Source organism: Staurois parvus, unplaced genomic scaffold (genome assembly GCF_062004578.1).
Source record: "Staurois parvus isolate SC_StPar_1 unplaced genomic scaffold, SC_StPar_1.0 ptg000047l, whole genome shotgun sequence".
Lineage (NCBI taxonomy): Eukaryota > Metazoa > Chordata > Amphibia > Anura > Ranidae > Staurois > Staurois parvus.
In genome coordinates this window covers 2,747,436-2,891,614 of record NW_028317843.1, presented here as the reverse complement: position 1 = coordinate 2,891,614, position 144,179 = coordinate 2,747,436, and positions in this window count along the sequence as shown.

Below are 144,179 nucleotides of genomic sequence, written 5' to 3'. Positions count from 1 at the left end.
CCAAAAAACTCATTAAAGTTTTTCCAAGAAAAACCACTGCGCAAATACCATGTGATATAAAAAAAAAATACATATTCTATAGGGCCTCTTCTAAAAAACATATATAATCTTTGGGGGTTCTAAGTAATTTTCTAGCAAAAAAATGTGGATTTTTACATGTAGGAGAGAAGTGCCCAAATTGGCTTGGGCAGCAAGTGGTTAATCAAGAGACATTTACCAGTCCAGGGATCCAGCCCTGTTCTCACCCAGGCCAATCCTTTGATGGCCTTCAGGTTCCTGGTGCAGCCATGTTGACTGTGGGAAGCCAGTTGTGATTACATGGGGTTTCACAGCTGGCTCCCCACTTTGCATGTGAAAGCTGCATTGTGTTCTGTGAATGGTCCTGCATCCTCCTGGGACTTGATGGTTACAGGCAGGATTGGAGGGGACAAACTTCTGCTGGGATCGCCTAGGCAAAACGAAGAATCCCCCCCAAAAAACAAAAAAAGATAGAGGAGGAGGAAGAGTAAAACTTCTGTTATTCATTGAAGTTCTGCTTTAAAGTTTCTCATTAGTAGAATTGTGTAAGTGATGGAAACTCTCCTCCAACAACGATTAAAAGGAACAAACACAAATTTTTGCTACTTTATTTGCCTGACCTACTAGTCAGGTAATATAAAGTGGTCTAAAACACCACTTACTAATTTATCATTTAGACTGCAGAGTGTACCAACAGATTTCTCAACTAAGGGTGTCTCTAGTTGGAGCACATGGACTGTAATGACTATGAACAAATAGGATCATTCATCCTTACACTCAAGTTCAATGATTTTGATGGCAATCCCTTTGACATTCAGCTTCACATATACTGTATAGCTATATCTAAAAATAAGATGGTGGTCCAAACCATATTTCAGTTAAAAGACGCTTCCATTTAGATGAAATATTGCTTCAACCAAGTATGCATGTTTATGGACTTAGTAGATATCACTAGTGTTGGTCTTATTGCTGGATATCTGTTTTGAAAGATTGTTACGTCCAGGATAGAAGATGTATAAAAACGTTTTGTGTCTGTAGACATATTATTACGTGATCATCATCACCTGGATCCAGCAGTCATTCTATGTCTATTGGGCTTCCTAATTGCTCCTAAATGTGCATCATCCCTTGCCCTGACTTGTTCACAACCATCCTGCATGACATGTGGGATATAGATTAGTTCAGGCATGCCATTGTACTAAACAAATCTCCCAGGATCCATCCTATCATTCTCTACTTCTGAGTATGCCCCTTAGAGACTTCTTCCCTGCCGTAACTTTTTTCTTTATTCTACATGAATCAATGGATACTTTTTTTAAATCTCAAGCTATACATTTTCTCTTCCAAGTGCATGAATTGTGGATTTTACCCTAAGTGTCTGCTTGTTGGGAGGATATAGGAAAAGTCATGTAGGGCAACGTAGGAAGACAACAACAGATGCCAACCAAAAACAAATCAGGGGTCTCAAAGAAAGAAGGGACACGTGCCAGAAAAGTTGCATATTATTATTATTGTCTGCCTCACTGTGTTACAGGATTTCGAGGGTGTCACAAAATCCAGATAGGAGCTGTGCCTGTATACTCAGCAAAGCCAACAATGTAGGAAGACAACAACATATGCCAACCAAACTGTCAAAAACTGTAGCTGCTGACTTTTCAAAAACAGCCACTTACCTCTCCCACTATCCCGCGTTGCCCCCGCCGCAGCCCGTTTCACCGGCCATCCTGTATTCCAGGTGCCAGCATCTTCAGTGTGGGCACCCGGCTGTGACAGCTTGCGGCTTCACAGCTGGGTGCCCACTGCGCATGCGTGAGTAGCACTGCACCTCCTGAATGACCCCGTTGTCTTCTGGGACCTGTCACGTGTCCCACAAGACTTCAGAGAGGGAGGGTAGGAGGACAACTTCCACTTCCGATCGCCTAGTGGGGGAGTGGGGTACCTGTCAAATTCAGGTACCCATTACCCCCCCACTCCCCAAAGGTGCCAATCCTAAATGGGGAGTGGGGGACCAATCTTTAAAGCAGAACTTCCTCTTTTGGTGGAACTCTACTTTAATTATAGAAACCTTCCCTGTGTAGACATCCAAAAGCCTTTAGACTGCTGCTGGGTACCACAATCTTGGATGTGCTCCAACAAATTCAGACCTGTCACTCAAGTGACACTCTGTAGTATTCCCTGTTTCCCCTATTTTCTGTACTTTTACCTGCAATTGTTTAAAGAGTAGCTTCACTTTTGTTGAGAAAAAAACATTCCCTTCTGGGTGATCTATGTACAATGCAAGGATTTTAACAAACTTTGTAGAAGATACTTACTTTTTGTTATTTTGGAAAAAAAAATAGCTGTGTGTTTGTTTGTCTATATCCATGTGCAGAGTGAATCTAGTGGGAATGATTTTATAATGATCAATCAGCTGCTGCACCTGCAAGGCTCTAAAGAGGAAATTTGAAAAGACTGCATCCCTTTACATGTGATTTCCCTTTGGTAGTATACTAACAAGAATAAAATTTTCTTGCAGGAGATGCCAAAAAATCTGACTTGTATCCTAGTGCAGTCTTCTGGGAGAATCAATAAGCCAGTCATACAAGCAGGGAACAACATTTTCAGGGGAGTTCTGTACACCATCTGTGTACAGAATACCTCAAGGTAGCCATATTGCATTGCATTTAACAGAAAATTACATCTCTACAGTCTGAAAAGGAAAGATCATCATAACATTCAATTATAGCATGACCGAAGTTGTAATTTTATTTGCTATATTATGTTTTTTATTTGCCATTTTTTCCCCACAAAAGTGGAGTTCCTTCCCGCCTGTCTCTCCTCCTCTCTTCCCTTCATCCCCTTCTCCCTTTTTTTCTATTTTTTCACGAATGCTAAACATTTTTTCTTATCGACACAATGGGCCTAACCCTACAGTCTGGCTAGCCCCCATCTTCTCTCTTTTTGCAACTGTTGACTGAAAGGTCTTTTGAGATCTATATTGATCTTGACTCCCTGGCAGCCTCATGGAAAATCAGATGCCATTGTTTGGTAAAATGTAAACATTATGATGATGTGTGTTTGTTGTACTTCTACATAGGTTTCAGTTTGTTTATCATGGTCTTTTTTATAGTTTTAGAACTGTGTGTAAAATCTGTGTGTGAACTGTGTGTGAGGAAGCAGGCTTTTGTCCTGCGAAACGCGTAGGAGAAAAAAAAAAAAAAAGACACTACACACAAGCTGTATATACACTCACTGTATGATATATGGGAATCCTCTGGAATATTTTGTATATCAAGGCTGATGATTTGTATAGTCACGGTATGTAATGGCTACATGTTTTTATACATAGAGCACTATTTATGCTCAATTTTTGATCTCAAGTGTGCTTTTAATGTTGTGGAATAAAGATTTATACTTTTATAATCTGTGTATAGAGTTTTGTCGGTATGGTGCCTATTAAAGCCCCATTAGTTTTGTTAGGGTCTTTTTGTTGGTGACATGGTCTCTTTAGGTTTGCTGAATTTGACAATGTTTAATTTAATGGCAGCCTTGATTATACACTTTGCCCACTGGCTGCATAAACATCAGCAGATCTGCTTGTATTACACAATAATAATAAGATTTTCCTTTTCCGTGAAATGTTACTCCGGTAAACAACCAAAGGCCAAGTTAATTTACATACCGCTAAGGTCATTCTTGGAATTATACAGTCTAATGTCACACTGCATCCTCTAGTGTATGCAATATAAATTAATAGATTTCCAGTTCTTCAAGTTATTTAAACTCTATATGTTAACAAAATGAGAAAAGTTGAAGAGCCATAGATTTTCAGCCTGTCTGCACGTTGGATCTGTGCTCAGTTCCCACCAGTAACACCACCTGAGTTGAGTTTATATGTATTCCTTGTCTGTAAGGATTCTCTTTAAAGTGATTGTAAAGGTAAAAATAAAAAAAAAAACATGTCATACTTACCTGCTCTGTGGAGTGGCATTGCAGAGCAGCTCTGATCCTCCTCTTGTCAGGTCCCCCGCCATCGCTCCTGGCTACTCCCCATTGCCCCTATAACAAGTCACTTTCTATGGGGGCACTCCTACATGCTCGCACCTGAGCCACCTCTGTGTGTTCAGCTCTGTCCCTTCTTCCTCCTCATTGGCTATGATTGACAGCAGTGAGAGCCAATGGTTCACATTGCTGTGTCTGAGCCAATGGCTCCCACTGCTGTGTCTGAGCCATTGAGGAGGGAGAGATCCAGGAGAGTCACTGCTCTTGTGTACACCTCTGCATGGAGACTGGGCTCAGGTAAGTATTACAGGGGGCTGAAAGGGAGCTTCACACTGAAGGTTTTTTTACCTTCATCCACAGAATGCATGAAGGTAAAAAAAACCTTCAGCCTTTAGAATCACTTTAAGCTGACCATAGATTAATCTTTTTTTTTTTAATCTTTGATCAGCCAGCCAGCTGATTAAAAAAAAATGAACTGATTCTCCCATCACCACAATCAATTTGGATGAAGGGACCTTCCCTGCTGCCAGGACTCCTCTGCTGTCAGAATACACTGATCAGCGCTGCAGCTGATTGGTTGCAGCTGATTGGCTGCATGAAATGATCCAGTGGAAATTTTCCAACATTCCCATACGAGAGAAGCCTATTTTTAAATTGACTTCTCTCTAGCAGGAAGGGTCATACATAGATGGATCTAATTTTGACTAGTCCATAACTAGTTTTAGGTGTCCTGGTTTCCTCCTATATAAAGCATGTAAATGGGCTAATCAGCTTTCACTCAGACTGCCCATACTGTATGTGTGAGTACTCATATCACTGTCATCTCTTCAGATGTAAACTGTTTTCTGTCTAAAGTAGTATGGATTTGTCAGTGGACATGTGTGTAATCACAATGTTCAAGGTTACAAGGATTTTAGCATACCTCCCAACTTTTTGAAATGATAAAGAGGAATACCTTGTAATACAGCATGTAGGCAAAAGACACTTCCCTGGCACAGCCACAGTTACAAGGACCACAATGATTTACCATGTAGAAAATGGTTGGCTAAACCTGTCAGGTGCTCTTTTGACCTCTATTTTTCTTTGATATTGTCTGCTTTCCACTTATAGGACCTGGGAGTTTAGGAAGTTTATAAGGTAGCAACTTTGAGTGACCTGTAACCCCTGGCTCTGCAAAAAATCCTGTACAATTATAATTCAGAACTGAGTATTCTTAACTGGTTCTCTTTATGCCATGCCCTGTCTAGGTAGGCCATCTGTCAGAGAGCTAGATGTTAAAGCAAGCCTATTTTGAGCAAATACATGGAGGCTGTCATTGTCTTATTACTATACAGTATTTATATAGCACCAAAGGGTATGCTCAGTGCTGTACAGTAGCAAGGGGGACATAACATGAGACAAGACAGTAACAATACACCACACGAGGGGTTCGAGGGCCCTGCTCTTTCGAGCTTACAATCTAGGAGGGAGGGGATAGTGGTACAGGAGGAGATGGCTGTGGGGGATGGAGTGGTGGGTGGAGTGGAGGAGGTTAGTTGTTAGGTGAGGTCGGGGGTTAGGTGAGGTTGGGGTAGGCTTCCCTGAAGAGGAGGGTTTTCAGGGTGCCCCTGAAGGTGAGGAGGGTAGGTGACAGTCTGATGGATTGGGGTAGGGAGTTCTAGAGGATGGGGGAAGTCCTGGAGAAGTCCTGAAATCGGGCATGGGACTCAATTATTATTCAATTATTTTATTTTCCTATTCAATTTAATAGGCTTCATCCCTTACTTATGTATGTCAAGTAGTGAACTAGCTTGGGGGGCCAAAGTCTCACTGCCAAATTACAGAGATGGGTAGCAGGATCTAACTGGGATAAAGTAGGTTTATACTGCAGTCCACTAGACCTTCAAATTACTGGACAGTCCTGCTAAATTCAGGACTGTTATGAGGTATGTAACAATGCTTAGCGTTTTTATCCCAGTAATGCCAATTAACTCTGGGTTCATTTTGCTTTCACAAACTTCAACAATATTGGGATGATTTTGCTTTAATTGACATCAGTGATTGGGGTTATTTGATCCAACCAATACCAATAATATGGGGCTTATTTTATACCACTTTCAACAATGACAGCAATAATGAGTTTATTTTACCCCACTGATAGCAAAGATAGGACTTATTTTACTCCCACTTTCACTTCAGTCCAATCCATGCCTTGTGTTGTCTAAAATAAAGCTAAACATGAGGGGGGAGGTGCAACACTATAAGCCATACACTAAGCATTATGCCACACCCACCTTATTGATCATAGACACTTTTGGTGGAGCAATATTGTTACACTAGGACAGAACTACAGAACACAGCCTCCTCATCTCCATAACATAACTTGGAAGTGTTCTGTAGTCCAGCATGGGAGAGCTTAAAATGTTACTAAACCCACAATAGTAAAATCAGTCTGTATATGTAGTGAAACATGCTTGTTATACTCACTGTGGAACCTAAGGGGGTAATCCTCTGCATTGTGTAAAAAGTATGTTTGATCCTGCCTTCCCTGATCCTCCCCTTCTTCTACTGTCCCCATACCATCTCCTGATAGAACAGAGGTTTGGGGACAATCTGCACATGCTCAGTTTGGTGTGAATTGCTAGAGAGTTTTCTTTTCTCTTGAGAGAGTGCATGTGATCAGTACAGGGCCAATCAGCATTATCCAGACAGAGGGTCAAGTTTCCTTCATCAGGGGAGAATGTAAACTCCTCCTACAAGTTGTAACCAGTGCTCTGCTGAACACTGATAGAAGAACCAAGACTGCTCTAACTGCTGACGAGAAAAGGTATTTAGCTGTTTATTTTTACTAAAATAATTGCACTTCCATGTTCTGTGTACTGTGGGAGACCAGATATAGTGAATTCAGGGTCCTGGATTGAGTAAAATTTTAAGTAGGGCTAACAACAACAGGGTGTGTGATTCGGGCAGAGACTGAGGGGGTGAGGTGGGGGTTTGAGAGGGGTTGGGCTCCGTTTCCTCCACCCCCCTCTGCCAATCCCTCCACTGGCTTCCGATTGCGCAACGGATCAAATTCAAAATCCTAACACTGACGTACAAAGCCGTCCACCATACTGCCCCGAACTACATCACTGACTTAATATCCAAGTACCGCCCAGCACGCACACTCCGCTCCTCACAAGACCTCCTTCTCCATAGTTCCCTGGTCTCCTCCTCCCATGCCTGCCTCCAGGACATCTCCAGGGTGTCACCCATCCTCTGGAACTCCCTGCCCCAACCCATCAGATTATCACCTACTCTCCTCTCCTTTAGGCGCACCCTGAAAACCCATCTCTTCAGGGAAGCCTACCCCACCCCCTTCTAACTTGCCGACCTCCTCCACTCTTCCTACCACTCCATCCCCAATCGCTATCTCCTCCTGTACCACTATCCCCTCCCGCCTATATTGTAAGCTCGAAAGAGCAGGGCCCTCAATCCCCTCATGTTTTGCATTGTATTGGTATTGTTCTATCACATGTTCTGTCCCCCTTTGTAATGTACAGCGCTGAGCGAACTATTGGCGCTTTATAAATACTGTATTATAATAATAATAACAACAATGGTTGGCATTTCAGTGTAACAGAGGCACTGTGTTGTCAGCTTAAGCTGGAAGTTAAGAGTTTTTGGACTTCTGGCACTTCCACAAGCATGTTTCTATATCTTCTGCATATTTGTAATGGAAAATAATGGAGAAATGTGCATGTACTGCAGAAATGTGTGAAAAATATTTGTATTTTTGTATTTGCCCAGACCTACACTTTATGCCCTGTGTGTCTCTCTGTCTACATACACAGTAAAGAAGCAAAGATAATTATTAAGATGTACAAAGTGGATAGCAACCTGATGAGTAACAATCTGTTAGCCAACTCGATTACCATGAAATCTGAATGACTGTGGGTTACTACAGTCTCTGTTACATCTCCAAAGAAGAAAAGAGGAACTGCTCACCATGTTGAAAGCCTCAAAACTCTTTATTATTCCATCGAACAGACTAGTCCATCCAAGGTGCAAACACCTAATGCTTTTCACTTGACAAGGAGATTACTCATAGGGATAGACTCTAAAAGTAAACTCCTTGCTGAGTAAAATGCTTTAGATGTTTGCACCTTGGGTGGACTAGTCTGGTTTTTCTTTGTATGGATTAATAAACTGTTCTGAGGCTTTCAACATGGTGAATAGCTCCTCGACAGTTTTTTTTGGAGCTGTTATAGACTGTTTTAGCAGCCAATGACTATAGGGAGCTGGATCCTGTCATTGGTGGTAGTCTGGGGATTAGAGTCTGCAGCAGAGTATCTGCTCTTTATCTACCATGGGTTACAACAGTTTGTACACTACCTGTGCTTTTTGAGGCTTGCTTTTGATTGGTCCAAGATTGATATGTCACCATTCCCTTAGTCTTCAATATGATTTACTGGATGCAATACCTGTTGATATATACTTATTTATAAGCCAATATATAAAAGAAAGAGAAAAGAAAAACAAAAAGAAAGTGATGTCTTTATAAACGAACAGGATATACTTTGTCATTCATTGATAGCATATAATTTTATGGCAAGGGACCATTACGCAATATGCTTTTAACCACTTGACCTCCAGAAGGTTTTACCCCCTTCGTGACCAGGCCATGTTTTTGCTATTCAGTACTGCGCTACTTTAACCGGAAATTGTGCTTTCATGCAACACTGTACCCAAATGAAATGTATATAACTTTTAACACAAATAGAGATTTCTTTTAATGGTATTTGATCAACACTGGGTTTTTCATTTTGTATTATATAAACAAAAAAGGATTGTAAATATATATTTTCTACTTTCTGTTATAAAACCTATCCAGTAAAACAAATCTCATTTATTCATAAACTTAGGCAAAAATGTATTCTGCTACATGGCTTTGGGGAAAAAAAAGGAAATCCAAATAAGTGTATATTAATTGGTTTGTGTGAAAGATATAGCATCTACAAACTATGGTATACCGTATATACTGGAATTTATGCAGCTATAGACGCAGGGGTGGACTGACAACTCATGGGGCCCCCGGGCAATAGGGGATCATGGGGCCCCTGTGTCCTTGGCCAAACTCAAAAAAGCCTATGAAAAAGGTACCAGGGGCATCTCATGGGGGCCCCTACTGACCCCGGGCCCTCGGGCAGTGCCCGAGTTTCCAAATGGTCAGTCCACCCCCGTATAGACGCTATACTGGTAATGGCAGTGATCAGTGACTTATAGTGGGACATAGTGATAGTGTCGCAGGCAATCTGGTGATAACAGACACTTGCTGGGAGGTACACTAACTGACTAACACTGACATCACTAGTGACACTAATACAGTGATCAGATGTAATACTGTCTGTACACTGTAATAATGACACTGACTAGGAAGGGGTTAACATCAAGGGGCAATCAAAGGGTTACCTGTGGCTAAGTGTAATGTGTGTAATATGTACTGCTTTTACAAACAGATCTGGCAGTCTTTTCCCCCTGCTTTGCAGGGAGAAGAAACACCCAGATCGCTGTGCTGTGAACACAGAGCCCTGTGTGTTTGTGCATACAGGGCTCCTTTCTGTGATTGGCTACAGCCCATCAGCAGGTCAAAATCATTTGCTGGAACCTGCTGATAGAATCACGCTGTAGCCAGTGACAGAACGGGTCAGCAGGTGGTGCGTGCATAGAACCTGGAAGAAGCTGGAAGATATACATGTACGTGATCCAGCATGGCTGTGCTGTCCGCCCACAGTAAATGTATTGTGGGCAGGTGGGAAGCAGTTAATTTCAATAGAATGCTAGATGTGGAATTTAAAAATGATCAAATATTGGATGTCATGCCATTGATGTTCCTGAGTGTGAAGAATTCCAATTTACACTGTATCTATTACTTCAGAATTGATAAGCATCATGTATATTTGTGTTGCAGGGTAAATGTGTCAACATTAATTCATTGTAACATACAAAAAATCTGTTTTGTTATTTTTTTCCAGAAGCAAGGTTCTGTTATCTAGGTTAGAAAATGATGTAAAGGTGGTATAAGCAGAGGAAAAGGTGGCTCTACACTTTCTGTTTTAATGCATATTCATACTAACCAGTTCAAATATCACATATCAAAGATACAGTATGTGTTTAGCATCCTCCCTCAGGTATACACATTTCTTCCTCAGTGCACAATGCCACTTCACAGCTGCTGTAAAACAGTATGCCTAGAGGTATCCATAAACAGACAAAGGCTTCTTAAAGTGCAGGAAATTGGAGAAGTGTCTTTTTTTCAGATAAAAGGCACTCAGTCAACGGCCTTCCATAATATTCGCTCTGGCAGGTGAAGTACCCCATGAAAAGACAAAAGGAAGGAAGGTTTGGTCGCATATAACAGTTATGACTAAGCAAGTGACCGTGTAACTGTATTAACAGCCAGCATAGTCCTGGTACTCCATGTTTTTTTTATGGAATAATTAACATTTTTCAACTTTTCATCAGCCCCCCCCGGTGTGTGACCGAACCTTCCTTCTTCCTTTTCATGTTGACATGGTGGCGAGCCAGGGTCTGCACCTGTATGGGGTTTGAAGCTGATTGTTTTACCTGACTGGTACTCCCTTTCTTTATTGGAGGTGAAGTACCTCTACAGTGTAAGATGCTGGGTTGGTATATTACTGTGCTTCAGCTTTCATCAAATAGTTTGGATGTCAAGGGATTTGTTGGAGAGCCATCCTATATAATCATAGGGATATGATTATACCGTATGGGCAGCACAGTGGCTTAGTGGTTAGCACTTCCGTCTGGCAGCACTAGGGTCATTGGTTTGAATCCCAACCATGGCACCACCTGCCTGGCGTTTGCATGTTCTCCCTGTGCCTGCGTGGGTTTCCTCCAGGTACTCTGGCTTCCTCCAACACTCCAAAGACATGGTGGTAGGTGAATTGGATCCTGTCTAAATTGGCCCTAGTATGTGTATGTATGAATGTGACAAGAACAGTGAGCAGCATATCACCAAATATTACCACCCTTTTGTTTATTTACCATCTATGGGAAGCAGAGCTGTCAGTTGCTGGGCAGCAAGCGTCACACGTGGGACTTTTTTTTCGTATCAGAGGCCACAGTTCATTTTGGTTGATGTTATCTTTATGTGAATTTTGGAGGTTGGTTTTTTGGTACCTTTTGTGTCCAGCAGCTGTCTTACTTTTAGCGCTCACTTATACCCACCTTACAACTAGATTTACTTTGGTAACATTGTTTTTGTTTTTTTCTTTATATATATATATATATATATATATATATATATATATATATATACTCACCTGCCACTTTATTAGGTACAACTTGCTAGTACCGGGTTGGACCCCCTTTTGCCTTCAGAAATGTCTTAATTCTTTGTGGCATAGATTCAACAAGGTGTTGGAAACATTCCTCAGATATTTTGGTCCATATTGACATAAGTTAATGTTATCTTTCTATCATCTCAAACCAGTCTGCCCATCAACAAGGCATTTTCATCCACACAACTGCCACTCACTGGATATTTTCTCTTTTTGGAGATATATAGAGATAGTTATGTGTGAAAATCCCAGTAGATCCACAGTTTTCGAAATACTCAGACCAGTCCGTCTGGCACAAACAACCATGCCACGTTCAAAGTCACTTAAATCCCCATTATTCCCCATTCTAATGCTCAATTTGAATTTCAGCAAGTCGTCTTCACCATGTCTAGATGCCTAAATGCATAGAGTTGGTGCCATGTGATTGGCTGATTAGCAATTTGTGTTACCAAGCCATTGAACAGGTGTACCTAATAAAGTGGCCAGTGAGTGTGTACATGTATATATATATATATATATATTTTTTTTTTTTATACCATAAAGGAGTTTTCAAAAACTGTCTACTATTTTTATTAACATTTCACACTGTTTTGGGGGTGATTAAGTAGGGGTACTATGTACCCTATACTTATTTACATAGGGGGGGGTGGGATCTGGGGGCCCCCTTTTTAAAGGGGGCTTCCAGATTTTGAAAAGCCCCCCAAAATCACTGCTCTGGGTTATGGGGAAGAGGCCCTTGTCCCCATTACCATGGAGACAAGGTGCTTTGGGGGGAACCCCCTTCCCCAAAGCATTACCTCGTGTTGAGGGCATGTGGCCAGGTATGGTTCAGGAGGGGGGGCTCACTCACCTCCCCTTCTTGGCCTGCCAGGCTGCATGCTCAGATAAGGTCCTGGTATGGGTTTGGGGAGGGGGGTATGCCATTTTTAAATGATTTTGGTGTGGGGTCCCCTTAAATGCCATACCAGACCTAAGGATCGGGTATGGATCGGGAGGGGACCCTCACACTGTTTTTTTTTTCTAATGCCAACTCTTCTTTTGTTTACATTATGCTGTCAGCAGGGAACCTCACTGACAGCAGATAAGTCATATTTGTTAAGGATGTGGTGGCCATCCACTCCTTAACAAAAAGCTATTCACAACTCAATTCAGATCATTTGTTACTTCGGATGCTTCAAACATCCGAATGAAACTAAATTTTGTTGTTTTGTTATAATTTATTTCAGATTGGTTGAAATTTGCTACTATTCTGATATTTGGATACATGTGCAGTTGTGACCCAAGAATAGAATAGATAGGCTCCCACAGTGTTTTCTTGCTCAGTGCATGAATAAACTGTGTCAGCCAGCATCATAATTTTGAAGTTGTCATAGATTCACATATTGTGCAGTTGTCAGTCCTACGTCTCGTGTCCATATTAGCTGTGCTTGCATTTTATGTAATGTAGGTAAAAATGTTAATTAGCTTTATTTATTATTATGTCAGCAACATGGCAGTTAACTTAGTAATTTAACCTTGCTTGGTTCTTAGGTTTGCATATTTATATGGTTTCCTTTGGGAAACCCCTAGTAATGTTGAGTTAGCTTAAGACTACATTGGTTCCTGCAAATGAATTAGACTATGGAAAGAACACTGGACCTAACAGGACTAACATAAACAGGCTCTGTGCTTTGCAAAGACTCTACAATGTTGGGGCTATATCTGTGCCGGCACAAGGTCATATAGCGACCAGGGCGAAGATGCTAAACAGAGCCCCTCTCAAATGTATGAGCTTTGCGTGTCAGCAAAAATCCCAATCAAAAAATGTACCCTTTTCCAGAACAAATCCCCCCTACCTGCTCAAATCCGCTCCCTCCCCAATGCTACCCTCCTAGCACAAATCCTATACCCCTCACATTTCCCCTCTGAGCATAAATTCTCCCCTCTCCAAATCTAACTCTCCAAGCCCAAATCCTCTAAAATCCCCTTTCCTAGCACTAATCCTCCCCCCAATTTCCCCTCCTAGCACAAATCCTCCTAATCATCCCTACCAGCACACATCCCCCCCCCCCAAATCACTCTTCCTAACACTCTCCTAGTACAAATCCCCTTCCAAATCTCCCCTACTAGCCCAACCCTCCAAATCCCCAACCGCACTCAGGGCAACCGTCCCTCCTGCCCACCCCTTGTCTCAGCCCTGGGCTAGATAAGTGAACAGTACATTTTGTGATTTCAGCATTCTACATACATATATACAGCTAAGTTGGAAATCTTGCACTCTAATATGTTTTCAAGGTAAGATTTATACTGGGCAAATGAAAAGTGTTTCTCTAAAAATAGCAGTCATTTAATTCTCTGATCACATTATGCCTAGAGAAAGATAAATTGATCACCTTTATTCAAGAGACCTCTGATTATAATAATGACTCATTTGTGCAACAAGGTTCAATCAAGCATTAGTATGGACTCAGAAAAAAGGTGTGATGATAATCGCCATTTATTTTCTAAAAATAAAGAATGTGTTAAAGCATAGCGTTTCTCAGTAACATATCTCTGACAGGGATATTTCTCCCTGTTGAAAGCAGTCCTAAAGTGTAACAGTAAAAATAGCCAAAATGCAATTGTATCCACAACACTGTCACACAGCCCACACTCTCTACAGTTGCAACCTGGGAGATGGATGTCATCTGGCTTCCAACCAATAATCTGACAATATAAAAGCATTGTAGCAGCACAAACTACTTGGAGAGCTCTAGACTCTCAGGGGTTTATTTACTAAAGCTGGAGAGTCCAAAATCAGACTCCCTTCTGCATAGAAACCAATCAGCTTCTAACCTCAGCTTGTTCAATGAAGCTTTGGCAATGAAACCTGGAAGCTGATTGGTTTCTATGCAGAAGTGAGTCTGATTTTGCACTCTCCAGCTTTAGTAAATAAACCCCTCAGTGTCGCCCATGGGGCTTCCAAAAGGTCTGGTAAATGCAGAGTTGGGGAGGCTTTTACCTCCCATACTGTGGTTGGGGGGGGGCTCACCTAAGACAAGAACCTTTCCTCCTGTTAGAGCCCTGCAGATTATATAGGGAAAGCAGCTTTCCAGTGTAGTCCAAGCACCTTTGCTGACAGTTGCAGTTGGTCTGCTCTATATTTTAGGAGTGCTAACAACAGTCAGTCCAGTAGGGTCCTAAGAATTAGAGCTAGGCTAGCTTTCAAATTAACACCAGAGTCCTACAGGTTACACTAGTAGAACTGCCGATTTTGCTGCCTCAGGAAACTACTATCACAATACCACATGAACTTTGGCTCTTAAGGAGTGGAAGATCAATGAGCTGTTATAGGAGCATAGTCTGTGGGGACAAAAAATATATCCTGAAGAGCATCATAATTAATTCAAATGTTTGAAACACAGTATATTTAGGGTATTGTGATTGTTCCTAACTCTCCTTCCCATCTTTCCCATCTACATGCTGTGCTACAACAATGTGTTATTCAAGTGTTTCTTCCAAAATCACTGCTTGGCAAGGTATTTCTACTAACATATTAGGGAAAGAACTAGCCCTAAGGTAGATTTGCCTAGAAACTTTGACAAAGTAAGTGGACTAGGAAATCTTAATGCAGCCTATTCTGACACCTTGAACTCAGATTAAATAGACATATTTCCATATCCTTTAGAAGCTTGCTGGTTAGTAAATGATGAATTGAATTGAAGACCAGAGCTCCTACAATATCGCTCCACCAGCATTCATTGTAGTACAACTGTAAAGTCTAAAGTATAAACACATTTTGTGAATACATATTCACAAAATCATCCATATCATGCCTTGAAAAAATATTTTGACATAAAAATAATCTAAAATCAACCAATACCAATTACATTTCCCAAACCCATAAAAGGTGCTTTTGGCAAAGGAAATATTATATTCTACAGTAAATGTGTACCATCATCCCCTATATATTGCATCTGAAAAACATGACATTATATGTGGCTTTCTCAGGTACCAGTGTAGCGCAAAGAGCATCTAAAATTTCATAGCGTTATTTACATTGTATAAGACAATTATACATACTGTAAAAAACATATATGTTGGCTGGCAGTTCTATTCATATTTATGCTTGTTCAGTGCACTTTAATATTTATGACCACTTTTCTTTTTCTAAGTCTAGTTTAACAGTACATAAAATATATTCTTCATATATAAATGTTTTACAATAATTCACTGTCCATTAATGATATGGACACAGACTAGGAGGGGAAAGCATAAATGGCTGATAAACATTAAATGACACATAGCAGATTATGCATGGAATCTCAGTTTTCTGTACTTTGTGACTCCCCTGTTTTGGAAACAATGGGTTAGTGGGTTTATGTAATATTATAAGTTACCTGGGAAGTCTGGTCTTTTCCAGTCCCGTCAAGATAGGTATTAGGTGGGTCCTGAGGACCCTGACAAGTCTTTTCTGGGCAATCTCTAGATATAAGTCCAACCTTGAAGGGATATCCTTTCTGGGTTCTCCTCCCCCTCCTTCTCTTCATCTGCCAAAGCTGGTCAGATTTTCCGAATGAGAATATGATATTTTGATTTTATTGGCTGGATACAACCTGAGATCTACATCTACTGTCAGTATTCTCCTAATAAAGTGAATGTTGTTCATGAAAGTTATTGAGATAAAATCTGGGTCTATGGAACATTTGAATTACTATAGAACAGTTATAAGTGAAATGTCAATTTTATGTAATTTTAAACTAGACCTGGAAAACGAAAAGTGGGCATTAAAGTGTTGTGAACAAGCATAATTATGAATGGAACAACCAGCCAGGATATGTTTTTAATATGTAGAATTGTCTTATACAATGTAAACAAAGCTGAGACATTTTTAAGCATTATCGCTCAGTGGTACCCGATAAGGTCCCATCTCTCGTCATGTTTTAAAATTTGATAGAATTTCACTAAACAGAAAACATTTAGGCATCACTTCATAATATACACTCACTGGCCACTTTATTAGGTACGCCTTGCTAGTACCGGGTTGGACCTCATTTTGCTTTCAGAACTGCCTTAATTCTTTGTGGCATAGATTCAACAAGGTGTTGGAAACATTGCTCAGAGATGTTGGTCCATATTGACACGAGTTATGGTTGCCTTTCCATCATCTTGATCCAGTCTGCCCATTCTCCTTTGACTTCAACAAGGCATTTTTGTCCACACAACTGCTGCTCACTGGATATTTTCTCTTTTTTGGACCATTCTTTGTAAACCCTAGAGGTGGTTGTGTGTGCAAATTCCAGCAGATCATCAGTTTTTGAAATACTCAGACCAGCCTGTCTGGCACCAACAACCATGCCACATTCAAAGTCACTTAAATTCCCTTTCTTCCCCTTTCTGATGCTCAGTTTGAACTTCAGCAAGTTGTCTTCACCACATCTAGATACCTAAATGCATTGAGTTGCTGCTATGTCATTGGCTGATTAGTAATTTGTGTTACCAAGCAATTGAACAGGTGTATCTAATAAAGTGGCCAAACAAACAAAATATCAAAGTTCTTAAAACATAAATGTTTGCAATGTATAGGAAAAATACTTAGCCCTAAGGTAAGTTGAGTTTCATGACAAGTGTTTGAGCCATTGCATGGGCTGGTGTCCACTTCCTTGGGAGCCCAGAGGTAGCAGACTCCTGATGTTGTAACACTGCATGCAGAGGTAGGCAGAGTTAGTTTAAGAATCTATTAGCGTGTGAAAGTCAAAAGTAGGAACCAAAACTGTAAATTATATACAGCGTTGTCTATTATTAAGAGTGTAATAACGTTATGCAATGTAGAATCTAAAATACAGACATTTTGCTGAAAACTCATCAACCCCAACACACATTTTTCACTGGCAGTCAACTGACAATTATTGGACAAGTGTTGTGTTTTTTCTGCAAAAGTGGTCAGTTCCATCCACATGCATACCCAGTGCCACTTCTATCTACAGCAAAATGGGTGAAACAACATTAGTGAGCTCAGTGCCGGCATTAGAAGCAAAAAAATGCTGCTGATCCCAGATCGCTGCCAAGTGACTGACACTTTTCAACTGGATAGCTTGTACATATCTGTAGTTGCAAGCCATGATCTATCTACCACTTTGATACTGAGTCCAGTCATCCTCAATCCAATAAAGCAATTCCCTCAGCACTTTAACAGTGCTTTAGTTGTAGGCAGCATAGAAACATAAACAGTAGTAAAAAGTAAACAACCCAGTGTTCCATCAAATCTGGCTTTTTATATTTATTTTTTTATTTTATTTAAGGACAGACCCATGTATTTTGTAAGCATGTTTAAATCTACTTACTGCCAATTGACTCACTACATGTGCTAGAAATCTCTTCTAAGTGTCCACTACTCTTAATACTTTTTAAGATCATACTTGAAATTCCCTTCTGTTATATTGAGGTCATTTGACTGTGTTCACAACATTACATTAAAAAGAAGACATTTCTGAGCCTAATTTAAACCCCCAAATTCAATGTGAAGGTGTCAGTCATTAATGTTTCAGTCACCTTTCTATTTTTTCTTTGAGACAGCAAACATTATATACCCCAAGTCTCTCCTGATATGCTTTGTTCCTCAGTCTGGCACCATTTGTGTTGCCCATTTCTGGACCAGGTCTGTCTTATCAACAGAGTGATCCTAGTTCTGGTGACCTGGTGGCTTTAAACTAAACTCCCAAAGTTTGGAGTGTCATGAGGGATTAGAAGATGGATATGTTGGGGTGCATTGAATGCCAGGCAGTTTCCATTCACAGTTGTCTTGACATGGAGTCAATACCAAGTGAATGGGTGAGAAGGGTGGGAGTGGAAAGGAGCATTTGATGCCAAATCTTCTGTCAGAAGTGCTTCACTAGCTGACCAATGCTGGCACCTGCATTGCAATTAAGTTAGGGTTTCAGCCAAGTAAGAGTTTGTGAACATGTCAACTGGTACATACACTGGTGTTGGTCTTGGCACCAATCTTGATAGGAAATAACATTGACTGGTCCTCACATTGGCCCTTATAACCTGACCCAACCTTTTTTGTTCCAGCCTTGCTTTAACTATATTTGAAAATCCACTGATGATTTGGCTCACTGGTCCTCAGCTACATAAAACCTAGCCTGCATGCATTCCACATTGACTTGGTGAGCTCAAAGTAGACCCACATCGACTACTCCTCAGGCACTTTTCCAGTCCACTGCCCTACCTCACCTGTTAACTTATCAGGGAAGTTTGAGCTGGAGAAACAAGAGAGGCCATCCTCACCATCTCAGATCCCCACCAAGTAAGAGACAGCTTCTAGTATTTTCTGTACTGTTTAAGGTTTGTCTCACTCTGAGACAGGTGGGGATAATGAACGGTGAACTGGCACACAAAGAAGATGGTAGTGGGTGAAGTATGAATAAAAGACTGAACTTTACATAGAGAAGGTATGTTTCTAATGAGGGCAGTTCTGGAACTAGTTGCTTTGAGAACTGTGGGAGATCATAAAGCAGAGGTCATGCTGCCTAGGCATCCTCAGTATAAAGTGTTTTAACTGCAACATAAGATATTCGTATCATCATGTTAATGTGCACAAACAAATCTGACAGCAAGACCATGTCTGTTAAGGCACACAATTGGAAACCTTTGCTTTTAAACAGTATGTGATATCGCCCTCAGTGGCAAAATAGGTAAAGTAAGTTACAATAGTTAAATAGGTAAGTAAATTATCAATTGTTCACTTAGTGTAACCTTTTCACTATTCAAACTTTTGTAATGTAATATGAAAATAAGCCAAAATGAACACTTAGCGGTTGGTTTACTAAAGGCAAATAGACTATGCACTTGGCAAAGTACAGTTGCACTCTGCAAGAGCAGTTGCTCTAGAGCTTAGTAAATGAGCAGGAGCTCTGTGGCTTCTATCACCCAATCACATGCAAGCAAAAATGCTGTTTTATATATTTTCCCTGCACCTGACTGGGTATTCTTTGCAAAATGAAAATTACCTAATTTACTAAACTCTGGAGCAACTGCACTTGCAGAAGCAAGGTCTATTTGCCTGTATTAAATCAACCCCTTCGTGTGTAACTGTTTAATCTGCAGAATAAAGGGGTTACTAAACACTAGGGATGAACAAAGTTTTAAGGTAAATTGACTTAGCTGAGAAATGTTGGATTGTACCATCAGTGACAGAGCTCATTGGACTGCTTAGGCAAAAGTTGCATGAAAAAAAAATATTTATTTTGAGGATGTTATTAGGTTTTATATGTGCGGTGGGGGGAATGGAGGGTTGTATTTAAGGTAAATTAGCTTATTTGATGGTCTTTGTAGTTGTTTTTTAACAAAATCCGATTTCTTTATTTCATGTTATAAAATGAAAAGAAAATGTACAGAAGTACGTAGGTACAAAAAGAACAAAAGATATCCAATATAAACATGGTTAAACAGCATTGCTTAAGTCAGAACGTTCAAGGGTATGAGCTTATATAAACAATAAGTAATGCAAGTTACTAGTGCAGATTAGTAGCACTATAAACAATGTGTAATCTCAAGTCAAGGTGTAATGACAAGTGTGAGGCATTGCAATAAGCAGCCATACAACTGGGATGCCCTACTGGGTGTGAATTGATATTGGGGTGTATTAAAGATTGCATATAATAAACAACCATTACTCATGTTAGCGATGGGCTTCTATGCTCCATAATCCAAGGTTCCCGTTTGGTGGAGTTTTGAACTAGATACGTTAGCTTTTGAGAACAAATATTCAAACAGAAAATGATCATTGAGTATATTTATAACCTCTGAGATGGCCAGAGAGTGTAGAGATTTTCACTTTCTAACTAAGGCTAAACGGGCTGCTATAAGGGTGCAAGCAATGAACATTTGGAACATTTTAAGGAAGTGAGGAACATCCAAAATGCAGTAAGAGATCCTGTGGAATATGAATTAAAGGAATAGAGACAACTGTGATAATACATCTAGCAACTTCAACCCAAAATGTTTGAATAGTACGGCAGTCCCAACAATATGGTAACAAGGTTCCTCTTTGTCTGCAGTTCCTCCAGTAGGTTTCAGAAGCATTAGGATAGATAGTGGCAGGTTTAGTAGGTGTGAAATACCATTTATGAAAAAGCTTCCACAGAGTTTCCTAATGCTTGATGCAAAGAAATGTTCATACTATATGTAGCTGTTTGTTTTAAGTATCTTTGGTCATTATAAGTGTATTGTTGCTTTTAATTTTTCATTTTAAACTATTTTTTTTAACTTTTTTTTTCTTTCTGTGCAAAAAGTATAAAACAATGGGGCCATTTAAAGCCCATTGCACCCTTATAAGCCATCATAAACCACCTAAGATACTTCACTATGGGCTGATTTTGGCAATTTTGGCTGAAATTTCTGGAAAATGAAAACTGAGTGTAGCCCCCCCTTACTAAACACTGATATTAGCTGGTACATGTATGTATATGTTAACAATTTCAATGGGAACAGAAGATTTTTCAAAATGAAAGACCAAAAGTGGGGAGTTATATTTTCCTACAAACTTCATGTCCAATGTCCTCCACAGAAAAATGCTACCCTCTGTGTGTGTTTTCTTATCTTCTTTTCCACCAACAGCTATTTATAAGCTGCACAGAAAATGATAATATAATAAAAATGTTCATATCTCTACAGGCATAGAATGCATTGATAAGCATATGCATGAATGTTATAGAACTCTCTCACATTTTTAACTTTTTGTTGTATGCTTAATAGTACACTACATTAACTGCTTTATAAATTTGCACCATAGTGTCCTTAAAATCAAATAAAAAATAGAGTATAGCGGTATAATTAGAGTCTTGTGTTTCCATGGACACCAATCTAACGCAGTAATGAAACCTGTAACATACTTCCATAGCAAGGACAGAGAATAATTCTCACAATGAATGGCTGTCATTGTTATGCTGTACCCAACACATTGGTACAAAGTGTCATGATCTCTCTTGAAGAGATTCTAAATACAAAGTACGCATCCCTATTGAGTGGATAAAGCCTAGTCATAACTCTAGCACAATAAAGTTAGGGCCACACATCTTTGAAGTCTCATGGAATTGTTGCCTCCACAGCCATTTAGTTCTATTTAGTTAAACTTTCAGTCAGTAAAGCTAATGTGCTTTGAAATACAACTTGTGTGGGTCTGCTTGCTGCTTCTCATTTCTCAAGTTGCTAGACGTTCTAGAAGTTATTGTAAGTAAGAAAATGACTGAACAGTTAACAAGAACATTGGAGCTTGGTGTGAAAAAGAACACACTCATTTCACCAACCAGGATAAATATACTTATTTTACAATTATTTTGAGTCCAACAAGGTTCGAAAAGTTACATGGCCAAAATAAAAATACTTACCCTTGTGTTAAAGCTCTGGCAACTCTGCCTATTTGGGCTCTTTCACACAAGCTTTGCTCTCTAAAGAACATTCTGATTTTGGATTGGATTTGACAGATGGTGAGGAACTGTTGTATCATTTCTCCACTCCCTGCTGTAACCCTTTGAACCCCACACTAACACTACACATGGTTGTGGGACTCTTGCAGACACACAGTGGGTATCATTTCCACCATAGCCAAGATGCATGTGTACACCTCTGGCCACTACCTCTGCAGCTAAAGGGGTTAGTGGCTGGGGGGAGGGGGCAGGGGTGCAGTGAAACCGTGGCTCAACCTTGGGGTTTTACCACCCCTCAACCACTAGTGTTAATGAGCACTTTGACAGCTCTGACTTGCCTTTATATATCTGTCACCCATGCTCTATCACCAGTTGTAGTCTTAAATGCAGCTGCGACATTCCTTTACACTCTCTTTTTGGATGTATTGTCACCCACCTTTGTGAATGAACAAAGTGTTGAGTGTTTTATTTAGTAATTTTGAGGACTAAACCATATACAGGGAGTCCCTCTATTATCAAAGGCAGTGCATAAGATATTAGGTTCTTGGGTTTAAGGTTTTTGTTTATCACTTTAAAGCATTAGTCTGGTCCAAACTGGCTTAGATAAACTATTTTCATTAAATAATGGTATAGCCTCTAGGTGTGCTAGAATACATTGTAGTAACATTAGCTGCATACAGTAAGTGGTTCTATATCAGTATGGACCTCTAATGTTGGATGTCCTATATGTATGGAAATTGCTGCGTTATATAAAACTATTAGAATTGTTTTTCAGATTTTAGAATGCAGTGCTTCAAGACTCAAGACTGCACGTCATCTAAGTCACAACAATAGAAGAACACAGTCTGCTGAACATAATACTACACAAACATTAGATGTTGCCATGGTTTAATTGCACATAACATGTAAACATTCACAGTGCATAGAGGAAAAAGTATGTGAACCTTTGGACTTAATAACTGGTTGACCCTCCTTTAGCAGCAATAACCTCAACCAAACGTTTCCTGTAGTTGCAGATCAGACCTGCACAACGATCTGGAGTAATTTTGGACCACTTCTCTTCACAAAACTGTTTCAGTGTAGCAATATTCTTGGGATGTCTGGTGTGAATCGCTCTTTTAAGGTCATGCCACAGCATTTCAATCGGGTTGAGGTCAGGACTCTGACTGGGCCACACCAGAAGGCGTATTCTGTGCTGTTGCAGCCATTGTTTTGTTGAATTACTTGTATGCTTTGGGTCATTGTCCTGTTGCATCACCCATCCTCTGCGGAGCTTCAGTTGGTGGACAGATTGTCGTACGTTTTCCTGCAAAATGTCTTGATAAACTCTGGAATTCATTTTCCCATCAATGACAACAATCCATCAAGGCACCTGAGGCAGCAAAGCAGCCCCTAACCATGATGCTCCCTCCGCCATGTTTTACAGTGGGGATGAGGTTTTGATGCTGGTGCGCTGTGCCTTTTTTTCTCCACACATAGTGTTGTGTGTTCTTCCCAAACAACTCAATCTTGGTTTCATCTGTCCACAGTATATTTTGCCAGTGGTGCTGGGGAACATCCAGATGCTCTTTTGCAAACTTCAAACGTGCTGCAATATTCTTTTTGGACAGCAATGGCTTCCTCCGTGGTGTCCTCCCATGTACTCTATTCTCGTTTAATGTTTTCCTTATTGTAGATGTGTCAACAAAAATGTTAGCATGTGCCAGAGATTTCTGTAGGTCTTTAGCTGACACTCTGGGATTCTTCTTTACCTCATGCAGCATTCTGCACTGTGCTCTTGCAGTCATTTTTACAGGACAACCGCGGCTAGGGAGAGTAGCAACAGTGCTAAACTTTCTCCATTTGTAGACAGTCTGTCTTACCATGGACACATGAACATCAAGGCTTTTGGAGATACTTTTGTAACCCTTTCCAGCTTCATGCAAGTCAACAATTCTTGATCGTAGGTCTTCTGAGAGCTCTTTTCTGCGAGGCATGGTTCACATCAGACAGTACTTCTTGAAACCAGTAAACCCAAAACAGGTGTGTTTTTTAAGGGCAGGACAGCTGTCAGCAACACATCCAATATCATCACACTGATTGGAGTCAAGGTTGGCTCACTCCTGGCTCCAATTAGCTCTGGGAGAAGTCATTAAGCTAGGGCCTCACATACTTTTTCCTCCCTGCACTGTGAATGTTTACATGTTATGTGCAATTAAACCATGGCAACATCTAATGTTTGTGTATTATTATGTTCAGCAGACTGTGTTCTTCTATTGTTGTGACTTAGATGACGTTCAGAGCACATTTTATGCCCAATTCATGCAAAACTCCACGTAATCCCAAGGGATTCACATACTTTTTCTTGTAACTGTATCTATCTCCATGTGAATGCACATGTATGGGACAATGTGACATCTGCTGTAAAAGACATTATTATTAGATTTCACCAAGAAGTTTAGTGGCTATATAAATGTTCGTACCCAGAGGATAAATGCATTCATACTACTCACAGAACTCCGATGCGAAATCTAATATATTTTGTGTATTAAATGGTATTTTTTTCATCAAAATAGAGATAACAGAAAACAGTATACATTGCCAAGTGCCTCAATACAAAACAGCTTCTCAGAGCAAGGCCTGATATGCTACTGTTTCTATGAGCAGTGTTTAAAGTCCAACTCCAGCTAAAACCTGTTAAATGATTTTAGAAGTGAAAAGGGTTCGAGCATCTGTAAAGTTTGCTGTGTTCCAATGCAATAGACTCCACTCCAATGGTAATGTCAGGCCAAGAAGTGATAATAGATATCTGCAACAGAGACAAAAATGAAGCCCCCCCCCAAAAAAAAAATAATACATACATATATATATATATATATATATATCTATATATATAATATATTCAATGGATCGAGGAAGGGTCAGACCATTTGACAATATTTATATTTATATAAAATGGCAGAGAGGGAATTAGCACAAGGGACATACTGTACCCTACTGACTATGTTGTGTCCCCTGTGATGATTTTTGTTTGTGATTTTGGTTGCACTTAGACTTTAATTTTACCCTGTCATTTGTTTTTACTTCTTGATGTGTCACAAATGATCCCCATATATTTCTAAAAGTATTACCTGTATGTACAGGTGACATTTTGGAGTTGATGTCTGCACAGCATAAAGCCCAATGCAGCTAATAAGGCCTCAGAACACATCAAGTTATACCTTTCTGTGTGTCTCAAGCTCTTATCACTTCTCCATATTTCTAATAATTAACATCATATGTATTAGAAATATAGCAGAAATTGCCAGCAGAGTTCTTCATTTTCTCTTGCTTTGACATGTGTGGCAGCTCACAGACAGATTTTGGAGAATCCCATATTGAAGTATAGATGATGAAATGTCTTATTCTCTGGACAAACTAAGATTCCGAAAAATTCTTCAACTGTCTGTTAAAAATAGAGGCTGACTATAAGTTCACCTTTGGATTTAAAAAAATAACCATTGGGGCAACGTGTACGTACACATTTCATTATGATATATTCTTCATTTCCAGTATATCTTTAGCCTTTTGTGTGTATAATGATCTTCGGTAAACGCTAGCTGCATCTTAGAATGATCTAATAACATAACCCAAATGTAATTTCAGAAAAACATCAATCCTTTCAGTAGAATTAAAATGTATCTGAAGTAGTATACCTGAAAGCAATAAAAAAAACTACAAAAAACAGGGATTCTGTGTGTCCACTCCTTTGTAGTCACCATCTCATGTTACTTTAAAAAGTGCAGACATGTAAATGTATCTAATGCTAACAATATTTTTTTAAAAGTTTGAATAAAGTGGTAAGGGATGGGGTTAGAATCTCTGTCAGGTTTGTATTGCTTTAATAGAAAAAAAAAAAGGGATTTTTAAAGACACCACAAAATGTATTATTAGACAAAAATAAAAGTACAAAATGTGTTATTATTCATTTAAAAACACTGTACATATACAAACATGATAACAGAAAGTTCCTTGGTCAAATATCAAAGCCATTGTGTAACACAAACACGAACAATGCATGTTGGAGCCCTGATGCGTTTCAAGTTTTGACGCAAATATTCATCAGAGGGAGTGTGTCACAGTGGTTAAATCTACAATATTCTGTCAGCATACAGATCACATATACAATATACACATATGAAAAATGAATATGTAGACATAATGACCACCAACTTGCAGGGCCAAGAAATGCAAAACCATCAAATTTCCCAGGAGGGGAGAACCCACTAAAAAGGCTCAGACTCTTGGAACACGCTGGGACAGAGACAAATACAGATTATAAATAAAAACACTGCCCCCCCAAAAAAATATACACTAAGAACCAGGAAATAGATAGGAGGGGCAACATATACCTAATATAACAGGAATCCAGAGAAGGTCACTCAGGGTAGAAACACATATGTTTTGTGTCAAGAACTGAAACACATGGGGGTTTCTACATGCATTGTTCATATTTATGAGTTATACTGTGGCTTTGATAATTGATCAAGGACCTTTCTGTTGTCTTGTTTTATATGAATGGTGTTTTTAAAATGAATAATAATAAATGTTGTACTTTTATTTTTGTCTGTTAATATATTTTTGGTGTCTTAAAAATCATGCTTTTTGCTATCCTATTCATTAGTTTATGGCATGTGACACTTGGCATAACCAGATTGAGATACCTATAGTCACTTGCTATAATAGAAATAAATGAGCTCTGAGGAATCTTATCTCAAAGAAGAAACGCATGCCCCCAACATTTTTGACAGCCATGGTTTTGCCAGAATATAACCTTAGAGTTTTCCAGCACTATTTTATCACCCACAGAAACAGGCTGAAATTTATCTGAGTAGACTGTATGCTCCATGCAGGCCAGTTTTGTGAAAATTTGAGTACCATGGAGATGATCAAATGAATCAGAGGGTTACAATTTATTATCCTTCAGGCCTCAATAGTTCATGCAGAAGCCTAGCTGGCAGTCTTTCCTCTTGACAAAAAAAGAATCCCTGTTCCAGTGGGGGAAGTGGATTTCTGAATAAATCCATGCTCGGACACATATTCAGACATGGCTTTGGCCTCACTGAGGGGCATGTACTCTACCTTTAGGGACATTGCCACCAGAAGCTAAATCAATGGCATTGGGGTGAGGCTTATGGAGTGAAAGTTGATCCACCTTTTGCTTGAAAAAGGTCTCCAAAAAAGTCTGCATAATGGAAAGGAAAAAAACTGTAGTGCTTGGAGGACATCAAAATAACATTTTTAAGTGGAGTAACCTTGGTTAGCATTCTGGTTTGACAGGATGGGCTCCAATCCAATAGGTGTGCGGTAGCCCAATCATACACTGGTGAATGCTGTTGGAGCCATTGGAGACCCAAGACAAGTTTAGAGGAGGTTTTAGGTAAGACCAGAAAAGAGAGAGCCTTTTCACTTGACTGGAGTGAAAAGAGATATGATGGATACAGAGGAGAAAATGATTCCATCAATTGCAGAAACTCGTAGGATCTGAGGAAGCAGTTCTAGCATTCAGGCCAGTTTCACTACCATCGTGGATGAGACAAAGTTACCAGCTGCACTGAGTGGATGAATGCTTCCACTGCGACTATGGAAGTGGAATAGTGCAGCTGCATGGAGATAGAAGGATATGGAGAAGAGGGGTGAGAATATTCCCCTTAAGACACATTCAGGGGTGGACTAACCATTTGGAAACTCGGGCACTGCCCGAGGGCCTGGGGTCAGTAGGGGGCTCCATGAGATGCCCCTGGTACCTTTTTCATAGGCTTTTTTGAGTTTGGGCAAGGACACAGGGGCCCCATGAACGCTATTTCCTGGGGGCCCCATGAGTTGTCAGTCCGCCCCTGGACACATTAGACTTAGAGATTTCCAGACCATATGGAAATCACTTCAAGAAATGTCCTCTTTGGCCTGAGAGGCCCAGAGATAGGTGCATGGGCTCCTGCTGGGGTGGAGGAACGGAAGTCGAGGGAGGATCAAGGAGGTTTTGCAAGTTAGGATTCAAGTATGGAGCGCCTTGCGCTGGTGAGCCCTCTCTTGGGTTTGCTTTTGGAGGTAGATATCAGTTTGGATAGCTAGAAAGAATAAATCATCCAGAGTGGTGTCAATTTCTCAGTCAATTTGCATTTAATGCATTCCACCAGGCTTTGCCAGAGGGTGACCATAAGAGCTTTGTAGTTCCAATACAGTTCTACTGAAAGTGTGGGAAAATTAGTGGTTTACTGCCCTACTGTTAGGTTGCCCAAGCATAGTCAGAGAAGAGCACTTGCTGCACAGAAGATTTGAGCAGATTTTTTAAACACTTTCCAGAATAGCGCGAGGAATGCTGTAATACTGCTGGTCAAAGGACCAAGTTTCTCCCAGAGTAGAGCGGCACAAACCAAAGGGTCCCCAGAAAGAAGGGGCACAACATAAACTACCTTAGCTTGGTCAGTGGGGAAATGCTGCTGCTGAAGTTCAAAGTGAATGTTACACTGATTAACAAAGCCATGGGAGGCCTTGGGGTCTCCTCAGAAGTGAGGAGGTGGCCTGCAGTGGTTCAAAGAAGGCCGCTTATTAATTTTGTATATTTAAAATCCTTATGCAGTCAGTGCATAGAAATATGCACAGAGGTAAAAATTACAATAGACAAAATAAAATACAGAAATGTGGCTATTTCAAACTTTACTGTCTGGTCAGTATTGTTTAATCCTGTCGGCAGGAGAACACCAGAAATTCTGAAATCACTGTGTTATTGAATAGGCTCTGAGGATGAATTATCCATTTCATTTTCATGTTAGTTAATTTATAGTGATGAGCAAATTTGCTTTGGTCTGATTAGAGGGAGGGTTCTGCAACTTTATTGTGAACCCTACTGAAGTAATTAATAGGAGAATTTTAAAACACAATTATCTCTTTTTTTGCAAATTGAACAAGCAAGAAAAAAAACGTTTGGCTTGGAGCAACTCTTTTAACCACTTCCTGACCAGGGGCGGACTGACCATTTGGATACTTGGGCACTGCCCGAGGGCCCGGGGTCAGTAGGGGGTCCCATGAGATGCCCCTGGTACCTTTTTCATACTCTTATTTGAGTTTGGGCAAGGACACAGGGGCCTCATGATCCTCTATTGCCCGGGGGCCCCATGAGTTGTCAGTCCGCCCCTGTTCCTGACTGACATTCGTATTAAAAAGTCCTGTCTGCACAGGGTTTTCTGCTGAAGCCATGATACTAGTATTGTTTTCTCAGCTAGTAATAGTGATCTGGGTGGCTTTGAAGTTCTCTCACCACAGCCGCCACCTGGTTACCAGGCTCACTTATTCCTCAAGGGAGTCCAGACCATGGTAAGTGGTTGAGCCAGCTCCCCACAGAGGAGATGGTGGAACATCCATTCCTCAATCCCATCTGGGATGAATTAACTCAGAAGTGACAATGATTTAATCACTTCCAGTTTCAGAACTGTCATTCCCTGGCTGTTACAGGTTTAATAGACCCCTGATGTCTCTATAAAGAATACCTGTCACTTATCCAGACCTATCATAAGAGGATCTGTTTGTCCCCTTGTGATAGCAATAGAGTTAAATGAACAAAACATTTAAAAGTGTAAAAAAAAAATACAAATAACAAATAAAAAAAATGTAAAGCACCTCTGTCCCCCCGTGTTTACATACAATTGCAAACACATGTAACGCCTGCAGTGATTGCACCAGACCTGTGAGGTATCGCCACGATGGGCAGTGTGAGAGCAATATTTCTAGGGCCATATTTCATGAATAACTCCAAACTAATAACCTGTAAAGGCTTTTAATGTGTCATCTATGGACAAATTTAGGTACCAGAGTTTGTCATTTCATTGGTCTGTGCAATTTTAAATCTTGACACGTGTAGTATCTATCTACTTGACGCAACATCATCGTTTATATTTTACCAAAAATGTACTAACCTTACTTTAAGTATATTTTTTCTTTAAAATTTGTGACATAAAAAATCACAACTACAATTTTATGTTCCAGGGCCTCTGCTTTCAGGAAATATATAATGTGTGAGAGTTCTAAGTAATTTTGTAGCACAACAAATGCAGATTGAACATGTATGCAAAAAATTGTAAAAAACGCCTCAGTAGAAAAGCTGTTAATAATGCCTAAAGTAACAATTTCTTTAAATAACATGCTTGGGGGATGCCTTATACATGCTTGTTAATGGCACATCTCTAGGATGTACTACAGCTAAAATGGCATTCAGAAAGAAAAAAAAACATTTCCTGCTACATGACATTTCCTTGGCAACGTGCTTTTTTTTCTGTAAAAAATGTCATGGGAATCCCCAGTACCTTTCAGCAAGAAAAAGCTTTTAATAAGGCTTAAAAGGGTAACATTAACAATGCAAAAGTCTTTAAATACAATGCTTGGGGGATGCCTGAAAACTTACCTGTGAAGTGGAACAACTATATGATATACTAAAGTGAACATATACAAAGAAATAAAATATTTAAATCGCTGGCCATTAAAAGCATTCTCCACCCAAACACAGTATTGGGTTCCACTCAAAATCAATACCACTCCCTTATCCAAACATGAATTCTGGAGGTATAGGAAAGTTGAGGGGGCCTCAAGTGTGTAACCCCCCTCCCACCCCAAAACATTACTGGGCTATGTGCCCTCAGCATGAGGACGGTACCTTGCTGCAATGCCTCACATCCACTAGGACAAGGATATGGGAAAGGAGTCTTTTTTATCATCAACATAGGGAAAAGGTGCACTTCCCCATATCCCTGGTCTGTCACAAGGTACACTTCCCATGCTGGGGGGGAACGTGGCCTGGTATGGTTCAGGAAGGGGGGGATACATGCCCCATGCCCCCAATTCCTGGCCAGCTTGGCTACATGTTTGGTTAAAGGTCTTGTATGGATTTTGGGGATTCACACTTTACTTTTTACTTTTTTTGTGGGGGCTAGCCCTTAAAATCCACACCAGAATCTGAAGGTCTGGTATGGATTGGGGGGGGGGGGGGTCCCCATGCTGTTTTTTGGGGGGGTGCATAGGGTCTCATAGAGTCCACACCAGACCCCTATCTAGGATAAAATGAGCACTGCACATTTATGCAATAATAATTGTGGATCTACTGCTACTTTTAGAGTATAAAGTTTCAGTATCCATACCCCTTTGGGGGATTAATCTGGTGGCTGCTCAGGAATCTTAATATGAAAATGTTATCTACATTGGATTTCCGTAGTCTCCTTTTTTCAGAGGATTTATTTATTTGACCTAATGCATAAAGACACAGATATTGGGAAGACTCTAAACCTTGGACAGTCACTTATGGGAGTGGTACCTCATCTGCTGTGAGGAGAGTTCTTGAACCCTAAAGTGGTTATGAGTTGCATAGCCCAGCTAGTTCTAAAGGCTAATTCAGAGTTAGAAGGGTCCATAAAACCATTTAGTCAGTCTATAATTTGTTCTGTAGGACCAAGACATACTGTACTATTTTGTATATGCATGTAGCTTAAAGAAATCATATTTTATCAGAAATGATAACCCTTATCTCTATATGACTAATATTTTGGATCTTGTGATCTTTGAAAAATGACAAATGGTTGCACACATTTTTAAGCATAGCAGCTGTAGAGTCTGGACGGACCCTTTGATGGCTTGACCACCCACTGAGGTGACAGCTGTTATGTTTATCTATACCCAAACCTCAGGATCATGTAAGGGACTCATGGTGTCCAGGCCCAAAGCTGTCTATTCCAGTTCTACTGTAAATTGTGATCATTTGGCCATACTACTAAACGTTAACCACTTACCCTCCTGAGGATTTACCCCCCTTCCTGACCAGGTCTCTTTTTGCTATACAGCACTGCATTATTCAACTGGTAATTGCACAATCATGCAAAACTGTACCCAAACAAAATTTATGTCCTTTTTTTTCAAACAAATAGAGCTTTCTTTTGGTGGCATATGATCACCTGTGCACTTTTTATTTTTTGCGCTATAAACAAAAAAAGACTGAAGATTTTGAAAAAAAAAGATTTTTTTTACTTTTGACTATAAAAAATATATAGTAAACTCAAAGTTAGTCATAAATTTAGGCCAACATTTATTCTGCTACATATTGTTGGTAAAAAAAATCCTAATAAGTGTATATTAATTGCTTTGTGTGAAAGTTATAGCATTTACAAACTATGGCATACTGTAGATACTGCAATTTATGCCATTTTTTGCTATACAGCTCTGCACAAGTTTAACTGACAATTGCGTGGTCATGAAATACTGAACATAAATGAAATTGATCTAATTTTTTTCACACAAATAGAGTTTTCTTTTGGTGGTATTTGATCACCTGTGCACTTTTTATTTTTCATGCTATAAACAAATAAAAACTAAAATTTTGAAAAAAAAAAACATTTTCTCATTTCGGTCATAAAAATATCCAAAAAACTCACATTTCGTCATAAATGTAGGCCAAAATGTATTCTGCTACATGTTTTTGGTAAAGCATCTACAAACGATGGTGTAGATAATGTAATTTACACAGCTTTTACTTTCTGACTGCCTATCACATTTCTTAAGGTGCTAAAATACCAGGACAGGACAAAAACCAAATGACCCCTTTTCAGAAAGTAGACACACTAAGCTATATGCTGAGCGGCATATTGAGTCCATGGAAGATTTATTTTTTCCACAGGTCTTTGGAAAATGATAAAAACATTTTTTTTTTTACACAAAGTTGACACTTAAATGATATATTGCTCATACAAGCAATGGGTATATGTGGAATTACACCCCAAAAAGTCTCTCACATGTGGTATCCCCATACTCGGGAAAAGTAGCAGAATGTATTTTGGGGAGTATTTCCATAAATACCCATGGCATGTGTGAGCAATAAATCATTTAAGTGACAGTTTTGTGTAAAAAAAATATATATCTTTTTTTGTCATTTTCCAAAAATTTGTTTAAAAAAATAAATTCTTCTTTTGACTGAACATGCCTCTCAGCAAATAGTTTGGGGTGCCTACTTTCCACAAAGGGGTTGTTTTTGGGGATGGGGGCATTTTATGCTCAGGATTAGAAGTCTATGCCACGCATCACTCACTCTTCTAACCACCTGAAGACCAAGCCTTTTCTGACATTTTTTGTTCAAATGACAAAAATCTGTATTTTTTGCTACGAAATTACTTTGAACCCCCAAACATTAAATATTTTTTTTAAATCAGACACCCTAGTGAATAAAATGGTGGGTGATGCAATTTTTTATGTCACATAGTACTTGCGCAGCAATTTTGCAAACTGCATACATTTTTAATATACATAGGCAACGTTTAAAAAGCCCTTACAAGATACCATTTTAGATTTACAGAGCAGGTCTAATGCTAGAATTACTTCCCTTGATCTGAGGTGATACCTCACATGCATGGTGCAACCGCTGTTTACATACTGGCACAGGGTCAACACTCGCATATGCGGGTGCAAGCATGCACGGGGGGGAGATGGGAGAGGGTGCTTTTTATTTATTTTTTTAAGTTAATTTGATTTTTTTTATTATTTTTACACTGTTCCTTTAATTTTTTTTTCACTTTTAATGCTATCACAGGGAATGCAAATATCCCCTATAACTTCAATGGGCATTGTCATATATTCTTTTTGGAGAAATCTGTGGTCTCTCAGACTCTAGATATCTCCTCTGCCCTTACATTATCTAATCTCACCAAGATCAGTGTGATCAGATGCTTTTCCAATTTACAAATGGCGCTGTTTATATCCTGCGAAACTGAAGTGATGAAATGCTTGTAGCTTCCGATTTCTTAGACTATAGAGATGATTATTATTATTATTATTACATCGAGTTTATATAGCGCCAAAGGGTTTGCTCAGCGCTGTACAATAGGGGGGACAATACATGGCACAGTACAACAAAAAACAGACAGCGTACGAGGGGTAAGAGGGCCCTACTCTTTCAAGCTTACAATCTAGGAGGGAGGGGGTAGTGGAACAATAGGAAGTGGCTGAGGGGAATGAAGTGGCTGAGGGGGATGAAGTGGTGGGAGGAATGAGGGAGGATGGCCGTTAGGTGAGGGTGGGGTAGGCTTCCCTGAAGAGATGGGTTTTGAGGGAGCGCCTGAATGTGGGGAGGGAAGTCGGATGGATTGGGGCAGTGAGTTCCAGAGGATAGGGGAGGACCTGGAGAAGTCCTGCAGTCGTGCATGGGAGGAGGAGACCAGGGAGCAGGATAGAAGGAGGTCCTGTGAGGAGCGAAGGGTACGGGTAGGGTGGTACTTGGGGATCAGGTTGGTGAGGTAGTCAAGGGCAGTGTTATGAACGGCTTTGTAGGTCAGGATTAGAAGTTTAAATTTGATGCGTTGGGCAATCGGGAGCCAGTGGAGGGAGAGGCAGAGGGGGGTGGCAGAGGTGGAGCGGGTGGTGAGGTGGATGAGTCTGGCCGCTGAGTTCAGGATGGTCTGGAGTGGGGAGAGCCTGCACTTGGGTAGGCCAATGAGAAGAGAGTTGCAGTAGTCAAGGCGTGAGATGAGGGACTGTACAAGAAGTTTGGTGGTGTCTGGGGTGAGGAAGGCACGTATCTTGGCAATATTGCAGAGATGGAGCCTGCAGGTGTTTGCAAGTGATTTGACATGAGGGAGGAAGGAGAGGTTCGAGTCAAGAATGACGCCAAGGACTTTGGCTTGCGGGAATGATAGTGGTGTTGGTGGTGGTGATGGATAGGCTGGGGGGGGGTGTGGGCAGCGGGAAAGACCATTCTGGTCTCTAATCAGCTGTATGGTCATCTGGCAGAAATACCGGCTTGAGCAGGTTCCCCCGATGACACGGGACTGCTCAAGAAGGCCGTGGAAGGCAGTGGGGGGGCATCTTTTCCCGCTGCTTGTAAAAGCAATCCTGCAGATAATTAGCTACTAGGATTGGTTTTACATGACAGCCGATTGCCGGCTGAAAAAATAAATGATACCAGGATGATGCCTGCAGCTGAAGACATCATCCTGGTATAACCACTCAATGTCCAGTGATATTGCAGTACATCGCTGGTCCTTGTTGGATGCATATGCTATATTCTTTTTTTTATGTAGCCTGTGAGCTGAATGAAAAAAAGAGAAGAAATCTCTGCCAGAAATTGTGTGGTATGCCCACCATTAGAATATACCTCCCTGCATCCACCCACTTCTAATGGTGGACACACATGAAATGTGCCAAAAAATATTATAAAATATATATGTTGAACCATAGGGGCCATCCACACACTGGCCACCCCAGGCCCCCATGCTTCAGCGTATATGCTCTTTTTTTTAACTGTGGATGAAAAATATCATCCAACAGCACTGCACACACCTACTTATGTATATTCTGAGAGCAAGAGACTGTTGCTGTAAGAATAAACAAGTTGGTGCTGCAGCTGAATGACATTCCTGCAAAAACAGCAATGGTTTACAATAAAACAGTAACTCAATAAAACAACTTTTTTTATTGAAATATGTGGCAAAAATATTATAAAATATATATGCCGAATTATAGGGGCCATATGGTTGTTCTGTTGTTTTATGCAGCCTGTGGGCTTAATGAAAAAGAGAGAAGAAATCTCTGCTAGAAATTGTGTGGTATGCCCACCATTAGAATATAGCTCCCTGCACCCACCCACTTCTAATGGTGGGCATACGTGAAATGTGCCATAAAATATTATAAAATATATATGCCGAGGCATAGGGGCCATCCACCCACTGGCCACCACAGGCCTCCATGCTTCGGCATATATGCTCTTTTTTAATTGCAGATGAAAAATCTCATTCAATAACACTGCACACACCTACCTATGTATATTCTGAGAGCAAAACCCTGTTGCTGTCAGAATAAACATGTCAGTGCTGCAGCTAAATGACATTCCTGCAAAGAAAACAGCAATGGTTAGCAATAAAACAGTAACAATAAAACAGTAAAATCGTAACAGTATAACAGTAAATATGTGCCCTCAACTGTGCCGTGCTGTACCCTATACTAATACTCCACTAGTGTATGGTAGCATTGGAAGCAGTCCTTGAGGCAGAGACCAGGTTGGCCAGGACAGGAGGGCCAAAAATTGGGTGTCACGTCTTATTCCGTGTCTCCTACAGACATGACATCTTCTTTGGGGTGACCTTTGGGTTGGGGTCCCATCTGGAAACTGCCTCTCATTCAGCCAGCTAACTGCATCTGGATTTGAGGATTGGGCCAAGCACCTTCTGGATACAAAAGGGCAGTGATGATCTCTTCCTGGAATTTTAGGAAGGATCCACTTCATCCAGTCGCTTTGTAAATTACAAAAGCGTTATATATAGCCAATTGAAATAAATAAATAGACACCTTTTTGTACCAGTGTCAAGCTTTCTGGGAAACTATGTACAGATTCATCATTTGGTGGTTGAAGTCCACCCCTCCCATGTTAAGGTTATAGTCGTGAATTTATCATTCCTCAAGCAGGCTGTCTCCCCCTTTCTAAGTAGGGTATTTACAAGCCGTTAGGGGAAGTCCTGGCGATTCGGTTGCACGGTGCCACATGAGACAATTCCAAGATTATACAACTGTCTAAATAGTGGCTTGTATACAAATTGTCCACATATAAGTGGTACCTCTTGTGGAACAAACACGACACCAAGTCCCAAATTATCGTATCACTGCTCCCCATGTAGTCTGGGCAGTCGGGGGGCTCTACTTCTCTCTCTTCCCTCATAAACCCTATATTTGTACGTATAGCCTGTGGCCCTCTCAAAGAGCTTATTTAATTTGACTCTATATCTGGCACGCTTGCTGGGGATGTACTGTTTGAATGCAAGGCGGCCAATAAAGTGAATGAGGGACTCATACATGCAGATGTTTTGCTGGGGCGTATACACATCTACAAATTTCTCAGTGAGGTGGTTTATGAGGGGCCGAATTTTGCAGAGCCTGTCATGTTCAGGGTAACCACGAGGATGACAGAGTGTGTTCAGTGTTCAGTATCACTGAAATGCATGAAGAGCATTATCGTCTCATATCTATGCCTGATCGTGGCAGCAGAGAACACAGACATATGATGAAATGAGTCTGTGGACCAATGCGACCGCAACTCACTCTTTTTTGTAATGCCCATGTTGAGGGTTAGGCCCAAAAAAGTTTTAAATTTGGAAATCGTAATGGGTTTCCATGCGAATGGTCTGGCAAGTTTTGAATTTGGGCTTGCGGCGATATATTGTTGAGCATATAACTTGCTTTGGCCCACAATCAAATTGTACAAATCTTATGTGAAAAACAGCTTCATAAAATCAAGGGGAGTAGTTAAATTTGCTGTTTTCACCTGAATTTCGGGTTGGGCAGTGAATGGGGGACGTATGGGTGCTGCAGAATCTGTGTGCTGCCAATCAGGATTGGCAAGCACGTCCGGAAGGACACTAGGGGCTCTACGGGCCTGTGTGCGAATTCTTGGTGGCTGCAGGATACTACCTGTGCTCACCAGTTCACCACTAGTACTGGCACTCTGTTGCATATGAGACAAGTCATGCGATCCTAGCACTTCAACTTCATGGGGTCGAGTATGCCTGTTCTTAACAGGGACCTCTTCTCCATCATCTGAGCTACCTGTCAGGGTGCTGCTTCTGTCTACAGGTTCATATTCTGAGGCTGATTGTGTCAGGGAGTCTTCCCGTTCGCTCTCACCTGACATGTTCAGAAACCTGCCGGCTTCTTCACTAGTGTACCTTTGGTTGGACATTTTGGACTCTAAATTTACAGATACCTAGTGCGACTCATGGGAAAAAGAGCACCTGGCTGTCAGGAACTGCTTGAACCGCTACAGAAAAAGTTACCAGCAAGTGCCAACAGAGATCAGGCCTGATTCTGTGAACACTGCGGTTTTGTATGCAATGTATTACAGGTGAGAGTGATCAGAAATTATACTGACACTGCACTTCTTGTTAGGGGTGGGGGGGCGTTGGGGCTAAATGCTAGTGCTGGCAGCAAACGGGGATGATCCTGCTAGCACTGCATTTTTGGGGACACTAATACTAAGGAGGCACTGGTATAGTTTTGTTCCTGATCAATATATTGATCCATACAAACACTATACTAGTAATGACGCCTGTGCCTGTATTTACAAATACAGGCACAGCTCTGCATCTCCATTCACTGTTGAAGATCGTCAGAGTCCCGGCCAAAATCACTGGCCGAGACCTGTTGACATACACCTCCTACAATGAATGACAGTGGGGGTCAGTGGGGGGGTGCGCAAATGCTTGGTCTAAACCCAGAAGAGCAAAGCGGCATATGGGTAGGTCGCTTTGCCTGCAGCTACTGCCCATCTGCAGTACATTGCAGGCGGGCAGCCGGGAAGTGGTTAATGAACATGCTGTATTTGTAATGTTACTATCTCTCTTAATGTTACATGCCTAGTGTCTATTTATCTTGTAGTTGTATAATCCTCTGTTGCTTAACCAGTTCCCACCTGGCCACTATTTGGCAACAGAACAGGAACTGGATACGCGTCGTTCATATGACATTCTCCCCCGAATACACTTCATGTGTGCCCCATGGGCCATGCTGTGGTGTGGTCTGTTAACTGATGTGTCCACCAGACACAGCAGATGACCAATTAGCTTGCTGGCTGCTGCCAGTACCATATAATCAATGTGACCACTCACAGCAGATCACATAACAATTTTACACAATGAATGGCATTCATTCATGTCATCATTTGTGTACTATTGTGTTGATCTCTGTGATTGGTCATAGTGATCACATGGTAGAGACAGGGCCAGCCACAGCCCATCAATGTCATGCGATTAGCCGAGGCCAAAGCTAACAACAATAGAAAAAATACTGAATGAATCCATTTCATTCAGTAAAAATGGTTGCTTATACCAGTGAAAATAAAAAAAAAAATCCCGGCCACTTCCCCAGAGTAGTACAGTGCTACTTTGGTAACACTGTATTGCTCTGATCACATTATGTTAAAGAAATCTTATAAAACAAAAAAAAAAACAAAGTAATGAAAAAGAAACCAGTTATATTGACAATACTGTACTGTACTGGTGACAGTATGTAAAAAAAAAAAAAAAATATTGGGAAAAAAACTATTTTTAAAAATGTTTTCTTTTTCCAAAAAATTGTAAAAAATTAAAAAAAAAACAATTACAATGTCAAAAAGCACACGATGCCTCTTACTAGATAGCTTGGATTGTCTACTTTCCAAAAAGGAGTAATTTGAGGGATATTTATACTGTCCTGGCATTTTTGGGCCTCAAGAAATGAGATAGGCCATCAGTACATCAGGATTGATCAATTTACAGATATATATCCCATAGTTTGTAGACTCTGTAACTTTCCTACAGACTAATTAATAGGGATGCACTGATACCAGTAATGATATTGGTGCCGATAATTGGGTATTTTCGCAAGTACTTGTACTTGTGAAAATACTCCTGATACCTCAACCATTATTTTGTGATTTGCATTAATGGACGCAAATTGCACTGCAAAGATTAACATGCAATTTGAACAGGAATGCAATTCCTGTCCAAATCGCAAGTGGTTCCCCCACTGCTCCTTTGTGAACCCAGGCTTGTCATAACCCAAGTTCTCACAGGAGCAGTGCGGGAAACCTCGCTACAGGCATCCCATGCTGAGTCTCAGTGGTATGAGAGGAGAGAAATCCCTGCCGCTCTCTTTCCTCTCTTTGCAGTGATGATAGTTCAGGCTAGAGCTAGAGGACTTTAGAATGATCAGCACCGTCACATGGGATGCCTACAGGGAGGTTTCCTGCACCGCTCCTGTGTGAACTCAGGCTATGACAAGCCTGGGTTCACACAGGCACAGTGGGGAATCCGCATGCGATTTGGACAGGAATTGCATTCCTGTTCAAATAGCATGCTATTTCTTGTGGTGCAGTTTGCGCCCATTAATGCAAATCGCACAGCAAAGTATCAGTAATCAGTATCCGCGAGTCCTTGACCGAAAGTATCGGTGCATCCTTAATAAATAATGTACACTGATGTCGGTTATTTTCAAAGAAATGTAGTAAAATACAATTTGGTCTAAATTTGTGAAGAAAGATAGAATTATATTATGAAATTGAATATTTGCAAAATTCTATAACACAAATGAAGAAAAATGCATTTCTTTCAAAAAGTTTTTCCAAAAAAAAATGTTTTTTCAGTTATTTAGTAGAACATAAAAAAACCCAGTGGTGATTAAATACCATCAAAATAAATCTCTGTGTGAAAAAATCATTTGAAATTTTTTTTTAATATGGTTACAGTGTTGCATGACCGTGCAATTGTCATTCAAAGTGCGACAGTGCCGAAAGCTGAAAATTGGTCTGGGCAGGAAAGGGGTGAAAGTGTTCAGTATTGAAGTGGTTAATACTGTAGCCCTATCCCCTTAGTAGTCGCTGAGTTTGATTTGGGTCCCCCTATGCTCTGCATGGCCACGTAACATGCATTTTCCACAGGTTGCACACTGGACTCAAAGAACAGTCCATGAGCTTGGTTTTGTGATTATATTAAGGGGTTAAGGACTTGAGTGGGATCTAGGGGCATATAATGCTTATGAAATGTGTTGGCCTTGGAGCCTTTGTTTCTTGGGGAATTTTTACAATAAAGCATCGATGCCTATATGCCAGAAGAACGAGAAATGACATTGATGTAATTTCTCTAGGCTAAAGGAACAGAATCACAAGACATTAGACTGCTTAAAGCAGATGAAAAGTGTTTGTGCATTTAAAAATTTTTACTTGTTTTAGAAGTTAGAAATCTTTAAGTTGAGCGTAGATAAGAAGCTGATTTGTGGCAAAAGTGTGATATGAGATAAGACGTTGTTGTCCAGTAATGTGGCTGGGCGTGACTCTGTTATCTTCAAGAGATTTTTCTGCTGGCTCCTCCTTTAGTGGGCGTGGCACCTGCCCATTTTGTGAAAATTGCCAGAAGTGGTTCACAGGATATTTAAAGGGAAGCTCGCACACGGTGAGCCTTAGAAGCCTTCCCATGCGAAGGGGGATGCTCTGACGCTGGGACTCTTGCCAAGGCTATATGGGTTCATCGATTGGTCATATTTAAGGCTTCTCCACGAACCCCTGTGCACTGTTCCAATGGGGTCTCCTTCCCGTCTTTCCATAGCTTTGGTAATGTATTAATTCTATTCTGTGACGATGTCAAAAGATGTGTGTATCTCATGCTGTAATGCTCACATTATTATTGGTGTGTGTTATTATGCAGATTGTGATGACTATAAGATATATCCTCCTGTGTGTTGTGTGATAATAAAAGTGGAGGTTTTGACGAGAATACTGCAGTTGGATTCTGTTATTTCTTGGAGTGCCGAGTGAATGCTGTGATGTGCCAGGGCAGGTGTTCATTTGGTAGTGGGTCTCTCACATGCTTAGAATAATTAATGGTGTAAATGCTGGTTAAATCATACCCGTGTGGTGTATGTGACTTGTTCTTGGTGGTTCAGTCCAGCATTGCAGTGTATATGCCAGAGGATCTGCAGAACTTGAGGGAAAACTCCCTAGCAACAAAAATGTGGATAGCAACAGTCTATTTACCTGAAGAGCACCAAAGACTCCCTGGGCAAGTGGTCCTAAGAGCTATTAATTTAGAACAGTCCCAGATGACAAGCTAGTTGGGTCTTGCACCTGACTGCTCTCTGCCCTTATCTGGCCCAGTGGGAGTAAGAATACTCACACTATCCTTTCCTGTTAGCTTGGTGGCTTCCTTCAGGCCTTACACTGGGCTGGCTCCTTCCCTGATATGTAGGCTGTCCTCCCTGGGAGACATTGAGGCAGTGGAGATCCTGTTTCCCAGCAACCTGCCTGTGGGTGGGCTCCCCTCCCTGGGGCCTCCTCCCAGGCTCCAGACTCCAGCCTTACATAGTTACATAGTTAGCCTGGCTGAAGCATCCATCCAGTTCAACCAAAAAAAAGTTATAATACTATACCCACCATTGATCCAGAGAAAGGCAAAACAACCCCAGGAAAGCATGATCCAATTTGCTCCTGCAGGGGAAAAAATTCCTTCCTGATCCCCCGAGAGGCAATCAGATATTCCCTGGATCAAATTTACCTATAAATGTTAGTATCCAGTTATATTGTGTGTATCTATCAGTTTGGTTGCCCTTTCTCCAGTTCCCCAATGTTCTTTTTGTGAATTGGTGCCCAAAAATGAACTGCATATTCCAAATGAGGTCTTACTAATGATTTGTACAGGGGTAAAATTATATCTCTCTGTCTCTGGAGTCTATACCTCCTTTAATACAAGAGAGGATTTTGCTCGCTTTAGAAACCACAGTTTGGCATTGCATTCCATTATTATGGTTATGATCTACCACAACTGATACTGCACACCTCCCCCCAGGCTCTGCCTCATTTAAGGTTTGCTCTGGTCCCCATACCCAGCCTCCTCCTCCTAGTGATTGGCCAGAATTCCCCAAACATGCAGATGTGGGCCTCCTTCCCTCCTACACCCCTCCTCCAGAACATTATCAGGTTTCTGGAGAGGTGGGAGGGCTCCAGAAGCCCTGACTTATTAGAGCCTCCCAACCTGTCCTAAGGTAACCTCACTACCTTACTCCCCAGTCTGACTAATCTCCAGGCTGCTACTCAGCCTCTGTCTAAAAAAAAAACTATCTAACCTGGAGGGCGTTACAATATCACAAAGCCTACCCTAATAAAATGCTGCTGATTTTGTTTGGCGATAATATTTGAAATTTAGCTGTGCTGTATTTGTGTGTGCCTGCAGACTTCGAGTTTTACTACCTTAACAAATGTGACTTTGGATATATTTTGAAGATAATACTGAAAGTTTGGCAGGATCTCATTTGGTAGACAAGATTGAGGACCTCGAAAAAAATACCTAGGGTCTGGTTTGGAGGAAATATTTGAAGTTTAACAGTACTGCATTTAAGTGTTCGTGTGAGTTTGACTATCTTAAATTACTTTAAAGTTCAGCAGTAGTGCAGAAATGGCTGCATGGACACTGTCGGAGATCATCAGCACTGAGATGGTGTGAAGGATGGAAACGTTATAAAAAAAATTAAAAAACGCATGGCTATAATTTAAGATACAAAATGCTTTGCAATCTAAATGCCATCCAGTTAGGTTTTACATCAACTTTATTTCCTTTTATATACTGTATTTAGAATTGTGTGGGCAATGATGCCACCTACTGATTGTTCTGAAAAACTTTTTTTTTAGGAATTTGTTTCTCAATTTTAAGGGAGCCTTCAACCAAGAAAAAACAGCCGTCACTAATTAGACAGCTTAATTGGTTCAGTAAATGTCTAGCACCCTGGATGGTGTAAAATATCTTATTTATTATAATATGAGAAATATATTACTACAATAACTGTGCATCAAACAATTGTATCTAAGTCAAAGATTTAAAGTACATAGAGTTGACGTTGTGCACTGGGAGACTTTGTTGAGATAAGCACATTACAGCAGCAAGGAGGCCTTGATGTGATTCATAGTATGGTGCTAAGTAATAAGGCCAATATGGTCACATCTGCACTGCGGTTATATTAGACTAGATTCAAATAAATTAAATAAATCAGTGGATAGTCATCATAAATTACAAAGATGAACACCTGATAGATATCTGTTCAATCCACAGTATATACTATTAACAATATATACAGAAAACCAAAAAAAAGTGTTTTAAATAAAATTTAAAAGGTCAAAATCTAGGGGAAGTCATGTAAACATGTCTGTTTTTGTAATATAGAAAGCAGTGCAGTTGAAACAAGGAAGTATTGTTCTGGTAAGTAATTGTACACGTGTTTGTGTGTATGTACATGTGTGTATCTGTACATGTGTCTGTGTGTATGTACATGTATGTGTACATGTGTCTGTGTGTATGTACATGTGTCTGTGTATGTATGTACATGTGTCTGTGCGTGTGTATGTCCATGTATCTGTGTGTATGTGTGTCTGTACGTGCCTGTGTGTGTATACATGTGTCTGTATGTGTGTGTGTGTACATGTGTCTCTGTGCGTGTGTGTACATGTTTCTGTGTGTGTGTGTACAGGTGTCTCTGTTTGTGTGTGTTTGTTGGTGGTGAGTAACTCTAAGGCCTGGCTAATAGCTCAGGACAATAAATTTTAAGCCCTGGCTCAGGGACAGGAAAAGAAATTAGAATGGCCAAGCCAGGGGCGGACTGATAACTCATGGGGCCCTCGGGCAATAGGGGATCAGGGGCCCCTGTGTCCTTGCCCAAACTCAAAAAAGCCTATGAAAAAGGAACCAGGGGCATCTCTTGGGGCCCCCTACTGACCCAGGGCCCTCGGGCAGTGCTCGAGTTTCCAAATGGTCAGTCCGCCCCTGGGCCAAGCATACACACATGAAATTTACTCTCATAGTGACACTGACAGCAGCGTACAGCAGCACAGATGATGAACACACTTCGCCGACATAACACGCCAGGTGGTCCCTTCAGTCCACTCCGGTCCAAACAGCACTGATAGTTCCGCTTCTGGCTTGCCTTACTCCCATCCTACATACCTGTACATAAGGCTCTGGCTGCTCCGCATGGCTGCTTTACACCATGACATCACACAACACACTCAGGCACCGCCTCCACTAGACCCGCCCCCCACTGGTGCTGCCCAAACACATTGTAGTAAGAACTTTGATGGTCTCGGCTGGCTCTGGACCAGAACTGCACATGCTCAGTTCCAAGCCAAGTGTCACAGTCATATTTTTAACTGGCAACCTTTTCCTGTGACTGGCATCTACTGGCAGGAGAAATATGTCAGTGTTTTGCTGACTGCCAGTAAAAATGCTGATGATTGTCAACACTGGTGTAAAGTACACAGTTCTGCTAGGGAGGGATGGGGGGGTTGATGTCATTATGCCTACTTGTTGGCCCCTTTTCCCTTACCATAGAAACATTGTTACCAGTGGGAATACAGCACTTCTGGAAGTGACGCTAGTACTGCACAGGTAGTCACATACACTGGTCACTCCATGATGTGCTGTAGAGGAATAGCAAACCCGTGTCTTGAATATTAAACATCATAAAAGGTATCTAAAGCAAAATAATATTTTTGAATGGTGGATCTACCATAACATGACTGTATACCGCACTACCAAATAAACTATTGAGCAAGAAATGTGCCTGTTTCCAGCACCCAATACACAGGACATGCAGTCCACCTTTTTTGACAGACATTAAAAAAATGGGCAGAATCGATGAACCGGTCTTTTTTTCTGCTGTCACTTTTCTATGTCTCTATATAAATATTTCAGACAGATGCTTTACAGCTACCATTCACACCAGAAACATGTGCATTTACATGTGTTTGCAGTGTGTTTTCCCTAAGTGTTAGGGTCCCTTCCTTCTTCTTTTACCTTTTATGTGCATTGTGGTTTATTTGTATGCATTTACATGCATTTGTACATATTTGTTGAGCATTTTAGGTGAGGAAAAATGCAGCTCTTAGTACTTTTTTCACTGCACCATACTGTAATGGTGTGAACAATGCCTATAGATTAACCTGGATTTTGGACTGTATATGCATTCTATGGGAATGCAGTCAAAAATGTATCCAACTGTGTCTGTTGTGAATGGGCCCTAAATAGTTCATTGGGCCAAGATGATACCAAACAGACTATTGCCATTACATAACTGTACGGTTGCTGTTTGTGCTGTAGTAGAGTGTAGTAGCATTTCCTACATACAGTATGCAGTTTTACGTTCCATCAGGAATTTGGGTGACGTCCCCTGTGCTGCCTTAATTAAATAGAGTCAGGCTGAGTGCTTCTCTGCCATTGAGGAGAAGCCTTGCATTTTTATCAGTGTGTATTCATCAAAGTTTTGTCTGATTGGTCGGGGTGGAAGTTGTGGCATCATCTACCCACCACTCCACCTCTGCCAGTCTGAGGAAGTCATGAATTCACTGATAAAAATACAAGGCTTCTTGTGAATTTCAGAGGAGCACTCAGCTCTCGTATATCTTCGGCAGCAGAATGGAAGTTGCCCGTATACTGCTTACTGCATTGTTGCTTATTCTACTACAGCCCAGTAGAGCACAGTTTGTTTTGTCCAGCTTGGCCTAGACCAGTGTTTCTCAACTCCAGTCCTCATGGACCCCCAACAGGTCATGTTTTCAGGATTTCCATTATTTTGCACAGGTGATTTGATCAGTTTCACTGCCTTAGTAATTACCACAGCTGTTTCATCTGAGGGAAATCCTGAAAACACGACCTGTTGGGGGTCCATGAGGACTGAAGTTGAGAAACACTGGCCTAGACAAACTGTTTAAAGTCAAATCAAACCTGGAACTCTACTTTAAACTCCAGGCCTTCTGCAAAATTTGGAATTTAATGTTCTAACCAGGGGCGGACTGACAACTCATGGGGCCCCCAGGCAATAGGGGATCGTGGGGCCCCTGTGTCCTTGCCCAAACTCAAAAAAGCCTATGAAAAAGGTACCAGGGGCATTTCATGGGGCCCCCTACTGACCCCCGGGCCCTCGGGCAGTGCCCGAGTTTCCAAATGGTCAGTCTGCCCCTGGTTCTAACATATAAAAAAAAGAAAGAAAAAAAGCCAAACATCTACAATGCTACAAGCACTGTAAAAGTATGAAATGAGTATACACCAAACAAAAGAGCAGATCCTAAAAACCTGTATGTCCTGCCGTCACTTCATATGAGGCAGTGTAAGTACAGATATTCAATATTGAAACAAAATGTTTACAAGTCGCAGCATGGGAATTGTGTATGCATGCTTGACATAACAATAACATAGACTATATTGTATTGGGACACCCCTCCAAATCATTGGATTCAGGTGTTCCAATCACTTCCATGGCCACAGGTGTATAAAATCAAGCACCTAGGCATGCAGACTGCTTCAACAAACATTTGTGAAAGAATGGGTCGCTCTCAGGAGCTCAGTGAATTCAAGTATGGTACCGTGATAGGTTGCCACCTGTGCAATAGGTCCATCTGTGACATTTCCTTGTTACTAAATATTCCACGGTCAACTGTTAGTGGTATTATAACAAAGTGGAAGCAACTGGGAACAACAGCAACCCAAAGTGGTAGGCCACGTAAAATGACAGAGCGGGGTCAGCGCAATCTGAAGCGCACAATGCGCAGAAGTCGCCAACTATCTGCAGAGTCAATAGCTGAAGACCTCCAAACATTTTGTGACCTTCAGATTAGCACAACAGTGCATAGAGAGCTGCATCCAAGCCTTACATCACCAAGTGCAATGCAAAGAGTTGGATGCAGTGGTGTAAAGCACGCCTCCACTGGACTCTAGAGCAGTGGAGACGTGTTCTCTGGAGTGACAAATCACACTTCTCTGTCTGGCAATCCAATAGATGTGTCTGGGTTTGGCGGTTGCCAGGAGAATGGTACTTACCTGACTGCATTGTGCCAAGTGTAATGTTTGGTGGAGGGGGGATTATGGTGTGAGGTTGTTTTTCGGGGGTTGGGCTTGGCCCCTTAGTTCCAGTGAAGGAACTCTTAAGGCCTCAGCATACCAAGACATTTTGGACAATTTCATGGACAACCTTCCCAGAAGAGTTGAAGCTGTTATAGCTGCAAAGGGTGGGCCAACTCAATATTGAACTCTACGGACTAAGACTGGGATGCCATTAAAGTTCATGTGCGTGTAAAGGCAGGCGTCCTAATACTTTTGGCAATATAGTATATACTGCTGCAAAATATGCACAATAGCTTCTTTATTGTCAGTGGTTTTTTGCAATCACATTTTGTGACACCACACCAACACCAAAAACATGAAAAATATTAGCATACATCGCATTTTGATTCCAGATACACCATGGTTGAACTGGTGTATGTTTAAATGATGGAATGCATGCTGCTTGGGACCACCTTTGTTAGTGAATTAGCCACATGTGTGCTGTCATAACTATGTACAAGAAGCTGCTCAACTTCATTTGTGGGTCTCATCAGTGTGACAGTATATGAGCATGGGAAATTCTGAAGGACCCTCTGCACACTGGTATATACCCTTTCAAGCAAACTATGCAATAAATAGGGATATTTAGTTGACACATATTGCAATACATGCTTAAGCTGGCCAACTGTGTCAAAGTAATCCCTCTATGGCCAGTCCTACTCTGCCCTGCCTACGCAAGTGCTACTGTGGACACAATGCTAGCATAGGGGAAAAGACCCAATGGGGAGAGCTACAAGGTTCAGGTCTGGCTACTGACCCAACAATACAACAAACAAGAGATCCCTGTGCTCAAATGCATACAGCTAGTACATGCATTTATCCATCAGGTGCTAAAGGGGTGTAACCACATTAACTCTAGAAATTCTGAAGGACCCTCTGCACACTGGTATATACCCTTTCAAGCAAACTATGCAATAAATAGGGATATTTAGTTGACACATATTGCAATACATGCTTAAGCTGGCCAACTGCGTCAAAGTAATCCCTCTATGGCCAGTCCTACTCTGCCCTGCCTACGCAAGTGCTACTGTGGACACAATGCTAGCATAGGGGAAAAGACACAATGGGGAGAGCTACAAGGTTCAGGTCTGGCTACTGACCCAACAATACAACAAACAAGAGATCCCTGTGCTCAAATCCATACAGCTAGTACATGCATTTATCCATCAGGTGCTAAAGGGGTGTAACCACATTAACTCTAGAAATTCTGAAGGACCCTCTGCACACTGGTATATACCCTTTCAAGCAAACTATGCAATAAATAGGGATATTTAGTTCACACATATTGCACCTGATGGATAAATGCATGTACTAGCTGTATGGATTTGAGCACAGGGATCTCTTGTTTGTTGTATTGTTGGGTCAGTAGCCAGACCTGAACCTTGTAGCTCTCCCCATTGTGTCTTTTCCCCTATGCTAGCATTGTGTCCACAGTAGCACTTGCGTAGGCAGGGCAGAGTAGGACTGGCCATAGAGGGATGACTGACGCAGTTGGCCAGCTTAAGCATGTATTAAAATATGTGTGAACCAAATATCCCTATTTATTGCATAGTTTGCTTGAAAGGGTATATACCAGTGTGCAGAGGGTCCTTCAGAATTTCTAGAGTTAATGTGGTTACACCCCTTTAGCACCTGATGGATAAATGCATGCACTAGCTGTATGGATTTGAGCACAGGGATCTCTTGTTTGTAGTATATGAGCATGCTCTGTAGTAAATAGGGACAACATTTTTTCTCTTTTTTTATAGCATTTTACATATACTGTGTAGTAGATGAGCCAGCTAGTTTGCGATGATCTCATATGGCTTGGCTATTCTTTAGTGCCATCTTGTGGATCACATAGAAAGAACAGGTAAGCCTCCTCAGAGGGGCATGTGAATCTATATTTCTCGGTGAATCTCCTCCTGTACAATTATTTGCTCCATAGAGACAGATATTTATAAGCCAAAGGTTGACAGTGACAGGTTTCAGAAGTCATTTCCAATCATTTTAAATCTGCAGCTTTGGACTAGACCCTACACAGAGTCATTACTCTCACAGTCCTCTAGGCCGGAGCATCAGATCTCTTTAGTATACCACATTTTGTTTCTTCCCTTTGATTTTGAGTCTTCCCCACATCCTCCAGCTTTTATAGCTAAGTGGGAAAGGGAGCTGGACAAATTTTCTGAACATTTGGATTGGGACAAGACACTGGCATATAAAATGTCAATTCCCTCAGTAGCCCAAGAGTATAATTACAAGCAAATATCAAGATGGTACAGCTGCCCTATGATTCTACATAAGATGAATTCTTCTATAGCTGCTGAGCGCTGGAGATGCCTACAGGCCCCGGGCACTATGTCCTGTATTTGGACTCATAGGCTCACTTGGAGGAATAAGCGGTTACCATTAGCAACACTGTCTTACTGGGATAGTACCAAAAGCGCGAATGACCATCCTAGAGATAGGTGGTCATTAGATGATGGTGAGTGTCAGTCCATGTGGGGCACTATTCTGAGCACAGTGGAGCTCCTGTTATATTGATAAAAAGTTCACAATCAAGAATATCAGCACTTTACACAATTTTTTTACTTATTGGGACTGAATTATTTTACTCTGTGTATTACTTTATATTATATATGCAGATTTTTGCACTTAAATGGTTATTTATTTATTTCCCATATTTGGGGCACCTGCTCCAAAATCACTCCTTTCTGGGATAAGATTTTAAAGTTCTGGAGGGGCGTGTCCAGCCATGCGGGAAGATGGCTGCCTGAGACAGGAGCTCTGCTCTCACCCTGTTCAACGGCAACCCGCAGCGACCACAGGCAGTTGTGACAGCCAGGTCATACACCGCTCCAGCACAAGCAACCCACCAGAGATGCCTAAGGGGAAAAAAACCCTAAAGGGCTGTGCAAATTCGCAGAGTTTTTCCCGCTGCCACACGCTGCCTCCAGCCAAGATGGTGCCGACTCAGGGACACAGGATGATCAGTCAGAGCCGCAGCAGGAAGACATATCCTGTCCCCTTCAGCATTTGACACAGATATCGCCAACCCTACCTCTCCAATGAAAGATATCGGTAAGAGACTGGCTTCATCTCCCCTGCACTCACCCTGTAAAAAGGCTCCAGTAAACAAAAAAAAAAATCAATATACTTTTCTGATGAAACACCAGAACTAATGGAACCTATACGTTTAATGGCAGAACTACCAGCCTCAGATACCCCCATTACAGCCTTTACTATGAAACAAATGCTACCATCATTATATAAATATATACAATCTGATCTGCAAAAATCAGTATACCACGTCCAAACACAAGTCACACACCTTGAAGAGCGCACAGACACCTCAGAAAGGAAAATTCAAGAATGTGTAGTAGCGCTTAATACCTTGATAGATGTGTATGAAGCGCAATCAGAAGAGATCTTAAAAATTAAAGAAAAAATGGATGACATGGAAGATTGCTCAATGAGAAACAATGTAAAATTCAGGGGGCTCCCTGAATCAATAACCCCATCTGAACTACCCCTATACTTGGGGGACTCTGTCAAGCACCAGATGGCACACGAAGATTCATAAACCTGGCTCAGTGGGCACATCATACACGAACGCCTTCTCTGCTTATCTCATTAGATGCAGAGAAGGCATTTAACAGAATCTATTGGACATATCTACACTTGGTCCTTAAAAAAATTTGGATTATCAGGAACCTTTGGGAAAGCGATTATGGCCCTATATACTCACCCCAGTACCAGAGTATGGATGTCTGGCTTATTCTCAGAACCATTTCAGATCTCTAATGGCACAAGACAATGGTGTCCTTTATCACCCATGATCTTCACTTTATGTATAGAGCCACTAGCAGAGGCAATACGTGTTCAAAACGACATCAAAGGTATCCAAATAGGCAACGTAACACACAAAATAGGATTATATGCAGACAACATCATAATCGCTATAACTGACCCCATCACCTCAATAGTGGCATTACAAAAAATCCTATCGCAATTTAGCGCAATATCCTTATACAAAATAAATTAAACAAAATCTTCTATGCTACCTATCGAGATTTCATCTAAATTGCAGATGCAAATATCACTGATTTCTCTTTCCTCCTGGGCAACATCCTCACAAATGACATACCTAGGAAAACAATTAACATCTCCATATTCAAACATCTTTAAAGTTAATTTTTCAAATCTACTTATTAAAATAACAGAATTATGCAATGAACTATCCTATAACACTGTCTCCTGGACAGGCCAAATTGCTGTTGTAAAAATGTTTATATTACCACATATATTAAAATTTTTTCGAGCCATTCCATCACCAATGCTAACTTCATCTATACAAAAATTGCAATCATTAATGAACAATCACATTTGGGAACACAAAAAAGCACGTATCAACAAAACAGCTCTATATTCCTCTCGACTTAATCTAGGCATGAGAGCTCCAAACCTGAAATTATACTATAAAGCAATAATCTTAGATCAAGCACAGCACTGGTGGTCACCCCAAACAAAGAAAAGATGGGTGCAAATAGAACAATTCCTACTTCCTAGTGGTGCACGAGCATCAATGGAAGCCATAACTCTAACTCATAAAGCTCTACGATATTGTCTAGACACAATAAACATAACCCTCCGCACTTGGGTGTCTCTTGCAATCTCCTTCTCACAGCCGTCCCACAGTTAATGACTTTATACTACTACTCTCCATCTCAACGCTTACACCTGATCTTGAGCTAAAATCCTGGAATAGAGCAGGTAACCACAACCTTGCTCAACTATACGCAAAATGAACTCTACGATTGTTTTACCAACTTTCAGAAACATACAATATTATATCTAAAGACTTCTTCAAATATGTAAGGATCTGTCATACACTTCAAAACTTGGAATACCAAGAAAATCCCCTTCTTCAATCCCTAACTAACTTTTATGAAAAGACAGACCCTCATAAACGTGGCATCTCATTTAGATAGAACACTCTCCTTTTAACACTTCCAACCAGACAAATTACCAGCAATGCACAAATCGGAAAGAGATCTGGGAAAACATTACCCAACACAAAAATGGCAAAGTGCAGCACATTGGACCAAGAAAGCCTCCAGATGTATTAACCATTAGGAATCAGCCCAAAAGCTAACTCACAGATGGTACCTAACTCCACAACAATTAGCAGCACGATCTCCCTCTCATAACTCTTCACTTTGCTGGAGGAACTGTAACCAAATGGGATCTTTATACCACATATGGTGGGAATATCCTCAAATCAGCTCATTTTGAATAGAAGTATTTTCGCTTATAGCACAGATTACGGGATCATCTCCAACTCCCGATCCAGCCTTAGCACTTCTGGGTATAGGAATAGGCTCCTGGCCGCATCAATCCAGAACCATACTAATTCATATTCTGATAGCTGCAAGACTAAGTATTGCCAAGCTCTGGAAAAAAATGAACTATACCATCCACTCAAACAGTAATTGAAATACTGAAGACAAACACAGCCTTTGAAAAAAACCTTTGCCCACATACAAAACTCGCTCAATGGATTTCGTAAAAATTGGGACCTATGGCTCAAAGATCATTGCTGCATTAATATATAAAATGCTTTAAGATGCACCACATAAGCACATCTCCAACTGCAGCTTTCTAAATCTTTTTACAATAACCTAAATTTTCAACGAATCATACATACAATGATATTTGTATCTAAAGAATTATATTATCCTGAAGGAAATATGTAATGTTAATGACCTAATTCTCATTCTACTCCTTTGTTCTAACTTCTATACCTCTCTCCTTCTCATAATTTCTACCATTCTCTTCTACATCACTACACTACTGAAAATTTCGAACAACGCTATAGGAATACTAAACAAATGTATTGACGATAGTAACAACCATTGAAGAAACATAACCTATATCGTCTGTATGTAATTGTTAAATATATTTCCAATCTAATGTCTTCAAATGTTACAAAACAGTAATATGCTATTACGAAACCACTGCTTATTATTGTAACCTTGTAAACATTCAATAAAAATTGACAGTTAAAAAAAAAAAAGATTTTAAAGTTCTATGAAAAATTAGTAGGAGACAAATATCCGAATAAGCCTCAAATTTCAGTACTATCTATGCTCCCAGGGTCTTATAAACAGCTTAAGAGAAACTCAGACAGCGGTGAGGTCTGTGATTGCTAGGCACTGGTGCAAAACTGAACCTCCATCCCTGGCTGAATGAGCGTGTGAAGTAGAAAACATTGACCACATGGAACACGATTGCTAGGGAAAATGATAAATTGGAGTCAGATGAGCTTATGTGGATGGTGTGGTCCTATTTCCGGTACTCATCTGACTTAGCTTCCTTTATGCCCTAGGTCCTGGTTACTGTGGCATATAGCGACACTTTTCAATCTCATAGGGACGGATAGCTGTACACCCCCCCCCTCCCATTCCTCATTTTTCTTCTCCCCTTTCTGCTCCTCCCTTTTTTTTTCTTTTCTCCCCCCCCCTCTTGCCTCACTTTTTCTTATTTAATTTCTTATTTATATTTATATTTTATTTATATTTATGGCCGTGAATGTGTTTCACAGCTTAATTTCACTGCTTATACTAGCCATATAGACAATCCTCTGATCTCTACGGCATGCTCTATAATGCTTTATTCTCTTCCATCAATTACAGTTATGGTGAATCTTTTGGCATTCTAAGTTCGCTAGAACCTGCCCTACATCTGTATGTGTATTTTCCGTTTTATTTCATGCTTGTACTTAGCATTTGTATTTGCAACTGTACTGGCTATTAGTATTTGTTACAGGTTAAGTTCACTTTCCGTAGCATGTTACATGTTACACTCACCCCCTGATCCCTGTTGTGACTGCTAGCTGTCACAATTTAGAAAAAACCACGGCTCCGTCCACTTCATTCATTCTCTGAATGAATGAACTACATGTCCCAATAGTCTTTGCAGCTGTTGGCTTGTAGTTCTCAATGAACTACCACAGTGCTGTGGAGCGCCGTGGTAGTTCATTGAGTTTTCCTGTCAGTGTGTCTGCTTGCCCACACATCCCGTATAAGCAAGCAGATATACCGGCAGGTCTGCAGGAGACCTGCATGGCACCAGCGATCTGCTGATCGCTGGTGCAATGCTTTAGAGCAGTGGTCTCCAAACTGTGGCATGTGGGCCGAATGCGGCCCTTTTGTTAGGGACCAACCGGTGGTAGCCTCTAGCGTTCCACAGACCAGGATTCCCCAGGGTGCGGAATCTAAGTTCCGACCTGCTTGTTCACCAGAGCCCCTTATGGTGGGGATGGACATGGAGCAAGCCAAGACCAGGTCGCAACCCCTGGGTGCAGCCAGCCGTGGTTGAGGCACCTGTCGGTAGTACGCAGCGGGTGAGAGTCTAATGTGAGGAGGTAGAGTAAGCGAGGTCAGACAGGCCGGGTCGGTAACAGCGGAGCAGGTCGGTACAAACGGCAGGCAGCAGAATAACGGGTCACGGTCCGGGTTCGGCAACAGGGGATCAAAGGTGCAGGAGTAGGCAGGAGAATGGTCAGGCAAGCCAGGGGTCAGAGCAGGAGAAGTCAGCAGATCAGGATCAGGCAGGGTCAGCAGCAAAGTAACTCACAAAACACAGGAAAGACCATACGGCAACTAAGCACTGTCAGATTCCATTTAAATAGGGCACCCTGCGCTCCTATTGGTGCCAGGCACGCGTCTGCGATCGTGAGTGTGCATGCTCGAGCGCCGCTGCCGTCGCGGATGTCCAGGTCCTAGGACCCGCACGCCAGTGCGCCTCGGCACATCGCGCATGCGCAGACCCGCGCGCCGCCATCCGGCTTGGGATCCCTGACACCTTTGCTTCCCTGGATGTGGCCCTTGGGGCACTGTTCCTCTCACTCATACAAGGCACTATTCCTCCCACAGACAACAATGATGGGGTGCTTTTCCTTCCACTGTCAGCAGTGATGGGGCACTGATCCTCATCAGTACTGGGGCACTAGTATTCCCTCTGATACTAGCGACGGGGGACTGAATTTCCCACTGACACCAATGATGGGGCAGCATTCCTCCCACTGACACCAATTATGGGACACCATTCCTCCTCCTACTGGCCACAGGCGCTATATAATTTTTTTACTCCCACTAAGCACCAAGACTGAGACATTGTCTACTCCCACTGACACTGGGGCATTTTCTACTCCAGCTGGCCACAGTCCGGCTCTCCTAAAGTCTGACGGACAGTAAACCGGCCCATTGTTTAGAAAGTTTGGAGACTCCTGCTTTAGAGGCTTCTGCAGCAAAAAAAATTAAATGCAATTTTTTTTACCTGCGAAAAAAGTGCATTTATTACTTTTTATAGAAAGGTGAACTTATCATTTAATTTCTGTGAGCCCTATACTGTGCCTCACACCAATCTGCTTTTGTTCTTACATTATGCTCACAGTATATTTGTATTTTTTTCAATATATATCTTTAAATACCTTAAATAAACTCATGATTAAACCTAAATATTCAGATTTTACTAAACAAACACCTGGTTATCCTAACCAGGGGCGGACTGACCATTTGGAAACTCAGGCACTGCCCGAGGGCCCAGGGTCAGTAGGGGGCCCCATGAGATGCCCCTGGTAGCTTTTTCATAGGCTTTTTTGAGTTTGGGCAAGAACACAGGGGCCCCATGATCCCCTATTGCCCGGGGGCCCCATGAGTTGTCAGTCTGCCCCAGATCCTAACACAACTGTTCTTGATCAGGCACTTCCTGTTATAGGGTGACAATGTTCTGGACACATGGTCCACTGCTGAAACCATCAGAAAACCTTCCATGATAAATACCAGGCAGTCTGCTGGGGTCTATGAATGTTGATAGGAAATGACTGCAACGTGGCTGCAGGAGACAGCAGCACTGAGATATAACAGGGAATAAAAATAATATTCTATTAAAAAAAATGGCAGTTGTTTAGGGTAGACAGTACTTTGAAGAGCCAAATGCCATCCAGTTCAAATTTAAATCTACTTTAAGATGATTTTTAAAAAGAAAAAAAAAAAAACACCTTTTCTTTCCTTTTTCTTCCTAGTAGCATCTGAATTTCCTTTTTCTGTTCAACCTCTTGGTAAAACAGGTGATTTGTCTCCATTTTTACTATCGACTGCCTACCTACAAGCGGACATAGTGCAGCTCAGATCAGTGTACATTGCCACTCCCATCATAAGGAACTCATCACTTCTTACAACCCACAACCTCGTACCTAGTTCTAACTTCAAACCTTAAAGTGTTAAACCCTGGACCTTACTTTAACTATATCTTGTCTCCCACAATACACAGAACATGGAAATACAATTATTTTAGTAAATATAAACTTCTAAATACCTTTTCTCATCAGCAGTTAGAGCAGTCTTGTGACTTCTATTAGTGTCCAGCCAAGCACTGGTTAAAGCTTGTAGGAGGAGTTTTCATTCTGCTGTAGGAAGATGCAGGACCCCTGACCTCTGTCTGGACAGTTCTGATTAGCCCTGTGCTGATCACATGCACTCTCTCAAGAAAAAAAAAATCCTCTCTAGCAATACACACCAAACTGAGCATGTGCAGAGTGTCTCCACACAATATGTCTTATCAGGAGATAAGAGGGGGACACTGGAAGAAGGGGAGGATCAGAGAAGTCAGGATCAACTATAATTTTTACACAATGCAGAGGATTAACCCCTTAGGTTCTACAGTGAGTATAACAAGCATGCTTGACTACATATACAGACTGATTTTACTGTTTGGGTTTAGTAACACTTTACGTTCAGCATACAATATACTTTGAATTTAGAGTTCCATATTATCTTTGATCATTGTACTAATAAGTAAAGTTACTACAAAAAGCTTAGGATCACTCAACCACTTTCTGACTTTTGGTTTTCTTATTGACTACAAAGATAATATTCATCCAATATAATTTATATGTAGAGCAGTGGCATCTTGAGCATATCTGACACCCAGGGCCATTAATTTTTTTACAACCTTCCTATCAGACAAAATGAATCAGGTTCAATAATGAAGCAGTGCACTGAATGTTGGTTGTGGCCACATTGCACTATTAGTGGGAGGGGGTGTGCCTAAATAAAACCTGAGTCACAACACACATATACCATACTCCATAGGAGTATGTATCACAATCAGGAATGTGTATCACAGAGAATGCAGGAATGTGTAGGGCAGAGAGTGTAGGAGTCAGGACTGTGCAGCACATAGAATGTAGGGATCAGGACTGTGCAGCACACAGAGGGGTCAGGACTGTGATGCACACAGAGTGTAGGGGTCAAGACTGTGCAGCACACACAATGTAGGGGTCAGGACTGTGAAGCCCACAGAATGTAGGGGTTAGAACTGTGCAACACAAAGAGTGCAAAGGTCTGGAATGCAGAGAGTGCAGGGGCCAGGAGTGCATAACAGAAAGCGTAGGGGTAGGGAATGTGTAACACAGACAGCACAGGGGTGAGGAGTGTGTATCGCAGAGAGTGCAGGGGTCAGGAGTGTGCAATGCAGAAAGTCCAGGGGTCAGGAATGTGTAACACAGAGAGTGCAGGGGTCAAGAGTGTGTAACATAGAGACAGCAAAGGTCAGGAGTGCATAACACAGAGAGTACAGGGGGCAGAAGTGTGTAACACAGAGAGTAAAGGGGTAAGGAGTGTGAAACACAGAGAATGCAGGGGTCAGCTGTCCTAGGATGGCTCAGGCGTACTGACAAATCTTTCTATGTCAAAGCTTTCCAGGCATTAGTTAAACACTGGGATACATGTATAAATGCGGCAGGGGAGTGTGTAAAAAAAGTGTGTGTAAAAAAGTAAATGCAATTTCCATTCCTTGAAATGTGTTCTTTAAAAGTCCCGGTTTGACTTGAACGCCCCTTGTACATTCAACTGACCTGAGATCTCATTCTCAACTCTTCCATCCTTTACTGACCCACCCTGCTACAATACTTGACAGGAGGAGCCCAAGCATATAAGCAGTGATGACTTCAGTGGTGGGGTCCACTTTCTGCAACAGTGGTACACTTTGGAGTGCGGGGGTGTGGTCTTCACCTGGCACTAGCACTCTAGAGGTGCTGGCCGACCAACATTTTTTTAATCAGACAGACAGAAGTGGCTCTGTAGTGCTAATATCATAGATGTCAGCTACAGGCGCAGGTTTGGGGGTGCTCACATAAAGAGGAGGGAGGAAGCGCAGTTTGGCATCTTCTACACACTGGATGGCCTTGTCCGGGCACCTTCTTTATTAAGAGATAAAGAATATGGCAGTATCTCCTCTCACTCTCAGCCCGCTAATTTGGCAACGAAAGAACAGCAACACATTGGTCATCAGCTCTGCTCACTCTGCTCTCTTCTTCTGTAAGCACATGCACCTGCATGGCTCCTAGTGCCCCCTTCCATGCCCCAGTCTGTGCAAGGGTTGACATGAGGCTGAAATTGGAACAGATACAGATACTTATGCTAGTAAAAATACATTTAACTCATTTTTAATGGCATACACAAATACATTTAATAGCAAACTTATAAACATAGAAAAGTGATGGCAGAAAAAGACCGAGTGGTCCATCAAGTTTGCCTGTTTTTCTTTTTGTTTTTTTCAGTTTTTTTGTTTTGTTTTATTTTAGGTTTTTTTTTTTTTTTTTTTTTTTTTTGAGTATAGATCTCTGCTGATCCCAAGCCTGTTTGAAGCCATTTACTGTTGACTGGCTCAGTACCTCTGCTGGAATTTTATTTCAAGCATCAAGTACTCTTTCAGTAAAATAATAATTTCTGAGATCAGTTTTGAATTTTCCTCCAGTTAGTTTAAGGTCCCCATGTTCTTGATTTTGTTTTCATGTTGGAAATACTGTCCTCCTGAACCTTATTCACCCCCTTGATGTATGTAAAGGTTTCAGTTATGTCTCCCCTTTCCCTTCTTTCCTCCAAGCTGTACATGTTAAGTTCCTGAAGTCACTCTTGATATGTTAGACCTTTTCACCATTTTTGTTACCCATCTCTAGACTCGTTCTATCTTATCAATATCTTTTTTGTAAGTGAGGTCTCCAGAACTGGACACAGTATTCTAAATGGGATCTAACTAAATATCTATATAGGGGAATCAGGACCTCCTTCCTCCTGCTGGTGACCCCTCTAGTGATGCATCCTACAATTCTATTTGCTTTCCCCACTGCCTGGCCACACTGTTTGCTCATTTTGCACTCTTCTGAAATAAGTACCCCAAAGTCCTTTCCTCTGTAGTGCTGACCAACAATGTACCCCCAATGTTGTACTCTGTCAAGGGATTATTTTTCCCTAGGTGCATTATTTTAGATTTAGAAAAATTGAACTGCAATTTCCACTTTTTTGATCAATCTTTTAGCAATGCCAAATCATGTTCCATGTTACAGACATCTCCCGGGATATCAACCCTATTACACACCTTTGTGTCATCCTATGAACACAGCTGATCAGGTGATGTGGTAGAAGGCCAATCACAGTGGCCTTTTACCACATGATCAGCTGTGTTCAATGACACAGCAGATCACCAGTAAATGCAGTTGCCGGTTATCGGCTGCACTTTCCTCATGCTGTCACACCTGTGCCACCCACCTGTACCACCCACCTGTGCCCAGCAGTGCAGCCCACAAGTGCCCAGCAGTGCCACCCACCTGTGCTCAGCAGTGTCCCCCACCTGTGCCCATCAGTGCCCCCCACCTGTACCCAGCAGTGCCCCCCACCTGTACCCAGCAGTGCCACCCATCAGTACCCAGCAGTGCCACCCATCAGTGCCCAGCAGTTCAGCCCACAAGTGCCCAGCAGTGCCACCCACTTGTCCAGCAGTGCCCCCCACCTGTGCCCATCAGTGCCCCTCACTTGTGCCCAGCAGTGCCTCCACCTGTGCCCAGCAGTGCCACCAATCAGTTCCCAGCAGTGCTGGGAGTCAGTGCCATCAGTCAGTGCCAGCCATCAGTGCTGCCCATCAGTGTCGCCTATCAGTGCCTGTCATTGTTGCATATCAGTGCCAGCTCATCAATGCCACCTATCAGTGCCGCCTATCAGTGCCCATAAGTGCCACCTATCCGTGCCACCTCATCAGTGCCAGCTTATCAGTGTCCATCAGTGCTGCCTACCAGTTCTCATCAGTGCAGCCTATCAGTGCCCATCAGGGCTGCCTATCAGTGCCCATCAGGGCAGCCTCATTAATGCACATCAGTGAAGGAGAAAAATTACCTATTTGCAAAATTTTATAATAGAAACAAAGACAACCTTTTTTTTTCAAACATTTTAGCTATTTTTTTTTGTTTATAGTGCAATAAATAAAATACCCAGTGGTGAGTAAATACCACCAAAAGAAAGCTCTATTTGTGTGAAAAAAATTATAAAAATGTCACATGGGTACAGTGTTGCATGACCGTGCAATTGCCATTCAAAGTGCGACAGCGCTGAAAGCTGAAAATTGGCCTGGGCAGTATAAGTGCCCTATAGGCAAGTGGTTAAAAAGAAAAGAACCTAGAACAGAGCCTTGTGGTACAACACTAATGACTGATCTCTTTTCTGAGTGAACCCCACACATCAGGCGGGGCTTGGATGACATCACTACATCCATACGGAACCCGGCAAAGTGGTCTGGATAGTACACAGAGGTAATTGCAAACATTGCAACACCTATTTTATTGTCTGTATACCTCAGTGTGGGCTTGCACCTTGTACATGTGAGGGCAATACATACGTTGTTTAAGGTAAATAAAGTATTTTAACCGCCTCCCACCCCCCATATAAGGTAATTATGGGAGGGCGGCGGTTTTCTTGTTCTGGGAGGACGTCCTCCCACTCCAACAGCGTGTGCACACCCCCAGGGGCGCGCAGCAAGGAGATCGGTGGTGTGCTGTGTCCCTGGGACACAGCAGATCACCGATCAGCAGAAAGAGCCGATGACGTTGGCTCTTTTATGTGATCAGCTGTCTCCAATCACAGCTGATCGCATGTAAATATGTAAATACTGGTTATCGACATTCCTCTCCTCATGAGCTGTCATGCTGACAGCTCGTGAGGAGAGGAGAGACATTCCTCAGAAGGGACATGATCAGTTTAGCCCCATCAGTGCCACCTGTCAGTGTCCATCAATGCCACCTGCCAGTGCCCATCAGTGCCACATCAATGCCACATATCAGTGGCTAGCAGTGCACATCAATGCCACATATCAGTGCCTATCTGAGCTGCCTTTCATTGCCAACAATCAGTGCCAATAAGTGCCACCTATCAGTGCCAATAAGTGCCACCTATCAGTGCCAGTCAGTGCCACCTATTAGTGCCAGTCAGTGCTGCCTATCAATGCTGCCTATCAATGCCACCTATCAGTGCCACCTATCAGCGCCATATATGAGTGCTGCCTTTCAGCGCCCATCAGTGATGCCTGTTAATGCCCATCAGTGCCACCTACCAGTGCCTCCTCATCAGTGTAGCCTATCAGTGCCCATCACTGCAGCCTCATTAGCGCACATCAATGAAGGAAAAAAAATCACTTATTTACAAAAATTAATAGCAAAAACTAAGAAAAAACATTTTTTCCCAAAAATTTTCAGTGGTTTTTTGTTTGTTTAGCAAAAAATAAAAAACTCAGGGGTGATTAAATACCACCAAAAGAAAGCTCTATCTCAAAAAAATTATAAAAATGTCATATCCGTGTTGCATGACTGCACAATTGTCATTCAAAATGCGACAGTGCTGAAAGTTGAAAATTGGCCTGGGCAACAAGGGGGTGAAAGTGCCCGGTAGACAAGTGGTTAAAGATAAGGCACTATTTACAATATTCTTTGCATGTTATGGAGCGGAGCTTGGTGGAGGAGGAGATGCGCATGTAATATTGGAGCCCTAACTGGAGAGGAGGAACTGATCCCGGTCCTGTTGGCAGACCAAAAGCACTGTTGACTGAATACTTGGTGGGAGGTCACATTTTTAAGGTGAGAGTTCACCTGGTGATGGTTGGGCACTGAAATTGCTGAATTTCATTACAAGGAGGTGAAGTCTGTTTCTGAAGCAGGGCTGGCTTTCAGCTTGCAATTGGACTTTCAATTTGAATATTGTGGTTTGAGATTGGGACATTCACTTGCATTGGTATTTATATACATGTATTGATTTCTATGCATAATAGTGCATCATGTTATTATTATAGAAGTAATATTGCGTGTAGCCTAATTTTTGTGGGGTTTAGTATCACATGTACACGTATTATTATTGTGTGACTAGCGCAGCACTATTTTTGATATACTGGAGTTCTTTATGACTAGTATGAGAGGTCACTGAGTGCACTGCGGCTAGATAGTAAAATTTTGTATTATACAGGCATACCTCTGTTTACAAATTTAATTAATTTTGCGTGACTTTTCCTATTGCGAAAAATTTGTAAACCGAAACGCGATACCCATAGGAACGCATTGAAAACCAATTAATCTGTTCCGGAGGTCAGAAAAAAGTTTAAAAAAAAGTGTTTTATCTGTTCAAAACTCTTTAGAAAGTGCACTATAAAGGCATAAATACTGTACAAGGACATGATTAAAAATGTATTTGTAAATGTATTGAAAACCAAATAATACGTTCTAGAGGTCAGCAAAAAGTCAAAAAAAGCTTTATCTGTTCAAAACTCTTTAGAAAGTGCACTTTAAAGGCATAAAGGGACATGATTAAAAAAAATATTTGTAAATGCATTGAAAACCAATTAATCCATTCCGGAGGTCAGAAAAAAGTCAAAAAAGGTCTTATCTGTTCAAAACGCTTTAAAAAGTGCACTTTAAAGGCATAGTACTGTACAGGGACATGATTAAAAAGAAATGTGTAAATGCATTGAAAACCAATTATTCCGTTCGTATTGCAAAAAACATTTGTAAACCGAGGCATTATTTTCAATGGATTTTCATTCGTAAACCCAAAATTATGTTAACTGAGGTGTTCGTAAACCGAGGTATGCCTGTATTTTATATCACATTTATTTTGGTTATTTTTTTCACCAGATCTATTTATTTTGTGTATAGCACAAATGGTTTGGGGCACATTTATAGCAGCACATAAGGATTGGATTTTTTTAATTTCTCTGTGTGTTTCTTTTCTGCCTGGAGTTTAAAGTGGTATTAAACCCAAAACCAAAATTGTAACATTTTGCGGCTTACCTATTAGATGTGGTGGCTGCATTAGTTATAATTTTTTTTAGTCTTTTTCTATCTGATTTCACCGGGTGATCTGGCTAGTAACACACCTTCTGTAATAGAGTGCCCCTACTCTGGATGAAGGAGCACAGGGGACATCTTTGGACAGCAGCATTATCAGTCTGGAGGGAGGGAAATGTTAGATGTACTAGAAGCAGGAGCAGACTGACAACTCATGGGGCCCCTGGGCAATAGGGGATCATGGGGCCCCTGTGTCCTTGCCCAAACTCAAAAAAGCCTATGAAAAAGGTACCAGGGACATCTCATGGGGCTCCCTACTGACCCCGGGCCCTCGGGCAGTGGCCGAGTTTCCAAATGGTCAGTCCGCCCCTGACTAGAAGATTTAAATACACTAACAAATTAAAGCCAAACTCCAGCTGACATGTTATAAGCAGCTACAACAAACAGGTTTTTTATTTCCTTTTGGGATAAAGGTTTTACAGAAATAAATAAAAGGCGATCATTATAAGCAACCATGTTAGTTGTAAATGGTTTGTCCCATCTCCCTAACTGTTACATCTGCAAGAGAGCTTGTGTTTTTCGAAAAATAACAGACATACTGTCTGGATTATCTGGTGAAAATAAATAAAAAGCCTAAAAAAGAAAACAAATGCAGAGAAAACTAAATGGTAAGCTGCAATATAATAAATGCTTGCTTTTGGGTTTAATACTGCTTTAAATGTCATTTTATTGTCATTTAATACCTTATTGTTACCACTGGGTGTCAGTAGTTTATTACTGCAAAGATATTGGATAAAAAAAGAATGTTCTATTTTGAAAATGCAAGTTATGTGCTACTGTATTCCATTGTGTAGAAAAGCAATACAAATGTAAATGATTTAATGGCTTGATAGAAGAAAATGGCACTGGTTTGCAAAGAGTAACACCAGGCCTCTGCTCTTTGCATGTGTTCCTTCTAATTATATGTGCTTACATTTAACGTTCTTCCATCTGTAACAGTTTTATTTGCATTAAATCACTTCCTGTCGCAAAGCCCTCAGGACACGCTGCATTAAACCTGACTTTCATTTAATATTATGTACATTTACATTTTACAAGAAGTTTGTGAACCCTCAGGACCCATTGACCCTAGGTGCAGACTGATGCAGATTTCAGTGCATTTTCCAGCTTGCAGAAACACACTACAGTCCATTTAACCACTTCAATACCGGGCACTATTACCCCCTTCCTGCTCAGGCCAATTTTCAGTTTTCAGTATTGTCGCACTTTGAATGACTATTGTGCAGTCATGCAACACTGTACCCACAAAAAAAGTTAGCTTTTTTTTTCACACAAATAGGGCTTTCTATTGGTGGTATTTAATCAACACTGAGTTTTTATTTTTTGGTAAACAAAAAAAACCCCAAAATATTTGAAAAATATTATATTATAAAATTTTGCAAATAAATAAAATTTCTTCATAAATTTAGGTCAAGTGCATTCTGCTACATTTCTTTGGTGAAAATACCCCAAATTAGTGTATATTATTTAGTCTGTAGGAAAGTTATAGAGTTCACAAGCCATGGTATATATATATATCTGACAATCAATCAATTCTGATATACTGATGGCCAATCTAATTTCCTGAGGTCCAAAAACGACAGGATAGTACAAATACCCCCAAAATTACCCATTTTTGGAAAATAGACAGTTCAAGGCATTTAATAAGAAGCATGGTGAGTTTTTTGGAGGTTGTAATTTTTTGTTACACATTTTTAGAAAATTTAGAAATTTCAAATCACAATTTATTAATTTTTAACATATTGTCACCAGTCCAGTACAGCATTATTATATAAACGGTGTGGCGGTGATCAGAGACACTGACTGGTAACAGTATGTAAAAAAAATAAAAATAATAATATATTTTCTATTATTTTTCTATTTTTTATTACATTATTTTTAATTTTTTTCACTATTTTTTTGTTTCAACACACTGTGACCAAAGCATAGAAACATTGGACTACTCTAGGCAAGTGATCAGAATTTTTTTTTTTTTTTTTTTTTACACACATTATGACGCTCCTCTCAAGACCTCCTTCTCTCTAGTTCCCTAGTTTCCTCCTCCCATGCCCGCCTCCAGGACATCACCTATCCTCTGAAACTCCCTACCCCAATCCATCAGACTATCACCTACTCTCCTCTCATTTAGGCGCACCCTGAAACCCCACCTCTTCAGGGAAGCCTACCCCACCCCTTGCTAATTGCCGGCCTCCTCCACTCTTCCTACCACTCCATTCCCCACAGCTATTTCCTCCTGTACCACTATCCCCTCCCTCCTAGATTGTAAGCTCGAAAGAGCAGGGCCCTCGAACCCCTCGTGTATCACATTGTATTGGTATTGTTCTGTCACATGTTCTGTCTCCCTTTGTAATGTACAGCGCTGAGCGAACTGTTGGCGCTTTATAAATACTGTATATTAATAATAATAATACCAATGCATTTAATTGATATTTGCAATAGTTTCTGAATAAAACTGATTCATTCAGTCCTTTGTTGTGATTAGCTGTGATTGGGCAAGGCTCATCACATGATACAGATGGGCTGTGATTGGCCCTGTCTGTACCATGTGACTGCTTTGACCAATCACAGCTAACAACACAATTGTATACAATGGATGGCATGACAGTTAGCCATCCTTTGTATACAATTTACATGTGATCTGCTGTCATTGGTCACAGCAGTCACATGATACTGGCATCGGCCAGTGTAGTGATATGTCATTCGCTGTGGCCCGTGGACACAGGCAGTGATATATCACACCGCTGCACAGCCCAGTGGCCGTGTGAGTGCCTCCTTCTGACAGGACATCATGTCCCGCCCAGCCGTCAATCTGCTATAGGCCGGGTGGGAAGGTGGTAACATGATTTCCTATGGATCTAGTTCACATCTGTGCATTTTGAGCTGGTGAGTTTTTTTGGAAAGGGTCAGGGACTTTTTTTCCCGCAGCAGATTGTGTTTTGCGTGTAATGGACTTCAATGGACCTGCACCAAAATCACAAGTGTTTTACTAATACGAAAGTATGACTCTTCTGTTCATGTAGTGTGACTTTGATGCAAATTTATACTCTCTGGTACTCAAGTAGCATCAAAGTCACATCAAAGTAGTGCAGAAACCTTTGTGTCCAAAGTCACATGTCAGGGTTAGGGTTACGGACTAGGGTTAGGGTTAAATGTTAGGGTTAGTGTAAAGGGTAGCCCTTAACCCTAACATTTAACCCTAATTTTATCCTGTCTTTGTTAGTATTTCACATGCAAAGTTCCAGATAGGTCTGTGCTCCTGTAGTAGTCACCTTTCAGTATATTGGTAGGCAAACCTGTTTATTGGAATATAGTTTCTATGCAGCTCCTGTTATTCTAGTTAAATGTGTCCCTTCTGGTCTGCGATTCTGTAGGTAGTTTTAGCTTTTGGCTTCGTAATCGGCATAGGCTTCTGTCAGGAACTATGGGGCCCCGTACAGCAAACGTGACAGGGCCCCCAAATCAACAAAGTTTACTATGCTTCAGTTATGAATGAACACAGATTTATTGGTACCAATCAATCATTGTGTTCATTCAGAAAAGGAAGGGCTGGTAAATGTGACATATTTACGGACTCTTCCCCCGCTCTTCATCCTAAGGAGCCTATAGTGAGTTTGCAGCTGGGAAGGAGAGAAGGGAAAGGGGTGGGGGGCATGAGCAGCATGGGGTAATGTATGGTGCATTGGGAGGTGCTGCAGAGAGAGCCATATAGGGGATCAGTTCCAGTAATTGCCCCCCTCCCCCCGCTGTGCTGATCTCCCTCCCTGCCCACATCTGATTCATCTGGCTGCCTGGGCCCCCCTGCTGGTCTGGGCCCCGTACAGGAGGACCAGTGGTACCCCCTTTTACACGGCCCTGGCTAGAGCTAGGCTAGGCTTCCAGTGGCCATGTTGGAATCATAAGCTTACAGGTCAGGTTCCATATCATATTAGAAACTATTAGGGAGGAACTAAAGCACAGAGTAGATAGACTGACTCTGAGCTCCAGTGCCAAAAAATACACACCATTAGTTTCATATAGCATAATATAATACATAATTTTTTTATGTATTATATTATGCTACAGTATATGAAAATAATGGTGTGTATTTTTTTGTTTGACAATAATAGTATTGTTCCCCTCTACAAATAATGTATGATCCTGAAGAAGCCATACACACAGGCAAAACACATTGACCGTTTACAACTGAACAGGAACATTTTGATGAAATGGACACTACCCTTGTATAATGTGATGATTTGTGTTGGAAACTGTGTAGAGGGTCACACCAGGGGTAGAATTCCCTTTTGGAAAGATCCCTGTATATAATTCTATTTTATGGGCAGCACAGTGGCTAAATGGTTAGCACTTCCGCCTGGCAGTATTAGGGTCGTTGGTTTGTATCCCAGCCACAGCACCACCTGCCTGGAGTTTGCATGTTCTCCCTGTGCCTGTGTGGGTTTCCTCCGGGTACTCCGGTTTCCTTCCACACTCCAAAGACATGCTGGTAGGTTAATTGGATCCTGTCTAAATTGCCCTAATATGTGTATGTATGAATGTAAGTTAGGGACCTTAGATTGTACACCCCTTGAGGGTTAGGGACTGATGTGAATGTACAATATATATGTAAAGTGCTGCGTAAATTGACAGCGCTATATAAGTACCTGAAATAAATAAATGTATGGTTTTTTGCTTTTGTATGAATAAAATATACATTTTTTTATATAGATTGTCTTGTCTCTTAGTGTGTCGAAAAAAATCTGTGATCTTTGCCATACAGATACTGCTCGGTGTTACTTTCTCTAACCTGCATGTGTGTTCCACCTCAGTGGCCAAAGAAATACTGAAGTCCTGGATTCGAATAATAACCAGGCAACTAGCATTTTCAGACAGCAATAAATATCTGACTAAAGTTCTAACTCTTTCTGACTCTGAGAAAACTGTGATCCTAAAAGAACATTAATACTTTTCTAACAATCAATATGCTTATATACAACTGGTGTAGCCATATCCAGGGGCGGACTGACCATTTGGAAACTCGGGCCCTGCCTGAGGGCCTGGGGTCAGTAGGGGGCCCCATGAGATGCCCCTGGTACCTTTGTCATAGGCTTTTTTGAGTTTGGGCAAGGACAGACTGACAATTCATGATCCCCTATTGCATGGGGGCCCCATGAGTTGTCAGTCCGCCCCTGGCCATATCCTCCAACTTTAGAACCTGAGTAAGAGGGACACCCCAGGAAGATGGGGACCTGCAGAGTGCACAAAATTCTGCAGTGAAAAGTAGGTGTAATTAAATTATGCTGAATATTGGAAGTGGCTTAATAGAGTCTGATTTGTTAATGCTTAGACCCCACGCCTCTGGTGAGCCCACATCATCCACAAGGGTGATCTGCCCATGTACTCTTCCTGTTGGCCTCTCTGTAGCTATAGCTACTGGTCTGTGAGCCTGACCCCTGATTTTGACCCACTGTGGGGAGCTGCTCCAGTTGCCAGAAGAGATCTGTGCTTCGCATTGGGTAGCCTTACATGAAGCGGCCTTACAGCATTCTGCCTGTAGTACCAGCCCTGGGACTTCTCACTCACCTGTAGTGCCAACCCAGAGATCCCTTCAGTTGTTCGCCTATTTTCCCAGTCCTACCTTGGACTTCACTGTGAGAAACATTGTTGTAGAGGCTACTACTACACTGTTTACTGCGGAAACAGTCATTCTCTATTATCTGTAGCTACAGAGCTTTATAGAGATTGTGCTGTTCTGCCATTGTGTGTTCTTAATGAGTCGCAGAGACATTGCTCTTATGTACAATCAGTTTAATGTTGTTCTATTCTATATGAACACCCCTTTGTCATTTTGACCCTGTTTGCATTGGTAATCCTACTCTGCACCTGTCCGATCATTCCTCTTACCTGTTACAATTTTACATTACAAACATGCAACAGAAAAACTAAGATGTAATGACAAAGTGGTGGATATCTAGTTTCTGGAATTCCCCTAAAGATACAAATAAATAGTGAGTAATTCAGCCCTGCAGTGTTCATTGAAAACTGAACTGCAACATAACGGTGGACTGATCCTTTAAAAATCTTGAATGAATTCACTGGGAACCTAAGCTGAACGAAAGGATTTTTTCTTCGCCGTAATTGTAATTCTAACTCTGATTTCTAAAATAATCTATTCAGTTCATCAGTAGAGTGAAACTCTTCTTAAAAGCTTGATTACCAGGATTCAAGTACGGGCAGCAGAATTTAATTCAAGGGCAGCACATTATCATTACAAGAGAGTTGACTGTAATGAAGATGAAAAGAGATGATAACAGATAGTATTTTTTTATTTATTTTTTCCTGTACCTTGTTTGCTCAAAGTTCAAGAAATTTTGCTGACACCCAAAGGCAACAGCCTTTTAAAACAACAGGAGATTTATGCCACTTATTTACGGGTGTTAAAACGATCCTTACAACGCTGCTGACAGGCACTGTCAAAACTTGCTAGAATAATTCACAATGAGATTTTCATTTTATTATTTATTAACAGACAAGTAGTTATTGCAGACATTCTGCTGGACTTGAGCTAACAGCTTAATAAAACTTAAGGGTATTTATTTCCCACTGTGATCTGTGTTTTAGGCTGAAAGAAGTTACACTCCAGTCTATCATGAATGTTTTGCATTTAAATGGACTCAAGGAACACAGCCACCCTGCTAGATGGCTTTCATTTACATTCAGATGTTCATATTTCAAAGTTAGATGTGCTCATTTTTCGAAAGGCCTGAAGTACACTATATTGCCAAAATTATTGGGACACCCCTTCAAATCATTGGACTCAGGTGTTCCAATCACCTCCATGGCCACAGGTGTATAAAATCAAGCACCTAGGCATGCAGACTGCTTCTACAAACATTTGTGAAAGAATGGGTCACTCTCAAAAGCTTGGTGAATTCAAGTGTGGTACCGTGATAGGTAGCCACCTCTGCAAGTCCATCCATGAAATTTCCTTGCTACTAAATATTCCACGGTCAACTGTTAGTAGCATTGTAACAAAGTGCAAGCAAATGGGAACAACAGACCTCCAAACTTTGTGTGGCCTTCAGATTAACACAACAACAGTGCGTAGAGAGCTTCATGGAATGGGTTTCCATGGCTGAGCAACTGCATCCAAGCCTTACCTCACCATGTGCAATGCAAAGCATTGGATGCAATAGAGTAAAGCACGTCACCACTGGACTCTAGAGCAGTAGAGACATGTTGTCACGATATAAGGTCAGGTTCAGAGACCAGTTGCTACAGCAGTTGCAAGGCTTACCTGAAACCAGCAGGATTGGTACACCAGCGGCCCACCCTGGGAATGACGCAGGCTCACCTGAGGTGCGGGGTCTAAGCATCCACCGGTCTTCCCCAGAGCTCCTAATGGTAGAGATGGATTTGGCTGCGTGTGAATGCCAGGTCGCAGATCTCAGGATCACCCCACCAGGGAATGAGTAGGCTGGAAAAGAAAAGCGGATCAAACAGTTCAGGGATCAAACAGAAGCGGAGTCAGTCACAAGCCAAGGGTCGGTCACCAATGGTAGTAGATAGAATGAGGCAGAATCGTAGTCAGTAGCAAGCCAAAGGTCGGTAACGTAGATGAAGACAGCAGCAGGCACAGTAAGCAGGATATTGGCTGGTAAGGCACAATAATCTGGCAAGGAGGAAGTGCATGGACATGGCTTTTATAAGGAAGTTCATGGGAGGAGCAAGGAGTTCAAGGTTCAAGAGAAATCAAGGCACAAGGCAGGACTATTCAAGAATTGTCAAGGGAGCTGTCCAGCATTCCAGATAGCTCAGTGAGAAGAGACATTGCCTACCACTGCAGAAGGACCAGCTTCGATCCCAGGCTCTGACGCATGTTCCCTGGAGTGATGAATCACACTTCCCTGGAAATCTGATGGATGTGTCTGGGTTTGAAAGTTGCCAGAAGAATGGTATTTGCCTGACTGCATTGTGAAAAGTTTGATGGAGGGGGGATTATGGTGTGGGGTTGTTTTTCAGGGGTTGGGCTTGGCCCCTTAGTTCCAGTGAAGGGAACTCTTAAGATGTAACTTTGTGGGAACAGTTTGGGGATGGCTCCTTTCTGTTCCAACATGACTGCACACCAGTGCACAAAGCAAGGTCCATAAAGACATGGATGAGTTTGGGGTTGAGGAACTGTCCTGACCTCAACCGGATAGAACACCCTTGGGATGAATTATAGCAAACACTGTGAGCCAGGCCTTTTCATCCGACATCAGTGCTTCAGGAAGAATAGTCAAATATTCCCATAGACACACTCCTAAACCTTGTGGGCAGCCTTCCCAGAAGAGTTGAAGCTGTTATAGCTGCAAAGGGTGGGCCAACTCAATATTGAACCCTATGGAATAAGACTGGGATGCCATTAAAGTTCATGTGCGTGTAAAGGCAGGAATCCCTATGCTTTTAGCAATATAGTATAAGTGTGTTCCCTGGTTCTTAGAACTGCACACTCTTTGAGTGTACTGAGGCTTCACCCACTCACATTTAATGAAGAAATCTAGGAAGCAGTATCTATGTCTAATGTAAACTGACACCTTAAAACCCAATTTCACCCACAATCCTTTTTTTTCTGTATAGGGTGGAAAGTGGTTGGAATGGTTGGTAAGGTATAGCACTTACCCCCTAAGTACCCACTGGAATGTTGGATCCTTCCCAGCCTCACTGTTGGTACACTAACTTACTGTTGCCTCGAGACACTCTCCAACCCACTAGTGGCTACCATATGACTGACTTCCACTCTATCAGTCTTTTCTTGTTGCAGATTTAATTTCCTCAATGTTCAGGGAAGAGATGGGTTGGGTTTACAGGATACGATAACAGCAACAAAAAAACCTTCGCACAAATAAAGAAATAACTTCATCCCCTCTCATGGGCCAAGAGTATGCCATTGCGCTTAGACCATCAATTCTTTTATGTGGGCTATTAAGCTTGGACCAGCAAATCTTCAATGTGTGCCTTTAAGCTGAGAACAGTAAATATTTGAACAAGCCTTCTTAAGCTGCTCCCCTTTTCTAACCACCTTACTATCTTTCAGGCTGTAGCACAGGCCCATTTTCTGTTCCCTGGGACACTCTCAAGCTGACAAGGACTTCCCTGGTAGCAGGCCTGAGAGGCAAGAAAAAAGGTTCTTCACAGTGTACCTCTTCTGTAGACAAAGACTAGGTCCTTGGACTCACATTCTCTTCAGGAAAAGCCTGCAAGGCAAAAATCCTTCTAGAAGAGCACCCTAGTTATTAGCTGGATTTAAAGCATTTTCATTACACATATTGTTGTTAACAATAGATATTAGCTGGGTTGCCACACCATCCTGAATGTGCCTATAGCCACACCATCCTGAATGTGCCTGGTCTCATGTGGCTTTTGGAAGCTAAGCAGGGCTAGGCCTGGTTACTACTTGGATTGGAGACCTTGGTGGAAAGACCATGTTGATTCATAGAATTCTTTTTCATTACTATTTATTTTTCTCATTTTGGTTTTGAGTTTGTAAGCGCTGCACTTGCTATATGCCTATGTCTTTGTAAAGAAGAAAATGAATACTTATCTCCCCTGTGTTCTCCTCTGCACTCCTCCCACTTACACTTAGGTCCCTACAAGATATAATAGTGATGTAGAAGTCAGGGGGAGATACAACTGAGAACAATGGGAGAAGTAGGAGTTGGACACTCCTTGAAGTGTTGGTGACATGTAGTGGCATTTGGTCGCACAGGCAGCAGTAGAGGTAAGCATTCACTTTCTTCATAGACAGTCTTTCTTGGCAATTTTAAAGGACTTCTTTAAACCTCTTTTATGCTTCAGGTCTGCATAGCTAAAGCCTATCGTTTTGGGATATTATTACCAGATAATTTATCTTACTGGCAGTTTTAGCTTGAGCCCCACAGAGTTGGCTTTAAGACATGTGTAAGTTTCTTCATATGGGTGGCTTTGCTTCTGGGCAGAATACTTAGAGTTTATACTCATGTTCTCTTGTTATTGTCACAAATGTATATATCTTGACTATGTAGACAATGCACTTTGATGCATAATTTGTACTGTTCTATTGCCATTTGGAAACTCGGTAAAAAAATTGAAACAGAGTTTTTCTCGCAAAAGAATTAAAAAAAAATATATTTTTTCGTTATTTTGATCTGTGTAATGTACTGGTATTTGTGGTGTTCATACATCAGCTTTGTAAATGTCACTTTTTACGGTTGTTAAATGTATAACGTATAATACTTTCTATACACTGCACAAGTTAGTTCCAGTTTCCGATCCTGCTATGATATACTCAGAAGGCTGCACATGTTTTATGGTTGCCTGAACTTGTTAATAAAGCACTCTATAACTACTCTTCCTCCCAGAATACAGGACACAGCAAGACTGGCAATGAGGATGTCTTTTCTATATTTTCTACCACCCCCTGGTGCACCACCTGCAATGTCTTTCTGCCTTTCACTGCTTGAATTTATACCTTTGAGAATGATATATTTACTTCAAATTAGTAATGAGCTCAGGCATGTTCTAACTAGGATACAAACCCATGCGTGCGAGGCGGCCAGAAAGTTGACACTTGTATGGGCCAATCATTTGTGGCTGCAAAATCTCCTGGCCTGCACACGTAAAAAAAAGCTCCTTGTATATGTGCATGTGCACAAAATGGGTCAAGGCACAGACGCAGAGATCCCAATAGCAGCTACCCTACAAGGGCTCTCATGGCTTATACCATATATCCACTCAAAGTAGAACATTAAATCATATAAAGTATCCTTTATTGTATAAAGCAACATTTGCAAAGAATAAGAAACAAAAATTAGATCATAATACCCTTCACCACTACCCAATAAAAAGACAACATTGTCTTGATCACTAACATGTCCAGACTTCACGGTGGTCACTGTGTATGAAAATCACAACCCAACACTAAAAACCACCCTAGCATACTACCTTTAAAAAAACTAAAGTGGGTTGTTTTAAATTAGACCAGGTGCCAAGGAGGTAAAGTAAACCACTGTCAAGGATCCAGGTATGACCAGAGATGTATGGACTGACACAGGGAAACGCAGGCTTCAAATATGGTGTAAAAGTAATATAATTTATTTAAGGTTACACAATACACAGAACACACAGTGCAAAAAAAACCCAAACCTTAAACTAGTCTCAATATGTGCGGGAACACAAGCTTAGTCAGGCAGGCCGGGTCAGTAACTATCGGGTAGACAAGGTACAAAGGAGCAGGCAGGAGAAAGGTCAGGAATAGCCAGGGTCGGTGCAGGCAGAGTTCTAGCAGAGTCAGGATCAGTCATGAATATCAGGCAGGAAGCAGACAGGATGCAGGTACATGGGCTCATGGGGAACAACACCAAGACACTGATTGCAGGCCTCGTCCTGCTTAAATACACCTCCTTCAGTCAGCCTCAGGTGATGGCTTGATTGCAGGAGTGAGACCCTGGCTGCTGAAAACACCCTCTGGTAGGAGCTGGTACTGCAGCCCACAGAGCAAGTGAGCCACAGCACCACCAGTGGTGAGTCCATTCCTGACAACCACACTGCAGTCACCACTCGTGGCTTCAAAAAAACAGAAGCAAAAGAACCCCATAAATAAAAATTAAAGTGAGTCTCTCAAGGTTATCCACTGCAGACTTGTAATTTAAATTATATAAGTACAAAAAGAGTCCACAGATGATTTGCTCTTACAGGTGACAACTTTCTAGTGGACTGTGCATGTAGATTTGGGTCCTAATTCAGACTTTCCCAAGCTCATCACTGCTGCTAATCAGTAGGACGTACCTATTCTTAGAAAGCCTGCTTTGCTTATTCACTGAGAGCAGAAGGACAATGTATTTTTCTTAAAATACGTTCTTTCTTCAACAACACTCATGATACAGCTCTTAATACATTAAATATCATATTTGTGCCTAAAAGTAATGTGGTTGCAGGTAAAATAAATTCTGGCAACAACAACATAATGGTGAATCCACAGTATACTGTAACTCATGGCAGCTTTGAGAGAATGGCATGCAACCTGTGACTTTAGTAATCTAACACATGAAATGATAAGAGACCAACTAGAAGAAAAAAGAATTTCAACCCACATTAGAGACAGATTGCCCTTGGAATATTATTTAACTCTAGTAAAAGTGAAACAGCTGTAGATGAAGCTTAAATCTACAGTCAAGAGACTACTGGCCAGTGAATACTGAACAAGAACACCAAAAAAGTATTGCATCAGGTATGCTTCAACACAGCACGTTTCAGGCTACAAAACAAAATAAAATTCCTGAGCTACCTAGTGAATAAATAGAAATGTGACTAATAGTGAAATGGAAAGGCTGTTGTTAGCATTAAATTGTGTTCCCACAACTAAATCATAAACATGAATAAAATCAATGCTGCGCTGCAAATACATTAAACAAATAAACAAAATGAATAAACAAAATGTGTATAGAGTATGGTAATTCAAATCTATGTGATAAATAAATGTCCATGAACCAAGTTCACAGTAGGTGAAATAATCAGAGATATTACAGGCACTTCAACTCTTCACAGCTCATTTGTTTCTTCATGTGCTCAAACTCGCAGATCAGTGCAATAAACATGCAGACGGTGTCACCTCAGTGCTCACAGAACTTTCACCTCAGAGCAACCAAATTGCGCTTTGTAATGTCAAATCGGTGAGGATTCCTTGACTCTCCCGATCATCAAATATATAGAAGTGGTACAACAACATCTTTTAACTTTAAAACAACATCAATCCGGATATGGGATCCAGTCGCTTTAAGGGGGGGGGGGGTTGGAGGTCTGATATAATCGCCCTTAGTGGAGGAGACAAAAGGACACTCCAATAGTGCAGTATATTATAAATATTATTATACAGTATTTATAAAGCGACAATAGTTCACTCAGCGCTGTACATTACAAAGGGGGACAGAACATGGGACAGAATAATACCAATACAATGCAAAACATGAGGGGATTGAGGGCCCTGCTCTTTCGAGCTTACAATCTATACTAACAATTGTATCTTTATTATGTTAACAAGGTATTGCACTCGCATGTACAAATTAATAAAAACGCCATATAGCAGGTTAAAACACTACAAGATCCAGGCTGCACTTCCAAGTCATGTTAAACTCATTTCATGTGTTCCCACAGCCACGCCCTTACGCGTTACGTCATGCCCACGTGACTTCATCAGAGGGATGGTAGAGGGCAGATGGGGAATACTTATATAGTGTTCTAAAAGTCAATTAAACAGCGGCCATTTTGCCAAAGTTCTTCTCATACAACCCAATAGCAGCCATTTTTCGTTGGTCTCGGGGAATAGTAAACCAGCGGTGGCCATTTTAAAGTAGTACAAGGTACTACTTCGGTCATTTTCCCTTAGTCTCAAGGTGTACTGTTAGAATAGCAGTCATTCTTCAATGATGCTCAGTGGTGATAAATCTGAGCCGATTATTTTCCCTTAGACTCTGGATAATGTAATAATTGCTGCTTTTACATTATCCAGAGCCTAAGGGAAAATAGTCAGCTCAGATTTATGTACCACTGAGCATGATTGCAGAATGCCTGCTATTCTAACAGTACACCTTGAGAGTACCAATTTTGCATTACAAAGTGTAATTTGATTGCTCTGAGGTGAGAGTTCTGTGAGCACTGAGGTGACACCGCCTGCATGTTTATAGCACTGGTGCCCTTCCTGACCAGGCCATTTTTTGCATTACTGCGTTGTGTTACTTTAACTGACATTTGCGCGGTCATGCAACGCTGTACTCAAATGAAATTTATGGCCTATTTTTCCCACAAATTGAGCTTTCATTCTGTGGTATTTGATTGCCTGTGCGTTTTCTATTTTTTGAGCTATGAGCAAAAAAGTCCTACAATTTTGAGAAAAAAAAACAACGTTTTGGACTTTTTGCTATTAAACGTCCAGTAAAAAAAATTAAAAAAATAAAATTCCATCATAAATTTAGGCCAAAATGTATTCTGTGACATGTCTTTGCTAAAAAAAAAATCCCAATACATAGAAATGAATTGGTTTACATGAAAGTTATAGCATTTACAAATGTCGGTATAGAGACTGGGATTTTTTTTTCTACTAGTAATGGCAGCGATCAGAGACTTTTAGTGGGACTGCGGCAGATATTTTGACACTGGGGGGGGGAAATAACTTGGTGTCACTGACATACCCAGTGACAACAATACAGTGATCAGTGCTAAAAAAAGCACTGACACTGTACTAATGGCACTGGGCAGGAAGGGGTTAATGTGAGGGGAGATCAAAGGGTTAACTATGTGCTGGGAGTGTTTTACTAGGGGGCGGGGTGTGCTTAACTGTAAAGACACTGATTGGGATGGCTGTGCTGTGCATAGCCATCCTGATCAGTGTGCTTCAGCTGACAGGGAGGAAGACTGTTTGCAAACAGGAAGGGAGGAAGACTGTTTGCCGTGAATGGCAGCGCGGGTAGGGCATGTGTACGGCTTGTGCATGCTCCATACCTATAAATGTGAAATCACGTATATATACGTGATTTTGCACACAGATGCCGCCCTGTAGCAGTATATCTGCTATAGGGCTTTCCTTAAGCGTTAATGTATTTGCAGCGCAGCATTGATTTTATTTATGTTTACATTTCAGGCTACACTGTGTTCTCTGCAAAAGATGCCATGGGTTTTATTTACTAACGCTGGGCAGCGCAAAATCAGGCTCACTTCTGCAAAGAAACCAATCAGCTTCTAATCTCAACTTGTTCAATTAAGCTTTGGCAATAAAACCTGGAAGCTGATTGGTTTCTATGCAGAAGTGAGCCTGATTTTGCACTCTCCAGCTTTAGTAAATAAACCACACAGTGCAGTAAATGCAAGGAATTGGGATACCTTGAAAAAAATCTGCCATACTTCTAGACAGATTCGCAAAATTGCTGCCCCAGAGGCTACTGTCTTTAGTGTAGATAAACATGATGTGTTTATTCGAGACAAACGTTTGTAACTGTTATTACTGCTTCTTATAACAAGATCTACTCCAATGTCCCACTGTTTGATACAAGGTCTGCTGTCTCAATACTGCCTGAGGAAATCTACCAGAAGTACTTTGCAAATGAAGCACTTACTGCACTGACTCTGAAACTGGTTAGTTGTCCTATAGGCACTATTCCTATGCTTGGTTGCCTGCCAGTGACTTTCAACATCCCCTAGTACAAAGGTTGAGCATGTTGAAGTTGTTGGGTAAGAAGGTGCAGTTTGTTTTCTCCACTGTAGGTGGTGCTGGATTTCAGAGGCAAGGAAGTGTGGAGAGAAAGAGGGAAACTGGGTTTCTCTATGACTTCATCGGTCACATAAGGCAGTGATCTGGTTGAATGCTCTGGCCCCATGTGACCCTGGTGGCCACCTTGGGTCAGGCAGAGTCTGTATAAGGCTGTGACCCCGGGTTTTGGCATACTTTATGCAAGTGGCTAGTGTAGGGACAGGTTACCCATCTATTAGGGACAGTATTAGCGGGAGGGAAAGGTTCCGGTGAAAGAGTAGGGACTACATCAATCTTCCCAGGAAGCTCCCCATTTGGTTGGACCAGCCAGGCCACTGTCAGGGAATGCACATATCTATGCGCAGGCACAGAACCCTTGTAAGCCCTGCTCGTGGCCAATTAGAAAGTGCACGCAAGTGCTCATGCACGATGGTGCATTGGCGCCAAGAGGGCTATTTAAGCTGGGCTGGTGCCTTGCAGTAGTGCCATTTGGTCTATTAAGTTTTAGCACCCATGCATCCTGTTACCTGTGATTCCGTTGCCGATCTGATCACTTATTGACTCTGTCTGAACGCTGCCTGTACCGACCCCTGACCTGCCCTTTGACTATTCTTGTTCCACAAAGTTTATTAAGAGAACACAAATAATACAAAAAGTACAAGGAGATACAATGTGCCAATGAAAATCGCAATGTACAACAATTAACAATTACCATACACAGAGAGAAGCCAAGATAAGCAAGACAGAAAAAACGATTTCCTGTCACACATATTATTGATGGCATTCGATTAGAGAAGACAACATAGTATGACGGCAAAAATAAAGGAACATAATAACCATAACAAGAATAAGGCTTAAGATATCCACAACATGGGTGGGAGCATTTGTTTATAACACCCCAGGCATTTCGTCATTTAAAAGCAGGGTAGAGGGGCAGAAGATATGAATACAGGCTCTAGGCATCTTATATTGGAAAAATGGCGTAGAGAAATATGAGTTGTCCACAAGGTAGAGCGGGGGCTATGTTTAGTGGTTACCAGTGTATGAAGAGATGTCTTTGTGGATCAAATGAAGCACTTCTGCAGATGGTGTATGGGTATGGAAGTAGGTCACCTATGGGCAGGGGCAAGAGTGGCAGGAAGAGAAGAGTAAGGTAAGACATGAAGGTAGAAAAGAAGAAGAGGAAGGGAAAGGGGATGGTGAAGAAAGAGTCAAAAGAGGGGTAAGGAGGGTAAAGGGATGGGGGGCTAGGGAGCGGAAAGGAGGGAGAGAGGAGAAAAAAAATGGGGGGATGGGGCAGTGGGGTAGGCATACTACATGGGTGGAAGCTCCAGGGACAGAACTGTTTGGAATCAACCCCGAAAGGGGCAGCCCTTTGACTATTCATCTGCATCCTGTTTATGCTTGCTCTGACTGCTAGTTGCCGGCCTGGACTGTCTGACCTTACATTCCTCTGTGTCCTGCACCCGAAACAGCTGATCCTTGCCAGTATCCAGCTCCTGCACTTCTGTCAGCGTTCAATCTGTCAGCTTGTCCTGCACCTCTGCCAGCATGTCATCTGCCAGTCTGCTCCTGCACTTCTGCCAGCATGTCATCTGCTAGTCTGCTCCTGCACTTCTGCCAGCATGTCATCTGCCAGTCTGCACTTCTGCCAGTGTTCCATCAACCAGCTGCTCCTACACTTCTGCAAGCATGCAATCTGCCAGCTGCTCCTGCACCTCTGCCAGCGTGCCACCTGGCAGTCTACTCCTGCATCCCAGATGCACGTCAACATCCATCTGCAGAAGTCCTTTCAGGCACTCGTGCACCTCTGTGCTCTGGCACTCCCTGTTACTCTACCAGGGCCCCCGAGCCAGTGCTGTAAGGAAGGCCTTCCTCTGAACTGCAGGTTCTACCACCAGGTACGTTAAAGCCACACTCTGCTCCTTGTGACATATGCTGTCTGCAACTCGGAACCTGCATCCCCCTACCTTTGTTCTAAACTGTTGTGAGTACCCCAGCTGGATGAACCTCCCTACCAGACCCCTTTGTACTGTTTTTACTTGTTCTGTAATACACCATTTCTGGCAAATCGAAACTCTTTGTGCTTTCTGCACACTGCACCACGCTGCACCTACCCAACAGTTGCATTTACTGGTATAGGTACAGTTACAATACATGAATTTAGATACGCTTGTCAGGATTTCCAGTAGAAGCACATTTACAGCTAGGGACATTCTACAAAGCAAATGGCTGAGCTCAGAAAATAAACTGAGCCATGTTCTATGACCTTACTGCAGGATTAGACATGAATTGTCAGAAGTTGATGGCCATATTCTCTGTGGATCTCATAATTCATTAGTACCAGATACCTTGAGAGATCTCTATATACAGCTTGTGCATGAGAGTCACTAAGACTAAATGAACTATATTGTTGGCCAGGCATGGATGCCCAAGTACTAACTTGCATTCAGTCTTGCTTTACTTGTCAGAGTCATGACAAATCTGCTGTCACACACACTCCACTACTTCACTCAAAGTCATTCACTGATTCTGCTTGATAGAAGCTTGCCATTGATGGAGGTTTTTTTATAGAGGCACCTGAGGACTGCTGATTTGCTTTAACATCAAAGGATAAATTCACCTTTGGGGAAAAAATAAAAATGCACATATTTTTGCAGAATAATGTGCACTTATTATTTTTTTCCCCAAAAAGTCTAAAAAGCATTGCACCTGCGATCAGTAGATTGAGGGTGCAATGTCAGGCTCCTGTAGACACGTACTCCAGCTTTCTTGCCTTTACCTCTGTATGGGCTTTCTGTTAGAATGCTGGAGGAAGTGTAAATGAGGATGTGTCTATGAGCACACTCATTAGCATGGATGGATGATACATATGGAATTCCAGTCCTCTTGTGTCTGTTAGGCAGGACCTTTCCGAAGTTTCATTTAAAGAAGGACATTTTCCTATTACTACTGATAACAACCAAACTGCTTGTCAGGAACCACACTGCATTGACATATTCAAAGAATCAGGCGGCCTCCTGTGTGTACCAAGGATTATGTGATATAGTAAAAATGCATAGTACTCTTTTGTGATATAATTGTTTCATACTGACCAACTGTCCCGGATTTGCCAGGACAGTCCTGCCTGTGCTGGGACAATCCTACTTTTTTGTTCATTTTCCTGCAAAGGTTGTGCCCCAGACTGTTTCCCAGGATCACTGCAGCTCCCCAAGAGCTCAACTGCTCTCATGCTTCTAAAGACTGGGAGGGAGAGTGCAGCAATGCCATTAGCTAAAAGTTTTAGGTGAGCAGGGAGTACACAGCAAAACTACTGCTGGGTTTCCCTAGATCCCATAATTGCCTGGATCCCAGAAAGCTGCTCCTACCCTTCTTGGAGGACATAGGGAGAAAGCAGGAAGGCTTTAAGAGGGCACCCAACCTGGTGGCAGTGTGGACTTTTGACATAGGCACATAGTATTGGAGGAGAGCCGGACTCTGCATGGACAGCCTGAAGGAAGGTGTAAACAGAGCTGGCTGTACACTGGATTATCCTTTTCTGCTGTCTGCATTGTACAACTCAGTACCTAAGAATCAACTTTGATCTTAAGCAGGGGCAGACTGACAACTCATGGGGCCCCCGGGCAATAGGGGATCATGGGGCCCCTGTGTCCTTGCCCAAACTCAAAAAAGCCTAAGGTACCAGGGGCATCTCATGGGGCCCCCTACTGACCCCGGGCCCTCAGGCAATGCCCGAGTTTCCAAATGGTCAGTCCGCCCCTGATCTTAAGGTATGTTTCAGTGGTCAGGCCTCAGGAGTCAGCTCTAAAATTAGCTTATTTTACATTTATCTATGTATGTAAATATATGTATGCCATATGTGTGTAGCACTACCCCCTTAGGAGTTGCTGGATGATTTTCATAAGGAAAATAGCTCTTTACCCCAAAACAACCAATGTTCTTTAAAGGCAGTGAAGAGTCTTCTGCACGCGTGATGGGTCCCAGTTGGTGCACAGTGGGAAGAAGTGTGAATTATGGCTCTCTGAGGAACAATGCAGTGAAGGAAGGGAAGAACAGCACTTCCCCTGAAAGCAGCAATTGACTGGTGTAATGTTCCTTTAAAGCACTCATCACTAGGGAATCTAAAGCAACAAGTGGCTAAGCTGGTAAAAATTATTGTTGGCACAGGGCAACTCCTCTCTGGACTACAAGACTATTGGCACTAAAGGCCTCTTTAATAGAGTGAATTGTTGAATTGATAATGACAGTGACACAGTGATGGTTCAGCCTGTGGACTGATTGTCCTGCTATCAACTCTGATGATAATGCTGTGTTAAGTGTGGTCAAAAGATAGCGGCTGAACAAACTAGGGTACAACTTCTAATAACTATGTGCAATGTCTGCAACTGTGTGCAGGAGAATAGCAAACGTGGATCAGGTGTCAGTGTTCCCTGTCCTTGGTAATGCTGGGACTCTCCCACCCAAGGGATAGCATCTGGGGAATTCTGGTGGTCTATCTCTCTCCTTTGATAAAGCCTCCACACACCCTCCAATCCTACCTGCAACCAAAATCCAACCAAATCACCCTCTTCGTTCCTCCCAAGACCTCCTTATCCCTAACTCCCTTGTCACCTCCTCCCATGCTCACCTCCAGGACTTCTCCAGAACATCTCCCATTCTCTGGATCTCCCTACCCCAATCTGTGCTGCTATCTCTTACTCTGTCCACTTTTAGGTGATCCCTGAAAACCCTTTTCTTTAGTGGAAGCCTATCCTGCCCCTTCCTAACAACTGTACTTTCAACTTCTCCGTTAGCCAATCCAACCATAGCTATTATCTTTGGTGTCACTTGACCATTGTTTTAGATTGCAAGCTCTAATGAGCAGGGCCCTCCGATCTCTCTTGTATTGAATTGTATTTAACTGTACTGTCTGCCCTCTTGTAAAACCCTACACAATCTGTTGGTGCTATATAAATCAGGTATAATAATAATAATATGCTGTATTTGTACGTGAGTGGAGGCTACCCTTTTGATTTATATAGTTGATTCAGCGCCTAGGAATGCTATATGCATGTGTCACTTATTTATTGAAGGACTATATCACAATACATGATATTCCACCTAGATGAACACAGGGAGATACTTTTATTTGAGATGACAAATAAAATGATGTAGTCTGAGTTAAAAAAAAACAAATGAAAGTTATGAAATCTATCAGAAACAATTCATCTGCTGTGGATATAGTTTGCTTCAGTACTGCTGGAATATATATCGCTTTAGCACCTGTTCTGTTGTAGTTTACCAACTATGTCTGCTGCATCTTGGATGCATTATTATAATCAGATATAGAAAGTTAATAACTGGACAAAATGGATTAAGTTATTAAACTATGCAACATTTGTATTTGCTATAAGAATACCATGCTGTGAAAGATTTTAAAGATTATGTAATCCCAACATTTCATATTCCTGATATGTGCCTGCTGTGCCATGTACTTGTATGAAAAAACATCCTGTTCTTTTTGTATTGATTCCTTTGTGTGAATTCCCTGGTGTTCCTGCCAGTCGCTCTGCGTTCTTATCAAAAACTGACCACACTAGTCATGAAGCACAGTATGGTCAGTTTTCTGGCCATGCTGAGAGCTAAACCAATGATCATAATTATATAGTTACATAGTTAGTCTGGCTGAAAAAAGACCAAACTCCATCCAGTTCAACCAAAAAAAAGTTATAATCCTACACCCACAGTTGATCCAGAGCAAGGCAAAAACACCCAGCAAAGCATGATCGAATTTGCTCCTGCAGGGAAAAAAATCCTTCCTGATCCCCTGAGAGGCAATCGGATATTCCCTGGATCAACTTTACCTAACATGTTAGTATTAGGTAGTTATATTGTGTGTATCTATTATTTATTTATTACAGGTACTTACTGTATATAGCACCATCAATGTACGCAGTGCTTTACATATATACACATATATTGTACATTTACATCAGTCTCTAACCCTCAAGGAGTGTACAGTCTAAGGTCCCTTACTCACATTCATACATACACATACTAGGCCAATTTTAGACAGGAGACAATTAACCTACCAGCATGTCTTTGGAGTGTGGGAGGAAACCCACGTAGGCACAGGGAGAACATGCAAACTCCAGGCAGGTGGTGCCATGGTTGGGATTCAAACTGATAACCCTAGTACTGCCAGGCAGAAGTGCTAACCATTTAGCCACTGTGCTGGAAAGAATCCAGGGATTTTTTAACCTCCCTAGTGGTCTGATTATGTCCATATTTCTGTGCTGAAAGCGGTACATTTTTTGCATGGAAATATGTATTTTTTTTATTGTAGGCCTGTAATTTTTAGGAATAACTCACTGAAATCTGTCCGCACAAGAGTCTAGTAAACATTCCTGGTAGGATAAAACTTGAAACACAAAATCATAAATTATAATTTAATAAATAATCATATAAATAATAATATAATAATAATAAATTTAATTTAATAATATAATCAAACCAAAAACACTGAAATTTGAAATATAGCGCCAAGTTCGCACATCGCTGAGCAAATTCGCAAAATCGATTTCAGTGTCTGATGACGAATTTCCCTGAATTTCCCCCCTGTGTCCTTGCCCACACTCAAAAAAGCCTATAAAAAGGTACCAGGGGCATTTCATGGGGCCCCCTACTGACCCCGGGCCCTTGGGCAGTGCCCGAGTGCTCGAATGGTCAGTCCGCCCCTGATGCATGCATATTCTTGCCCCCAAGTGCATAACCTTACATTTATCAACATTAAACATCATTTGCCACATAGTTGTCCAATTAAACAGAGCATTGAGGTCGGCTTGTAAATTGGAGACATCCTGTAAGGACGTTATTCCACTGCACAGCTTGGTGTCATCTGCAAAGACTGAAATGGGATTTTTAATCCCAGATCCTATATTGTTTATAAATATATTAAAAAGTAAGGGTTCCAACACTGAACCTTGGGGTACACCACTGACAACCCTAGACCATTCAGAGTATGAATCATTAACCACTAATCTCTGAATACGATCTTTTAGCCAGTTTTCTATCCATTTACATAAGGATTTTTCCAAGCCTTGTGCTAACATGCCCCCTCCTCATGGTGGCTGCATGTGGCATTCTGTGTCATCTTGTCTTCTACATGGAACAGCTGTGGGGAAGATTTACATACTAAAGCTGGAGAGTGCAAAATCTGATGCAGCTGTGCATGGTAGCCAATCAGCTTCCAGGTTTTATTGCCAAAGCTTAATTGAACAAGCAGAAGTTTGAAGCTGATTGGCTACCATGCACAGCTGCACTAGATTCTGGGTGCTTCAGTTTTAGTAAATCTACCCCAATGTGTTTCAGTTGGAAAAAGGCTCACCAAAACTAAATGCTGAGCCCACTCTTGTGCTGCCAGCATGCCTGCTGAAAAGAAAATGTGCAATCTGCATTTTTGAGGAGAAACTAACAAATTAAAGCTATGGTTTTTCAAACAAAACCATTCCTTTTTCAAATGGAATTGAAAATATTAACCTTTTCAAAACCGGGCAATTTTACCCCCCTTTTTGCTTAGGCCAATTTCCAGCTGTCAGCGCTGTCGCAATTTGAATAACAATTGTGTGGTCATGCAACACTGTACCCAAACAAAATTTTTATAATTTTGTTCAGACAAATAGATCTTTCTTTTGGTGGTATTTGATCCCCACTGGGTTTTTTTTATTTTTCCTAAATAAATTAAAAAAGCCCAAACATTTTGGTAAGAAACACATTTTTCTTTGTTTCTGTTCTAACATTTTGCAAATAAATAATAAGTTATTTGCAAATAAGTTATTGTTCCTAAATTTAGGTCAAAATGTATTCTGCTACATTTCTTTGGTGAAAATAACCAAAATCAGTGTTTATTATTTAGGCAGCAGGAAAGTTATAAAGTCCACAAACTGTTGTATATACAGTGTCTGAAAATTGATCAATCCTTCTGTACTGACTATCATTTCTTGATACCCAAAAATGTCAGGAAGGTACGGATATCCCCCAAATGACCCCTTTTTGGAAAGTAGACAGTCTGAGGTATTTAGTAAGAGGCATGGCGAGTTTTTTAAAGTTGTGATTTTTTTTCATACTTTTGTGGAAATTGAAGAAAAAAAATTTACTTTTTTTTATATACTGTCACCGGTGCAGTACAGTTTTATCATATAACTGGTGTGGCCGTGATCAGGGACAGACTGGTGAAGGTACAAAAAAAATGTTTTTTTTTTTTAATTTTTAAATTTTTTATAACATTTTTTCTTTTTTGTTTAATTATTTTTTTCATAACGCACTGTGACCAGAGTGATAAAATGTTACCATATTAACTTTGTACTACTCTGGGGAAGTGATCAGTAGTTTGTTTTTTTACACATTATGATTACCTATAACAATGAATTTCATTGCCATAAAAGAGCATTTTACTGAATGAAATCAATAAATTCAGTTTGTTTTGTTGTGGTTAGCTGTGATTGGCAACAGCTAAGCACATGACACAGATTGTCTATGATTGGCCCAGTCTGTACCATGTGAATACTGTGACCAATCACAGCTAGTGTGCCTAGAAGACTTGGTGCTGTCCTTACAAATCATGGAGGTCATACAAAATACTAAATGTAGTAGTTTTTGTTGTGAGGTATATTCATTTTTGCATCTAATTTGAATAAAACTGAAGATTTTGTAATCTAAGTTACTGTATATTAATAACCTTCCTTTCATGTAATGAGCTAAACAAATGTTCTGTAAAACTCAGTTTTGTTAAAATTTGGGAAATTATTCTTGCGTTCATTGACATTTTGATTAAAATCTTACTTTTCCAAAGGGGTGTATTCATGTATGCTGAGCACTGTATATATAAATATATATAAAATGCTCAGCATAAATGAGTACATCCCTTTTGAAAAGTAAGATATTAATCAATCAATGAACACAAGAACAATTTTAAACATTTTGACAAAACAATATTTGTGTTTAGCTCATTAATAATATAAAGTAGAGGTAAAGGTTAATAATATAAAGTAGATTACAAAATCTTCACTTTTACTCAAAGTAGTTGATGCAAAATTGAAAATACTCCACAACAAGAACTACTACCTCTAGTATTTTGTATGACCTCCATGATTTGTAAGGACGGAACCAAGTCTTTTAGGCATGGAATGAAGAAGTTGGAGACATATTGCAACATCTATCTTTTTCCAAGAACGACTTCTTTTAGAGCCTGGATGTTGGATGGAGAGCGATGCTCAACTTGTCTACTTAGAATTTCCCCATAGGTGTTCGATTGGGTTCAGATCAGGAGACATATTTGGCCACTGAATCACTTTCAAAACTGGAAAAGAAGCACACAGGCGGTGCACACACCTAGTGCATTATCCAAGGTTTATTTAAAAATGTGAAATGACAAAAACATACTAACTAAATAAAGTGCCTAAAAGCCACAGGGATGGCCCAAAGTGATGGTAGATTGTCCGACCGGCAGTGCGGTTGGCCTGCTGATGCATTTTGGGGACATATCCCCTTCCTCAGAGCTGAAGCCGACAGGAGATGGTGCCCTAATATATATATATATATATATATATATATATATATATATATATACAGTATATATATAAAACAAGTGCCGCCTATAGGAAGACCCCTCCCCTCAGACTCAGAGTAGGAGGAGGGCATTAAAATAAATAAATGTTTTTTGTCATTTAACATTTTTAAATAAACCTTGGATAATGCGCTAGGTTTTTGTGCCACCTGTGTGCTTCTTTTCCAGTTTTGATGACTTATCCCAAGGATATCTACTCATTGGATTTCCTGGCTTCTTCCTGGCATTGACCCCCTTTGAAAACTGGAGAGTTAGTGCTTTTTCTGGATTACATTTACATTGTCCTTCAGAAATGCAGCAATGGCCTAAGATGTGTGTTTTGGATCATTGTCATGTTGGAAAAGTGCATGATGACCAAGGGCACAGAGTGATAGCAGCATCTTCTATTTCAATATAGAGCAGTATATCTGTGGATTCATGATACCATCAATGAAATGCAGATCTCCAACATCAGCAGCACTCATGCAGCCTCACAGAAGGACACTTCCACCACTATGTTTGGCTGTAGGAACCATGCATGTTTCTTTGTACTCTTCACCTTTGCAACACCATACAGTTTTGAAGCCATCAGTTTCAAAAACATTTATCTTGGTCTCATCACTTCAGAGTACAGAGTCCCAGTAGTCATCTTATTTCAGCATGGGCCCTGGCAAAATCTAGGTGCTTTTTTTGTGCGTGGGCATTAGGGGAAGTTTTCTTTGTGGATGACACACATACCTGCCATTCCTCTGCAGTGTATGCCATATCATGTCATGTGAAACAATCAATCCAGTTCAGCTTTCTACTTCTTTAGCTAACTGTAGTGAACTTGCATGGTGATTTTTCTTCAGTCCTTCTCATTAGAGGACGCTCCTGTCAGTGTGTCAATTTCCGTGTCGGCCTGAATGTCTCTGTAAGATTGTTGCACTTCCAACTTTGTTAAATTTTTGTATGGCTTTTGTTACAGTATTCTGACTGATAACTAAAGCTTTGCTGATCTTCTTGTAGCCTTCACCTTTCTTGTGTAAGGAAATTATTTTCTTTCTTAGGCCTTGTGACATTTCTCTTCCATGTGGTGCCATTGCTGACAGCATGAAATGGGAGGGGTTTTCTTTGTTAAGTAACGCCCTTTTATAATCAACAGTCTGCTGGACACCAGTTTAATGAATAATTAGACTCGTTTAATTCTTTTTATTTAGGATTTTGTTGTCTAAAATGTATCTTTGCTCCGAAGACATTAATTGGGGTGTATTTATTTTTGCAACATGATCTTGAATGAATTGTGTGCGCAAATTTACAAATCTTGTTTGCAATCAATGGTCCACATTTGTGGGAGTATGTTGTAGTATAGTGTCCCATAGGAAATGTTGATTCTGAAAGAAATGTTTTACTGACAAATCTGTTGGGGTGTACTAATTTATGCTGAGCACTGTATATATATATATACACATTTTATAATTTATGTAATGTAAACCTTTTAATTCTCTTCTTCTTAGCAAGTGAGCATTTACACCACACAGAGACTGACAAATATATTTGTTAATCTCTGCTAAAAAATAATGTATCACTTTAACAGCAAATCTTCATTTCACACTGCACAGCAGCTGTAATCTAACAGCGGGAAAAATAATTTACAGATCAAACAATTAAATTAAATAAAGGTTTAAAAATCCCTAGAACACAAAAGAGGAACCAAAGGTGTAACTACAGATCATATGGTGCAGTAGCAAAATGTTGACAGGAGGATGGGGTTCCTGCCTTTCTCTGTGGCACCTGGCTGTGTCAACTGTGGCAATACTGTCATTGATCTTAACCAAGAACAGGTAGCAAGTGAGCTATCAGCAAAGTACACTACTAAGGAGCCAGTGCTGTGGAGAAAAGTCATCAGGGAACAGCAACACTGCAGGAAATTATTTTTTAACATTGATTTTCCAGCAAACTACTCAGTGAGTACTTAGTAGCTCCCCAATCTTTCTAAGCATATCGGATCTAAAATGGCAAACAAGTGCTAAAACGTGATCTATTAGTTAATAAAGAAAAACAAACATTATATTAGCAATGATATTTATTTTATACAGTTATGTTTTTTTTTTAGTGATCCTGCTCTCGATTCCACTATAACCCTTACACAAACTTTTTTTAGCCATATGAGCATGAACTTTCATTATTATACAGTATTTATACAGCGCCAACAGTTTGCTCAGCGCTGTAACATTACAAGGCCGTTTATCAGTTTTCAGTTGTTGTGATAGTTTGACTGACAATTGCTCTGTCATGCACAGGGGCGGACTGACAAATCATGGGACCCCCGGGCAATAGGGGATCATGGGGCCCCTGTGTCCTTGCCCAAACTCAAAGCACACCCAAAAAAGCCTATAAAAGGTACCAGGGGCATTTCATGGGGCCCACTACTGACCCCGTGCCCTCAGGCAGTGCCCGAGTGCTCTAATGGTCAGTCCGCCCCTGGTCATGCAACACTGTACTTAATTATTCTTTTCTTCTTTTTAGACAGATATAACAACCCTAAAATGTAAACTAAAAATGTTGTTCTAACTGCTTTTCTCATTTCTTGAGGTCCTAAACTGCCCCCTAAATTGTTTAGTTTAGGACATTGTATATACAGCCCGGTACCTAAAGTGTTACTAAACCCACAACAGTAAAATCAGTTTGTATATGCAGTAAAGCATGCATATTGTACTCGCTGTGGAACCTAAGGGCTTAATCCTCCGCATTGTGTAAATAAGAATGTTTGATCCTCTCCAATCTATATCCTGATAAAACAGAGCCTTGGGGGCAAGCTGCACATGCTCAGTTTGGTGTGTATTGCCAGAGAGTTTTTTCTCTTGGGAGAGCGCATGTGATCAGCACAGGGCCAATCAGCACTGTTCAGACAGAGGGCAAGGGGTCCTGCAACATCATAGGACAATCAGGGGAGAATGGAAACTCCTCCTACAAGCTTTAACTAGTGCTCTGCTGAATACTGATAAAAGTCACAAAACTGCTGTAATTGCTGATGAGAAAATGTATTTAGCAGTTTATATTTACTAATATATTTGAATTTGCATGTTGTGTGTACTGTGGGAGACCAGATATTGTGAATGCACGGTCCTGGGTTTAGTAACGCTTCAAAAGAAAAGTTCAGGAAAAAAAATGTATACTCACCAAGGTGGATGCAGCATCAATTTGTTGCTGCATCTGTCCCCTGTCAATTATAGGACAGAGAACTGAGCAATCAAAGACCACTGATTGCTCAGTTCCTGGTCTTCATTGGAGCACTGGGCTATGAAGGTGGTGGGTTCATGATCTTTCCAGAGACTGTACTGGACAACGTCAGCCAACAGCGGGTCACATAAGTGCAGAACTAAGTGCTCTTAGTTCAGCTGCCTATGGGGGGCACTCGCTACAGTGGAAGGAGCCAAGCATACCAGCGGGAAACCCCAGAAGAGGAGGATAGGGGCTGCTCTGTGCAAAACCATTGCACAGAGCAGGTAAGTATACCGTGTTTGTTATTTTACAAATATCCAAAGGTTTAGAATCACTTTAGCAACTGCATTACTACTCAATGTTGCTTGACTATTGTTTGCTGTGTTATATCTTTTAATTGTGAACCAATCCAGTATAAAATGTTCCTCTTCTTATCTGTAGTTGCAATACTATATACAACTATATCCTAAACCCAGCCAGGTATGTCAGAAAATACATAGCTGTTCGTAGAGTCATGGGTACAAAAACAGAGGACATCACATCAAGCGTCTCCTTCAGGGGTAAGCACTATGTAGTGTACCATTAGGCACTGTTTGTTATATTTAGTTTTTGGCCTCCCTGTAACCAGGGATAGCAGATCTGATTTGATCTAGGCCTGCTCTTGGCTCTTTAAGCATGAGCTCAATTACTCCTCCCTGTCTTCCTTGTGACCCTGGGACATAGTGAGTGGTAGAATATGACCCCAGCCTGCATGTTGAAATCCCCTAGCCTCTCCCTGGTCAATATGGCAAGTTACCAGGAGGGGGTTGAGGGGGATATAAATGGGCTAGAGTCGAGAGCAGAGGAAGCTCTTGTTCCCGGGGGAGTAAGACTCATCCTGAAAGCTGTAGCATCCCTGAGAAATCTGCCTGGAACTGTAACCACCTTTATTGGGGTCCTGACTATTTTTGGCTGGAGGACCTCTGTTCTACCCTCACAGAGTATTGCGCTCACAGAAAGTCTCTTAAGGATCCAGGGCAAAGGCGATTGGAGTAAGGAAGTTGACTGACCTTGCATATGGCTGCACTGAGATCAGGAAGCATTGAGAACCAGCCTTCTGGACCTGAAGACTGTTCATAGCTTCATTGGGTGATAAGTAGTTGCTATTTTGTACACTCAGGATAGTATACCTGTTCAGGAGTCCCTGTTTTGTACTGTTCATCTATATACTTTAAAAGGGGTGCCTTCACCCCTTAGTCTTAGTGCAGAATTAGTGTCCTCAGTTTTTCATGTGTACAGTTCTGTTGTATCACTAGGTTCACCCTCACCCTATCCAAGTTCTACCCACCCCACCTCTTCCCCCAAACCCCCCCCCCAAAAAAAAACATCTGCCCAGGCTATTTACTGTGTGGAAATGTTAATGGATCCCGCATTCAAACCAGAAGACCTACAGACACATATACAGTGCAGCAGTCAGAGTGCCCCTTTAAATGCTGGTAGTCAGTGGTGTGTGCCCCCTTAAGGCCACATGCACTCTGGGTGTTTAGCCCCTAAGAGTCCAATCTTAGAAAGTTTTTTGGCACTCGGGTGACACAGGTGTCCAGCCCTGCTGCCTGCAGCCTGTCAAAGGCATGACAAGCATATGGCCCTGAATGCATTTGGTTCTAAGAACAAGTACCACTTGGTACCGTGTCCAGCCACAGAATTTTTCAATCTGGGGCTGCAAGCTGCACCTGTTCTTCTCTAGAATTATGAAAATGCCAGGAATGAACGCACAGTGCCCCAGAATGATGTGGAATTTTTTCCTCCATAACATTAGTAGCCAGTGTGCTCCCTTGTTGCTTTTTGTACCGAATTTGTGCTCTGTGTACCCCTTTGTTGGTCAGTGTGCCACCTTTATGTTTAGAGTGATTCCCTTTGTTCATGGTCAGTGGAAGCAATGCTACTTAGACGTACAGATCAGAGTGGAAAAAGGGTTGTTGAAAAAGCCAGAAGGAGAACGTTTAATTACATTTTTTATGACCACTGTAATTGGTTCACAACGATCACAAAGCATAGTGCCACTCTGATTGGTTCTGTACATTTTTCTTCTGATCTGCTTTTTTTAATGACAGCTTAGTTACAGGAATTCAGTAGGCGCACTGACCACCTATATAATGTGATTTTTTTTTTTTGCAATGGTGTAGTAGTAAGATGGTTAAATGCTGGCTGTAGTTGAATTTCTGAGATTAATTAATCTATACTGCTAAAACAGCTAGATATACAACTTAATAGATAAAGCAAGAGGAGTCTACATTGAGTTATCCTCATGACTCCTATTGTGCCTTCTTGTAGACTTTACACTTCAGTTTGCTTCAATGGTTGCCATTAGAGATGAGCGAATCGAACTTGGCGAAGTGGAATTCGTTTCGAATATTATTTCGAATCCGAAAATTAGCAGACTTCGGATGCGCGAATCGAAATTTTTCCTAAAATGGCGGCGACATGTGCGGCGACGGAGCGGGGATCTCTGGGAAGGCGCGCTGACCCATTATGCATTCATTCATGACATGTGATCGCATTAGCCAATCAGCAGCCAGCCAGCCAGCACTGTGTAATGGTCGAGCTATAAATTGCGGCCATTTTAGAATTCTGCATTAGCCTCCAGTCATTCAAGAGAGGCAGAGCTGTCTGTATTCAGGGAGAAAGTTAGGGCCACAGAATCGTTACTTAGGGACACAGAATCGTTACTTGGGGACACAGAACCGTTACTTAGGGACACAGAAACGTTACTTAGGGACACAGAACCGTTACTTAGGGCCACAGAACCGTTACTTAGGGACACAGAACCGTTACTTAGGGACACAGAACCGTTACTTAGGGACACAGAATTGTTACTTAGGGCCACAGAACCGTTACTTAGGGCCACAGAACCGTTACTTAGGGCCACAGAACCGTTACTTAGGGACACAGAATTGTTACTTAGGGACACAGAATTGTTACTCAGGGACAGACACAGAATTGTTACTGAGGGACACAGAATTGTTACTGAGGGACACAGAATTGTTACTGAGGGACACAGAATTGTTACTCAGGGACACAGAATTGTTACTGAGGGACACAGAATTGTTACTCAGGGACACAGAATTGTTACTCAGGGACACAGAATTGTTACTCAGGGACAGACACAGAATTGTTACTGAGGGACACAGAATTGTTACTGAGGGACACAGAATTGTTACTCAGGGACACAGAATTGTTACTCAGGGACAGACACAGAATTGTTACTGAGGGACACAGAATTGTTACTGAGGGACACAGAATTGTTACTCAGGGACACAGAATTGTTACTGAGGGACACAGAATTGTTACTGAGGGACACAGAATTGTTACTCAGGGACAGACACAGAATTGTTACTGAGGGACACAGAATTGTTACTCAGGGACAGACACAGAATTGTTACTGAGGGACACAGAATTGTTACTGAGGGACACAGAATTGTTACTCAGGGACAGACACAGAATTGTTACTCAGGGACAGACACAGAATTGTTACTGAGGGACACAGAATTGTTACTGAGGGACACAGAATTGTTACTGAGGGACACAGAATTGTTACTCAGGGACACAGAATTGTTACTCAGGGACACAGAATTGTTACTCAGGGACACATAATTGTTACTCAGGGACAGACACAGAATTGTTACTGAGGGACACAGAATTGTTACTCAGGGACACAGAATTGTTACTCAGGGACAGACACAGAATTGTTACTGAGGGACACAGAATTGTTACTGAGGGACACAGAATTGTTACTCAGGGACACAGAGTTGTTACTCAGGGACACAGAGTTGTTACTCAGGGACACAGAATTGTTACTCAGGGACAGACACAGAATTGTTACTGAGGGACACAGAATTGTTACTGAGGGACACAGAATTGTTACTGAGGGACACAGAATTGTTACTCAGGGACACAGAATTGTTACTCAGGGACAGACACAGAATTGTTACTGAGGGACACAGAATTGTTACTGAGGGACACAGAATTGTTACTGAGGGACACAGAATTGTTACTCAGGGACACAGAATTGTTACTCAGGGACAGACACAGAATTGTTACTGAGGGACACAGAATTGTTACTCAGGGACAGACACAGAATTGTTACTGAGGGACACAGAATTGTTACTGAAGGACACAGAATTGTTACTGAGGGACACAGAATTGTTACTCAGGGACACAGAATTGTTACTCAGGGACACAGAATTGTTACTGAGGGACACAGAATTGTTACTGAGGGACACAGAATTGTTACTCAGGGACAGACACAGAATTGTTACTGAGGGACACAGAATTGTTACTCAGGGACACAGAATTGTTACTCAGGGACAGACACAGAATTGTTACTGAGGGACACAGAATTGTTACTCAGGGACACAGAATCCTTTAATTAAAAAGTATGTCAGACAACACGCAGAGGAGTGGCAGAGGAGGCAATGTTTTAGGAGCGAGCGGACGTGGCAGCAGAGGAAGGGGTGGAGGCAGCACTAGTCGCAGCCAGAGGCCAGTGCTCCCGGTGTCATCCAGCGGTCGTGTCTCCACCAACAACCCTGCCGTCATCGATTGGTTGGCTCGGTCGTCTTCCTCTTCCCAGGTCACCTCTGACACCTACAGCCAACGGTCGGTGGGTACGTCAGACACAACCGTTAGTTGGCATGGCCCGGGAGCAAGCCCACTGAAATCACGTGTCCTCTACCTGCCCCTGTCCTTTGGTGTTCCCTCACCAAGCGAAGTATCGCATGCTGTGGGCTCAGCCCCACTGTACAGTGAGGAAGAGCTAACAGAGGGCGGTCAGGAACGGGGGGAGACATCCGCCTCTTCAGCAGCCAGGCGAAGAAGTAGTGGCGAGGAGAGTGGCTCGGTAGCCGGTCTAGAGACAGGTCTGTCTCCTGACCCACACGCAGCCGAGGGGGCTAGTAGTGAGGCGGAGACCCTAATTGATGATGATGAGGCTGATCGCACTTGGCAGCCTCGTCGTCATCAGGCTATTGCTTCCGCATCATCAGGAGAAGAGGGTGGCAGCTTGGCAGCGAGCAAAACAGTCGGTGGGTTGCCCAGGAGGCAGCAGGGTCGCAGCAGTGTCAGTGGAGGCAAACGGCCACGGAGTAGAGCACCAGCTCCACTGCAGCCTACCACCATGGCCAGTAGTGGTGCCGGTGTGCACGGAGGAAGTAGCAGTCAGCCAGTGAGGAGTATCGGGGGCAAAGTTTCCTACTCGGCGGTGTGGCAATTTTTCGTCAAGCCGCCCGAGGAAGTAAACGTAGCCGTATGTCGACTATGTGGCCAGAAAGTCAAGCGTGGCCAGGGGGCCCATGTTGGGACTACAGCGTTGCGTCAGCATATGCAGCGTCGCCATTTGGTGGCCTGGGAAAACCGTGATAAAGATACGGCGGTTCTGCCTGCTCCAGCCCCCGCTCCATCACCCACTCCGTTACTTGCTCAGTCACCCGACGTCAATCGCCCTCTATCAGCCAGTCAAGGCTCCAACACCTCTGCTGAGGGGAGTTGTCGCTCGTTGGCATCTTCCGCTCGTTCAGATGCTCCTTCTCCTGCTACTCCTCTTCACGGATTCCGTCAGCAGTCTTTCTTGGAATCCGTTTCCAAGAGACAACAGTTTGCAAGCACGCACCCGACGGTGCAAAAGCTGAACGTCCTCCTGTCCAAGTTGCTGGTGCTGCAGTCCCTCCCTTTCCAAGTGGTGGACTCAGCACCTTTCCGAGAAATGATGGCTTGTGCTGCGCCGCGGTGGAGAGTGCCAAGCCGGAATTTCTTCGCCAAAAAGGCAGTGCCAGCCCTGCATTCACATGTAGAAGAGATGGTGGGCCAGTCTTTGAGCATGTCGGTCTCTGCCAAAGTGCACGGCAGCGCCGACGTGTGGAGCTGTAACTACGGTCAGGGACAGTACATGTCATTTACGGCCCACTGGGTGCACGTGGTGCCGGCACAGCCGCACCAGCAACTTGGACAGGTCACGCCGCTTTTGCCTCCACGTTTGCACGTCCTTGGTCCGGCAAAGATGTCCGCCTCTACCACCTCTTCTTCCGCCGTGTCCTCAGCCGCCACCCCCGTGCCAAGTCCCATTACCCGACCGGCATATCACATGTGCAGAGCGCAACGGTGTCACGCTGTCCTGCACCTGGTATGCCTTGGCGAACGTAGTCACGCAGGGGAGGAACTTCTGAGTGTAATGAACAGAGAAATCGACAGATGGCTGTCTCCGCGCAAACTGAAAATCGGAACCATGTTGACCGACAACGGAAAGAACATGGTGTCTGCTCTGCGTCAAGGAAGGTTGTGCCATGCGCCATGCATGGCTCACGTGTTCAATCTGGTTGTCAAGCGGTTCCTAAAATCCACCATCCCACTGCAAGACATCCTTAAAATGTCACGTAAACTTTGCATGCATTTCAGCCATTCCTACACCGCAAAGCACACCCTCCTTGAGCTGCAGCGGCAGAACGGAATTCCACAGCATCGCCTGATCTGCGACGTTGCAACAAGGTGGAATTCAACCCTACACATGTTAGACCGCCTTTACGAACAGCGAAAGGCCATCACCGATTTCCTGATGTTACAAGCGGATAAAGGTACTCCCCTGTGTAACTTCGATGTCAGCCATTGGCAGTTCATGCGTGACACCTGCCGCTTGCTGAGGCCCTTTGAGGAGGCCATGCTATTCGTGAGTCGGCAAGACTATGGGATGAACGACGTCATTCCTCTGTTGCACGTCCTGGAACAAATGCTGTTAACAATGGCTGGTCAGGGTGCGGTAGACGTGGCGCACAGATCTCAACGCCACATGACCCCTGTGGGGGCAGGACAGGAAGAAGAGGAGGAGGTAGAGGAGGACATTGGTGCTCAGGAATTATTGAGTGAAATGGGTGGTTTTTCCACTCAGCGGACAGGAGTGGAGGAGCAGGAGCATCTGGTAGAGGAGGAGGAGGAGGAGACAGAGGACCCAGACGCACCGTGGCAGTATGCTGTGGAGATGGAGGCAGGGAGTCCCTCGCATTCCTTGGCACAAATGGCCCATAGCATGCTCGGTTGCTTGCGTAGCGACAGCCGAATAATAACCATCAGACAGAGGGATGACTTTTGGCTGTCCACCTTGTTGGACCCTCGCTACCGTTCAAAAATGGTGGCCTTTTTCACACCTGCTGAGAGGGAGGCCAAAATAACGTACTATAAAAACCACCTATGTAGTCAGTTGGTCTCTGCCTTTGTGCGCCAACGTCCATCCTCAGACACTGTGGGCCCTGTGCGCTCGCGTTCCGCTGCCATGGCAGCAGGGGAGGGGTGGGGTGGTAGGAGCAGTGGCAGCTCCACCAGCAGCGGCTGCCTCAGTCTGCAGTCGATGATGAGTAGCTTTCTTCACCAGCGCAGTGAGGAAACTACTAACCAGCCGCAGCAGCAGCAGCAGCATCAGGTGGACCTGGAGCAGGACCTCAAACAACAGGCTTGGGCCTACTTGGACAGCACCCTTCCAACCGAGGTAGACAATCCCCTTGACTACTGGGCAACGAAACTTGACCTTTGGCCCCAACTAGCTGAATTTGCCCTTGAAAGGCTGTCATGCCCGGCCAGTAGTGTGGCATCGGAGCGCGTGTTTAGTGCGGCTGGAGGTATTGTAACTCCGCGGAGGACACGACTGTCCACTCAAAGTGTGGAGAGACTCACGTTTGTGAAAATGAATCAGGCGTGGATTAGTCTGGATTTCAAACCACCAGTTCCTGACACAACTGACTAAATCCACCATGAATCATGCCCCAAACATGTGCCACTTTCAGGTCTCCTCACACTGCTGGTGCTGTCCATTTTGTCATCGGGTGCTGGCAGATTACGGGCCTCCCATTGCTGCTGCCAGGCCCGTAATCTGCCATGGGCCCCAGTACCGCCTCCTCATGCTGCTGCCAGGTCCAGAGTCTCTCATGGGTCCCTGTACGGCCTCCCATTGCTGCTGTCTCCATCGCCAAACTCTGCCATGTGCCACTTTCAGGTCTCCTCACACTGCTGGTGTGTTCCATTTTGTCATAGGGTGCTGGCAGATTACGGGCCTCCCATTGATGCTGCCAGGCCCGTAATCTGCCATGGGCCCCCGTACCGCCTCCTCATGCTGCTGCCAGGTCCAGAGTGTGTCATGGGTCCCTGTACGGCCTCCCATTGCTGCTGTCTCCATCGCCACACTCTGCCATGTGCCACTTTCAGGTCTCCTCACACTGCTGGTGTGTTCCATTTTGTCATAGGGTGCTGGCAGATTACGGGCCTCCCATTGCTGCTGCCAGGCCTGTAATCTGCCATGGGCCCCTGTACTGCCTCCTCATGCTGCTGCCAGGTCCAGAGTCTCTCATGGGTCCCTGTACGGCCTCCCATTGCTGCTGTCTCCATCGCCACACTCTGCCATGTGCCACTTTCAGGTCTCCTCACACTGCTGGTGTGTTCCATTTTGTCATAGGGTGCTGGCAGATTACGGGCCTCCTATTGCTGCTGCCAGGCCCGTAATCTGCCATGGGCCCCCGTACCGCCTCCTCATGCTGCTGCCAGGTCCAGAGTCTCTCATGGGTCCCTGTACGGCCTCCCATTGCTGCTGTCTCCATCGCCACACTCTGCCATGTGCCACTTTCAGGTCTCCTCACACTGCTGGTGTGTTCCATTTTGTCATAGGGTGCTGGCAGATTACGGGCCTCCCATTGCTGCTGCCAGGCCTGTAATCTGCCATGGGCCCCTGTACCGCCTCCTCATGCTGCTGCCAGGTCCACAGTGTCTCATGGGTCCCTGTACGGCCTCCCATTGCTGCTGTCTCCATCGCCACACTCTGCCATGTGCCACTTTCAGGTCTCCTCACACTGCTGGTGTGTTCCATTTTGTCATAGGGTGCTGGCAGATTACGGGCCTCCCATTGCTGCTGCCAGGCCCGTAATCTGCCATGGGCCCCAGTACTGCCTCCTCATGCTGCTGTCAGGTCCAGAGTCTCTCATGGGTCCCTGTACGGCCTCCCATTGCTGCTGTCTCCATCGCCACACTCTGCCATGTGCCACTTTCAGGTCTCCTCACACTGCTGGTGTGTTCCATTTTGTCATAGGGTGCTGGCAGATTACGGGCCTCCCATTGCTGCTGCCAGGCCCGTAATCTGCCATGGGCCCCAGTACCGCCTCCTCATGCTGCTGCCAGGTCCAGAGTCTCTCATGGGTCCCTGTACGGCCTCCCATTGCTGCTGTCTCCATCGCCACACTCTGCCATGTGCCACTTTCAGGTCTCCTCACACTGCTGGTGTGTTCCATTTTGTCATAGGGTGCTGGCAGATTACGGGCCTCCTATTGCTGCTGCCAGGCCCGTAATCTGCCATGGGCCCCCGTACCGCCTCCTCATGCTGCTGCCAGGTCCAGAGTCTGCCATGGGCCCCCGTACGGCCTCCCATTGCTGCTGTCTCCATCGCCACACTCTGCCATGTGCCACTTTCAGGTCTCCTCACACTGCTGGTGTGTTCCATTTTGTCATAGGGTGCTGGCAGATTATGGGCCTCCCATTGCTGCTGCCAGACCCGTAATCTGCCATGGGCCCCGTACTGCCTCCTCATGCTGCTGCTAGGTCCAGAGTCTCTCATGGGTCCCTGTACGGCCTCCCATTGCTGCTGTCTCCATCGCCACACTCTGCCATGTGCCACTTTCAGGTCTCCTCACACTGCTGGTGTGTTCCATTTTGTCATAGGGTGCTGGCAGATTACGGGCCTCCCATTGCTGCTGCCAGGCCCGTAATCTGCCATGGGCCCCCGTACCGCCTCCTCATGCTGCTGCCAGGTCCAGAGTGTGTCATGGGTCCCTGTACGGCCTCCCATTGCTGCGCTCTCCATCGCCACACTCTGCCATGTGCCACTTTCAGGTCTCCTCACACTGCTGGTGTGTTCCATTTTGTCATAGGGTGCTGGCAGATTACGGGCCTCCCATTGCTGCTGCCAGGCCTGTAATCTGCCATGGGCCCCTGTACTGCCTCCTCATGCTGCTGCCAGGTCCAGAGTCTCTCATGGGTCCCTGTACGGCCTCCCATTGCTGCTGTCTCCATCGCCACACTCTGCCATGTGCCACTTTCAGGTCTCCTCACACTGCTGGTGTGTTCCATTTTGTCATAGGGTGCTGGCAGATTACGGGCCTCCTATTGCTGCTGCCAGGCCCGTAATCTGCCATGGGCCCCCGTACCGCCTCCTCATGCTGCTGCCAGGTCCAGAGTCTCTCATGGGTCCCTGTACGGCCTCCCATTGCTGCTGTCTCCATCGCCACACTCTGCCATGTGCCACTTTCAGGTCTCCTCACACTGCTGGTGTGTTCCATTTTGTCATAGGGTGCTGGCAGATTACGGGCCTCCCATTGCTGCTGCCAGGCCTGTAATCTGCCATGGGCCCCTGTACCGCCTCCTCATGCTGCTGCCAGGTCCACAGTGTCTCATGGGTCCCTGTACGGCCTCCCATTGCTGCTGTCTCCATCGCCACACTCTGCCATGTGCCACTTTCAGGTCTCCTCACACTGCTGGTGTGTTCCATTTTGTCATAGGGTGCTGGCAGATTACGGGCCTCCCATTGCTGCTGCCAGGCCCGTAATCTGCCATGGGCCCCAGTACTGCCTCCTCATGCTGCTGTCAGGTCCAGAGTCTCTCATGGGTCCCTGTACGGCCTCCCATTGCTGCTGTCTCCATCGCCACACTCTGCCATGTGCCACTTTCAGGTCTCCTCACACTGCTGGTGTGTTCCATTTTGTCATAGGGTGCTGGCAGATTACGGGCCTCCCATTGCTGCTGCCAGGCCCGTAATCTGCCATGGGCCCCCGTACCGCCTCCTCATGCTGCTGCCAGGTCCAGAGTCTCTCATGGGTCCCTGTACGGCCTCCCATTGCTGCTGTCTCCATCGCCACACTCTGCCATGTGCCACTTTCAGGTCTCCTCACACTGCTGGTGTGTTCCATTTTGTCATAGGGTGCTGGCAGATTACGGGCCTCCTATTGCTGCTGCCAGGCCCGTAATCTGCCATGGGCCCCCGTACCGCCTCCTCATGCTGCTGCCAGGTCCAGAGTCTGCCATGGGCCCCCGTACGGCCTCCCATTGCTGCTGTCTCCATCGCCACACTCTGCCATGTGCCACTTTCAGGTCTCCTCACACTGCTGGTGTGTTCCATTTTGTCATAGGGTGCTGGCAGATTATGGGCCTCCCATTGCTTCTGCCAGGCCCGTAATCTGCCATGGGCCCCCGTACTGCCTCCTCATGCTGCTGCCAGGTCCAGAGTCTCTCATGGGTCCCTGTACGGCCTCCCATTGCTGCTGTCTCCATCGCCACACTCTGCCATGTGCCACTTTCAGGTCTCCTCACACTGCTGGTGTGTTCCATTTTGTCATAGGGTGCTGGCAGATTACGGGCCTCCCATTGCTGCTGCCAGGCCCGTAATCTGCCATGGGCCCCTGTACCGCCTCCTCATGCTTCTGCCAGGTCCACAGTGTCTCATGGGTCCCTGTACGGCCTCCCATTGCTGCTGTCTCCATCGCCACACTCTGCCATGTGCCACTTTCAGGTCTCCTCACACTGCTGGTGTGTTCCATTTTTTCATAGGTTGCTGGCAGATTACGGGCCTCCTATTGCTGCTGCCAGGCCCGTAATCTGCCATGGGCCCCTGTACTGCCTCCTCATGCTGCTGCCAGGTCCAGAGTGTGTCATGGGTCCCTGTACGGCCTCCCATTGCTGCTGTCTCCATCGCCACACTCTGCCATGTGCCACTTTCAGGTCTCCTCACACTGCTGGTGTGTTCCATTTTGTCATAGGGTGCTGGCAGATTACGGGCCTCCTATTGCTGCTGCCAGGCCCATAATCTGCCATGGGCCCCGGTACCGCCTCCTCATGCTGCTGCCAGGTCCAGAGTCTCTCATGGGTCACTGTACGGCCTCCCATTGCTGCTGTCTCCATCGCCACACTCTGCCATGTGCCACTTTCAGGTCTCCTCACACTGCTGGTGTGTTCCATTTTTTCATAGGGTGCTGGCATATGTTAGACCGCCTTTACGAACAGCGAAAGGCCATCACAGATTTCCTGATGTTACAAGCGGATAAAGGTACTCCCCTGTGTAACTTCGATGTCAGCCATTGGCAGCTCATGCGTGACACCTGCCGCTTGCTGAGGCCCTTTGAGGAGGCCACGCTATTCGTGAGTCGGCAGGACTATGGGATGAACGACGTCATTCCTCTGTTGCACGTCCTGGAACAAATGCTGTTAACAATGGCTGGTCAGGGTGCGGTAGACGTGGCGCACAGATCTCAACGCCACATGACCCCTGTGGGGGCAGGACAGGAAGAAGAGGAGGAGGTAGAGGAGGACATTGGTGCTCAGGAATTATTGAGTGAAATGGGTGGTTTTTCCACTCAGCGGACAGGAGTGGAGGAGCAGGAGCATCTGGTAGAGGAGGAGGAGGAGGAGACAGAGGACCCAGACGCACCGTGGCAGTATGCTGTGGAGATGGTGGCAGGGAGTCCCTCGCATTCCTTGGCACAAATGGCCCATAGCATGCTCGGTTGCTTGCGTAGCGACAGCCGAATAATAACCATCAGACAGAGGGATGACTTTTGGCTGTCCACCTTGTTGGACCCTCGCTACCGTTCAAAAATGGTGGCCTTTTTCACACCTGCTGAGATGGAGGCCAAAATAATGTACTATAAAAACCACTTATGTAGTCAGTTGGTCTCTGCCTTTCTGCGCCAACGTCCATCCTCAGACACTGTGGGCCCTGTGCGCTCGCGTTCCGCTGCCATGGCAGCGGGGAGGGGTGGGGTGGTAGGAGCAGTGGCAGCTCCACCAGCAGCGGCTGCCTCAGTCTGCAGTTGATGATGAGTAGCTTTCTTCACCAGCGCAGTGAGGAAACTACTAACCAGCCGCAGCAGCAGCAGCAGCAGCATCAGGTGGACCTGGAGCAGGACCTCAAACAACAGGCTTGGGCCTACTTGGACAGCACCCTGCCAACCGAGGTAGACAATCCCCTTGACTACTGGGCAACGAAACTTGACCTTTAGCCCCAACTAGCTGAATTTGCCCTTGAAAGGCTGTCATGCCCGGCCAGTAGCGTGGCATCGGAGCGCGTGTTTAGTGTGGCAGGAGGTATTGTAACTCCGCGGAGGACACGACTGTCCACCCAAAGTGTGGAGAGACTCACGTTTGTGAAAATGAATCAGGCGTGGATTAGTCTGGATTTCAAACCACCAGTTCCTGACACAACTGACTAAATCCGCCATGAATCATGCCCCAAACATGTGTCACTTTCAGGTCTCCTCACACTGCTGGTGCTGTCCATTTTGTCATAGGGTGCTGGCAGATTACGGGCCTCCCATTGCTGCTGCCAGGCCCATAATCTGCCATGGGCCCCTGTACCGCCTCCTCATGCTGCTGCCAGGTCCAGAGTCTCTCATGGGTCCCTGTACGGCCTCCCATTGCTGCTGTCTCCATCGCCACACTCTGCCATGTGCCACTTTCAGGTCTCCTCACACTGCTGGTGGGTTCCATTTTGTCATAGGGTGCTGGCAGATTACGGGCCTCCCATTGCTGCTGCCAGGCCCGTAATCTGCAATGGGCCCCCGTACCACCTCCTCATGCTACTGCCAGGTCCAGAGTGTGTCATGGGTCCCTGTACGGCCTCCCATTGCTGCTGTCTCCATCGCCACACTCTGCCATGTGCCACTTTCAGGTCTCCTCACACTGCTGGTGGGTTCCATTTTTGTCATAGGGTGCTGTATGGCCTCCCATTGCTGCTGCCTCCACCGCCACACTGTGGCTCCACACTCTGGTTTTGGCCCCATGACTGCCCAAATGAGTGAAGTGTGATTCTAAGATCGACGGCACTCATCTGCATGTCATACTGACTGTCAGTATTATTTCTCTTCCCCAGCAGACTCCAAGGGCATTTAAATTAAAGGTACAGTGTTCTGCACTAATATAAAGGCTCTCTGAAGCCTAGAAACACCCTTTTATAAGTTAAATTCGCAGCGAATATATTCGCATCGAATCAAATTTATTCCTCGAATTCGCCGAATCAGCCGAATCGAATTTTTGAATACTTCGCTCATCTCTAGTTGCCATAATTCAATTGCAGTCCTTTGTGTGCCCTTTGATGTGCATTGCTTATTCGGCTGGCGTTTGTAGGCTTGTGGTAATGGCACCCGGTTTTAAATACTCTCTGATTTGTATTTAATGGTGATGCATCCAAATGTAAGTGTTTTCCTTTTTTTCAAATTAGATATTGTCCTTTTTCCCCCCTGATGAAGTTTTCCGATTGATTCATTGAAATGTGTTGGGCTTTTTCGAATGACACTCTTGGAGGCATTGGTTTCCCAGCATAATACAGTGGATCAGCTGACCAGCACTGGACAATACAGTCAGCAAAAGAGATAAAAAGTCATTCTATTTTTTTGGTATGTGCTTTTCTGTAAGGGTTTAACTACATGATAGGGTCACTGTAAAGTGCCTGTAAAGACTGAAGGTTTTTTATCTTCATGATTTCAATGCATGAAGGTAAAAAAAAACTTCTGTGTTCTGCTTCCCCCAACAGCCCCCCCCCCCTCCAATACTCATCTGAGCCCCCTTTTGATCCAGCAATGTGCACAGGAGCCTCGGCTGTCTCATGTCTCTTTCTCTTCATTGGCGGAGACGCAACAGCTGGAGCCATTGGCTCCCACTGCTGTCAATCACAGCCAGTTATCCAATGAGGAGAGAGTGGGAGTAGGGCCAAGTAGCAGCTCTGTGTGTCTTATGGACTCAGAGCAGGCCTCGGGAGCATGTATGCACCAGTGTCCCTATAGCGAGCAGCTTACTATTGGGGGCCATGGTCATAGGGGAGGAACCAGGAGAACCAGCAGGGGACCCAAGAAGAAGAGGATCAGGGCTGCTCTGTGCAAAACCATTGCACAGAACAGGTAAGTATTACATGTTAAAAAAAATGAAACCTTTAATATCATGTTAAGCGGATCAAGGCTGTACTATACAGTACAGTATGTCTACTTTTGTTAAATTTCAAAGCTGTATGCTAACATACTTGCAGATAATTTCCCACTTCATATGTAGATTGATTTAGCTCTGGATTATTGTGAGAAGCAGACATTGAGAATGACAAGCGCACCACATAAAACTGTCTTATGTACTGCAATGCTCTCCTGCACTTAGTGCCTTTCCTCAGGGAAAGTCGTCCCATTCCCATACCATGCCTATGCCAACCGTAATGGGATTTTATAATTACAAAGCCATAATCTAAGCAATTTGTGTCCCATTACAGTAGGAAGGAGAATCAGGCAATAATAAATAAGAAAACAAGCAACATCTTGGAAGTGACCAAACCCATACTATAATCTAAAAGTGATAAACATTCATCACCAAGAAGTGTTATGTCCTGAAATGAAGTATTATTTTATGGTGTTCTTGATGTTTTACAAGATAGGAAAATGTTTTGTTCAGCCAAGTGAGCTTTTATAATTGCTTATCTTACAAACTGATAAGCAGCAGATTGAATTCTCTATAGAAAATAAATCAATTGTTCCAGCGTTTCTGAAGAGTCCGCAATGGTGAAGGAACTTTTCCGCTCTACCTGCTAACTTTATGGGGTTTTTTTGCAGTGCAGAACTATTTTAATATTTTATCTGCTCTCCGTTATCGCTGACGGAAAGCTTCTGTTCTCCGTTCTACTTGGCGTACACTCTGGTTTGACATGATGAGGCTTCACAATAAATACACCAAGGCAATAAAAAGAAGTTCAAATCAAAGGCAGGTGCCCCAAAGTAAAAGAGACGTTAATGTTATGTTCTGCCAAGTTTTGCCGCACATTTAAACACCAAGTAAACATACTGATCAATGTTAATGAACAAAAGTACATGAAGTGTGCCAACAGTGAAATTAAACCTGTTAAACCGACAGCAGAAGTTAAGTCCGAGCGCCTTGAGGTGCCTACGTGTGGCCTTAATTATTGCTTAGAGCCCAGGGCTTTCAAAGCAATGAAACCTAAGTAGCCAAAAATACAGGTCTCAGTTCAGAACACTGAACTTTGGCAAACACTCTTCCCTTCCCTGCTATGAGAAAGACAGCAGAAGGTAGAACATGTGAGCTAGATGAATGTTATAAAGTACAACTATACTATTTAAACACATTATATGTTTTAATATATTGATGAACAAAAAGGAACTTTGCCAATATAACATTTTGCATCTTTCTTTTTATGTGTCAGGACCTGGATCACCTGCTGGTGGCATTGTGCTTCACAGAGCAGAAGGTTGTAATTCCAGTGTCCACCAGCTGGTTTTTTACAGCAGCAACCATATCTCAATAATCAGTTTCCAACTAATGCTGGCTGCTGAGAAGGTATTTAGGTCCTCTTCTAATAGTGCCTCTCACTTCAGTGTTTTGCTGCTGCCAGATTCTGTTTGAAATGTATCTTAATCTTGCTTCTGCCCTGTACTCTACTGCCTTGTACCTGCTCCCCCTTGTTCCTGATCCCAGGTTTAGTTCCCCTTCCAAATCTGCACCTCCAGTTGTCCCCTGCTTTTCTGTGTTCCCCATTTTGTATATATTGTATATACACTCACCAGCCACTTTAACAGGTACATCTGTTAAATTGCTTGGTAACACAAATTGCTAATCAGCCAATCACATGGCAGCAACTCAATGCATTTAGGCATGTATACGTGTTGAAGGCGACTTGCTGAAGTTCAAACTGAGCATCAGAATGGGGAACAAAGGGGATTTAAGTGACTTTGAACATGGCATAGTTGTTGGTGCCAGATGGGCTGGTCTAAGTTTTTAAAAAACTGCTGATCTACTGGGATTTTCAAGCACAACCATCTCTAATGTTTACAGAGAATGATCTGAAAAAGAGAAAATATCCAGTGAGCCGCAGTTGTGTGGATGAAAATGCCTTGTTGATGTCAGAGGTCAGAGGAGAATGAGCAGACTGGTTGCTGCAACATTCAGATGGAAGGGTCAGAATTTGGCATAAACAACATGAAAGCATGGATCCATCCTGCTTTGTATCAACAGTTCAGGCTGGTGGTGTAATGGTGTGGGGGATATTTTCTTGGCACTAGCAAGGTGTACCTAATAAAGTGACCGGTGAGTGTAGTTAGTTGTTAGGCTTTGTGTTTGTTAGGTTGATTATTTAGGTATTCTGTCACTGGGTTTTTTGTTCTCTTATATTTTTGTTTGCTGTGTGCTGCAATTTGGATAGGTTTTGTTTTAGACTTGGTTCACACCGATGCAACTTCAGCTGCGATTTACAAATTGCACCTAAAGTCGCATCTAATGTATTTCTATGGCACTGTCTTAATCCGTGTGTTTTGAAGTAGCATGATTTCAAAAATAGTTCCTGCACTTTTTTTCTTCCCAATTTAATTGTGACTTGCATTGACTTCTGTTAAATTAAGTCGCAAGCTGCAGTGAAGTTGGAGGTACAAATCGCACTGATCTGTGGCTTTGAAATTGCACTACTTGAAGTGAAGTAGTGCAATTTCAAAGTTGCATTCAGTGTGAACCAGAGCTTACGGTAAAGAAACCTCATTTAAAGCATATACAGTCTGGTGCCAGTTGCCTAAGTGTAGCTACACAGATTTGGCCAACTCTGCTGCTGATTCCTGACACTATGCACCTTAAGAGCTGTCATCGCAGGTCCAGGTCAGTATTAAAGTACCTCTTCCGTGCACATGGCAGCATTGGTCAGTCTGCGATATTTACGGAATCTACTTGCGGAATCTACCAACGCATAAAATTCAAATTACTAACATTGACGTACAAAGCTGTTCATAATACTGCCCCAAACTATATCACCAATCTGGTATCCAAATACCACCCAAAACACACTCTCCGCTCCTCACAAGACCTCCTGCTCTCTAGTTCCCAGGTCTCCTCCTCCCATGCCCGTCTCCAGGACTTCTCCAGGGCTTCCCTCATCCTCTGGAACTCCCTACCCCAATCCATCAGACTATCATTTACTCTCCTCTCCTTTAGGCGCTCCCTGAAAACACATCTCTTCAGGGAAGCCTACCCTGCCCTCAACTAATTGCCGATCTCCTCCACTCTTCCTACCACTCCATCCCCCATAGCTATTTCCTCCTGTACCACTATCCCCTCCCTCCTAGATTGTAAGCTCCAAGGAGCAGGGCCCTCTAACCCCTCGTGTATCGAATTTTATTGTTACTGTACTGTCTCTCGTACTGTCTCCCATTGTAACTTACAGCGCTGAGCAAACTATTGGCGCTATATAAATACTGTATAATAATAATAATAAATACTTTCTGCAGTGTTGTAGAATGAGCCAAGGCTGATATAATGACACACCACTAGGAGTTTTATCCATGACAACCAGGGCTCACAGAAAGTGGATTGTATGAACCAGGCCCCTGGTGGTGTGGATCATTTGAGGGGGACAATGCATGCAGGAGGTGAGTTTTGAAACTAAAGCTGCATTTTTCACAATAGGCTGAGCAATTTTGTTATGTATTTATTGAAAATGCAATTCCACTTTAACCACTTGCCCTCCAGAGGATTTAGACTATTCACTTTGCAAGGGAAGTTGCCCTTTGCAAGAGAATTTTCCCCAGAACTTCCATCATCCAACCTTGTGCAACCAAAAATACTGCTTTTTACCACTTGCCCTCCTAAAAAGAAAACAAAAAAAAACACACAAATGATGTACAATTAACACATATCCAATGAAGGACAGAAAGAGAGGTGCTCAATAGTGAACCCCCTTGTTTTATTGAAATTGCAATTCCACTTTAACCACTTGCCCTCCAGAGGATTTACCCCCCTTCCTGACCAGGCCATATTTTGCGATACGGCGTTGCATTACTTTAACTGACAATTGACCGGTCATGCAACACAACCAAATGAAATGTATGCCTTTTTTCCCCCACAAATAGAGCTTTCTTTCTGTGGTATTTGATCGCATGTGCGTTTTAAATTTTTTGCACTATAAACAAAAGAAATCTGACAATTTTGAAAAAAAACCCTATATTTTTTAATTTTTTCTATTAACCTCTTGGCGCCAGCCGAACACAAATGTACGGCCTCCCGCTGTCTGGGCCTAGACGCTGAGCGGCCGCACATTCTGTTAAAAAAAAATGTGCTGAGAGTGCGGGCCCTGCGCGCTCCCAGCACACACGTTCGGTACTCACGAAAAGGTACCGATCTCCTCTTTTGATCGGGACCCGTCCCGATCATGTGACCACTGTGACAGCGAATCAAGGCGGTCATATGACCCTAAAACCCCGCCTATCTCTTCTGGAACCCTTAAAGGGCCGGGAGGCGCCGGTGCCAAGGGGTTAAACATGTTGAGTAAAAAAATGTTAAAAATCCAATTTCATCATAAATTTAGGCTAAAATATATTCTTCTACATGTCTTTGCTAAAAAAAAAATCCCAATACGTGCAATTTAATTGGTTTACGTGAAAGTTATAGCGTCTACAAATGGCGGTACATATACTGGAATTTTTATTTATTTATTTTTTTATAAATACAAATAAATCTCTAGTGTTACACTAAGTGAAACATAAATTAAAAAGAACACAAAAAACCCTCCACAAATGATTTACAATTAATACATATTCAATGAACGATAGAAAGAGAGGTGCTCAATAGTTAACCAATGCCAGAAATTATAGTGCAAATAGGACTAACATATGTGGAGCAGTCCTTATAGGATGTATAGAACAGTCCCCTTGTTTTGTGATGAATAGCTGAAAATCTTCATTCCAACATAACCACCAACATGAATACTGCATCATTGTGATGACAAATTGGAGGCTTACCAGATCCTTTGACCCCTTAACTATAGGGAGTCAACAAACGCCTGTTATGAATACTTCCATCCAGACTCATATAACTCAAGTCAGATCACATGTATCATCAGAGGCTCCTCAAACCGTCCTGATCTCGTAGAATTGACATACACTCCTTGTCTATAGGAGGCTGAAGATTTTCAGCTATTCATTAGAAAACAAGGGAGTTCACTATTCAGCACCTCTCTTTCTGTCCTTCATTGAATATGTATTAATTGTACATCATTTGTGTTTTTTTGTTTTGTTTTCTTTTTAGTTTATGTTTCACTTAGCGCAAAACTAGAGATTTATTTGTATTTGTGATTTAGAAAGGATATCCTCTTGGTGTGTTTGCTGCTTTGTACACAAGTAGGTTTGGGTATTTGCGCAGTTTTTGATTTATTTGATTTATTTTGTTATACTAGTAATGACGGCGATCAGCGACTTATAGTGGGACTACGGTGGACATTCTGACACTGGGGAGGAACTGACTAACTGTCAGTGACATCCTTAGTGACACTAATACTCGTATCAGTGCTAATGAAAATCACTGACACTGTACTAATGACACTGGGCAGGAAGGGGATAACATCTGGGGTAATCAAAGGGTTAACTGTGTGCTGTGTGTGTTTCACATTATTTCCTGAGTGTGTTTTACTGTGTAAGCAAGCTGCAGAGCAATACCAAGCAGCATGCTGGAGCTGACAGGGGAGAGATCTGTATTGTTTATGTACAGACCTCTCCCCCATCAGTGATACTTGGCAATCGCCGGGAGCCGGCAGGGAATCACCAGCCGGTACCCAGTGATTGACAGCTGAAGCTGCCGATGGTGGTGTGGGTAGGGCTCCTTACCCGGAAATACATAATCATATATATATATACATGATTTTGCACAGCCCTGCCGCCCTGTAGCAGTAGATCTGCTATAGGACAGTCGGGAAGTAGTTAAACTTGTTACATTCAAGCTGTCTGCAGTCTACTAGTACTGTACTGTTTAGAAAGCAGCTTGATTCAGGCCAAGGCTGAGGACTAGGGAATTGCAATGGGGGACTCTACAGTATACTGTATATACATTACACTTTACACAGTTGATTGTCTACCTTCATAGACAACAGTGGACAGAGTTTAGACAAACCTAGAACAGGGCTACCTGCTTCTAACAGTCCATTACCTTTTCTCCGGTAACTACATGAGAGCAGTTCAATAGCGAAATCACTATGTATCACTATGTATGGTTCCTGGCACAGAATACATAGAATCAAGCTGGTAGTTGCACTATGTACTGTACTGTTTATCCGTGCAGAAAGTGCGACCCGGACAAGAAAAATGGATGCGGGGTCGGCATGACTAAGGGAGGAACAGGTCAGAGATGGGTTAAAATAGGGGCGTAGTTCTTATCTGATTGGAGGCTGAGGGTCAGATGGGCTGGGTGGAGCCGCAAGGGTAGTCCATTGCAAGGATTGCTGGGTATTCATTCCCAAAAGTTCAGGCAAAGAGGAAACTTCCCCTCCCTCCCTGGGTTCTGGGTTCCTGGTGTATTTGTGGTGGTGGGGGTAGTATTTTGGTGGTTACGATTTTCTATTCCAAGCGAAACGAAAAAAAATTAAGGATATTTGTCACAGCAACTTGGTGAGTCTGGGGGTCTTTGGGGGGTCAGTGATTAACAATATTTGTTAAAACGTGGGGCCCACCTAGGGTATGGTTTTCCCTCTCTGTGGTTATTGGGGGTTCTCACAGGAGCTAGGTCCCCTGGGGGAAAGTCTAAGAAAGTGTGAGTCGTAACGTCTCCGAGCCGCTTAGGGTACAGCTGAGGACATGGCTGATTATAGTCATAAAGTGTGCCTTAGGGACACCCAAAGACCCCCTCCTGGTTACATTGTAAAATTTGCATTGTTTGAAATTGTTACGTTATGTTATTTATTCATTTGTTAATAAATGGGCTGCTGTGGCCATTTGAACCCATGTCAAGCAGTTTTGGAGTCAATGTTAAAGGTTTAAGGACCGAAATTTATGAATCCTTCAGCCTAGGTTCACACTATTGCGATGCGGTACATTGCATGTGATTCTTTTTTGAGTCCGCACTAGAATCAGATCACATGGGTATTCATACCTATGCGGTCCGATGCTGCACATCGCACAGAGTTTTGCTGACTGATTTCAGGGTGTTGTTAACTTAACATACACACCCGCATCGGTTCGCATGAACGGGGTGAGATTCTGATGCGGTGCGGAATTTGCACAGAAAAAGCTGCAAATTCCGCACCCCATCAGTGTGAACCCAGCCTTAGTCATGTAGACAAGCTAAATGTTACAAAACAATATTTACACTAGCCTGGGCTTGTAAAGACTACTCTCAAATTACAAAAAAAAGGCAGAATGTGAAAACTTGCTTTTTTCTTTAACATTATAAGTAGAAACTGACATATATTAAGTTAGCACCCCAGCTCAGGGAGACCACAGAGATAACTAGAGGCATACATTTACTGTAACCAATTATGCCAGTTTAGCAAGTTTAAAGTGGTATTAAACTTTAGGCTTTTTTTCTTCTATTTCCATCTGGTGATCTGGCCAATAAGTCTGTTGTTTTCAAAAGAACAAGCTCTCCAGCAGAACGTGTCAGTTACAGAGATGAGATAAACCATTTAACACTATCAGGGGTGTTTACAATCACCAGTTTTTATTTATTTATGTAAAACCTTTACCTTATAGCTGTAATTGCTTATAAAGTGTTAGCTGGAGTTCAGCTTCAATTTGTTAGTGTATCTAAATCTGCTAGTATATCTAACCAAAGGTGTCCCCTGTGCTCCTTCATCCAGAGTGGGGACACCCTTAGGCTAGGTTCACATATGTGTGGGTGGCGCCGCTGCAGATCTGCACAAAAATCCGTGCAGCCGCACCACCCGCACAGAAGAATGCAGACCTGCGGGCGGGTGCCATTAATTCTAATGTCAAGCCGCCTGCACAGGAAATCGCAACTGCACTGGGAACTGAGGTTCCCGTGCGGGCTGCTGTTTCCAAAGAAGTTCAGGTACTTCTTCCCTGCGTGTCCCGGGGCACGGGAGTCCATTCAAATGAATGAGCTCTAGTGCCCGCGCAAATGCGGCCCACACGACCGCATATATGTAAACCAGGGCTAATACAGGATTTGAGTTAATGGCCAGATCACTAGGTGAAAAGAGGGGAAAAGCCGGAAAAAAGAAAATGAATACAGCCACCACATTTAAAGATTGGTAAGCTACAATATATTACATTTTTGGATTTGGGTTTAATACCACTTTAAGTTTATCAATGGTTCTCTTCAATAGTACATGCAAAAAACATCTCACATTTGCAGAGAACTATTAGGAGAAAACAGTCACACCAAAGATTAAAAAAAAAAATACCACTGCTGTTCAGAGTATCAGAGTGATATAATGTCACCTGTATGACTGTCAGAAAGCTGGAATTATCTGAAGGAGGATAGCCATGGATCTATTTCTTTACCTGTTTGAACTATGCTCAATTGATAAAAATCCTCTTTGTGATACCTCTCCACCCCTCATAGGCTTGAATGGTTTTTTTTTCATCTAGAGATAACAGAGACAAATACTTGTTTTATTCCTCTTTCTCTCAACAGCGGGTGCTCCCATGCCAACATCTGAGGTCCTGCATTGTAGGTGGTGACATTGGCAAGGGGACAGCCACATAACCAATGAAAAGGAGAGACTTTATGAGGCTGAGCACCCGATAGGGTGTAATGTTGCAGAATTCTATTTATTATATGTCTACTAGACTAAATAAGAACTAGCTCCTTCCTAACCAAATTTAACACAAAGTGGCCCTGTGGTGTATAAGTCCGAGGTGCCATTGTCAGCATTCCAACAATACAAGGAAAACAATAAGAAGAAGAACACAATCAGGGAGGCTAAAATAGACTACAAGAGACTACAATAGAGGAGAGTGAAAAAAATCCGGAAACATTTTAAAAAAATATTAACAGTAAAAAAGCGGGGTCAGAACATATTGGCTCCATAAAGGATAATGAAGGGAAGTTGTTTACAAAAGACAAGGAGAAGGCAACTGTACTAAATGCATTTACACAGGAAAAGGAGGGTGTAATGGCCATGCGTACTGGGCACACAAATAGCAGCCATTTTGTTCACGTCACAAGTCTCCTATTCCGTTAACTGATGCCAGAGCCTTCTTATCAGACCACGACAAGTACAGGCCCTCTCATGCCTATTAGCTGAATCTACACTCCAGTCTGGGAAACCCTAATAAAACCATCACCCTTGCAAGCTTGAGCAATCTAACAGATATACAGTCATAAACACCTCAGTTGAAGGGAATGGCCAATATACTGTACCTCCCTAATAGACCTGTTATCAGCCAACACTCTAAAACGTCATTGTAAGGAAAGGAATGGCCAGGGTAAAGAATGCTTTATTACAACACAATTCGAATTCAAATAATTAAAACCATCATTCTAGTCTATAACCCCATAGCAAACACATTTCTTAAAGGGTCATTCACACTTGTTTTGACATTAAAGCACTTACCACTCCAACATGCTTTTTTGATCCTCCAGTGATGCGTCTGTGATGCTTTGATGATGCTTCATTGATGATTTTTGTAAGCTTTAATGAAGCTTGGCAAATTTAGGGGCCCAGTATAACCCCAGCTCAATAGTACCCTTCTTCAGGAGACCTCTGCCTCATTACAAACGACATAGAGTATCAGACTGGATGTCACTCCACTTCCTCAAATTAAGCCTTTCCAAAACCGAGCTCCTAGTTTTCTCCTCAGCCCGCACCCCCCCCCATCCTCTCCATCACGACCAATAATGTCACCATCAGTCCCACCCCACAAACCAAAGTTCTAGGCGTCACTCTAGACTCCAGTCTGTCCTTCCAGCCCCATGTCCAATCGCCGGCAAATTCATGCTGGCTCCATCTCCGCAACATCTCCAAAATACGTTCGTTCCTAATCCCAGAAACTATTAAGCAACTCGTTCACTCCCTCATTATCTCACGACTTGACTACTGTAACTCCCTCCTCACCGGCTTACCTCATCACAGACTATCCCCGCTTCAGTCTATCCTGAACTCAGCAGCCAGACTCATCCACCTTACCAACTGCTCCGTATCCGCCACCCCCCTCTGTCATTCCCTCCACTGGCTTCCGATTGCCCAACGCGTAAAATTCAAACTACTAACATTGACGTACAAAGCTATTCATAATACTGCCCCAAACTACATCACCGATCTGACATCCAAATACCACCCAACACGTACTCTTCCCTCCTCACAAGACTTCCTACTCTCTAGCTCCCTTGTCTCCTCCTCCCATTACTGACTCCAGGACTTCTCCAGGTCTTCCCCCATGCTCTGGAACTCACTACCCCAATCCATCAGACTGTCACCTACCCTCCTCACCTTTAGGCGCACCCTGAAAACCCATCTCTTCAGGGAAGCATACCCCGCCCTCACCTAACAGCTGATCTCCTCCACTTCTACCACTCCATCCCCCACAGCCATTCCCTCCTGTACCAATATCCCCTCCCTCCTAGATTGTAAGCTCCAAGGAGCAGGGCCCTCGAACCCCTCGTGTATTGTATTGTTACTGTATTGTCTCATGTACTGTCCCCCACTATAATGTACAGCGCTGAGCAAACCTTTTGGCACTATATAAATACTGTATAATAATAATAATTAGTACCCATGTTCAGCAGATCTCCAGCTTATTAGTACCCTCGTTCAGAATATCCCCTGCTCAGTAGTACCCCCAGCTCTGCTGATCCCCCATTCACTAGTAATCCCCAGCTCAGCTTATCCTATGGCCTGCTGATCCTCCTCTCTCTCCTGTCCATGTCACCTACCGCTATATTGCTCCCAAGCTGCACACCACGTGTGACATTGCTAATTTCTCCTGCTCTAGTCCCCCAGATCTGCTGACCCTCTGCCGCTCAGTCCTCTCTCTCTGGTCCCTGCTCACCTTCTCCTGTAGCGTTCCTATGTTGCACGCCATGTGTGCCGTCTGTTAGCTGCTCCGCTCTGGTCTGGACCTCACTTAACTTCCTGCTGCTCCATGCTGCACATCAGATGTGACGTCTGCAGCAGACACTTTCAGGAAATATACCTATGAACCAGAAATAACAGCTGGTGATGCCTTTCCAGTTTGCTTGTTGGTTTCCCAGTGCACTCTGGGATATCTTATACCTGCAATACCTCCAAAAAAAGAAGAGCTAACTCTGAGTAAAAGCCCTTCCAAAGCTGAAAATGCAGTCAGCGAGTCCTGTTGTAGACTTCTATGGAGGCTTTGGAGACACTTTGAAGCACCAAGAAAGTGACATGCGGTAAAATGATTGAAGCAAAACAAATGCAACATGCAAAATAAGACTGTAAGCTCACCATTTTATTTAGTGACAGATACTTTGATTGGCATGCAAAGTGCTTTAAAAAAAGTGTGTCCAATGCCGCAATTTGAAACATGTATAAATGAGCCCAAAACCTTTCTGGCATGATGGAAGTGCGTTCAATGTGCTCAATCACTGCCCAGTGGCCTTGAGGGCACTCATGCATAAAAATACAGGAATGAGCACACTGAACACCCAACCCCCAACCTACTAAATAGATTGTCCATATCCAAAGGACATACTGTATATTAAACTCATGTTGCTCAAAGCAATGCCCTTTCTTCCCTTCTGTCTATTCTCATTCAGAAAAGGTTTTCTAAGGAAAAAAAAGGTGAAAATCAAATTAATATTAAAGAATAGATAAATGGGTCCCCACAGACATACACTAGAGCCTTACTATACTAGGGAAAGGGGAACTACCAAAATGGGATGTTTATCAGTTGAGTTTAGCTTTAATTGACTGATATTACAGTAAATTAGATAACAATGTCACCTTTAAAGCTTATACTCCAAAATCAGCAAAGAATGGAATATTTCTGACATGCGATTCTTGTGATTGCATTCATGTGCATATAACAATGATGTTATCATTGTCTTGCACACATTGATATGTTTCTGAATCATTTTATCATCATTTCAAGCCTTTTGTTAAATTCAGTGGAATGTCAGAATGTGAAAGTGTTCTCAGGGTTAAGAAAGGGTAATAAATAAAGTTCCTTTCTTGTTAAATGTCAAGTTTAAAAAATGAATAATTCAGGATACATTATACTGTAGGCAAAGAAAGAAAAAAAAATCTTCCACATAGATCTATATCAAGCATGCAAGGAACTGTATCAATACTCTGTTGCACACTCGGTGTCCTGCATTTTTTGCTAGGGAAAAAAGAAATAACATTTTCTTCGATGTAACAGTAAAAAAGTAAGAGTGTCCAATATATATTTTATTAATGGCATTTTTTAAAATGCATTGTAAATTATCAGTATGTGGTATTCATGGGTGGGCTAAATGGTGGTATTGTAAGGCTTTTTGGAGAAGCGTCACTTCTTCCGGAACATGCTGTAGTACTGTGTTATTATAGCCATGGGTCTGCGTTCTCTTATGCTGTACAAATAGATGGGAGTATCAGAAAGAGTCATTACTATCTTGGAGAGTCTGAACCATCATTTTAGGAATCCATTCTGTGTCTTGAAAGGGGTCTATTCCTTGGAGAACTATATATCCAAAAGCTTAAATTGCCAACCATGAGAATGGAAGACAAATATGTTTGGTGAGTGCATACCTGAGAGGGGAGCACGGCACAGCTTCAGATTGTTTCATTAATATTCACATGGTGATTACTGGAATGTGAATATGATTATGAATTAACTTCACATGGTGATTACAAAAAGGACTGAATTATTTGGACATTTCATGCGTTTATATACCGGTATTTTTAATACTATTTGTTAGAGTTTAAGCTCCGCATTAATATTTTATAGAATGTTATGAGATACGTGTACATTTTTTTGATTCACATTTATATATTCCTAGCGCAGTTTGTTTTTGAGGGTTTATACCTTAAAATCTCTTGTATCATGCACACAGTCTCTGACTGTTTTTATATCATGCCCGCAGTCTCTGACTGTTTTTATATCATGTACGCAGTTTCCCTCCATTACTTGTGTTATGTCTGCAGTCTCTGTCCATCACTTGTATTATGTCCACAGTCTCTGCCCATTTGCTGTTTTATGTCCACAGTCTCCAACCATCTCTTGTACCATGTCCGCAATCTCCACCACCATTTGACTATATCCTGTTGTATACCCACGATCTTTGAAAAATAAATATTCATGTAATTTTTTTGTGCAGCTCTTTGGTGATGTCGGGGGCTACACCTGAGACCCCCCATATCAAGAAAGATGACCACCACTGCTCTAGAGCATGTCTCAGAATTAATTTTGTTTTTCATTTACCATCCTCCTGTAACAAAAACAACATTTATTACTCCCTGTGATGTCATCACTAGTCTTCCAATCACCAATTATTTCAGGAGCTGAGGCTAGGAGGGAGTATCAGCAAGGTGTTCTATATCAGTTCCCATTGACGTAGGCATGCTGCATCTCCCAGAACTACATCTCTGAAGACCCCTTTTCCTCCAACACTGTGTGTAGAATGCCGAGGGGAATTAATATAGCAGGAATGTTTTGCTGAGAAAGATACAAATATATACATGTGCAGCAGGAAAGATAATGTTTGGGATCAAGCTACTTAGTCCAGAAGGTAGTGGTGACAACACTACTTGGGATTTTGTGCAACAGAGGCATTATGTTTTTAGCCCACAATTTTGAGGGCTCACTGGAATTTGACAGATTTGCCAGGCAATTTTCTCTACTTGGAGCATTTTTAAAGAAATGTACATGTACTACAGAGATGTACTGCATATGCTTTTCTGCTTGGCATATACTTCAGAAATTTCTGAAAGCCCTGATCCAGAGGCACACTCCTTAAACCTAGAAAACATGCCAGGTTCTCTAGAACATAGCTGTCTGGTCAATTAGTAGGCTACTTTTAATGCTGGAATCTTGGCACAGGTTGTGTTTGGTTGTTTTTATTGCAAGGTCCAGGAGCTTTTGGTATATATTTCAATGCACGATGTCCTGATACTTTTGGCATTGACAATGTACATTACTTTAGTACTACAGATTAATACTAGTGTTACTTTCAGGGGTTGGAGGCTAGGCCTAGGTTCTTAGGGGGTGCCCATGCCCCTTCCCCTGACTTCTCCATCAAGATCAATAATACAACCATCAGTCCCTCCCCTCATGCCAGGGTACTAGGTGTAATCCTGGACTCTAATCTGTCCTTTCAGCCTCAAATCCAATCATTGTCCAGATCTTGTAGACTTCACCTCTGTAATATCTCCAAAATACGCCCCTTTTTAATAATTGAAGCCAGTAAGCATCTTATTCACTCCCTTGTTATCTCTCACCTTAACTATTGCAACTCACTCCTCATTGGCCTACTTAAACGCAGGCTATCCCCTCTTCTGTCTATCATGAATGCTGCTGCCAGACTAATCCACCTTACCAACTGTTCCATGTCTGCCATCTCTCTCTGCCAATCCCTCCGCTGGCTTCCCATTGCCCAATTAATAAAATTCAAAACATTAACAATAACATACAAAGCCATTTACAACTCTGCCAAAATTACATCACCAATCTTGTCTCCAACGATCACCCAAACCATCCTCTCCACTCCTCCCAAGACCTCATGCTCTCTAGCTCCCTTGTCTCCTCCTCTCATGCTCATCTCCAGGACTTCCAGAGCCTCCCCCATCCTCTGGAACTCTTTACGTTAATCTGTCCGACTATCACCTACTCTGTCCACTTTTAGGTAATCTCTGAAAACATATTTCTTCAGTGAAGCCTATCCTACCTTCAGCTAATGACTGAATCTTGTATTTCTCCCATCAGTTCATCCCCCACAGTAATTACCTTTTGTTTCACCAGCCCCTCCCTTTTACATTGTAAACTCCCAGGAGCAGGTACTATTACCCTCTTCCAGTATTTTCAGGCATGAGCTGACATAGAAAACCCGTATCTCTTAAGCCTTCATTTTCAGGGGTATTCCTCATAGAAGTAAATAAAGGCTCTTAAACCAACAAAATGGCCGCGGTGACACTTCCGGTTAGCGTGTGTGCATGATGACGTCACTTCCGGACTTCGCCTGAAGGGATCAGACGAAGGGATTCAGACGAAGTCCGGAAGTGACGAAACACGTTGGAGGAGTAACGTCATCACGCACACACGCTAACCGGAAGTGTTGCTGCAGCCATTTTGTTGGTTGGAAACATGTGGTTTTCAACCTAGGACTTGAGAGATCAGTGCTGGAAGCTGGATATCCCTGTTTTATATGTAAGTTTCTATTAAAATCTGTTCCTTTTTATGGATCCTGCTTAAGAGCCTTTCTTTACTTCTATGAGGAATACCCCTGAAAATGAAGGATTGAGAGATACGGGTTTTCTATGTCAGCTCATGCCTGAAAATACTGGAAGAGGGTAATAGTACCTGGTATCACTTTTGGCTGGAGTTTAAAGGGTACTAGTACCTAGTATCACCATTCACTTGTGGTTGGAGTGATCACGATTTTTCACGTTTTGGGCTTTATATTTTTTATTTTAGTTTTTAATTTTGATTTTATTTTATTTATTTATTTGCTGATTTATTTGGATTGATATATATTTAATCTATTTTGCACAATTTTTGATGTGTTTTTGTGTTGCGCACAGAGTGAAGTATATAAATATATATTTTTTAAGGGTAATACACTATGAATTTTTTTCTTTTTTTCTTTGAGGTTATCACGGAGTACTTAGGATCGATTTCTGCTTTACTGGATTTATAGGAAAATATTTTTTTGGAACTTGGACACTTTGGGTTTACTACATATATTTCTTTATATATTTTTATATTCTATTTATTTGGAATTATGTGTGGATTTATTTAAACACACTTGGAGTTGAAGAGATATTGATTATAATAATAGTTAGTTTGGGGGATTTATATGTGTATCACAAAAAGGATTTATCAGATTGTATACTTTCTAGGGAGAAAGTAGTGTTTTTGTGGTGGGGGTGGAAATATAGGAGTTTATTGATTGATTTCCCAGGAGCAGGGTTTGTATTGAACTGTATGGTTGCTGTATTATCTCAATATATATTGTAAACACTGAGCAAACTGTTGGTGCTATATACATCCTATATAATAATAATAATAATAATAATAATATAGGGCTATGATTAAAGTGTGTATCAGGCCAAAATTAAAAAAAAAAAACATAGGCAGTAAAATTCTGCAATGCATGCATTTTTACCCGGAAATATGGAAGTATAGAAAATTACCTGTTGGTCTACCAGAAATGCACTCGGCTCTTTGCTCTGTTGTGGGTTGAAAAATGCACAGCATTGAGTGGTGCTAGCTTTACCAACTTTTTTTTGATTCAACCACACCTGTTCTCAAATATCTATTTTACAGGATTATCGGTGATCTGAGTGCAAGGTGTGACAAAGATGCAACCTGCAGTATCTGTATTTAAAAAGGTGACAGAAAACACATGTTGCTCACTTGTATTTTGAGTTTAATGTGCTAAACAGAAATGGAACACATTATACAGATAATTACTTTCTTTATAGTGGCACAGCAGGGCACATAGAAAAGCACATCAATTTGTATTAGAGAATTAACATTACTAGCATATAGGATACTAGACAGACAAAGTGAGTGTCAGAACAAGCAAAACTGAAGAAAGGTAGCATAAACAAAGTGTGACTAACCTGTATTTAAAGAGGAGACAAGAATACATGTTGCACACTTGCATTTTGGGTTTAATGTGAGCTTTTTGGTATTACTTTCCTGAAGTCAAACTACAAATCATTACAGCTCCCTCTAGCTTTAGCCTAGTAATAGCATTGCTGGGAGGTTTATTCATTCACTTGCTATATCTACAACATAAGGCTAATCATTCCATGATAACAACTGTGGGCTAAATAGACTTTTTGAGATAACACATGAAGCGTGGAGAGGATATAGGACAGCTCCGAATGTCTGAAATGATCAACCTTTTTTTTAATTGATCAAACAAATATAACAAAACAATTCCAATAATATATTTCACAGACCAAAAAGGTTTCCCATCTCTTTTCTGCAAGGGTGGGAAGTGCCTGGTTTCATTGGAGGAATCCAGCTAGGGATAACACTGATTATGGACTAGAGGCACGCCATGCATTGGCATGGCATCTTGTAAGTCCCAGAGAAGAAGTACGGATGCAGCTTGACCACATTAGCATGGATGGGTTAGTGTGGTCAGGTACAAACAGGAAACCTTTCATTCCAAGTAAATGGAATCATAATGTTTGGTGTGAGGGAAAGAGAAAAATAAACCACCAAGTTCTAATTTTTAGGTTTATGTATACACTTTAAATAAAACACAGGCCACTAGCATTTTCTTCAGGAGGTCAGTATTGAGAACCCTTTTATTTCCCTAATGGCACCGCCATTTTAACATTACCAATAATATTTGTGTAACTCAACTCTGCACTGCAAGGTTAAAAGTTCATTAAATCTAAGTGTGGAGGAATAAGTTGATAAACTTACCTTACTCCTCATTCTGGCGCAGGTCCCCCAACTTCTGCAACTGGTTTCTCTAGACCACTTCCCTTTGTTGCTCCACTGGTCACAGGTTTTCTGACATCATCAAGTACAATGCAGGACCACAATTACTGCAATGTATGTCAAGATGAAGAGGGCCCACCCCTATTCCTGAACTCAGTTCCATTCCAGAGTTCAGCTTTAAATATAAACCTGGTTCCATAAATAAAGAGATGCAACTAAAAGTAAAATGGGGTACATAGTTTAACTATGATTCCAATCAAAGTTTTTCCCTAACATTTTGCATACTCCATTAAGTATTTGCTGTTGGTCTTGATGGCAGATTTTTCACACAGTGATTTTTTTCAACCATCATAATATTTTAATAGGTATGATTTAGGAGAATAATTACTTTTGCATTTATAATCTCCAAATAGACTGAAAATTCCTTTTTTTTGTCAATTACTTTCTTCTGCAAATGCCGTGTTCTGTAACATTTAAACAATCTTTGTGTAACAGTTTGAGTTACATCCACTATTAAAATGTTTGCATTAGTGAAATACCACAGGGAAATTAACATTTCTTTTGACAGATCTTGGTAAATTTATATTAACACATACTCAAAGATCAGTATTGTGTTACCAGTGACATCTGTCACATCGCTGCTCTAATTAATGCCCCACTCCATATAGCAGCAGTGCCCCTCCCCCCTGCCTCCAATGCAAGGCTTAAAGACACATTAAATCTAGAGAAATAAGTTGTAATATACCCTGATCAGACGTAACTTTATGATCACTGACAGGTTAAGTGAAGGACATTGACTATCTTGTTACAATGGCATCTGAAAGCCAGTGGGATATATTAGGCAGCAAGTAAACATGTTGTCCCTGAAGTTGTGTTGAAAACAGAAAAATAGTCATTGAAGTGTGTTGTGTATGGGGCTGCATAGTCATAGACCAGTCAGTATACTGCTGACCCATGTCCATAGCCAAAAGTGGTTACAATGGGCACATGCTCTTCAGAACTGGACCACTGAGCAATAAAATAAGGTGGCCTGGTCAGACAAATCATTTTCTTTTACATCATGTGGATGGCCTAGTGAATGTGTTGCAACTACGCCATGTTGTACAAGCGTGGACTATGCCAGTTTGTGGGCAGATAGGATACCTTTAATTTAAGTGCAAGCTCATCAGTACCCAGGACCAGGCATGGCTGCATTCACGTGAGCCATGAGCCACATGCATGAGCATATGTGCTGAGTCCCAGTAAGACATGCTGTCACTGCACACCTTAGCTGTGAGTTGTTACAGTTAGGAGGGACACTGCTGGGCCTATGCCCTCTCCACCTGTCCAGCGTATCTCTGCTACTTCACTCCCAATGATAGAATAGGGTCCCGCCAGGGGCGGACTGACCATTTGGAAACCCGGGCACTGCCCAAGGGCCCGGAGTCAGTAGGGGGCCCCATGAGATGCCCCTGGTACCTTTTTCATAGGCTTTTTTGAGTTTGGGCAAGGACACAGGGGCCCCATGATCCCCTATTGCCCGGGGGCCCCATGACGTGTCAGTCCGCCCCTGGGTCCCACCGTGCACCTGCATGGACCTCATGGGAGCACTAATAACTCCTTTTCTCCTGTACCATGCGATGGAGCTGGTGTCTCCATAATGCGGATTCAGTTCCATTTGCTCAGAGAAACTGACTGCTGGGGAGGGAGTCAGGCACCGATCCCTTTGCTACCAGAGGACACTGCTCTCAGACTAGGTACCAAGCTTCTTGACAGGCTGTTATTCACCTTACATCAGCCCTTGGTGATCTGTGGCAACTGCTTACTTCATCCACTCCTGATGCCAAGGTAACCCTAAGTAATGGACCTCAATTGTACCTTACTGACCCAAGTTCTTTTATACACCAGGAACCATTATACACCCCTGTAATGTAACTTCAGACCAGTTGATGCAACTTTTACTGCCGATTTGCAGCACAGTCCAAAATGAACAGTAATGAATATGATCCCTAACTCACTAAATTAGACTGCAGCAGTCCGCTTTTGTGGGTCCACAGGATTACAGCATCTTGATAGAGCGGGAGAGTGAGCTCCTGTCTCCAGCCTTCCCCCATGAAATACACACACACATATACAGGTGAAACTCGAAAAATTAGAGTATAGTGCAAAAGTTCATTTATTTCAGTAATGCAACTTAAAAGGTGAAACTAATATATGAGATAGACTCATTACATGCAAAGCAAGATAGTTCAAGCCGTGATTTGTCATAATTGTGATGATTATGGCTTACAGCTCATGAAAACCCCAAATCCACAATCTTAGAAAATTAGAATATTGTGAAAAGGTGCAATATTCTCAGCTCAAAGTGTCCCACTCTAATCAGCTAATTAAGCCATAACACCTGCACAGGGTTCCTGAGCCTTTAAATGGTCTCTCAGTCTGGTTCAGTAGGAATCACAATCATGGGAAAGACTGCTGACCTGACAGTTGTGCAGAAAACCATCATTGACACCCTCCATAAGGAGAGAAAGCCTCAAAAGGTAATTGCAAAAGAAGTTGGATGTTCCCAAAAAGCTGTATCAAAGCACATTAATAGAAAGTTATGTGGAAGGGAAAAGTGTGGATGAAAAAGGTGCACAAGCAGCAGGGATGACAGCAGCCTGGAGAGGATTGTCAGGAAAAGGCCATTCAAAAGTGTTGGGGAATTTCACAAGGAGTGGACTGAGGCTGGAGTCAGTGCATCAAGAGCCACCACACACAGGCGGATCCTGGACATGGGCTTCAAATGTCGTATTCCTCCTGAACAATAAACAGCGTCAGAAGCGTCTTACCTGGGCTAAAGAAAAACTGACCTGGTCTGTTGCTCAGTGGTCCAAAGTCCTCTTTTCTGATGAGAGCAACTTTTGCATCTCATTTGGAAACCAAGGACCCAGAGTATGGAGGAAGAATGGAGACGCACGCACTGCAAGATGCTTGAAGTCCAGTGTGAAGTTTCCACAGTCTGTGTTGATTTGCGGAGCCATGTCATCTGCTGGTGTTGGTCCACTGTGCTTCATTAAGTCCAGGGTCAACGCAGCCATCTACCAGGAGATTTTGGAGCACTTCATGCTTCCTTCTGCAGACGAGCTTTATGGGGATGCTGACTTCATTTTCCAGCAGGACTTGGCACCTGCCCACATGCCAAAAGCACCAAAACCTGGTTCAATGACCGTGGGATTACTGTGCTTGAAGGCCAGCAAACTCACCTGACCTGAACCCCATAGAGAATCTATGGGACATTGCCAAGAGAAAGATGAGAGACATGACACTGAACAATGCAGAAGAGCTGAAGGCCGCTATTGAAGCATCCTGGTCTTCCATAACACCTCAGCAGTGCCACAGGCTGATAGCTTCCATGCCACGCAGCATTAGTACATATGCATGCTTATACTTTTCAGAGGTCCAATATTGTTCTATGTACAATCCTTATTTTATTATGGGATATAGGTAAAGCGAGCGCTCAAAAATCAGCTGCTGGAACACTCCAAGGAATCACTAGACGTCATAACATGAATAATAAATAATATAGTGCAGCGCTGTAATGCTAATAGGGATATAAGTAAATCAAAGTAAGTAAAATGAAAACGAAAGTTTTGTGAAGACCTCCTCAGCATTAGATAGGTGACTGGAACCAAATAGATAAAATGCGCACTCACCGACCGCGCATTTAAAATGCGCATGTATGCAATTTTATCCAGATAATCAGCCAGGCATGCAGATCAGCCAAACGCATAGGTCATCCCTCTCAGGTAAAAACATCAGCCTTGGGTGCAGTAATATGCCTCTAGGTCCAGAGAGCCTTCTTGCCCAAGGTGGTAAGGTAGGTTAAGCTCCCTCTCCTGGTTGCAAGGTACCCTAGGAATTGGTTGCTGTAAATCTGGAACCCTCCAACAAGAGGGTCAAAAACAGAGAGGGAATGCCAATAGTGTAGTAGGTTCAAACTTAGTTTATTAGATCAATAGTAACATACTAGCCTGGGTCAGATGCATATACAAACACTGTCAGCAATCAAGCGGACTGGTAAGTAAGATGAAAAATGAAATATACATGCACTAACAGGCAAGTTAAAAAGAGGGGCCACCGGACCTCCTTGTGGTCCCAGTGGTCAGGAAGTCACACTTGCTGCTGGCTCCTCCTAAAGGTATATTCCATTTTTCATCTTACTTACCAGTCCGCTTGATTGCTGACAGTGTTTGTATATGCATCTGACCCAGGCTAGTATGTTACTATTGATCTAATAAACTAAGTTTGAACCTACTACACTATTGGCATTCCCTCTCTGTTTTTGACCCTCTTGTTGGAGGGTTCCAGATTTACAGCAGCCAATTCCTAGGGTACCTTGCAACCAGTAGAGGGAGCTTAACCTACCTTACCACCTTGGGCAAGAAGGCTCTCTGGACCTAGAGGCATATTACTGCACCCAAGGCTGATGTTTTTACCTGAGAGGGATGACCTATGCGTTTGGCTGATCCGCATGCCTGGCTGATTATCTGGATAAAATTGCATACATGCGCATTTTAAATGCACGGTCGGTGAGTGCGCATTTTATCTATTTGGTTCCAGTCACCTATCTAATGCTGAGGAGGTCTTCACAAAACTTTCGTTTGCAATCACTTTTTACTATATAAAGGACTCTATGAACTTCTATTTCATTTTACTTACTTTTATTTACTTATATCCCTATTAGCATTACAGCGCTGCACTATATTATTTATAATCCTTATTTTATTGATTGCATGGAATATTCTAATTTTCTGAGATTGTGGATTTGGGGTTTTCATGAGCTGTAAGCCATAATCATCACAATTATGACAAATCACAGCTTGAACTATCTTGCTTTGCATGTAATGAGTCTATCTCATATATTAGTTTCACCTTTTAAGTTGCATTACTGAAATAAATGAACTTTTGCACGATATTCTAATTTTTTGAGTTTTACCTGTGTATATATATATTATACAGTATTTGTAAAGCGCTGATAGTTCGCTCAGCGCTGTACATTACAAAGGGGGACAGAACATGTGACAGAACAATAACAATACAATGCAAAACATGAGGGGATTGAGGGCCCTGCTCTTTCGAGCTTACAATCTAGGAGATATACAGTATATATATATATATATATATATATATATATATATACTGTATATATTTATTTATTTATCACGTGGTGTGTAGGATGGGTCCAAAAAGCTCAGGAACAGAGTAAAAGCCATTAACCCCTTCCCCAGCCTGGGGCAGTCAACTGCCTAACTACCTAATGTGGGCAACATGCCTACACACTTACTTGGGAAGAGATTGCACCAGGATGCAGCATGGAAAAAAGGCAAGTGGGTGCTGCAGAGTGATGCTTTAGACAATGTTCTGCTAGGAAACCTTGGGTCCATTTAATTAATTATAAGAAAAAATACACATATTGCTCTAGTATAAAATAGTACATTAAAAATGGGACAAAATAGGCCATAAGTACCTAATTACATTACAGTATATATCCATAAATTGTACAAGGCTGCTGTTCATCCAGATGCTCCGGGGTCAGCCGTAGGGCCCCCAAGGAACACCCGAAAAGCCACAAGGACCTCCCAACAGACCCAGAAAGGGGGAACACAAAAGATATTTATAATGTGCATCAAGAAAAGTGTATAATGAGTACATACAAGGACATACAGAACTATATTGGAGGGTGAATCTGTCTGTATAAACATTTTTCACCAGTCCCTTGGGTGTAAGTCGACACATAGAGTTGAAAAGGTCCAAACAGGTCACTCAACTGTTATAGTGGATCTACTTTGATCAGTGCCAGTGAACTAGAGATCCCCCAGGGTGATGTAATGGCGCCGGGCATGTACCATATGGCGGCCGTGTGCTTACATAGGGATGTCCCCCGGTGTCCATATTGAGAATTCCTTGTACAATTCATGCATATATACTGCAATGTAAGTAAGCACTAATGGACTATTTTTGCCAATATGTACTGTTCTATACTAGAGCAATACTATATGTGTATTTTTTCAATATAATTAATCGGTGATTTGTTTCATTGTAGACATACCCATATCCATACTCCTTGCCCTGAAGAAGGATATTTTTCTAATTTATGTTGGGATGCAGTTGGAGACTTCCCCCGCATTGATTTCTCCATACCATCTTAGGCATCGATTGGGTGTAATTTGACAGGATGAGTTATACTTAGTACTGTATTTCATTGTATATGTACATTTATACTGTGTAATACAGTAAACCTCATGGCTATTTTACCTCTGGAGACACATGGTCTCCTATGATTTTATGTCTTTTTTCTACAGTAAAAATTGGCATTTTGCTTTTTAGATATACTCCATGTGTGGTTCTGCCTCTAAAGTCCCAGGGGGGTTTTTGTTGCATTTTTTTTTATTTCATTACCAAATGGATGTGGCAAAAAGTAAAATTGGGTCTAAAGTTTGATTGAGTTTCCACTACCAGTCTTTTCTTGACTTTTTGCATGCTCTATGAAGCATTTGCTGTTTGTCTTGATAGCAGATTTTTCACAATTTTGTTTTTCAACTAGCATAATATTTCTAAGTGGCGTAATTTAGTAGAATTATTACTTTTATATTTATAATCTTCCAACAGAGAGAAAATCCCTTCTTTTATGTTAGTTGCTTTCTTCTGCACATGATGTGTTTTGTAACATTTAAAAATCTTTGCGTAATGGTTTAAAGTTACATCCACTATTAAAATGTTTGCAGTTGTTAGTGAAATGCCGAAGGGACATTACCTTTTGTTATAATGGATCTTAAATAAAATGTATATTCACATACTCCAGCATCAGTATTGTGTTACCAATGACATCTGTTACATCATTAGCCAACATACCCATCCTTATGTAATAATGAAGCTTTCTTTGGACAATTACTGTTCAATGGTTTCATAGTTTGGTGTATAAAGGGCTACAGAATCAGCAGTATGTCATTGGCACTATTCAAGACGTGTTGTTTCTTGGTTTCCAGAAGGACTGATGAAGTGTTTGTGATCAGTGAATGCAAGTGTGCCTTTTCAGGCAGTGCAAAAAGTTGTTTTCAAAGATTATCTCATTGTAGGCACAGCCATGTTCCTTTGTTATCACAATTTATTGCTCTGAATGAATTAAGGCAGGGCCGAATGCAACATTAGTTACAAGAAACCAGTATCTATACTGAGAAAGACAGACACAGAAAGTGAGGCCAGTATAATTATGAACCCATATTTCTTCACACATCATTGGATGATCCAGCTCAAGCTTATGTAATCTTAATAATTAAAATTCAAAAAAGCGTCCCATACCGGGCCTCTTGGCTCATCAGCAGAAGTTGGCTTTCTATTTGTTTTTGTCGGCTTCTAGAACAATTGCTCAGGCCTGGAAGAGCCCACTTGTCCCCCTTCAGGGGGTGTGGGACTGTATGACCGCTATGATGCTCAATGAACAGATGTCGAATATCTGAAACGACTCCCAATGTAAATTCTTGAAAATATGGGAGCCGTGGGTGCAATATACCTTTCCCACGCTCCCCCCGGCTAGTCTGGGGATGTGATGTTCGGCTTTGGCGTTCTTGGATCCCTGCTCTTGGTTTGGTTATCTTTTTTCTTTCGTACTTCTCCTTCCTCCCCCCCCCCTTTTTTTTTTCTGTTTGCTTTTGGTGTAGCAGTGGATAGCTGCCTTTAGTCTGAGTTATTATCAGTGTTATATTTATGTTTTGTTATTTAAGTGACATTGATAGCCCCTGCGTGGGCGATCTTTTGCCCTGTTGGTGTTAGAGCACTGATTTGTTTAATTTTCTACTTCTTTTATGTGCAATTGATAGCCCCTGCGTGGGCGTGATTTGTTGCTCCTGTGTTAATTGTTATTAATTAATAAAAACCATTGAAATACAAAATTCAAAAAAGCTTTAAAGGAGAAGTTTGATGGCATAAAATAATGAACTCTCCTACTCACTCTGATGTTTTAATATCCTATGGATGCTGCAGCTGTCCCACTGGGGTGGGCATGTCTGTCACTGGCTCTCTGATCTATACAGTTGTTATTTAGGCAGTATCACATACCTGGTGATGGAGGCCAATGGAGAGAGGGCTTCCCTTGTGGATAAGTTCTGGACTCCCCTGAGAGTGGGACAGTGGGAGTCTGGCCCAAAGTTGTATAGGTCGCCTGTAGGATTGCTGGTTGGTGGTCCACTGAGAAGCACAGCTGGTGCACAGAGATAGGTCTGCAGACAGGAGGCGCCTGTGCGTGGTATGCAAGCCCTTCCAGGATTTGGATGTTTACTGGATAGTCGGTTCAAGCCAAGGTCAGGTACCAGGTAGGAATCAGAGCAGACATAGTCAGATGAGATAGCCGAGGTCATTCACAGAGGAGAGAGATAAAGAGTGTCCGTAAGCCAAGCCGAGGTCAGATCAGGGGTAAATCAGAATAGACAGGACCAGGAGCAAGCCGAGTCGGTAACAGGAAATCACAAGTCAGAATCACAGGAACCAGGACCAGGGCACAGGGAGCTAGAGATCATCCAGCAACCAGAGGAAGTGATGAGCCTCCTTATAAAGGCCGTCTGGCACCAGACTGAGGCTGATGTGTACTTCTGCGGCCATGTAGAGTATTGTCAGAAATGCCATATCTTCCAGAACTCCTACCATGGGCAGGACCCTGACAGGCAGCTGCGGTGGTTTGTGACCATTTGCGATTCTTCTTGACTGCTGCCGGGCTCTGTCCTGTCAGTTAATAGCCGACTATCAGCTGACTTTGGGACACGAGTACATTAGTAAATGTACTCTTGTAACCCAAAATAAAAACAGCCAAAAAAAAATGGGTTTATTGCTCTTTTAACATGTAATTTAATTTTAAATAATATTCTTAAATCTGCAATTTTTATTAAAACTGAAGTTCACCTTTTGCAAAAAAAAAGACAGCAAGGGCACCCTTCATTGGGAAGAATGCTTTTGGAAAGAATTGGTGTTTTTGGGCCAGGTCTTGCACTGAAAGGAGGGGTAGAATTTAGGTTTAGAAGTTGAAGTCTGAGGCATATGTGCGCAGAGGTACATGGCAAAAGTTTGGTCCTCCTGCTCTGCCTTGCACCAGCTGAGTTTTGCTGATCCCAGATTTAGGAACCGAGCTCTCTCCCCACCATTTGTTCATGGGAAGCAGAAAACAGCCTCTGCACAGCTCCCAGAGGATTGGCTCCTGGAGACTTTAGAAGTCAATATTGCCACACATTGCCCCTGCTACACATGGGAAGACTGCTTCTGCTGCTGAATTTGCAGGGATCTCCCCTCCAGTTATGGGTGAGCATATCCCCAGCCTTACCCTAACTTTTCCACAGAAGGTCACGGGATGGACACTAGCTACTCCAGTCCAGACTACACAAGAGTATACACACCCTTGTCACTAAACAATTCACTCACTCTCTTTCCCAGCTTCACATGCAGTGATGGATTGTCCAGTCCAATCAGTTCAGCTTGTATTCAAAATGAAAGAATATCTAAATATCTACAAAATCTTAGTAATGGGTAGTACTCCAGGCATTTTTTTAAGGAAAAACATCTAACTTCTCATAAATATCTTCATAGATATGGACAGTTGACTTACATAAATAAACTACTCAGTACCAGTCATGCTCCCAATGTCCCTAACATGGTACTTTTCTTCTTTGTACCATTGTCAGAAAATGAACTATGCTGTGCCTGTATGGGGGGAAATATAACCCCCTCCCTTACGTTTACCAGTTCACACTGGTAACAAGTGGGCAGGTGTAGCTAGTCCAAACTGACTGGAAAAAGAGTTGGGAAAACCTAAAGGAGACCTAACACCCTGTTACAAACACAGCAGCAAGGGGAACACAAAAAGAGGTATAATTCAAAATACTGTACAGGTTTCTACTTAGATAGATGATACCTATTTAATATTGCAAAGATGTTTCTGAAGCTTACATTTTTAGTTGAATCACATTCCCATATCTATTAAAAAAATATATAGTATTAACCTAACCCCCTGAACATTTTAATAAAATTGTAGCCTACCAGTCCTTAAATGTGGTGACTACATTAGTTTTTCCTTTATTTCTACCTGGTGACACTGATAATGAATTTACTGTTCCCAAGTAGCTATGTTCCCTCCTCCACACATTTATTGAGGGGGAAATTATTGTCTCCCTAGGCTGCGTTCCTGATTTGGACAATAAACCCCTTCTCTCACTTTATCTCCATAATAATATGGGGGCGGGGATATTTGTGGTTTAGAAGGAAGATGCCATCAAAACAGATATTTTCTGTACTTGCTTAAATGTTCTTAGTCTGAAAAAAGAAACGTAATGCACCCACCACACCTAAGAACTGGTAAGCTGCAATAGAGTACATTTTTGTTCTTGGGTTTAGATATCTTTTAAAATGAGCATCTGCTTTTCCTCAGTTCATTATAATGGTGACCCTACCAGCTGCATATACAGGTGAAACTCGAAAAATTAGAATATCGTGCAAAAGTTCATTTATTTCAGTAATGCAACTTAAAAGGTGAAACTATTATATGAGATAGACTCATTACATGCAAAGCAAGATAGTTCAAGCCGTGATTTGTCATAATTGTGATGATTATGGTTTACAGCTCATGAAAACCCCAAATCCACAATCTCAGAAAATTAGAATATTACATGCAATCATGTAAGGTCCTGATGTCATCAAGATAGATGCAGGGTTCATGGCTTTGCACTGGACGTGGTGAAGCCAAGGGACAGTCCATATCTGCTTACATGAGCACAGGCTCATGTAATTTAAAGTGTACTCAAAATAGATAAAAAGCATCAAGGACCTCACTAACGCCCCAAAAATGATAAAATTACAAAATGTACCATCTACCTTCTCCTCTCCCTAAGCTAACTGAGCAGTGAACCCTTGCAGTGCGGACGCAGCCCCACCACAAAGTCAGATATTTAAATTTCCCAGAGTTGGACTTTAAATTAAAACACTGTATTTTAAAAAATATAAATTATGTATCAATATTGGTGATAGATTCAAACTAAAATCTTAAAATCTTGAATGAATAAATTATGATTTAATAATGAAATGTAAAATATTTACATTTACAATATCTTTGAAATGACATTATGTTAAATCTATATTTTTTTCGGGCTTAGCATTAATAGATGTTCTGTACTGAAAAAATGTTTCGTTGAGCATAAAACTCATGTCACAGCAGACTGTAACAACAAGTGATAAATGAACATAACTTTCAACACATGATGTAGATTAGGGAGCAGGAATATTCAAGGAATAAATCAATAGGAAACAAGGACACAGCTGCCGATCCAATTTGTGCCAGCACTCTATGTATCATGTCATCTTGAACAGTCAGTGGAATGGCGGCCTGGTGATGCATTAACGGAACAGGCTTTCGAGATGTTCATAACATTGCCACATTAATCAGCAAAGGGAGGGAATGAGTAACAAGGCCGACAGAGCTGTTGACGAAAATAAAGCGAAGATTAATTTAGGACAAATAATTTACCATTAACAATTAAGACATCGATGTAGAATCAATAGGACGACATCGGACATGGCTCCCATCTTAAATGATTCCTTTGAGAGGCATCATTAGTATACAAGTGAACTTATTAGGTTTTGTGAGATTTAAGAGAACAGCTGTCACAAAAAAAAAAAAAAAAAAAAAGAGAGAGAGAGGAAGAATCCAGGTACTGCAGGAGATCTAACAAGACCTGCATGCAAAGAATGTATAACACAACTCTGGGTGGTTAGCTTGGACAAATTTGTTATCCCCATCTAGTGGATATAAATGGAACTGCAGCAATTTAACTGGAAACAAATGGATTAATTTTTTAAACAGTATGGATCACTTATCAGAGTGCTAGGCAAGACTAGCTACTTGCGCACCCCCCCCCCCAAAAAAAAAAAAAATTGAAAACAGTAGTAAATATTAAATCAACAAAACATTAAACTGCTAAATTTCTTTTAATTTGCAAAAAATAAGTGTCATAAGATAGGTCTGACAGATCCCAGGCTGGAATTCCCCAGGAAATAGTGAGATAAAATGCTGTGACAGCAGGCATCCCACATACACAGAGAGAATACCTGAACTGAGTGATCCCAAACAGTGACAGATCCGACACAACACAACACACCAATACTGACACAGATCAGCAGGCCCACCAGGCACTAGAAGAGCAGGTTGTGGGATCCTGATGATGTCGTCACTCACTGACACATTGCACATGTGATGGATGGCTGGATGGCCGGGTTACACTCACACAGACACGAGGCATCAGAGTCAGACATTACCTTTCTCCACAGGCGCAGCTCCACCTCTACTAATGAATGAGGATAGAAGGGCGGCAACTCCACAGTGATCAGCAGCTGCCAGCCGGCTTGCAGTAAGGGACTGAGTCTGAGATGAACACTGGAAGGAGCCACAGCTCAGCTGCTACACTGGCCCCAGACACCGGGCATCTTCCTGTGTCCTTTCTTCCTCCCTCTTGCCTGCCCCTCCTCTCAGCTGAAGGATCATTCTTGATGTGGCAGCATTCCACACAGAGAGACTGCCGGCCTGTGCTGTGTCCAGGCTCCCCTAGGTAACAGTGCACCCTAGGCGGCTGCCTAGTTTGCCTTATGGAAGCACCGGCCCTGCTGTTTTAATGGGACTACCGCCCCGCAACTGTGTGCCTAGCACTTTCCTCATGGTTGTGGCGAACCCCATTCACTTGAATATGTTGCTTTCAGTAGCAATACTGTAGAATGCAAGAGAAAGGATCATTTTTATCACAACAGATCACAGTTGTGTCATGTGTAAAACCACATCCAGCTGCGTTTGAAGTTAAGGGGGAGGGGGCTGATAAAAACTCAGCTCAACCATCTATTTTTCATCAGCCCCCCCCCCCCAAGCCTTGCAATGAGCTTCTCTTATTTCTCCCTTTTGGTCTTTTAAATATTCAATTGAAAGTCTTTTGTTATATTCTTATGTTTAAATGATAAATTCACCTATCGTAACATTTTACTAAATCCCCACCCATATTCAGGGTGTAACATGTAACATGTTATGAATGGACCGGCCCCCGAACCCCCTCGATCCCACGTTGTGACAGCTAGCGGGGGATTTTCTCCTCCGACTAGCTGTCACAATTTTTAAAAAATGCGGCTGTGTGGGACTCTGTCCACCCAGTCATGTCATTCATTCACAGTGTTCTGGGAATGAGAAAACTCCAGCAGTCCCAGCATCCTTTGTGGCTGTCAGATGATAGTTTTCAATGAACTACCATGGTGGTGTGAGCGCTGTGATAGTTCATTGAGTCTTCCTGTCAGTAAGTATCGGCATCCCTGTACGAGATATGAGGAAGCAGATACACTGACAGGTATGCAGGAGACCTGCGTGGCATCAGCGATCTACTGATCACTGGTGCAATGCTTTACAGGATCCCAAAATAAAAAAATAATATTTGCACATTTTTTTACCTTCAAAAAAATTTGAATTTTTTATTGTATATTGAAAGGTGAACTTATCCTTTAACAAGTGCAAGAAAACTCCAGTTGATCTTACTAGAAATCTTGTAAGTTGTGCTATTTGCCTGTACTTCATTGTTAGGCCTCATTCACCGGGCAGACTTACGCATACATCCGTGTGAAGGGCCATCTTTGCCTGCACAGGATGCACATGTGTTCCATGCATCCGCCTGCAGGCAGTACCATTCATGTTTATTGGGATGCAGCAGCTGCACAGACAGCTGAACAGACATTTTTGCATTGTATTTTTTTCCCATTCCAGAACCATAAGGATTAAAGAACAAGTATATGCACAAAACCATTGCAGTGTACACCGTTGTCAGGGCACGTACACAGAAATGACAGACTGAGCAATCCAGATCAATTCCAACCCCTCTAAATGATTATTGGACCGTGTATACATGTGCAAATATCAAGCCATGGTATGGTCTAAAGCCCAAAAATACTAATCAGAAATGTTTGCTTTCTCATTGAGAGATTATGATTGTATACATAGAGGACTGTAGACACTGTTAAATCATGCACTGCAAAATACATGTGAGGGGAGATTGAGGGAAGCAACTGACAATTTACTGAATATCATTTATGCAAATGGAAATATAATAGCTATCTGTGACCCTATCCAACATATAGTTAGAACTGGCATTTCGCCAAATGTCATTTCCACTTATGGTTGTCTTGGGCTGTGCAGCTGTTGCAAAGGGAAATAAAGGTGGGGGTTTTCTGGCACATAAGAAAAGGGAAAATCCATTAAAGTAGAACTGTAGGCAAAACTTTTTTTCTTTATTTTGGATAGAGCAAGGGAGGGTTATAACCCCTGACAGGTTTTTTTTTTTTTTTTACCGTGTCCCATTGGGAAGATTTACCTGCACTTCCCGTTCTGTAGCCAAAACTGAAAGTGAGAGAAAATCCTTGAAAATTAGGGGCATCTCGTAGGGCCCCCCCAGCTCCCCAAAACTAGTGTCCACATTGGAAAATGTCCCCGCTATTGCATTTCTGGGTGATTCACCTGATCCCTTCAACTAATCCATGAGGTTCTAACTACTGGATTCTTTTCCATTTCCACAAAAAAAAATAATTTGTTTGCGATGTGCATTGCCCTTTCATGTGCACCTTACTACTAAGGCTAATTATAGGTTGGGACGGTTGCCATTTTTTTTGTGTAGTTGGTTAGTTTAGATGCAGGGATGCACTGGTTGCCTTTGCTGTCATTTTGGTTTAGCTGGGCGTTTAGGATGGATGTGCTCCTCCAGGCACACCTGCCCTTAATCTATCCATTGATACATGTGCTCCTACTATGTATTTTTGTAGACGTAATTTTCTTACTGAAAAAATTAATTAACTTTAAAGTGGTCGTAAAGGCTCAAGTTCTTTTTACCTTCATGCATTCTATACATGAAGGTAAGAATCCTTCTTTGTGCAGCAGTGCACCTCACCAACCCCCCCCCGCACAGTACTTACTTGAACCCCATCTCAATCCATTAGTGTGCACGAGAGCTGCGGCTCTCCTGGGTCTCTCTCTCCTCATTGGCTCAGACTATCAATTAGTCTGATAGAGAAAGTTTTTCTCCCCCACTTCTGAGCTTTGATATGACATTTGATAGAAGAGAACAACCAGAGTAACGATAAAGCAAAAGGCCCCTGAGGGTTACTTTTCATTTTAATTTAATAAATTAAAGCATAGAGGGAAGGAGTTGTCTTTATTTCTAAATTACATTTGTCTCTTTTTATTTTGAGTTTTGATAAGGGGAGGCATTTTTGGGGGGCATCTTTCCGCTAAATACACCTGCCTAAGGCTGAAGGGCATTTGAATTGCTAATAGCATGCAAAGCATCTGCTCCATCCAAGCCCCCATGGGTTTACCAGCCTACATGTCTAGTGTGCATTGCAATGCACCAAAATCTGAACAAAGTTTTAGCGCTTGCATATATTTGTGCTAAATTATTGGTGCCAAAATAATTGATGTAACAGGATTACTATAACAAAGAAATAAAAAAAAAATGCTGATGGGTATGAAGTACTGGTCCCCTGTGGTGCTCTTAGTGCCTCCATTCCACCTGTATTCCAGACCATTCATAAAGGCCTGCCTTCCCCTTTCCATTCCCACAGGCCAGAGAAGCAAACCATTATAGTGATGGGCCAAATGAATTAGTTGGAGGCAGAGCAGAATAGCTCTGACACTTTTTTACTCTATAAATTGTTCTTGTAGGACTCACCAGACATGAGGATCCTTGGTGCAGGTGGTGAGCTTATATATTTTGGCCAAAATACAAACTAACACCTTATGATTTTACAAGGCTTGGTCTTTAATTATATTTTTGAAATGCATACTAGCCCACCTGTTTATTAAACTGTATATGTCAGGTATGCACCACCTGTGGCTCACAGAGCCGTCTGATAGGTTCCGTAACCTCAAATCTAATATAATTATTAATTAATAAAAAAATGTAAAAAAACAATAGAACAGGGAATAGCATGCCCTAGTGCAATAAACATCTTTATTAAGAAGAGATAAAATGAAACATAATGCACTCACATGCCCCCGAATGACACCAAGCTCATCACACGACTCTGTTAATCCACCTTTAGAACCCCTGTATTGATACCATTAGATGTAATGCATTCTGCTAAAGGCTCTATCCTCATGTCTGTTGGTTTTTAAAAGGAAAGGATGCTGGAAAATGGAGGCCATGCCCCTGAAAAGCATTGTAATTATTGGAACCTGTACAGCCTCCTTCGGGTGCTCGCTGCTCTACTGAAGGATTAGCAGTTCTCCATAATCTGGCTGTTATACACAAGGTGCTATCAAGGCTGGCTCCCCGCTCTTCTCTTACCTTCCTAACACACCAACATAGGGAGATGAGCCTTTAGCTGACTGGATTACATCTAGTGGCATCCATACAGGAGTTGTGAAAGTTGATTTTCACAGTTGTGTGATGAGCTTGGCATCATTCTGGGAGTATATCACTAAAACATTATCAAAAATATGGAACAATATATACAGTTGGCAAATATACTGTATAAACAATAGAAATTATGGTATACAGTTGGTAGTAAGCTAATGCTTCAGAAAATGGCCTATAAACTCTATACTAGGGAGGGTCCTGCCTAAGGAACAATGTTACAACAGTTTTTCTGTCTGTTAAACCCTCTCCCAGCTGGAAAGCACATTGGGGCCCAGATGCGGAATTGGAGCGCTCAACAAATGTTCATCCTAAACCAGGTATATGTACCTGCAGTGTATCCAAGGTTATGTCTGCTCTCTGACCCTGATGCTATTGAGAAGTGTTCTGCTAACAGTTTACAGCAAAGTCTGTCTCCCACAAAGTCTTCACCCAGGGGCGGACTGATAACTCATAGGGCCCCCGGGCAATAGGGGATCATGGGGCCCCTGTGTCCTTGCCCAAACTCAAAAAAGCCTATGAAAAAGGTACCAGGGGCATCTCATGGGGCCCCCTACTGACCCCGGGCCCTCAGGCTGTGCCCGAGTTTCTAAATGGTCAGTCCGCCCCTGTCTTCACCACTTCTCTCTCAAGCCTGCAAACAACTTTCCTTTTTCTTTCCACAGTCATGCTGGAATGTGTCATTCCTTTGCCAATCTGTAAGCTTAGTCAGTCTGGGGACTACATCTCCCAAAAGTCATAGTTGCACCCAGCAGGTTCTGTCCTTCCCACAATCCACAGCAACTCAGTTTTCTCTTCTGGGTGGTGAGGATTAGCTCTGTGTATCAGAGGCTACAGTATCAATAGCCAAATCATTTTTTTTTAATAGATTGGGAAAAGTGTAGAACTTCTGCCAGGTTTTATTGCTATCTGGGGTTCTGTCAAATAGATTCCTTCCTTTCCTGTCTTGGTAAAAAATTGTCCCCAAAATAGAAAATGAAGGGAAATCTCTCTAACAGAGAACACCAATAGCAGTAAAAACATGACAAGGGTTCTAACCTTTCCCCATTCTTTCCATAACCAGCAAAAAAAGTTTTGGGTATAGATACACTTTAAAAATGCTATTTACATAATCGTGATTGCATATGCTAATATCAGGTTTAGTAGTATACTTACATGCCTTTATACTCTATGTTATTCTACATTTGAATAAAAGAAAATTGCTTATGTAAAACTGACATCGTATGAAGGCAGCACCAAGGTTACTTTCTTATTCAGTCCTTATTCACCAGAACAATGAGCTTACATTCTGTTTCTATTCATGATACAGAAAGTCTTTATGGTTGGTAAATAGCTTTCTAACAAGCACTTGAACTCTTAAAGTGAGGGGGAGGTGAGCTCATGACTGATATGGAAGGGTCTGACTCTCTGACATATAATGCTAAAAATGAAAAATCCAATTTCTATCTATCTATCTATCTATCTATCTATCTATCTATCTATCTATCTATCTATCTATCCCATAAATTATATGATATACAAATAAATATAATATACAGTATATTATAATAATAATAATAATGTATTAGAACTATTATTATTATTAGTTATTATTAATACACAAGGTCAACATCTTCTCTTTCTCTGCATTGTATAGTTTTGCCATGACAGCCATATTAAGGTAATGGGCCAATAAACATAAACGCTACATTTATTTGAAGCACATCTAAACTGAACAACAAAAATGTAAAGCCTATGTTTAGTTCATTTTAATTTTTAAAAGTCAGCACAAGAGACGGTACTTACATTGAATAAGAAGTGTCCCTTGGTCTGCTGGCTCCTCTCTTATTTGACATCTTCTATTCTCTCCCCATATCTCCACAGAAGTATTCTTTGGTGTTGCAGGGATTAATATGCTGAGCATGTCATAGGCAGTTGTCAACTGTGCCAACTGATGCTAGACCTGTCATAGGCAGTCATCAACAGTGTTGCCTGTGCCTGCCCTTTAGGGCCCCCTCCCCTATTCATAGAAGCTGTACTATAGTTTCCATCAGTGAAAAGTGCTCCATGAATCGAGGATGGACAGATGAATGAAAGGTCTACCTCTACTATTCATAGAGCACTTTTCACTGCTGGAAGCTATACTATCGCTTCTATGAATGGAGGAGGAAGGCAGAAGTGGCAGGCATAGTTGGCACTTCAGTGCCTATGACAGGTCCAGTGGCTCCTATTAACTCCCACAGCACTGGAAGATTACTGCTGCGAGGTATGGGGGGCAGAGGATATAGTGCCTTAAAAAGTATTCATACTTCTTGAAATTTTCCACATTTTGTCATGTTACAACCAAAAACGTAAATGTATTTTATTGGGATTTATGTGATAGATCAACACAAAGGCCCTGATTCACTAAGATGTGAGTGTAATAGCAGAGACTGACCATTCAGGCAGACTCCGGTCAATCAGTCGTCTGACCAGCGTCTAGCAAGCTCATTGACGAGCGTCTATTGACTACTTTGCTATCACTGGCACATTTTTAGGTGCAATACCGGATATGTTCGCTAGATGGCGCACAAGCGCGGGCTTTATTTACATTGGCGTTTTCATGATGGCAAAAGAATTCTTAGAATGTAATAAATAGTATACTTGTATTAGAATTTTCTATTTTCTTCTATTTCTTTTCTTGCTGTGTCTCCAAAATGATCAGGAAACTAATGCATTTACTAATGAATGTCATACATTCTGTACTCAAATGTTAAACATTTTCACACTTATATCTCAAATAATTTATATACTTCTAATTTCCCAATATAATTATATATCTTCATTCTCTTTAATCACGTAACTATTCTATGGTAAAGACAAGTGCAGCGCTATAAATGCATGTGATCAATAATGAACGCATGTAAAAACCAAAAAGTGCAAAGAATTGCAACAATGATGTAATATTGTAAATGGTGCTAAAATAAGTTCATATAATCATTCCTGAATAATGGAATGTCCTTGGTGTGAGAGTACCAACTCGGAGAGTGCCTATGAATGGCACGTGTGGTCTCTCCGTGACGGACAGTAGTGCATGAACTCGTGAAAGGTAAACCACCCTTGGGACTGGTCTACACTCACCAGAACAAAAGTATTAATGTGCATGGGTTATACACATCGCACATCTGGGGGTGCAGCGGTATGCTGGCAGTTATGGGTTAGTCATCCAGCTCCATCCATCCATCCATCCATCAGGGTGGGTGCCCAAATGGTCCTGGGGAGGAATTAGCTCAGCCACAGGAGCCAGAAAGGTGCTCAATAGTGTAGTACACTGTCACAGGGGTGGATGACCTTTCACGAGTTCATGCACTACTGTTCGTGGTTATATTTATCTTGTGTAATACCATTTTACTAGTCTATATCATGTGACCAGCGCTCGCTCTATCATTTTCAAACAATGGAACTATTCTACATTATAACTCAAACTGTGTCTCCCACAGTGGTTTAGTGGTTAGAGCTCAGAACTTACAGCACTTGGGTCATGGGTTCTAATCCCAGTCTTGGCAACATCCTAAAAAATGGAGATCAATTTTCTGGGTTGTGTCAGTGCGAGGAATATTGATCAAACAATTATGATTTTGCCTAATGACTAGAAAGTGGATGAATGTACTCTTCTGCCAATTAGGAAATGTGCAAGTTTCATGTCGTGTATATTTCATTGTAACATTTTTCTCTTTTAAATCTGTCTCCTTATACAACTTGACCCCCTCCCCCACCCCGTCATCACCTGTCCCATATGCAAATCTATGGATCACCGCCCCACTCTTTAACTATCTATTTACTGATCAAGTGAATGTGCCTCATTTTCTATCAGCTACAGCTCAGATCTCACATTATTATACAGTTGCTGATTGTATCTCACCACTAGTCTGATTGAATTCACAATTCCTGGTCAGTCCTGTTCCCTGACCTCTAATAACCTTTAGGGCCAGTTCACATCACATCAGCGCTTGCATTTTCAGTGCATTGCAGGTGCTGTAAACAAAGTTGACCACGCTGCGTTGTTTCTGCA